Raw genomic sequence first — 138,917 nt, 5'->3', positions numbered from 1 at the left:
CCCTGCACCTCAGGGGTTTTGGCATCCCCTGGGGTGGTGACAATGGCTCGGGGGCTCTTCCCAAAGCCCCTGTGTCCCCTCTGGTGAGTGAGGAGCTGGGATTGTGCCTCAGCATGGGGGCACGGAGAGGTGGAGTGAGAGTGGGTGATGGCTCACAAGCAGCTCCAGCGGTCTGCCCTGCTCCCTTTGGCTACCAGAGCTGTCTCCCAGTCCCAACGGATCCTGTCAAGCTGACACCACACATTTCCCACACACCTGCGCTGACTGGCACAGGTAACACCCCCTTCCTGCCATCCAGGGACAGCAGGGCTCTCCTGGCACTGCTCAGGATGGATGTCAGCCCGACCTTTTCAAAGCCTGCCGTGACACCAGCCTGCTCTGCTCACCTGAAACCTCCCCGCTGCTCATCCCTGGCTTGGCAGCTCCACATCCCACTCTTCCCCACTCCTGCTCCCTGTCCTCACCTATGGCACCTCCACCCACAGAAATCACCTGCTCATCTCCCCCTTGTCCCAGCCAGCCCCTGTGGGAGGACACAGCACGTCCTGAGCTGCCCATCCCTTCCCCCCCGGATGCCGCAGGTGTCCCAAGGCCTCCCATTGTCTCCCTGGCGGTTTTGTCCCTTTGCAAGGTTGGGAATAATTTGCTTCCCGTCCCCATCGCCGCTTCCATTCTCGGCAGCCGCTCTCACTTTTGTCTGACGCAGCCCGCTTTTCTTAACAGGCCCCTGCTCTCCTGATTGAGGGATTGTCTCCTTGGGTGGCTGGGAGAGTATTCTTCACAGCTTGGAATTATGATTCAAATTTCTGCGGTTAAATGTGCTCTTGCAGCTGATTCAGCTGCTGATTGTTCCCCGCGTGGCGGAACCGGCCGGCTCGATGCCGGAGCGTGCTCGGCGTCGGGGGGGCTCGGCTCCAGCCACGCACCTGAGCGGCCGCAGCTTTCCAGCTCCGAGATCAATTCCTCTTTATCTGCCAGGAGCGGGCTGATCTCGGCCTCCCGGTGCTGCCTGGAACTGTTTTTTGCCGAGGGTATTAATCTGGCCCCTTTGGATGGCGGTGAGTGTGAGCTGCTGGCAGGACACGAGATTAGCGGAGCGCTCGCGCTGTGCCTCACCTGCCGGGCAAGGGACATCTCAGGAGTGCTGCTCTGCCTCCCAGCACATCCAGCCCTGTTCCCTGGAGCAGCCTGGCCTGCAGGGACACCTCCCACTGTCCCAGGTGCTCCCAGCCCCAGTGTCCAGCCTGGCCTGGGACACTGCCAGGGATCCAGGGGCAGCCCCAGCTGCTCTGGGCACCCCATGCCAGGGCCTGCCCACCCTCCCAGGGAACAATTCCTAATTCCCAATATCCCATCCAGCCTTGCCATTCCCTGTGTCCTGTCCCTCCATCCCTTGTCCCCAGTCCAGCTCTCCTGCAGCCCCTCAGGCCCTGTCAAGGGCTCTGAGGTCCCTGGGTCCTTGTCTCCTCCAGCTGAACACCTCCAGCTCCCCCAGCCTGGCTCCAGAGCACAGGGGCTCCAGCCCACGGACCATCTCTGTGACCTGCTCTGGACTCACCCAGTTCGTGCTGCAGCTGCTTCTCCTGCTGTTCTGCTGATGCCCAGAGGTCAGCAGGCTGGCAATGGGCACAGGTGTCAACATCCCAATGGATCCTGAGCCCTGCTTCCCCAGCCTTCACTTCTAAGGCTCCCAAAATCACTGATGGCTCATCCACACATCCCTAGGCCTGGGCCAAAGCAGTGTCCAACCTTCCCCAAGGGCTTTGCTGCTCCCTGGGGCTCCCCATCCCAATGGATTTAGATGCCATCAGTCCCCAGGTGACATCTGGATCAGGATCCCCACCTGCTGCTGGCCTGCTTGGGGTCAGAGCCAGCACAGAGCCAAAGAGCTCCCTGGCACTGCCATGGTCCTCCCAGGCCTCCAGCCCCAGGAGCTTCTCATGGCCTGTGATTACTGTTGGATCCTCACTGTGCCCTCTCCAGCTTGGATTTTTTATCTCTTTCCTTCTGTAAATCCATCCCTGTCCTCCCCAGGCTGAAGTGCTCCACACACCAGAGCCATCAGCCCCTGCCTGCCCCAGCTCCTGCTGCCCAGGGCACTGCTGGGACCCGGTCCTGAGGGATTCAGGATCCTGCCCTGTGCCCTGGGCACTGCTGGAACCCTTTCCTGAGGGATTCAGGATCCTGTCAGGAACAGTGGGGCTGTGGGGTGACAGCCCTGGGGTGAGGAGCCAAGGGGGACAGGCTGACAGCAGCATGGGGTGGCCCCACGTGTGCCCGAGTATCCCAGTGCTCCGGGGCTGGCTCAGGAAGTGCTTCCCGAGCCTTTTGTATAGTTTATGAGAGCTCTTCCAGCAGCACGGCCTGAGAGAAGGGTGGGAATGGGATCAGGCATCGGGCTCATCTCGTGTGAACCCCTGGCAGGGCTGTGGGATGAGGATGGGGATGGAATATGGGGCAGGATGTGGACAGGGATGTGATGTAGGACAGGGATGTGGACAGGGATGTGTTGTGGAACAGGGTGCAGCACCCAACTCCTGCGTTCCTTCCCACGGAGCTGGCTGGGGATGGATCCATCCCTCTCCTGGCACCAAAGCTGAGAATTCCAAGCTAAAACCAATTCCATGTACACGGTGAGGGGTGGCTGCATTTTTCATGAGCCAGATGAGCAAACCAAACAAGGCTTTTCCAGGCGGGAAGAGCCGGCCCTGCTGCTCATGGTCACTAAGCAGATGAGCGAGGAGCGGCTCTGACAGCCCATCGTGTTCCTGTCACCCACGAGCCAGATCCGGCCTCGCTTCCCAGCCTCCAGCCAGCTTTTCACACCAGCAGCAGCAGCAGTGGCCACGCCGGGCTCCCTGGAGGGGCTGGGGACAGCGACACCGGCGCTCTGCCCGCACATCCCTGCTCCTGACATTGCCCCCGCCTCGCTCCCCCACAACAGCTCCAGCTCTGTGGGAATCCAGAGCTTCCCTCTGGCTGCCCTGGCAGCTCTGGGACCCTGGCAGGGGTCAGGAACCCCCTGGACAGAGCCCCCAGAGACACTGTCTGTGATCTCTGTCCATGCAAAAGAGTTTTCAATCTTACAGGATGAATTACAAGCTCTGAGTGTTTGATATAAGTAATAATTAAGTGTGGCATGGGTACAAAAGTAAAATTTTAGGATTCTAGATGAGGGGTCCAAAGGGGACAAGATGGAGGAAATTGGGTGTGCCTTGTCCTTTTTCTCCTTCTTCATGCCCTCCATGTTTCACTGTGGTGTTGGCATTTTTCTGTTGGTTCAGGCTGGGGACACACTGTCCAACGTGGGTGACAGATATTGGCACGTTCTTGTAAATCCAGCCCAGGGAGTTTCTGGTATTTAATGTTTGTCACATCCCACTGAGGGCAGAGCCCCACACGCTGCCCTGCAGGACAGAGCTGGGCAGGGCAGCAGAACATGTGAGAGATAAACAGAATAAACAACCTGGAAACCAGCACAGACCAATTATGGCTTCTGCTTTGGCAGCGGGGCTGACAGACAGAGACTTTCTACAATCTGGGAATCATCAATACCTCAGATTCTGACACAGCACAAGCAGCTCCTCCCAGGGGAAGAACTGCAGGACTTGTTGCTGGTTTATTTCCTTTTCTTTTTTCTGATTTTGAGCACAATTAATTAAAACTCAGCGATGGTGTCCCAAAAGACGTTGTGGGAAAGCAGAAAGCCGGGAGCAACCGGGTGTTCAGGCAGCCCAGGGATGCCCGTCTGTGTCCCACCACGCTGGGGAAGAGGGGCTGCAGGGTTTGGCTCCAGGGTGATGGCACCAGCCAAGGCACAGAGGGACCCTGCCATTGTCCCCCCAGCCCTGGGGAAGGATGGAGCCAGGTCCCACAGCTCCCAGGGTCTCCCCAGAGCAGCAGAGCTTTGCTGAAGTCTCCAGCCACAGCATGAAATGTTTTTAATCTGGGTATTAGGAGGAAGTTTTTCCCACAGAGGGTGTTGGGGCACTGAACAGGGAATGGCCGCAGCCTCAAAGCTCCAGGAGCGTTTGGACAACGCTCTCAGGCACAGAGTGGGGTTGCTGGGGTGTCTGTGCAGGACCAGGATCAGGATTGGTGATCTCCATGGGCCCCTTCCAGCTCAGGATATTCTGTGATTCCATAACTGTGATTTGCCAGCCATGTGAGCAGTCAGGACCATCCCTCTGGGGGTGGTGGCAGCTGAGGCACCGCCGGAGCAGTGGCTGAGTAACCACCACGTTCACCAGGCTCAAACCTTTGATTCTGGAGCTGTCTAGACAGGAGGGAGCCCCACCAAAGCCCAGGAGCTGAGGGAGGGCACTTGAGAGGCACCTGGAGCGAGGCTCAGCACAGCCCCTGCTCCCCAGAGCTGCTTCCAATGCCTCTGCTCACTGAACAACTAGCAGCTCTCCAAGGACTGCTGGAATTGCTGCCACACCCCCAGGGGAAGGGCTGGCAGCCTGGGAAGGGGCCTGGCAGGTTATTTTTTCCTGCAGAAAAAGGGGATCTGGACCTGGGTCTCCATGGATGTGCTGGAGATGTTCTCCAGAGTGGATGGTACTGGGGTTTGTGGGGGATGTGTTGTGGGGCTGGTGGGGTTTAATAGGGATGTGGCTGTGGTGTGACTCTGGCACGTGTCCAGAGGGGATGTTGGAGTGTGTGGGGTGACTTCACCCTCCTCACTCCCTCCCTTTATTCAAAGTGAATCCTTATTTTAATGATAAACAGGAACCAAAGCCACAGAGCCACAAGGGATTGGTGGGTCCCCCTCCCTCCTTTCCTGGAGCACCATTGCAGGAGTAGAGCCAGCTCCATAAATCCAGAGAGGCAGGAATCCCTGGGAGCCAGGGCGAGGGATCTGCTCCCAGCCAGATCCAGGGGCACCCCGACCTGTGTGGAGACAGGATAATCCCACTGCAGCTCAGGCCATGCCAGCTCTCCCAGCAGCCCTCGATCCATTTGGAGCACTGGGAGGAGCATGGCAAAGCTGGGATTTGGGGTTCCTGATCTAAAATCCATGCTGGGTGCTCAGGGATGTCCCAGTCCCCAGGACTGGGACACATTCCCAGCCCTGGGTGTGTTCCCAGCTGGCAGCACCTCCAGGGTGCACGTTCCCTGGGCTGTCCCAGCCTCGGGTGCCTTCCCTTCATCCCAGGGGCAGCAGCGAGGTGTGGGTGGGTGGGAAGTGTGTGCCCAAGGAGCCAGCCCTGCCCAAAGGGCTGTGATGTGGCTCCATTTGGAGCTGCTCTGCTGTCCTCATCAGGGGACAATCCCCCTGAGTGGGCGGTCTCCAGTGCAGCAGAGCTTTGCTCCTCATGCTGACAGATTGTCAGGGAACTTTCCTGGGAGATTGGAGCGGTTTTGGGAACCAGCAGCTGTGGGTGAGTCCCATGGGTGGCAGCAGCCGGAGCAGGGAGTGTCATGGGTGCCTCACTATGCCTTGCACCCCTGTGGGCACCCATGGCAGCTGAGGGACATCCTGCGAGCCCCAGGAGCCTGGAGTCTTCTCCTGCCCCTTTTCTGAGGTGCAGAGCAGTGGGGTGCAGTGCTCGGAGCCCTGGGGACCCCGAGGACACCTCCCAGTGCCACCGCAGCAGGTCTGGGGAGGCCCTTAGCAACAAGGAGGTGACTTCGTGCCCATTCGGAGGGAAACGGAGCCGCTGGAGTCAGAGTAAATAATTAAAGCTGGAACTGCGGAGGAGAAAGCCGAGATAACGGAGGCAGCTCAAGCAGAAAAGCAAGGATTCAGGGATTCGCTGCAGTCAGCTCTCCTGGCACAGCCACCCTGGGGGCTGTCCCTGCTGTGTCCCCAGCGTCCCCCCCTCCCCGGCCATGGATTTGCCATCTCCAGCCCCTTTTCACACCCTGGCCGCTGGTTTTCACACGGTGCTGGTGCTGCTGCATCTTGGCCCATCCATCCATAAGCCCCTGGGGACTTTCCAGGGCAGCCAGCACCACCAGCCTTCATCATCATCCTCCTCCTCCTCCTCCTCCTCCTCTCCTGCCCCCATGGTCCAGGGAAGCCCCTTCCCACGTCCGCGCCGACTGATCCGCCTTGTTTTGCTGCTCCCTCCTGCGCTTCATAAATGTCAACTTTTTTCCTCTGACAAAGAAATTTTGTGGTAATGACTCTTTGTGCCACTTCTAAATCCCCAATTACATAAGGAGCAGCAGCACAAAGCCATTCCCTTTGGTGGAAATCTCCGCGTAATCCCTTTTCCAGAGCAGCAGCCCGCCAGTGACACGCTTCTAACTCTTTGTTTGTTCTTTTGGATCAAATCTAACTGATTGCCGTGACTAATTAACTTTCCCTTTCTTCGGGCCTCTGTTGTCTTAATTAATTTCACAAATGCTGCGTTCCCAGCTCCCAGCCAGCTCCCAGGCTCGGTGGTGCAGAGCTCCGGCAGCGCCTCTGGGGCAGGGCTGACCCCACTGCCACTGGGGCTCCCCAGCAGACAGGGCCACCCTGGCATGTCCCCAGTGCCACTGAGCCCCTGCAGGGCTGCAGGGCCCCTGGGCGCCCTGCTGGGACGTGGCAGGGCAGGAGGTGGCTCCTTGGAGGAGTGGATGGACCATCTCCCACTACTCCTTGTTTAATCAGGTCCTCTCTGCTTCCAGCTCCTGCCCGATCCCAATTTTTGCTCAGGGTGCATCCCCCTGCCCTGCAAGAGCCTCCTGAGTCAACAACCAGGCTGGGAGAAATCCAGCCCATAAATCTGAGAATGTTAAGAGCTGGAAAGGACCTTGAAGATCATCTCACCCCAACTTGCCCTGCAATGGGAAGGGACATCTTCCACTAGAGCAAGTTGTTCAAGGTCTTGTCCAACCTGGGCAGGGATGGGGCATCCACAACTTCCCTGGGCATCCTGTGCCAGGGCCTCACAGGGAAGAATTTCTTCCTCTGTAAAGGATTTCTTCCTAAAATAAAGCCTGGTGAAATCCTGCTGCAAAGGGCTGGTTTGGCAGTATCCTGTCCCATTCTCTTCCTGCAGGATCCTGGCACAGTGGTCACCACCACGTCCCCAGCAGCTGCCACTCCAGGAACCTCCAGCATCACTAGGATCTGTATCCCACGTTCTGCAGTGATGGGCACGTGGAGCTCAGGGTCAATTCTGTGCCCTGGGTGTGGAGCTCAGGGTTAGTTTGGTGTCCTGGATGTGGAGTCAGAGCTAGTTCTGAGCCCTGGGTGTGGATCTCTCTGCTGGATGTGGATCTCTCTGCGTTGTTCCCCCAGGCTGAGTTTTTCCCAGACAAGGGCTGAGTTCAGCTCTCAAACCCGAGCTGTTGTCCCGGGCAGCACAATGGAGCTGCATATTCATGAAGGCGCTGCATTACACAGGGATGATGGCAGAATTGAGATCTTATCGCTGCTTGCTGCAGCCCTGGTGGTGGCTCTTATCAGTACTCGAGGTGGCTCTTATCAGCCCTTTCCCATCTGGGGTCTGCCCTGGATGAATAAACATCGCAGCTCTTCCACTCGAGGCTCTTGGGCTGTGCAGGGCAGCCGTGGATGCTCGGTGCAGATAAAGGGCAGCAGCCTGCTGAGATCCCTGCCAGCCCAAAAGGGGCTGGTGGCCCTTCTGCCTCCACGGGGGGAGATCTGCTCCATGGGAAGGTCCCAAGCCTTGGGGAACCTGTGGGGGGAACAGGCTTTGGACATCGTTCCAGCCCTCGATGTGGCAGAGTTGTGTTATAGATTAGATTTATCAGTTGTGTGGCCACTGTGCCCCACATGAGAGGCCATGAGAGTGGCAGGATCCTCTGGCAGGAGAGGAGGGAACGGCCTCAGGCTGTGCTAGGGGAAAATCAGGGTGGGCAGCAGCAGGAATTTCTCCTTGGAAAGGGTGGTCAGACCTTGGAAGGAGCTGCTCAGGGAGGTTTGGAGTGCCCATCCCTGGAGGTGTCCCAGGAAGGGCTGGAGCTGGCACTGAGTGCTCTGGGCTGGGGACAAGGTGGGGATCAGGCACAGCTTGGACTCGATGATCCTGGAGGCCTTTTACAGCCTCTGGGATTCTGGGATTCTCTGTTCTGTTGGAGTTTCCCCTGGCACAGACACGAGTGGCAGAGCTTCAGCACCCTGGAATCACTGGTGCCACCACCCAGAGGAGTGTGAGGGGCCAGGCAGGACACTGTGAGCTCTGGATGGGGGTAGAAGGGGTGACCCGCTTTGCCATCAAGGCCTCTGGTAGGAAATGAAAGAGCTGGAGGGAATCCAGGAGCTCGGAGGAGGTGCTGAGGGAGCCAATCGCCCCTGCAGGTTCTGGGGGCTCGCAGGGACCCGTGCTGTGGGAAGCACGAGGCATTACTGGAAAAGCAGACGCCACCTCCCGAAGGCTGCCAGCAGAAATCAGCCCCTCTGCAATTAACCCATCTGCAATTAAGCCCTGGCAGAGCTGCTGTGCTTCCCCAGGGTCAGGCAGCCTGCAAAAATCCAGGAGCAATCGCTGCCGTTCCCAGCGGATTCACCTGGAGCAGCACCCAGCCCTCAGCTGGGGATCAGACACCGCTGCCAGCTCGGTCCCTGCTCCTAGCTCGGAGCTAAAACTCTTCTGTCACCTCACAGGGGGAGCCGTGGCCTCTGGGGACAGCAGCTCCCAGCCCTGGGCCCGACAAATGGGGGCTGTGGCTTCACAACAAGGGCTGAGGACAAATTTGAAAAGATTTGGTCTCCCTTTGTAGAAACCTTTGATTAAACTCTGGCAGCTGGGGATTGAGCTGGTGCTCATCTCCCTGGCCTCCCACCCCCTCCTAGTTCTTCATCTCCCTCTCTTCTGCCTTTTTGCCTTGCCTCTTTTTCTCCCTTGGCTTTGGAAGGGAGCAGATCAATAAATAAATAAACCCACAGAAATGTTATTTCTGCGGCAAGAAGCGCCTTGAAGTTCATCAGAAATAACAATCCCGACCTGCCGTGCATGCGCAGGGCAGGGAGAAGGGATGTGATTATTCCCTGGGGAAAGAACAGCAGCACAACACGTTGGACCTGTTCCGAGGGCGCCCAGACTGACAATTTACCAGCAGCCTTTGAGCTCTCACTCAGGGCCTCGAAGAGTTTTGACATGAAAGGGCCACCAGTCAAATGAACAGAAGGATCAACTTGCAGGATTAAATGTCCTTGTCACCAACCCATCAAAACACGGCATTATTTTGGAGGGACAGATCATTTGGAGGAGTTCACAGCAGATTAAACCTGATTTTCCAGGGGATTTTTGGCAGGTGAAACGGCCGCAGGTGCTGCAGGAGGAGGCGTGGCTGGTGTCCCCGGGAGGAGAAGGATTCACCTGGCCCTGCAGTGAGCCCCAGCCATGCAAAGGAGCATTTTGACATGCAAAGGAGCATGCAAAACTCTGGGGTCCCTCCCAAATCAGCCCAAAGCTTCCTCCGGAGGATGGGGAACTGGAATTCCAGAGTTTACAGCGAGTGCTGAGATGAGTCAGGATCCAAAGGCTTTCATCTTGGGGCTTCACCGCCCCAGAACGGCCCCAGATGGGGAGAGTTTGCTGCTGCAGACATTCCTGGGAGAGCACCCACCCCGGCAGAGACACGAGGCTGTCTGGTGCATTCCTGAGAGCAGGCACGACTCCCGGGCACAGAGCCGCAGAGCGGAGCTGCAGGATCAGGGCTCAGTGTGGGACACAGCCCCGGCCCCCTCCAGCCCTTCCTCAGGGTCGGGGTGAAGGTGGGCACAACCCTCCGGGCCCTTGTCACGCCCCAGCAGTGCCCGATGAGCTCCGGTGTGTTTGGCAGGGGAGTGGCTGCCAGGACATCCAGCACGTGGCAGTGCCATGAGGACCCAGGGGCAGCAGCTCCTGAGATGAGCTGGAACAAGGGATATTTCACTTCCAAAGGGCTCAGCCAGCTCCTTTCCAGGTGCAGGTGCCAATGGGAGCTCAGCTTGGATAAAAGGGAATGTGGACAGGTGTGGGGAGCTGATCTGGGTCCCTGGCAGGGGCTGGCAGCAGAGGGAACATTACCCAGGCCTTTCCTGCGGGAGATGTCTCAACAGCTCTTGCTGTCAGACAACAAGAACATCCTGGTGTGGAGAGCCCAGCCCATGCCCTGTTCCAGGGAAGGCTGTTGGCAGCAATTCCTGAAGGTTTTCCATGAGCCCAGCACAAGGGAAGGGTCAGAGGGAGCTCTCCTGTTCAGCAGTGAAATGCTGGATGTGTTTGGGTGGACACAGGAGCAGGGTGGGAAAAGGAAGTCAGAAAACTGAAAAATTCAATATATGTGAAAATCACAGTGAAGGGACAGCGGAGGTGGAAGGGGATCAGCCTGGGGAAGGCCAGGTCAAGAAAAGCTGTGGCTTCCCCACCCCTGGAATGTCCCAGGCCAGGCTGGACAGGGCTTGGAGCAGCCTGGGACAGTGGGAGGTGTCCCTGCCATGGCAGGGGTGGAACGAGCTGAGCTTTAAGGTCCTTCCAACACAAACCATTCCATGATTCCATGAGTCTATGACCTGTACATGGTGCTGTTTGAGCCTGTCACGCAGAACCCCCACAACTCCCCCTTCCCCTGGGAGAATCCCTCGCAGGGTTCCTGGAGAGCCCTGCAGGCTGTGCAGAGACAGAGAGGATGTCAGAGGTGACCTTTTCCCTGTGCCATCCCTCTGGGATTTGGGGAGCTGGGGTTTCAATCAGCATCTGCAGGTGTTGTGGTTTTAAATTCTCCTTCCTGCGGAGGAATTCCAGGTGGCCAGGCCAGCCGGATTCCAAAGCACTTCCCCGGGGTGATTTACTGCCAGGAGCACTGCAGAGCCCCTCCGGCTGGGGACCATTTCCTGCATTTCCTGCAGCCTTGCTGGGTTCCACCCGAGCTGCAGGACCCCTGAGCTGTGCTCTGCCCCAAGAACTTGCCTGCCCTGCCTCTGCCTGCACCCTGCAATTCCAGCAGCCAGGAGGGAGCCACGGCACCCCGCAAGGCTCACGTCCACACGGGCAGACGGCAGGGAAAGGGCAGGGAAGGGCTGGGTGAGGAGCAGGAGCCTGGGCAGGGCAGGGAGAGCAGGTCTGACCTGCTCCGGGGCTGTGCCCAGGCCGGCTGCTCCCTGCCTGCTCCGATCACAGCTTCCCAAATCACTCCCGGAGCTGTGCACGCTCCCTCCAGTCCACGGGGACGGGAGCTGAACCCTGCCCGGGTCTGCTTTGAAGGGAGAAGGGCTGCAGAGAGCCACTTAAGGCTGGCGAGTGCTCTGCAGCATCAAAGGGTGGCCTAAGCTCCTCTCTGCTCCCTCTCCATCCTGCCCAGCTGGTTTTGGAGCCTCGGGGATGATCACAGCCCCCTCCTCCACAGCTCCTTTAAAGAGCTTTTGGTCCCTCAGCCCAGGCAGGCTGTGGGAAATGCTGTCTGGTGTTTGCAGCCTCTGTGTCCCCCGAAAGGTGCAGCCCACAGGGATGGGATGATGGGGTCCCTGCCTGAGGAGTGATGCCACCGGAGACACAGCAATTCATCACAGAATCCCAGCCTGGTTTGGGTTGGAAGGAACTTAAATCTCATCTCATTCCACCCCCTGCCATGGCAGGGACACCTTCCACTGTCCCAGGGTGCTCCAGGCCCTGTCCAACCTGTTCTTGGATCCTGGGGCAGCCCCATCTCCTCTGGGCAAACCTCCCACCCCTCCCATCCAAGCCAGGCTTCATCCTATTTCCATGAGTAGAAACGAAACAAAACAAAACCATAAAAAAACCAAAAAACAAAAAGCAGAAAATAGAAGAAAGAAAAAGCAGGCGGTGAAAGATGTTCAGGGTCCACGTAACCAGATTACAAAGCATTCTTCCATTTTTCACATTCCAGCAAGGAGCGGGAAGAGCGGCAGCATTTCCCGCTGACAGGCAGCACCAGCCATGTCACAAACATCTCATCTGCACCTGGAAAATGAGGCTGTGAACCTGAAATGAGGCAACTGCCCATTAGGCTGATGTGACATTAATGCTGCACGTCCTGGAGACTGGAGTGTCCATGGCGAGCCTGAGAGCAGTGAGACAAGAGCAGGGAGTGCCACAGCAGGGTGGGGGCTGCCAGGACACCCCCAGTTGTGCCACCTCGCCCCTCTTCTTAACCTGGCTGCATGCAGGGTGATTCCCAAAGCCACCCCCCAGAGCTCCACTCCTTCACAGCACTGCTGGAGTGGCAGTAAATGAAACGCTATTGCCTGATTACAGTCAGGATATGGCTCTAAATTGACTGGTTTATAGTCGTGGGTAATTTAATTTTTTCCTGCAGTGAATGGGTTGCCATATGCCCACAGCCCTCGCTCGGATCCCGGCACAGCTGCTCCCTGAGCACAGCTCCTGTCCCCATTCCGGGGCTCTGCCCCTGGGGTGCCTTCCTGCAGGGAATCCCTGCCCCAGTGGGCAGAAAAACCACCCAGAGACTCTGCAGGGAGCCCCAGCCCTGTGGGAGGATGGTCCAGCTGTGGCTGCAGGTCTGAGGCTGGAACTGTCCCAGCAAGGATGGATGAAGCTGCTCCAGGATGGGCAATGTGCCCAGGGCTCCTGGAATCCCAGGGAACTGGGACAGAGGCTGCATTTTGGGCTGGACAAGCCTAAAAAAGCCTCTGGCCAGGCACTGATCCAGCTCATCTCCCTGCAGGCATCGCCCCCCTCCCAGGCAGCATCCCCAGGGCTCGTGGGGAGCCAGCCTGGCTCAAAGCTCTGCCGGCAGCAGAGGGTTTTCAGCAGGCTCCAAACCTCTGGAAACTGGGGTGGATGGTGGATGGTGAGGGAAAGCAGCAGAGGGGTGGGAGCCCTGCTCAGCCCTGCTCAGCCTCGCTGCACCACGGGGCTCCCCCTGCCAGTGCTGCCTTGAGAAGGATGCCCTAGGACAGAGCTGGGCAGAGCTAAAGAATAAAGCAGGGATTTATTCAAAGGATCTCCTCAATGGATCCACCCTGGGCAGCACAAGAGCCCAGCCAGGGCTGCACCCAAGGTGAACCAAAATGGTCACAAAATGGATTCAAGGTCTCTCACTTTTATAAGTTCTGCTCCATTGGTACCTTGGAGTTCATTGTCCCATTCCAGCTTCAGCCCAGGCAGTCCCATCCTTGTTTTTCTCTCTCCAGCCCACGGTGTTTGTGCTCCTGGGCTGAGATTTGGATCATTTGTCCTTGGTGCCCAGCTGGAGCAGGAATTGTTTTGTCTCCCTACTCTGTGCAGAGAGCTCAGCATCACCTCATGTGAAGCTCAGACCCACACACTAAAGCAGTACAGAACCTGAAACACAGAAAAGCTCAAACCTGAAGCATCACCTGCAGAGCCTCAGCCCGGGATTCGGGTCATCCTCTCCTCAATGGCCGCGTGTGCTTCTCCTCGTGGATCACATTCCTGCTGCCTCATTGGGATCCTCTCTCCTCCTTGGGATTTTGAGCTCCCCCCCAGTTTGGTTTCATCTGTGAATCTCAGGGGTGTGTTTTTTAGGAGAGCAGTGTCTCACTCCTTCCAGCCAACACCGCTTGGGAATATCACTTTTGTTTCTGCCTTAAAAAAACCCCTCTGCACTTCTGCAAAACTCCTGATTTTTCTCTGATTGTTTTTTCACTCAGTTGGGTGAAAGCATTTTGTGTGACACCAGTTTTGTGTGACTGGGGGTCCCTGGGGACACCCTGCTTCATTCTGGATGCTTTGCCTCAGCACAGGGATGCTTCAAGACCCACCATGGGATACCCCCAAGCCCCAAAACCTGCTGAAAAGATTATAGGAAATCTCATGGAAAAAGGCTTTATTACTCACCCCATGTCCTGTGTGGAGGCAGCCAGGACATGATGGAATCTCTGATATTTTCACACCAGTATCAGGCACAGGTAACTCCACCCTTGGAGCAGCTCTGGGTGTGGTCAGGGAGGACATTCCCACCTCAGTGCCTGTGGAGCACTGGGGTCTCTGAGTTCCCTGCGTCCGTGGCCCCTGGGGCCCTTTGGGGAGCTGTCTGGTGGCGTCTTCTGAGTCAGAGAAGAAAATGTGGAGTAAAATCGTTGTCCTAAAGCTGTGAGACCTTTAGGACTCAAAGATGTTTTTGCAAGTGCCCTGAGAGCTGTGAAAAATTCCAAATATTGCTTTGAAACTGGAAAGTCCCTGCAAGTCCCTCACAGCTGCTGCTTCTGTTTACTCTCTGTGCCAGGATTATTAACGGAGGTGTTGAACAAGCAAAGCCAGCCCTGCTCCCTGGAGCCCTCCTGCCACTGCCTGATCCTTGTGACTGTCCTTTGTCCTCGGCTTCGAGGGCGGGCAGTGCATGGGCAGAGATGTCCATGTGGAGATGGAGGTGTGGACACAGTTCCTGCAGTGCCTGAGGCTTTGCTGGGCAGGGTGACCATCCCTGTGCCAGTGACCATCCCTGGGGCTGTGTCCAGGCAGGATGACCATTCCTCCCCGTGCCAGTGTCTCCATCCCCGTGCCAGTGTTTCCATCCCCGGGGCTATCTGGAGGTGAGCAGTGCCTGGCACTGCTGTTGCCCATGGGGCAGTGTCTATGTGGCCCCTTTCAGGATCTTGGAGCCACCACGTTGCTGTGGGAGTGTGTCCTGTGGGAAGATGAGCTCAGCATCTGCCCTTCCTGCACATGGAATGGTTTGGGGTGCAAGGAACATTAAAGCTCATCCCATCCCACCCCTGCCATGGCGGGGACACCTCCCACTGTCCCAGGCTGCTCCAGCCCCACTGTCCAACCTGGCCTTGGGCACTGCCAGGGATCCAGGGCAGCCACAATTTCTCTGGGAACCACTGCCAGGGCCTGCCCACCCTCCCTGGGAGCAATTCCTTCCCAATATCCCATCCATCCCTGCCCTCAGGTTTCCCCACTGCTGCCCTCCCTTCCAGGGGTGGGCACTGCTGCTCCAGCCCCTCAGGAGTCACCGAGCCTCCGTGGCCTTCCCTAGAGGGGACAAGAGCCCCCAGCCCCTCCCTGCCTCCCGTGTGCCGGGACGGTGCCAGGGCAGTGCCAGGGCAGTGCCGGGAAGCTGCCCGCTCCCCTGGGCTCATTAATGTGGAGCGTGTGCGTGCCCCGCTCCCCGCGCATCGATCTGATAAATGAGGAGCTGCCGATGGTATTTTCTACCCTTTTAAGTGTTAAAATAACATTTTAGTGAAATATGAGCAGGTCAGAGCCGAGCTGCCCCCTTTCATCTCCCAGCACAAAGCAGCTGGATGGGAGGGAGCTGGCACTGGTGAGCACATGTGCTCCCATATCCACAGGGAATACCCCCACATCCACAGGGAATACCCCCACATCCGTGGGGGATGCCCCCACATCCATGGGGGATGGTCCCACATCCACGGGAATGCTCCCACATCCATGGGGGATGTCCCCACATTCACAGGGATGCCTCCACATCCATGGGGATGCCCCCACATCCATGGGGATGGTCCCACATCCACGGGAATGCTCCCACATCCATGGGGGATGTCCCCACATTCACAGGGATGCCTCCACATCCATGGGGATGCCCCCACATCCATGGGGATGGTCCCACATTCACAGGAATGCCTCCACATCCATGGGGGATGCCCCCACATCCATGGGGGATGGTCCCACATTCACAGGAATGCCTCCACATCCATGGGAATGCTCCCATATCCATGGGGGATGTCCCCACATTCACAGGGATGCCTCCACATCCATGGGGATGCCCCCACATCCATGGGGATGGTCCCACATTCACAGGAATGCCTCCACATCCATGGGGGATGCCCCCACATCCATGGGGGATGGTCCCACATCCATGGGAATGCTCCCACATCCATGGGGATGCCCCCACATCCATGGAGGATGCCCCCACATCCACAGGAATGCCCCCACACCCATAGGAATGCTCCCACATCCATGGGGATGCTCCCAGAACCTGGGATAGGTGGGTTGGAGTGGTACAAGCAGTGCTCGGGTTTCTGGGAGAGGACTGGGGTCAGTGTGGGTGTGCAGGGCTGGTGCTGCACCCGTGCCCAGCTTTTGGCATGGAATGAAGAGGAAAACTCATTTCCATCCCCACCACAGTGAAAACTTCCGCATGTCCAAAGCTCTTACAGGTGCAGAGCTTTGTTTGGAAGCTTTAGCAACTCATGGCTTCTCCTTGAGTCTTTCTGGCTCTTCTCTCTGCAATTCCTTTGTGGAAATGTCATGGCTTGGTCTGAGGATTGGGAAAATGAAATGATGTCCTTGAGGTCCCTGTGCAATCCCTGCCTGGCAAGGAGGTGAGGGCTGGATGCAAGGGAAACCAAACCCCGTGTGAAAAATGGGTGATTTCAGCCAGTTAAACTAATCTAGAAAATGGATTGGATGGGGAAAAAAATAGGGAAATGCTCTCTGGACTGTGAAATGATTTGCTGGAAATTGGAGTGTGCCACTGACAGCTGCTCCTGGTGGAGTCATGGGTGTTGGGAAGAGAACTGGAAGCAGCAGCAGCTTTGGCAGGTCCTGGGGATCCTGGGGCACAGGTGGCCTGGCCTCCCTTGCCTGGGGGATCCAGCCCCTTCCAGGCCTGATGGATTTGCAGGATCTGGTAGCTGTAGGGGATGGGAGCCATATTCACCCCCTGGATAGGAGTGGTTCCTTCAATGCCCGGGGTTCCTGTGCATCCCTGGGGCCTGCCTGGAGCTGCCTTGGGCACCCTCCCCCGGCCTATCCCATAAACACTTCCCCTGTGCATCCTTTCTGTGCCCATCCCATCCATCCTTCCCCTGCCCATTTAATGCATCCTTTCCCATACCAGCCACCATTTCCCTGCCCATCCTGTGCCTCCTTCCCCTCCCATCCCAGACATCTTTCCCCTGTCATCCCGGACATCTTTCACCTGCCCATCCCATGCATCCTTCCCTGCTCATCCCATAAAAACTTTCCCTGTGCATCCTTCCCATCCCATCCACCATTTCCCTGCCCCTCCTGTGTCTCCTTCCCCTCCCATCCCAGACATCTTTCCCCTCCCCATCCCATGCATCCTTCCCCTGCTTATCCCATAAAAAATTTTCCTGTGCATCCTTCCCATCCCATCCATCTGTTCCCATGCCCTTCCTGGGCATTCTTCCCATGCCCATCCCATCCACCATTTCCCTGCCCATCCTGTGCCTCCTTCCCCTGCCATCCCAGACATCTTTCCCCTCCCCATCCCATGCATCCTTCCCCTGCTAATCCCATAAAAACTTTCCCTGGACATTCTTCCCATGCCCATCCCATCCATCATTCCCATGCCCTTCCTGGGCACCCTCCCCCTGCCCATCCCATAAACACTTTCCCTGTGCATCCTTTCTGTGCCCATCCCATCCATCCTTCCCCTGCCCATTTAATGCATCCTTTCTCATCCCATCCACCATTTCCCTGCCCATCCTGTGCCTCTTTCCCCTGCCATCCCAGACATCCTTCCCCTGCCCACCCTGTGTCCCTCTCCCTGCTCACCTTCCCCCCAGCCCTTTGCTTCCCTCCTTCCCCTGCTGCCAGGGAAGCAGTTCCCAACGCATCTTCTCATCCCCTCTCTCCACCCAGCCGAGTCCAGCTCCTCCTCAGGCTCCAGCCCCCCTTTCCACCCCGTTGCCCGATGCCTCTTCCCTCTCCACATCCCTGGAGTGTGACTGCTCCGCACCCTGGGTGAGAGCCGGAGAAATATGTGCTGAGATGACATTTGGGTTATGCATGATGCTATTAAAATATGATAAGAACACTATTAACATTAATAATCCTTTTCATTGTATCATTTAGGGAGCAAAACAAGCCATTAAATATTACAGAGTCATTGGGGCTTTGATGGCTTCAGGGAGGGGAACATTTGGCCGGATTTGTCTACACGCACTCTGGAAATGCAACATTATCTCTGGGAAATGGGCTGCTCTGGGCTCGGCATCTCCAGGCAGCTCCATGGATCCAGGCGGGTCTTGGATGTGCCAGGGTGGTGTCTGAGTTTGAGAAGACAGGTGTGTGCTAAGGAGGGCAGGAGCCTCCCCTGAAATGGAAAATGCAAACCCCCTCCCTCTGAGTTGTTGTAATTTTGAAATTAAGGGGCTCTCAGGCAAAGATATGGGAATAGGAATAACAGTTCTGTACTAGGAAAACTAAAATTACAGATGCAATGGCACAAACAAAACCAAACCCCTGGCAGAGTCAGAGCAGCCCTGTCCCCTGTGGGTCAGGGAGGTGGCTCAGCCCCATCCCAGGGGGGCTCAGCCCTCCTGCAGTGCCAGCTGTGCTTCTGCTGGAGCAGGATCCTGGGCAAGGGGGGAGTTTTCCTTGGAGCTCCAGGGCTGGGGGAGATGGGCCTGGGCTCCTCTGGGAATGCAGTGGGGAGAAAGCTGCTCCTCTGGGAATGCAGGGGGAAGGAAGCTGCTCCTCTGGAATGCAGGGGGAAGAAAGCTGCTCCTCTGGGAATGCAGGGGGAAGAAAGCTGCTCCTCTGGGAATGCAGGGGGCAAAGGCTGCTGTGCTGTTCCCAGGTCAGATTGGATCCAGGTAGGAATTCTTGGCTCCTCCCCTGGGCACAGCATCTCCCCATGGATGATGGAATTTTCTCAGCCATGCAGGGACACTCAGTGGCCATGGACAGCAGAGATCTCCTGGAGGGAGGATTGGCTGTGGGAGGGATAAAGAAAAAACTGCCCCATGAGCAGAGGATACCTGCCCCAGCTCTGACAGATGGGGATGGAATTCACACTCCAACCACATCCTGCAGCCTAAGACAGATGGGATGGAGGGTCCCAGGTGCCAGGTGAGGCAGCAGAGTGGGAGGTGACACTCCTGCACCCTTGTTGGAGCACAGGGAACAGGCCAGGATCCTGGAGGGGTGCAGGGGCTGGCTGGGTGTGAGGTGGCTCTGATGGAGATTTCTCGTGGTGCTCAGAGCAGGCAGGAGGAGACTGCCTGGCTGGGAAGGGCTGCTCTGCCCAGCGCAGGGCTGCAGTCAGTTCTGGGTACCCCTCTTCCACTTCAGTCCCCACTGCCCTCCCCCTGCCTCCTCCTCCAGGCTACCTGCAGGTGTTACAGCAGAGGGACCACTTGCGTTTCCCAACATTTCCAGCATGGTCCAGGCTGGAAACTCTCATCTTGGAGTACGCTGCTGTTTGCACACCAAACCTGCTGCCAGCCCTCCCACACCACCTCCAAGCTCACTCTGATTTACCCAAACCTCAGCATAAATCTCCTCTCCCTGCTGCCATGCTCAGCCCTGAAGCTCATCCATGTGGGAGTTCCCTGGACACTGAAGCATTAGCTCTTAAATGTTCATAAAGGCACCTCACTCCCCAGCAGCTCCCTGGAGAGGACAGTTTCTGCATCCCTGATGCTCTGCCTGCCCTGGTCATGTTCAATCCAAGGCCTTGTGTGCTGGTTTTGCTGCTCCACCTCGGCAGCACCATCCCCTTTCTGCTTTCTGCTGGGGAGAGGGCAGCAGGGATCCCCCAGCTGGAAAACGCTGGGTTTGGGACAGCTGCTCAGTTCCCAAACTCCACTGCCTTCCCAGGGCAGGAACCAGCACCTGCTCCTCGCCCAGCCCATTCCTGGGATCCAGCCATGCCAAATCCAGGCTGTGAAGGGGTTTGGGATCAGCACTGCTCCGCTCTGGGAGCTGGGAAATCTTTGGGTACCCACAGGATCCTCGGTGCTGCTGCTGCACGGGGCCAGGCTCAGGACCTGGGCAGGGACCAGGAGCCAAGCCAAGGCACCAGAGCTGCTCAAATGCCACCAGGGCTGTTGTTATCCAGATACTTCTCTGTGGTGACAGCAGCAAATGAGGGAGAGAACAGAAAAATGTGCTGAGGCTTTGACAGGAGTGTCAGAGCCCCGAGTGAGCGCTAACAAGGACGAGTGTGGGCTTTTTAAACAAATCACTGTCATGTTGCAGGCATATCATGGTTTAACACAGCCACCCCGAGTCACCAGGAAAGGTTAAAGCAAGAACGGAAGACTCAGTCCTGGGAAATGTGTCAGAGATGAGCTCTCCTGGGGACTGATCACTTCCTGCAGCCAGCACGGCTTCAGGGCCGGAGCCTGGAATCCTTAGAGCATCCCTGGGACAGAGCTGCATGGTGCTTGGTGTTGGGAAGATTTCCCTATGGATGTGGGCACAGCAGCAGCAGGATCTGCGCTCTCAGGGATGCCCATTCCCTGTGCCCTGCCCTGGGCAGGAGCTGGAGGAGGCACCGACAGCCAAATGTAAGCACAGGACTCCAAACACTGCCCCGGGCTGCTTCAGGGATGCCAGCAGGCAGCTCTGGGGTGGCCACACTGCCCAGCAGCCCCTGAGCCCCAGGCTTTGCCTGAAGAGGCCTCTCTGGCTGGGTTGCTGCTGTCCAGGACCCACAGTCCCAGTTCCCGTGGGATGTGTGACAGCAGGGCCCTGTCCCTGCCACAGCCCTGCCACAGCCCTGCCATCCCTGGGGAAGGGCAGAGGGGCCCGATGGGCAGGTGTTGGAATCTGAGGTATTGATGATTCTGAGATTGTGGAAAGTCTCTGTCTTTCTGCCCCGCTGCCAAAGCAGAAGCCATAATTGGTCTGTGCTGGTTTCCAGGTTGTTTATTCTGTTTATCTCTCACATGTTCTGCTGCCCTGCCCAGCTCTGTCCTGCAGGGCAGCGTGTGGGGCTCTGCCCTCAGTGGGATGTTACAAACATTAAATACCAGAAACTCCCTGGGCTGCATTTACAAGAACGTGCCAATATCTGTCACCTCCGTTGGACAGTGTGTCCCCAGCCTGAACCAACAGAAAAATGCCAACACCACAGTGAGACATGGAGGGCATGAAGAAGGAGAAAAAGGACAAGGCACACCCAATTTCCTCCATCTTGTCCCCTTTGGACCCCTCATCTAGAATCCTAAAATTCTACTTTTGCACCCGTGCCACAATTGATTATTACTGATATCAAACACTCAGAGCTGGTAATTCATCCTGTAAGATTGAAAACTGTTTTGCATGGACAGAGATCACAGCCAGTGTCTCTGGGGGCTCTGTCCAGGGGGGTTCCTGACCCCTGCCAGGGTCCCAGGGCAGCCAGAGGGAAGCCCTGGATTCCCACAGGCAGGGAGTTCCTGCTTCAAGCCCACTCTAAGCCCAAATCCTGCTGCCCGTGCCCATGGCACAGCAGTCACTGGGACATCTGGAGCAGGAATCCCCAGGAGCCCTCTCAGCCACCTCTGCTGGGCTCCGTGTGGAGCACACAGGCTGATCCCAGCTGGAACTCCTCTGGAATCACGAGGAATGGAGCAGAATGGCAGAGGCTGCTCACGGCCACCCAGGGTCACTGCCCGAGTTCACCAGGAGCTGCTCCCGGCTGCTCCCAGCAAAAGCATCAGCCAAGGATCAGCCAAGGTCACAGCAGCACGGCAGCCCCGACCTCAGCACTCCGCTCACGTGCAGCCCATTAGGCAAGGAAATGCAGAACAAACGGCCCCGAAGGTGCCAAACCTGCCCAGCTCCTGCAGGCTCCTCTCTCCATCACGGGGCCTCTCCCAGGGCGCTGCATCAAACTTTAATCTCTCCCTCCTGGTCTCACGAAGGCTGCACAGAGCCCGGCCTCTCATGCTGCACAATCCCCCAACCAGGGCCTCTGCCAGAACAGAGCACCTGAGGAGATGCTCCTCTCTCATCGGGAGATCCTCGTTTTGGGGCTCTGGGTGCCCCTCAGCTCCGAGAGATCCAGCTGAGCAGCCCATTCTCCTGCTGGCTAAAACAATTGGGCACGTTGCTAATTAGCAAATGCCATTAGGCAGGAGGCTGTTGTAGGAGAGGTGAAGGAAAGGCTGATGTGGGAGCAGAGCCCACCGGGCTCCTGCACCACTCCCTCCCTCCTCCATCCTGCCCTACATGAGATGCTGGGGGTACTTTGTGTTTCCAGAGGCACACAGAGCCCATTCCCAGGGGCAGAAAACATCATAGGGAATTCAAGCTGCAAAACAAAAATATAAAATCACAGAAGAATGTGAAGGAAATGCCTCCAAAATGGCTGCAAGTCAGCAATGCTGAGCCTCATTCCTGGCAGGCAGGGATTTCCCAGCTTGGAGAGGGCAGTTTGGGAGAGTGGCACCATCAGGACATTTCCCTACAAGAAGGGGTGGTGTGGAACGTGTGGCTGGGCACTGCTCACCCTTGTGATGGCTCTCTGCCCTCTGATGTTGGGATTTTCCCCTTGCACAATGTGTCCAGAGGGGGAAGACAGGACTCAGACATGCCCTGGGCTATGCAGGCTCTTCCCAGTCTGTTCCCTGCTTTTGTGCTGTCCAGTAATCAGGGCAGCAGCAGGGGAAGGGCTGGAGTGGGTTTAATCTGTTTTTTGGGATCACGGCATCCCACTGCAGGAGCTGGGTGCTGTAGGGTCCAGCTTCCAGCAGCCTGGAGATGCTCCCAGCTCCCTGCCTGTGCCTCTGGAGCCCACGCCTGCATGGCTGGAAGAAGATTCCATGCAGGGAGGGTGTTGCACAGATCCTGGAGGATAAGCCTGGCAGAGCAGAGCATTCCCTACTCTTGTTTTCCATCCCTCAGCTGGGAATTCTCTGGAGCACATGCACAGCCCATGGCCCAGGCCAGCCATCCCAGCTCTGGTCAGGAGGTCCTTTATCCCATCCTGGCTCCCAGAGGGAAGTTTGAACCTGTGCCCTGCCACGGGAACCTGTGGATTTCATGGGATTTAGGCACCTCTCCCTGCTTAGTGCCACGGCTTTGCTTTCCCGGGCTCCCCAGGCGGGGAGCAGCAGGGCTGGGCAGGGCAGGAGAGAAGGGAGGGGTCCCTCAGAGTCCCCAGCTGCATCCATCCCCATCCATCCCCATCTGGGTGCCCGCCCAGCAGCAAAGCATCTGGATCTGTGCAGCTGGCAGAGCAATCCCGTGATCCCAGCGAATCAGAGATTATGGAGGGCGAAAACTCGGGGCTTAAGTGGGATCGGGAGGAGGAGAGGAGGATTTGGAGCTGGTCCGATGGGTTAAGCCACTTGTACCGGCTGGGATTAACAGAGAAGGAGTCTGATTTAGATGGGAAATCTGCTGCATCCCCGCGGAGCCCTGGCCATGCATTCCAGCAGCTCGTGGTGCAGGAATGCGACAGCCGGTCCCGAAGCAGCCCAGCGCAGCGGGCAGGAACTGGAGAGCTCCTCTTCCCTCCCTGGGGCTCCTGTGCATGGCTGGAAGTGCCTGCACCTCCTTCCTCATGGTCAGCATCAGTGTTGATGGCTTCCCGTGGGATCCTGCCCCGCTCCCCTCGGGACAAACCCCTTGCTGGGCCTGCAGATGAGAAGAGATGGAAGGAACTGGCATTTCCTACTTCCCTTTCAAGGGATCTATCTCCACTGCTCCAGCCCTGTCCTGGGGACACCTCTATGCTTCCCAGCCTCTTTTCCTGCTCCAAGGGATGCAATTCCCTAATTGCCTTGAAATTCCACCTGCCAGGAGGGGCAGCTGCATCCAGCTCTGAGTCCCACGGAGATGTTCCGTGTTACAGTGCACTCGGGATATGCTTTCCCCATTTCCAGGGACCCCTGTGACTGGCATCAGACAAGTGTGTCCCCTCCTTCCTGCTCTGATGGGGTTGGCAGAGAGCCAGAAAGCCCTCCCTGTCCAGAGCCTAGATAAGGCCATGTCCCTTCTTGTTGTCTCTCTTTTCACCCCCATCTCATGGAATAAAGAAGCTGGACAATTACATCAGGGATTAGAGCCTCTTTTGTATCTTTACCCATCTCCTGACATGCCTTCCCTCAAGGCTCCATATATCTGGGCTAGCCTGGCAATTTGGGGAGCTGAGAGGGGAGGAGCATCAGTTCCACTGCCCAGCACTGCCATGGTTTCCCAGGATCTCTGCTCTCCTCTCTCCTGGTTGCACAGCCAGCCCCACCATGCTGGTCTTTCCTTTCCTGATGGGATCAGAACGCTGCTCCCCTTGGAATTTGGCAGGCACAGATGGCTCTGGAACATCCTCCATCCCAATGAGAGCAGGACCTGGCAGCTTTTTCAAGGGTGAGGATGAGATGAAAGAAACTGAAACAGAGCCAGGGATGGGAGACAGGGGCTGGGAGCAAAAAGAGCAGTCAGGAAGTCAGGAATGACAACCCCTCCTGGCACTTCCCCTCCTTCCGTGGCACTTCCAGGCCATGTCCCCCTGGGTGCTGTGCAGACACGTCTGGGAGAGGGTCCCAGGAGCTGCCCCTGGGTGCTGGCAGAGGGAAGCAAAAGGGACCTTGAGCAGCTGAGAGAGGAGATGTGAAATTGGTCCCTGAAAGCAGCCCTGGTGTCTGGTGGTGGCCAAAGCGGCGACAAAGCCCTGCCCGTGGCCACCATGGCCAGCCAAGCACAGCCAGGAGCCAGCCCAGAGCCTGGGCTGCCCTTCCACACCACTGGGTCCAACCCAGGACACCCCCGAGTGCCACTGGGGGGGCTCTGGGTGGCAAACCCCAAATGCAGCCCCCGGCCCCGCCGGGTGCTGGGCCCTCGGCCCGGGGTGCTGGCACTGCCCGGCTCCCGTGAGCTTGGGAGGGCTGCAGAGAGCCCTGGGGGTACAGAATGAGGGTTTGGGCTGGAATGAAGCCCAGGAGCTCAGGGGTGAAGTGTCAGCAGCCCTGGAGGTGCTGGTGGATCCCCCACAAAGAATGGGGCAGGGCCTGGAGCCTGCATCCCCCTCCAGGGATGGATTGGCATCCTGCTTGTCCCTCCGGGTGCCCTGGGCATGGAGAGCTGCCCTGAAGGGTCCCAGGGCTGGGGGACACCTGGGCAGGACCCTGCTGGGGGAGAACCACCCAGGCCCCATCACATTCCCAGAGAAATCAGTGCTGTCTCCAGCCTGGGAAAGGAAAAGGGAAAGGGAAAGGAGAAGGAGAAGGAGAAGGAGAAGGAGAAGGAGAAGGAGAAGGAGAAGGAGAAGGAGAAGGAAAAGGAAAAGGAAAAGGAAAAGGAAAAGGAAAAGGAAAAGGAAAAGGAAAAGGAAAAGGAAAAGGAAAAGGAAAAGGAAAAGGAAAAGGAAAAGGAGAAGGAGAAGGAGAAGGAGAAGGAGAAGGAGAAGGAAAAGGAAAAGGAAAAGGAAAAGGAAAAGGAAAAGGAAAAGGAAAAGGAAAAGGAAAAGGAAAAGGAAAAGGAAAAGGAAAAGGACATCAGCATCTCCCGAGAGCAGGGGAGCAGGAGCACCAGAGCCGGCAGCGGGAGCTGCACACTCAGAGAGGAAGGAGACCTAATGAGGTGCTTTATTAATTGCATTGTGAACTTTTCCTTTAATGATTCTCCCTGCAACTCCCTCTAGTTAAAGCTAATGGCCTGTAGCATGTTCAGCAGATGGATTATCCAGAGGTGCCCAGGCAGCTGGGCCCCGCTGCCAAGGGGGTGTGTGGGGGCTGCCAGGCTCAGCTCCCAGGGTCCCACGGCCCCTCAGGGGCTCTGCAGGACCCCGGGGATCAGGGGGGCTGGGACACCCTGTCCCTGCCCCATACTGGTCCCAGTATGTCTCTGGAGGTGTGGAATGAGCAGCAGCCGGAGGGTTCCCGTCTCTGGGGGTCCCACCCTGGGGGTCTGTGGGCTCTGTTGTCCCGTGGCTGGGGGGACACCTGGGTCCCTGCTGCAGGACAGCTCTTCCTGCCCTGCTGCTGCACCAGGCAGCCTGGAGATGGCAGGGAGAGGGGCAGGAGCTGCACCCCAGTGTCGCTGTCGAGGCAGGACAGGAATGAAGAGACTGGCTCAGAAGGCTGCTGAGAGTAAAACTCTGGTTTATTCAAAATACACTGCTCTTTTACACAGAGCTTCGTGAGGATCAACTCCATTGGTGAAAACAACCCACAGCATTGGTGCAGAATGCTTGATGCACAGTAATAGAACTTAACTATAAACAATGTGAACAACAAGAGAGATAAAGAATTATTTACATTCTTCTCCAGCTCTTTCCCAGGCTTCTGCCTGGCTAGAAACTCTCAGTTTCTCTCTTTGACTGAATCTGAGACCCACAGCCCCAGGCAGAGCAGGGTGGCACTTGGTGACGGTGACCAGCCACTCTGCCCAGTGCAGGATGTGCTCCAGGGCTGGCACAGAGCCTGCTTGGCCTCTGCCTCGTTGTTCCTGTTAAATGACAGCAGGTGCTCCCCAAAAGGACCCCGTGGCACCAGGATGGTGCCCAGCCCCTGAGGGCAGCGGGAACCTGTGCTGCCCCATCCTGGGATAACCCTGGCAGAGCAGGGGGGCCTTTCATACCATCCCACGGATCTCACAGAACCTGGCAGGAAAATATCAATTTCCAGCTGCTGCAGAATGTGGGGTCATGGCCACCAGCTGCCCCGAGCCCTGTGAGCTGGCCAAGTGTGCCCAGCCTGCTGGGAGAGCAGGGAGCTGTGACCATAAAACCCCACAGGAATCATGATCCAGGGAAGACTGGGGCCACAGCCGTGCAGCTCAGTGGTGTGGTTCAGCAGGGGGCTGTCCTCCCACAGATCTTCTCCTGATGTTCCCCCACCTCTCAGCCCCTAAATTATCGGGGTAGCCCAGAAATCTGAGACTTTGAGGGGAGGAATATCAGGAGATGGCAAAGATTTCCAAAAGAGGCTCTCACCCCATTGTAGTTGTCCAGCTCTTTTTATTGCATGGTCTGAGGGAAGAGCAGGGGAAAAGAGGGTGAACAGGAAGGGTCAGGGGTTTATCTGGGATCTGGACAGGGGGGGCTTCTCTGGCTCTCCACCAACCCCATCAGGGCAGGAAGGAGGGGTCCAGGTTTATCTGGTCAGAGTCACAGGGGTCCAGGGGAATGGGGGAAAGGCATGCCCGGGGGCAATGTAGAATTCTCCACCTGCTCCATCAGAGCCCCATCAGAGCTGCATCCTGCCCTGCCTCCCTCCCATGCTCTGCCCTCTTCCCTGGCTGCTCCTTTCTCGGGAAGGTGGGCACGGGCAGCTCCGGACTCATCCCACACACCAGGGCCTGTCTGCAGGCTGAGCAGCAGCAGCAAGGGGAATAAATTAGCAGATCCAAGAGGAGCTGGAGGTTTTCCACGTGGGAGTTTGTTTCATTTTTAAAGCTGCTGCTGGTGGGGAAGGCTCGGCGCTGCCGCCCGGCCGCGTCCCGCGGGTGACTAACGGGGCCGTGTTTGTATTTAGTGCTGGCATTAATTGCTGCTGGGAGATGGGTGAGCGTGGGCTGCGCTCTCCCAGTGACTCAGCTGTCCCCTGCTCGGCACCGCAGCCTCCGTGGGGTGGCTCTCGTGTGGCCTCAGCCATCCCCAGCTCGGGGCAGCCCCACGTGCCCAGCGATGCCCTGCGGACCCGGCGGTGCCCGGTGGAAATTCTGGAGCGGGAGGTGAGAGGGTTTTCCCTCTTGGAGCAGCTTTCCCGCAGAGGCAGCAGCCTGTGCTGGGGGCCCTTGTTGGAACTCAAAATGTCTCTCAGACATTTTTGGAGGTTTGAGGCCTTGGTCAGAAGCATTTGAGACCCTGTCAGGCAGCTGGAAACAGCTGTGATTTTGAGTTTGAACCATGGAATGAGTTACCAACTTTGGAGGTAGAACAAGCAGTCACAAAAGGTTAGTATATATAGTTATAGTAAAAGTAGTTACAAAACAGAGGGGAAATTTTTTTAGTATTGTACAGGGGGGTTTTAGCACCTGTACAGGGGGGTCTTTACTTTGTACATGGGGGTCAGAAGTTCTAAGATGGAGGAAAGTGGGATGATCCTGTTCTTCCTCCTTCTTCTTCCTTGCCTCCATGTTCTTGGTGATGTTAGCACTCACAGATTGGTTTAGAGTAGAAAAGCACTTTGTAATATAGGTAGTAGGTATTGGGGGAAAACTATAAACATGTAATACGTAATGTATCATATAAAAGATAGCAGCAGCCCTGGGCGGGGGGAGAGAAGAAGAAGACACAGACAGAGAGGATGTCAGGGTGTGTGTGTGCCTCTGCCCAGGCCGCTGACCAAGCAGCTGCAGCCCGAGAAGAAAATCTTTTAGATAACTCACAATAAACTGCCTTGAGACCGAACAGCAAGAGCCTGCACAGTTTTTCTTTGGAAGCACGGGTTGGAGGAGGAATTTCACCACCACATGGGACCCCAGAGTAAGGTTGGGGTTCTCACAGGCCCTGTGTCCCCTCCCATGGCTGGAGCTCTCCTTTGGCTCTTTCGGGGGGTTTGGAATGTGGAGGTGCCCAAATCTGTCCCCACTCCAAGCCAGAGCCCCCTCAGGTGGGGTTTCCCCCTCGTTGGTACCCCTGGTGTGCCAGGCGGGTTCAGGAATGCTGGGCACTGCCAGGGTCACCTCAGTGCCCTGCAATCACCCATCCCACAGTCCCCATGGAGCAGCCAGGCCGTGGGGATGGGCTGGATGCAGGGAAGGGATGGGGCAGGACCCCCAGCCTGGGGGAACCTGGAGCACAGAGGGGCTGGGGGCTGCGGGGGGCAGGGAGCCAGCAGAGAGCTGAGGAGGGACCACCTTAGAGCAGGGGAAGTGGCATTTTTTGGGACTGAGGTTCAGGATCACACCAGGTGGGCAGGAGGGTGTTCTAAAACAGCATTTCCTCTGCACTGCCTCTCCCTGAGGTCTCCGAGCCCAAAGCCACCCTCAGTTCCATGGAGATGAAGCCTTCATGGATGTTCAGGTGCCTGGGTGGTGGCCAGACCTGCTGCAGGCTGGGAAGGGCTCAGGGGTGGCTGCAGGGCAGGGGACAGCAGGGCTGTGGAGGCAGGTTGGAACCCCAGGGATGAGCTGGGAATGGGATCAAAGCACAGTGTCCTGCGGGGGGGCCATGTGCAGGGCCTTGAGCTGCAGCAGCCACCCAGAGCTGGGGTGTGTGGGGCCCCCTGTGCTCCTCAGGGTTCCTCAGAGACCTCCCAGAAGCCTCCTCAGGCCCCTTTAGCTCCCCACTCCTCCTCAGGAGGGCAGGGATGGGAGGCCCCATCCCTCATGGGGGGCTGTGGGACAACCCAGCAGCCCTGTGCTGAGAAAAGCCCCCTCCCTCTCTGGGATGGACACTCCCCAGAGCAGCTGCATGCCTGAGCCACAATTCCAGAATTCCAGCAGCTCCTCCAAGCCCACGGGACAGACCCTGGCCATGCCCGAGCTCCCAGCCAGCAGCTCTGTGTCCCACCAGGGATGCCACCAACCCAGGTGGGCTGGGCCAGCCAAGCCCCGCTCAGTCCTTGGCAGCAGAGCAGTGAAACCCCCCAAGCCCTCTCCATGGGAAGGCAGAGGGAACGGAGGGGTGGTGGCCACCAGCCCACGGGGCTCTGGATGCGTCTGCATCCCGTGAGATCCCAGTTTCCTGCCTCTGGAACACAAGGCAGCTGTGTTGTCAGGTTTTTTCCTCCTGTAGCTGGAATTTTGCTGAATATTTTGTCCTGGATCAGCTGAAAATAGCTCCAGTCACTGTTAACAATTCATTAGCTCTTTTCTGTCGGGAGCTCTTGTTGCTGCTGCCTCGCTCAGGGGGAAGAGCCCAGCAGAGCCCAGAGCTTCCCCAAGGCTGCTGCTGGCTGGGGAGAGGCCTCCAAAGGCCACTTCCACGGGCTGCACCTGCCTGACCCTGCTCCTGGAATTTAGAACCCGCTGGATTGTGCAAAGCAATCCCAGGGAATTCACAGAATCACAGAATCACCAGGCTGGAAGAGACCTTCAAGATCGAGTCCAACCCAGCCCCAACACCTCAACCAAACCCTGGCACCCAGTGCCACATCCAGGCTTTGTTAAACACACCCAGGGATGGGGACTCCACCACCTCCCCAGGCAGACATTCCAGAACTTTATCACTCTTTTTTTAAAAAGCATTTTCCTGATATCCAACCTGAATTTCCCCTGGTGCAGCTTGAGGCTGAGCTCTCCTGTTTTCCCAGTGCCTGTCCCAGCCCATTCCTGCCTGTGGGAATCCAGGGCTTCCCTCTGGCTGCCCTGGGACCCTGGCAGGGTCAGGAACCCCCTGGACAGAGCCCCCAGAGACACTGGCTGTGATCTCTGTCCATGCAAAAGAGTTTTCAATCTCACAGGATGAATTACAAGCTCTGAGTGTTTGATATCAGTAATAACTAAGTGTGGCGTGGGTGCAAAAGTAAAATTTTAGGATTCTAGATGAGGGGTCCAAAGGGGACAAGATGGAGGAAATTGGGTGTGCCTTGTCCTTTTTCTCCTTCTTCTTCATGCCCTCCATGTTTCACTGTGGTGTTGGCATTTTCTGTTGGTTCAGGCTGGGGACACACTGTCCAACGTAGGTGACAGATATTGGCACGTTCTTGTAAATCCAGCCCAGGGAGTTTCTGGTATTTAATGTTTGTAACATCCCACTGAGGGCAGAGCCCCACACGCTGCCCTGCAGGACAGAGCTGGGCAGGGCAGCAGAACATGTGAGAGATAAACAGAATAAACAACCTGGAAACCAGCACAGACCAATTATGGCTTCTGCTTTGGCAGGGGGCTGACAGAGACTTTCCACAATCTCGGGATCATCAATACCTCAGATTCCGACACCTGCCTCTCCTCAGGGCACTGCTGGAGCTCAGCACATGCTCCGAGGGTTTGTAGCTCTTGGAGCCTCTCAGTGCAACACCATCAATTCAGGGAGGAGAGAGCCCAGCACAGTCCTGGCTGCTGTCCGTCCCTTCCCACTCCCTCTGCCACAGTTGATATTTTCCCCTCTCCAGCTCTGTGTCTTCCCATTTCCCGCATGGGGAGCAGGGGTTTCATTACCAGCAATGTCCTTTCCTGGCTGCCCTCCTATTTATGGCAGTCCTTCTTTTTTATAGCCAATTTTGTAGAGTGCCCAGCAGTTAGCTCAACTGCTTCCTTTCATTTCGGCATTATTGCCAATTTCCTGTTCCACGGGCTAAATTTATCACTTCTTTAATTGTTTGATAACTCCAGGCACCAGCTGAGAGTCGCCCCTGCCCTGTGCCAGCCCCTCCCCAGGGGAAGGCTGCACGCTCCCACCTCCAGCATGTCTTGGTGCAGTCTGTGAGGAAATTCCAGCCTCAGAGCCATTCCCAGCCTCTCCCGGGTGCTTTTGGCCTCCTTTCCCTCAGTTTAATTTGCCCAGCCGTGCCTTGGTCCATTGCCAGCTCATCCTGGGAATCCTTCTGGGGTGTGAGGGGCTGCCCAGAGCTCTTCCTGCAGCACTGTCAGCGCTCCAAGCCGTGGCCTCAGCTCAGACCCAGCCCAGAGAAGATGCCAGGACTTGGGCCAGGTGGGAAGAGCCTCCTCAGGTGGATTTCCATCCATGGCACCCCCTCCCTGCCTGACTTTGGGCTGAGCAGGAGAGCAGAGGATGGATTCTGTGGTGTTAGGACAGCCCAGCCCTTCCTGAAAATCGCTCCAGGCTGTGCTCCAAGTGCCAGGGAATGAGCCCATTTCCCACCTCGGGTGCTTGCTGAGCTCTGCAGTGTCCCTGGGGACTCTCTGGCTACCTGTGCTGGGCTCCAGCAGCATCCTGGCTGCTGCTGCCAGCCCCCAGCCCGGCGGGGAGCGCTGCAGCCCGGCTGTGGAGGCTCCTGCTCCTGCTCCAGCACACATTTCCCTCCCTCCTGGCTGCGGGCTTTGCTGGGAAGCTTCCAGTTTTTCTCCTCGCTTGGGTTGGAGCCGGCCCCGTGCCGCCTGCAGTGCTCGCTCTGGGTTTGTGGTGCTTCTCACCGCCTCTGACCGCTCCTGGATCCCTGTTCCCTGCCCTGCTCCCTCCTGTGCCTGCACGGCTGCCCGGGGCTCCGTGCCATCACCCTGGGTCAGCCTGGCACAGGGGCCCATCCTGCCCCAGACGCTGCAGCCAGCCGGGCTGTGGGACAAGGGTGGATGCCCGGATCCCAACCCCGAGGCTGATCCCAGAGCTTTTCCATTTTTTCCACGTCATCCCACTCCGGGGGCACGGCGTGGAGGTTGTGTCTCAGGAAGAGCAGTGTGAGGACATCAGTGTGCAGAGAGGCTTGGGCTCTGCTGCCCCACAGCCCATCCCGTACTGGGTGACCCTTCCAGGGGCTCCACTCCACCCCATCACAGCTCAGTGACACCGTGCCAAGGCTTTCTGCTAGATAATGCCCAAAATTCCCAACATCCCAAAACATCCAGGGCAGTGATCACAGCCCCGAGGTTGCCAGAGCTCCAGGAACATTTGGGCAATGCCCTCAGGCACAGGGTGGGGTTGTTGGGATTGTCCTGGGCAGCTGCAGGAGCTGGGCTGGGTGATCCCTGTGGGTCCCTTCCACCTGGGGCTATTCCATGATTCATCAGCCGGCTGTGCTGTCACAGAGGGGGTCAGCATCCCAGCTGTGCATCCCAGGAGCTCCACACCTTGTCCTTGTCCCATCCAATCCTCATCCATCCAACTGGGGCTGCTTTGTCGTGCTTGTTGCTCCTTTGATGCATGAATTAACCGGGTCTGGGTGCTGTGCCACATTGACACCTCCCTGTGTGAACCCCCCAGCCCAGGGGGAGCCTCTCCTCATCCAAAATCCCGCCCTAGCCTTTCCTTGTCTCCCAAGGACACCCTGGTCCCGCAGGGCTGGAGGTGACAGGTCCTTCTGAAGGGGAATTTGGAGCCACAGAATTACCAGGGGGCTTCACGCCTTGCATTGTTAGTGCTTGTCAAATATTTATGAAAAAACAATCTGGGGATAATTAATTCAGCAGCAATGGCAAAGCCCTGGCTGAGATTTATTGGATGGATGTGATTGGAGCACGGACAGAGCTCTGCCAAGCCCAGGAAAGCGTATCATCAATAATAGATTTGTCAATGGATGAAAACATCAGCAGATAAACTAGTCTTGAGTGCCACCTGGCCAGCACATCCCCGCAGTCACCCGTGGCCAGCGCCTGGCAAACAGCTCCCGGTGCCACCTTTCCTCCTGGAATCCTGGGCACCGTCTCCGGAGGCACAAGGGACAGACCCGGCCTCGGGGCAGCCTGGCTGTGGAGAGCCCCGGCGCTGGCCGGGTGCCACCGCTCCTCCCTTTGGTGTCACCGCCCGTCCCCAGGGAGCCGCGGCTCTGGATTCACGGCACAAAGGCGACCTTGAGCGCGGCGAGGTCCGCGCCCTTTCCCCGAATAGCTCCGTGCCCGCGGGGTCCCGCTGACCCCAGCCCCGCGGCCGGGGGCTGCGCACACTGAGCCCATTCACGGGGCAGAAAGGGGCCCTTGTTCCCTGCAGACAGAACCGCAGGGCCTCGAGCAGCTGCGGCGACGCGGGGCCACCCGGGCCACGAGCAGCCCCGGGCCATGAGCCGGGCTGGCGGCTGCAGCAGAGCCGCAGCTCCTCACCGAGCCCATCCCCGCTGCTCCGGGGGAAGGGGACGGTCCCCGTGCCAGGGGGACACGGGGCAGCACGGCCAGGAGGCAGCGGGATGCTCCGAGGCAGTGATGGGCGATGCCCAAACCCAGCCCCGCGGCCTCTCCCCGTGCTGAACATCCCCGGTGTCCCTGGGGCAGCTCCATGGGGCAGGACTGCCGGGCCGGGCTGGAGCCGGGGTCTGTGCCCGCCTGGGCAGCGCTGCCCCCTCTCCCCGCGGGCACCGAGGCTCCCCGGCCGGCCGATCGCTGGCTCAGGCTCATCCTCATCCATCTGCTCTCCTGTCACATCCCCGTCTCCCTGATTATTTTAATGAGGATAATGATTCACACCTGGGCAATTCAAACCCGCTAACAATAACAATTTTAATTAGTTTCCACTACAAATCTGAAACGTCGTCATTAACATTTAAAACGCTCGCGATTGGCAGCTCCGTGGAACGCCGGGGCTGGGTGGGAGCTGTGGGAGGGGTGGGCAGAGCTCCAGGGTGCAGGTGGGATGGGGAAACTGCTGACGGGGTCAGGGCCACAGAGCCACACGCTGAGGGTGGCACTGAGCTGGTTCCTGCCAGCCCCCAGCCCACCACGCTGTGGGAGGGAACTGGATCCTCCCCGGCTCTTCAGTGGGCGTGGGCAGGGACCAGCGCCTGGCGCTTGCTGGCACTTTGGTGGCACTTTGGTGGCATCTCGGCTGCTCGCTGGGAGCTGTAGCCTTTGGGGACAGTGCAGGCAGGGGAGGGGACATCCATCACCCAGGCAGGGACAAGTGCCTGCCCCACACCGAGCACACTCCAGGAGCAGGGATGTGTCCCAGCGGTGCAGCCTGCTGCCCCAAGGCTTTCTTGAGCCCCAAAAGGCATTTTCTACCCCCCCCAAAAAGCTTTGCTACAGACTCTCCACAGCAGCCATGAGCACTGGGGTCAGCCTGTCTCAGTCCCACACCCCCTGTGTGCCCCTGGTGCCAGTCCTGCCCTCCCATCCCTCTGCCCCAGATGTGCCTTCCAGCTGTGCCTGAGGAGCCCTGAGGGGTGGGGCCACCCCGAGGGGACCGGGCCGGGGTGCAAACAGGATCCCCTCTCCCGTGAGGTGTGAGACTGAGGGGCAGGAAGCTCTGGAGACAGGGATGGGGAATTCCCGGAGGCAGGGATTGGGAGTTCACAGGGTGTGAGTGCAGCGGGCAGCCCTGGCTGGCACAGTCCGTGTGACATCACCGTGTGGGCACACACTGAGGTCCTGGACCATCCCTTAGCCCAGGGCACCATCCCCGGGGTGCCCAGAGCTGTGTCTGGGGCTGGGGGTGCTGCTGTCACCCGGCACACTGTGGCCCCTGGGATGCCCCTGCCCGCCCTCCCGGCACAGCCTGGCACAAGGCAAGGCAGCTGCTCATTCCCAGTGCCCGGTTTTCCCACCAGAGGCGTCCGTGGCTCCGGGCACGGCTCTGCCCCGGCCCGGCTCGCTCAGGCGTGCGCGGCTGGGGAACTTGCCCCAGGCACGACAGGGAACACGCAAACCACAACAGCCAGGGTGCCGAGCTCCAGCTGCTGCCCGGGGATGTGGGGTGTCCCCGAGGGGCTCTGGATGAGCTGAGCCCTCCCAGCCTTCCCCGCCAGCTCCCAGTGCTGGAGGGAGCTGGGGAGGAGAGAGCTGCACAGTGCCCAGCTCGGGCAGCCTGGCAGAGATCACATCAGTCGTTCAGCCCGGCCCGGCCTCCCGGGACCTGCTCAGACGGGGCTGTGGGATAACCCTGGCCGGGATGTGGGGTGGCACACGTGCATCACCCCAGGAGCCTCTTCCCGAGGCAGCAGCAATGAGCAGCCGAGCTGAAGCTGTGGTTTCAGGGCAGCAGGGACCCAGCAGCCCCCTGAGGATGCCCCAGAGAGGGGGGAGCTGGCACAGCTCCTGCCCACGGCGTGCTGGTTGCCGAGTGCCGTGGGGTGCAGGAGCCTGCTGGTGGCTGCTGGCCGGGGAAGGGTGACCCACAGCCCGGGCAGTGACCCTGGGGGCTGTTTGATGTCCTTGGAGCTCCTTCCTGCACTTTGTCCTGCTCTTTGAATGCAGGTGGAGGGAGCTGCCTGGTTGCTGCCCTGCTGAGAGCTGTCCCCCAGCCTGGCGAGCACCAGGGCTGGAGCTGCTGCCCTCGTGCCTGCCCTCCCGCGTTTTCAGGGACACGAGGCTCTCCCAGAGCCTTGAAGGGCCCTGGGCTGGGGGTTCTGGCTGGGAAGGGGACAGGGGCTGTGGGCAGCAGCCCAAGGCCACCATCAGCCAGGACAGCCCCCGAGCCCTCAGCTCAGCCCCACAGTGCTGGGGAAGGGCAGGTTGTGCTGGCAAACCCCAGTCCTGCCACATCCCAGAGCCAGAGCTGTCCCAGGGCAGGGCTGGGACCCTTCCTGCATCTCGTGCCAACAGAGGCACGGGGCAGTGAGGAACTGCCCGCTGAGTGTGGGCAGTGCCTGGGCAGGGCGGCTCCTGCTGCCCCCCTGCTCCTGCTGCCTTCTCCTCTTTCCCAGCTCCCCCAGACCCCCATGCCCAGGATCAGGTCAGACCAGCCCTCTGGTGGCCTTCAGGCACGGTGGGCAGCTTGGTGCCCCAAAACCCCCGGGCACACTTGAGTGACAGTCAGGGCTTGAGACGGAGTGGTGGCATCTGCTGAGAGCCCCGGACTATCTCTGCAGCCTGAGGGGCAGAAAGGCAGAGTGAAGGTTCCAGCCACCTCCCCTCCTTCCCCCAGCTCCACCGGCTGTTGTCTAAGTGTAAACAAGGTATTTAATATGCACAAGCACTCATTAGCATCTCCTGCTTCCAACGGCACCGGCACCGTGTCTGCAGCTGGACTCGCGGGACGTGTCACAGGAAATCTCTACACGCAACTTTTAATTACAGACAAACGGGTGGGCACGGTGGCACTGCCAGCCCCCGGCGCTCCCCGCCAGCCCTGCCCCGTGCCCCCTCGGGAGCGCCTGGCCAGGATGGGGCTGTTGGGGCTGGGAGGGTCCCAGGGTGGTGGGCACTGAGGGGACACTGCGGGTGGTGGCAGCAGGGACCTCCCAGCAGCAGAGATGCAGTGCCAGCATCACAGGAGCCCCAGCCCTGTTGTGGGGATTTTGGAAGGATCTCAGGGGTGGCTGTGGCCTGTGGCTGCATGGAGCATTTAGGGAAGGCACCTGAAGCAGGAGGCTCCAGAAGAAGGGCAGGGGGCTTCATCCATGTCACCTCATGTGCCACAAGGGTTTGGGTCACCCTGCCAAGACCCCACAGCCGCTCCTGTCCCCCTCTGTGACTCCTCAGGGTCCTGTGGCTCATCATGACAAAGGGACAAGGTAAACCCCAGCCCTTTGCTGGGATCACAGGAAGGATCCAGGACGGACCCTGCTGCTCCCAGTGTGCCAACAGAGAGGCAGCTGGCGGGGCCTGAAGGCCTTGTGCAGGCAGATGGTTACTGCTCATCCATTGATGCCCAAAATCACAGGTGCTGGCCCAAACCAGACCCTCCAGCAGCCTCGTGCTTTTCCAGAGCCCGGAGCTGCCCACCTGTGGTGGGATGGAGCAGCCAGGCCCTGCTGGCTCCCTGCAGGGAGGAGCAGGGGTAGGAGATCCACATCCCTCATTGCGGGGATCAGCCCTGGGCTGATCCAGCCTGACACACAGCTGGGAATTGGGGGCAGGAGTGTCCAAGGAGCAGGGGGATGGTGCCCTGCACATCCAGCTGGAGCCAGCACAGAAACCCCCTGTGAGCCCGTGCCAGGGCAGAGCCTGGCCCAGGGCATGGGCAGAGGTGCCCAGCACTTCCCGTGGCACAGGGAAACCAGCGGGGCTCCAGGCCTGGCTCCTGAGGCTGGGCTGCTGCAGGGAGCTGTCGTTGTTCCCTTCTGAGCCCCAGCAGGCACTGCCTGCTCTGCACAGACACTGCTGGGAGCTGATTTTGGGCAGGTTTTCTTTCAAAAGCAGCTCACTGCCAATGATTTCTCACTTGCTTTCCCTGGGGACCACTCGTGTCCCCACACAAGAGGGGACAGGGAGGGAGGGAGGGTGGGGAGGGCACGCGGGCACCTCACACCGGGCTCAGGATGCCCTGGAGGCTGTGGGGCACAGCAAAGAGCTGGAACTGTGACCACACCTGCCCCAGACTGTGGCTCCCAGGTGGCTGCATTCCTGGGGAGGGCTTCATCCTCCTGGAATGTCCCATCCTGAGAAGTTTTGAGCAAGAGCCATTTGTTGGGGTTCACTTGAGCATGTCCAGAGGGGGCAGCGAGGCTGGAGAGGGGCTGGGAACACAAACCCTGTGAGGAACCCCTGAGGGAGCTGGGGGTGCTCAGCCTGGAGAAAAGGAGACTCAGGGGTGACCTCAGCACTCCCCACAGCTCCTGGAAGGTGGCTGTGCTCAGCTGGGGCTGGGCTCTGTCTCCAGGAACTGACAGAACCAGAGCACACAGCCTCGAGCTGCACCAGGGGAAATTCAGGTTGGAAATTAGGAAAAAGTTTTTACAGAAAGAGTGATAAAGTTCTGGAATGTTCTGCCCGGGGAGGGTGGAGTCCCCATCCCTGGGTGTGTTTAACAAAGCCTGGATGTGGCACTGGGTGCCAGGGTCGGGTGAGGTGTTGGTGCTGGGCTGGACTCGATGATCTTGAAGGTCTCTTCCAACCTAGTCATTGTGAATTCTGTGAATTCTGTGAATTCTCTTAATTCTGTGAATTCTGTGGGTTCTGTGGGTTCTGTGAACCTGCAGCATGGGAATGCCCCTCCTGGGGTGGGCAGCAGGCAGGGAGCAGCAGGGGGATGCTCTGCTCAGCCCAGCACCAGCTCCCCATCCCGGTGCATCCCGGCCAGCTGCTGCAGGCTGGGAGCTGTGTGGGGTTTTGGGCAGAACCAGCTCATTCTCAGGGAGTTTGGGCAGCCCGTTCCTGCACCCTGGAGGAAGAGCTGGCTCGATCACATCTCTGTGGTCTGTGGGGCAGCTGCGGCTTCCCCTGCTCCCTCAGTGGGACCAGAGAGACTAAATTTAGGAAGTTGCATGGGCTGGATTTGCAGGGGTAGCTGTGGCTTCCCCTGTTCCCCTGGGCGGACCAGAGAGACCAAATTCATGGGGCTGGGCTGGATTTTGGGGTCCACACCCCTACGAGAGCACAGAGACCCCCGAGCTGCCAGGCCGGGAGGGAGTCACAGCAACTCCCCCGTGTCACACCCTACAGCCCCACATCACCCCATCAGGTGCCAGCAGGCCAGGTGCCCAGCCCAGCCCTCAGGGGACACTCCCTGCTCCTCCTGCTGCTCCCGATGCCCCTGCTCCTCCTCCCGGGCGGGCTGAGCGCTGCTGGCCCGGCTGTGCCGCATCCTCCCCGGGGAGCAGCGGCCGGGCAGGGCGGCTCTGCAGCCCGGGGTCCCCGGAGGTGACACCGAGGTGACGCGTGGCCATGTGTCCTCCCCTTCCCTGCCGCCCTCCCCCGACCGCCAGGAGAGCTGGGGTGCCCTGCAATCACAGAGATGCCGATGAAGTGATGGAGCGATCCCGCCCATCCTCCTGCTCCTTCCCCGCTCCAGCTGCCGTCCCCCCACCCGGGCTGGCCCCAGACCTCACAAATAACTCTCCAAAAACCGCCAGCCTGGCTTGGCAGGGGCTGGCAGTGAGCAGAAGGAGCAGCCTGGGGTGCCCCGTGCCCTCCCAGAGCGGGGTGCACAGCCTGTGTCACCGGGATTTATGGAAAACCTCGGAATTCTGCCCCACGGCGGGCTGGGAGCTGCCACTGCCTCCCCACCGGGAGCAGTGGGCACAGCTGTCACCCCTCGGCAAGGGGACACGGTCCCCAGCCCGGGAAAAGGCAGAGAGGGGACGCGGGCCGGCCTGGCAGGAGGTGGGGATGGCTTTGGCAGCTTTGGGAGCGGCACAGGCGGGCGTGGGCTGTCCCAGCCGGGAGGAAAGGGAAAGCCAGGCTGGAAAAGCTTCCCCAGAGACGCTGCGCTGGGCAAACCGTCAGGATTTCCAGCTGGAATGGGAAAATTGCGAGAGGGAGGGTGGGAGGAGGGTCTGAGGCAGGGCAGGGGGTGACAAGAAGTGCTCCGTGGCGCTCTCCATGGCAACTGCCGGGCTGGGAGGAGGATTAAGGGACGCGCTTTGCCTGTGCTGATCCTCAGCCACTGCCTGAGGGGCTGCGAGCACCCCGGGTGTCCCTGTGCCTCCCTCCGTGTGCCTCCCACCAGCGGGCTGGGGGGGCACCCAGCTGCTGCCCGGCCAACATCTGCCCTGGCAGCAGAGACAGCTGGGGACAAAACCCCCCTGTGCCTCCCAGAACCCGCCAGCCGAGCATCCCCAACCCCAAACCCGCCAGCTGGGCATCCCTAGCCCCAAACCTGCCAGCTGGGCATCCCCAACCCCAAACCTGCCACCTGGGCATCCCCAACCCCAAACCCGCCAGCCGGGCATCCCCAACCCCAAACCCGCCAGCTGGGCATCCCCAACCCCAAACCTGCCAGCTGGGCATCCCCAACCCCAAACCTGCCACCTGGGCATCCCCAACCCCAAACCTGCCAGCTGGGCATCCCCAACCCCAAACCTGCCAGCCGGGCATCCCCAACCCCAAACCCACCAGCCGGGCATCCCCAACCCCAAACCCGCCAGCTGGGCATCCCCAAACCCAGCCACAGGACATCCCCGTGCCCCCAGGTCAGCCCCTGCCCTGCTGGGGATGAGCGTCCCACTCCCTGGAATCCTTCCTCGGCTTCCTGGCCAGCGCTGGAGTCTCAGTGAGCTCCTCAAGGGGAAATCTCCTCCCTGGGGAGGTGTTTTGGGGTCGCCCTGCTGCTCCCAGCCCCCCCGTGCCCTCGGTCCGTGCCAGGCTCTGTGTGAGCAGCCAGGGATGAGCCCATGAGGTGGAGCCCAGGCAGGAGCAGAGGTGTCTGAGCCGGGCTGGGAGTGCCTCCCTCTCCGCACGTCACCGCCAGGGTGACCTGGATTCCTCCCTGAGGCACGAGCCAGTGACCTCAGCCATAAACAAAGGAGTGGAATCAAACCAGGGCAAGATAGATGCCTGCTTTATAGGCTTTTTAAAAGCTTTTGACTCATTCTGGCAGGCTGGACTAACCTTAAATTGCCGTGTGATGGAACTGGGGGGGAAATCTTCTGGCACCATCGACGCGGCACAGCGATCCATCGAGAGAGGGATAAAAATAAACAGCGTGGCAAGGGCCTGGGGCTGGCAGGAGGAGCTGCACCCCGGAGTTAACCCCTGCACCCCAACACTGCAGCCTGCCTTTGCCTCCTCCACGCAGGAGGGAGCAGCAGGATGGGGCCTGGGGGCTGGCAGCTCTCCCTTACAGGATTTTCCGCTGGGAATATCCTTGGCTAGGATCCCAGTGCTGTGCCTGGGTCTCTGCGTGGCCCCCTGGGCTTAGGAAATGGAGCTGGGGTTAATTCCCGCTCGCAGGAGGGAGGGGGAATGTCCCAAAATGGAGCGGGGATGCCCCAAAGAGGGGCAGGAGCCAGCTGAACACATCCTCTGCCCGTGCCCACCTGGGATCTGGCTGGGGGAGAGGGGCTGGGTGTGGGAAAGGCAGCTGGAACCCCCAGCCCGGCTGTGTGAGAGGGGCTGGCATTTGGGATTTCCCCTCTCTCCCCTCCTCCCTGCCTCAGGAGAAGGGACCTTCTCGCTGCTGCAGCCCCGGGCACAAAGCTGGTGCGATGCTCCCTGCCCTCGCACCCAGGGGTGACACCCGCTCACCCCTGCACCCAGGGAGATGGGCTGGCAGCCGCCAGCAGCCGGGCACTGAGCGGGCACGGCCCTTCCCCGGGGTGTGGCACTCCCTGGGGCACCGGGTGGAGGATGTGGCGGCTTTGGGGCAGGCAGAGCCCTGTGCCAGCTGCCCTGCCTCAGCACGGAGCATCCGTGACATCAGACACTGCGGCTCCCACCGGGGAGGGCTTCCGAGCGGCTCCTAATGCATTTCTAATTCCTGCTCATCGCCAGAGCCTGTCGGAGCTGCTCTCCCGGCCCCGCTGCGGTGCTCTTACAGCAACAGCTCAGCTGCAGCGCTGGGCTTTGCCTGGAAAGCCTTCCCACATCCCCCTGCCCCGCGGAGAGGGCAGCTCCCGCCGCAGCAGCACTCTGCCTGTCCCTCTCCTTCTGCCTGGCTCGCCTGGCGCTGGTTGGGATGAAATTCGGGTCACTGCCAGGCTCTGGTGGCACGGCTGGGCACGTGTCCCTGTGCTCCCTGTCTTCCACAGGCCCAGCAGATGAGGCAGGACCTTGTAGGATGAGCCCTGCAACCCATCCCCAAGGCCAGAGTCCCCGAGAGACCTTTCGGAGGTGACAAAAAGTCCTGGCAGGAGAGGACAAGTGGAGTACCACCTCTGCAGGAGGCTGTGGGCCACGGGGATGGATCCCGGCCCTTTTCCCTCCCGTTCCGGCGGTGGAAGAGCCGTGAAGGAGCATCCCTGGCTTCCCACACCCTCTCTGGGGGGAAATGGCTCCGCACAAAGCGCTCCGAGGCCGCGGATGGGGAGTGCCCCCTGCTCTGTTATTAGCGCTAATGGCTCTTTCGCTGGGGATATTCAAAGAGCCGCAGCTCCATTTCCACGGCCAATCTCCCCCTCCCCTTCCCCGCTGCTCGGGCAGGGACACGAAGGCTCCTCCCTGCCCGGGGACCCTCGGGCTGTGCCAGCCAGGGGCGTTGGCACCGCAGAGGGGCCCAGCAGCTGCTCCAGCAGCTCGGGGCAGCCTAAAGCTCCCCTGTGCAGGAGCAGAGGGGCCCAGGTAGACACGGGGACATGGGCAGGGACAGGACAGAGACAGGACGCAGCCCGACGACACGAGGAGCAGGAGCTGGCATGTGGGGGTGCAGAACGCACCCGACACCCCGAGGGATGGGGTGGTACCCAGCCCACCTGGCACCTGCAGCTCGATTTCAGGGATTCACGGAAAATGAGAGGGAGTTTTTAGATTTTTTTTTTCCCCTTAGTAAGCACGGAGTTTATGGGAGTTGAAAATTGGCTCGATAAATATTTCAGGCGGTGTTTTAACGGCGTGTGCGGGCTTCCAAGGCTCTGAGGGGAGCAGCTTCAGCCAGGCAGGCTCTGAATGGCCCTGGCCGGAGCACAGCACGGCCGAGCTATGACACCGCCCCAGGGGAGCTCTCCCAGCGGGATAAAACCACTTTCCCCGCGAGCTGGGAGGGATGGGAGCTGGGATATGCGCTGGGGAGGATGCTGAGCTGAGAATTTGCAGCGTGGGGCAGTGCACCGGGGGATCTGCGTTCCCTGGGAAGCCTCATGCGGTGAGGTCCCTGCCGGGGGTGTTTGGGAGGATGAGGAGCCCCGGGTGCCGCTCTGGGTGCTGCGGATCCAGGCTCCAGCACTGCCTGGTGCTCCGTGGCGCTGCAGGATGAGCTGGGCAGTGGCAGGGGAGGGTTCAAAACCCCGGGGGAATCCTCCTCCTCCCGGCTGCCGGGGAGAGGGAGGCGATTCCCGCTTGCAGAGCCCTCCCCATCCGCCGGTGCTCCGAAATGGCCCCACGGGCATCGTGCCAGGCAGGGCTGGCTTGGCCGGCTCGGGCTCTGCGGCTCCCGGCAGCGCTGCCATCCCCAGCAGCAGGGATGGGATCCTCCCTGGGCACCACCGTGACCCCCGCGGGTCTCTGTGCCCCTCCCTGCCCGGCTTCCCAGAGCCCAGCAGAGCTGGGAATGCTCGCAGCCAGCCAGACAAGTGGAGAGCACTCCTCTGCGTTTGGAAATTAAACGGGAGCTTTAAATATTGCTGAGGCCGATTGACGGCGCGGGCAGGAGCCCAGCGTGGCCCTTGCCAAGAGCTGCCCGGCACGGAGAGGGCTCAGCCACAGCGTCCCCAGCCCTGCTCCTCCCGTCCGGTGTCCCCCATGTGCTGCTGACCCTCCCTGGTGGCAGCGAGGGTGGCCCTGGTGGCAGCGAGGGTGGCTCTGGTGGCAGCGAGGGTGGAAGTGAGGGTGGCCCTGGTGGCAGCGAGGGTGGCCCTGGTGGCAGCGAGGGTGGAAGTGAGGGTGGCCCTGGTGGCAGTGAGGGTGGCTCTGGTGGCAGTGAGGGTGGCAGCGAGGGTGGCTCTGGTGGCAGTGAGGGTGGCAGCGAGGGTGGCTCTGGTGGCAGTGAGGGTGGCAGCGAAGGTGACCCTGGTGGCCGTGAGGGTGGCCCTGGTGGCAGCGCGGGTGGCTCTGGTGGCAGCGAGGGTGGCTCTGGTGACGGTGAGGGTGGCTCTGGTGGCAGTGACGGTGGCTCTGGTGGCAGCGAGGGTGGCCGTGAGGGTCGCTCTGGTGGCAGCAAGGGTGGCCCTGGTGGCAGCGAGGGTGGCCCCGCCCCACCGGCATCCCCGCCCGGTGCTCTCGCTTGCAGATGCCGGGCGGGCGGGGCAGGGGCCGTGGCCAGGATTAGAGCAGTTTGCTCTGGGATTAGAGCGCTGTTTAGCCGTGGCAGGCGCAGGAACCCCGCTCTGCCTCGCTGAGCTCCCCGGGATTAAGGCTTTGTTTCAAGGGATTAGGGCGATTAGGAGTGGGGGGTGCTGCGGCATGCGGGGCTGCTTCGTGCAGCAAACTGAGCCACAAGTGGGGCTGGGGGGCTTGGGGGGCTCCAGAGATGCCTCGGAATTGTGCTCCCATCTCTGCGGGCTGCTGGTCCCTCGTGGGTCCATGCCCAGGGTGTCAGGGCCACGCACAGAGCTCCAGAAAACAACTTCACCCAATCCCTGGTAGTATCCAGCCCCCTCGGTGGGATCCATCTTCTCTTGGTGGGATCCATCCCCCTTGGAGGCTTCCATCCCCCTTGGAGGGATCCATCCCCCTCAATGGAATCCATCCCCCTCAGAGGGATCCATCCCCCTTGGAGGGATCGGTCCCCCTTGGAGTCTTCCATCCCCCTTGGAGGGATCCAGCCCCCTTGAAGGGATTCAGCCTGGTCAGAGGGATCCATCCCCCTCAGAGTGATCCATTCCCCTCTAAGGGATCCATCTCCCCCAGTGGGATCCATCTCCTCCAGTGGGATCCAGCCCCCTCAGTGGGATCCAGCTCCCCTCGGAGGGATCCATTCCCCCCAGAGGGATCCCGCTCCCTTGATGGGATCCAGGTCCCTCTTCTCCCCCCTCAGACCCAGAGCTGACCCTGCCTGGTGGTGGCATCATGGAATCATGGAATGGTTTGGGCTGGAAGGGAACTTAAAAATCATCCCACCCCTGCCATAGCAGGCACACCTCCCACTGTCCCAGGCTGCTCCAGCCCCAGTGTCCAGCCTGGCCTTGGGCACTGCCAGGGATCCAGGGGCAGCCACAGCTGCTCTGGGCACCTGTGCCAGGCCTGCCCACCCTGCCAGGGAGTAATTTTACCCCAATATCCCATCTAAACCACTCTCTGTCCCTTTGAAGCCATTCCCCTTATCCTGCCAGCCACTCCATGGGTGGACCCGAGGGCAGTGCCCCCCCAGCTCCCCCGTGCCAGCCACAGGCATCTGCACAGGGGGAATTTGCATCCAGGGAAAATTTCTTCACATAGGCAATGTACAAATGCTGCTTTGGGCACGGCCAGAGTCAGACCTTCAGAAAACTGGGACATCAGGTCTTTCCTGGCCATGTGCTGGTGCCTGGCTCCTGCTGAGTGCCACCCCCTGCCCAACCAACTCTTTGGGACAGGCACTGGTGGTTTTGGGGCTGGCCACGCTGCCAGAGAGGGAATTTGCAGGTCTGGGTTGAGCTGGGGATGGCAGCAGAGGGAGGGAGGGCTGGGGGGTTGGATTTTGGGGTGAGCAGGGATGGATCCCATCCTTTCCCCTCCTCCAGCCTGTGAGGAGAGCTGGGTTTGAAATCCTTCTCCCCTGCTCGCTCCCTCTGAGCTGGCGCTGTGCTGGAACGGATTGATGTGGAGGAGAGACAAATGAGTGACTCACACACACTTGGGGAGGATAAAAATACTCGGGCCCCATGAGTCCCACCCGAGTGGGGTGGCTGGGAATGCTGCAGGTGCCATCCCTTCTCCCCAGGCAAGGCAGGACAAACCCTCAGGGGCTCAGTGGGTTCTGCCCGTGCTGCTCCCACCCCAGGCAGCTCCAACCCTGCTGCCCAGGGGTGACAGAGCTCAGGGCCACGTGCCGTGGGGATCAGGTGGCTTCTGTGTCCTTCAGCAGGCAGAGGGTGACACAGCCCTGGCAATAAACCTGCTGCCAGCACCTGGGGACACCGAGCCAGAGGCACCACTCGTGGTGGCAGCGGCAGCGTGGGCACTCGGGCTGTACCCAAGGGGTGCTCACAGGGCAGGGTTTGGTTTCCTGTGGCCTCTGGAGGGGTGGCACAGCCTTTTTGGGCACTGTGCCCAGCTTTCAGTGCCTCTCCTGAGTGTGCCACGTGCAAGGGTCCCACAGAATTCCCCGTGCTTCCCTCACTTCCCTGTTCCTGGGGGGAGGAAGGAGGTTTGAAAGCAGAGACCTGACTTCAGGTCCCTTGCCTCTTGCAGTGCCATTTTTGAAAAGGGGCCATTTTGCAGGATTTCCCCTGTGCTTTGGGTGCTCTCTGACACAAGATGCTCTGTTGGAGAGGGCACACTGTGCCAGGAGCAGCCAGGGATGATCCATGCCCGTCCCTCCTCTCCCAGGGACCATCCCTGCAGGGCTGACGGGTGACAGGCGTCCCACGGCCTCACAGGGCTGGCTGGTGGCGATGCCACAAGGGTGGGAGGGGATGTCACCCAAATGTCCCTGGAGGCTGGCATGGCACTGCCACACACAGAGGGCACGGAGGGATGTGCTTTGTGCAGAACCAGCAATCCCTGGAGGGGCAGTGATCAGTGCTGGGATGTGGGAAAAACACAAGGAATGGTGAGGAAAACGGAAAAAAAAAACTGGAAGAAAAGGCCGTGGGTGAAGGTTTCCAGCACTCAGCCAGAAGGTGGGGTGGGGATTGATCCTCTGCCTCTGCCACGGAGCCAGAGGTGTCCCTCAGGCAGGTGGGCACAGCATCCAGCTCCCGATGGCTTCCGTGGGAACGTGGGGATGGGCTCTGGGTGCACCCAGCCTCAGCACCCACCTCCCTTGGGTTCCTCGGTGATTTCCCACCTCGCTTTGCCCAGGGAAGGAGCAGGAGTCTCTCCTGGTTTGGGTGAGATCTCAGCTCCCTTCAGGCTTTGTAGGGTCCTTCCCACTCCCCCCAGAGCTGCCCTCTGCACCCCTGCCCTGCGGGTGCCCACCCAGGTGTGTTTTGTGAGCTGCTCTGATGCTCGGGGAGGCTCCAGAGGGTTTTGGATCAGGCAGGGGCACAGGGGAGTGCCCAGCACTGGGGTGTCACACCGGGGTGCCCGACGTGAGCATCCCAAAGCGAAGGGGCCCAGCGTGGCCCACCTGAGCCCCCCATGCCAGCGCTGCGGAACGTCTCTCCCGTCACCTGGCAGGCTCCGGAGATCACGTTCCTGGCATTTCGCTGGCAGCTGAGGCGCAGGAGCCGGGCTCTGGCAGGGATCCCAGCACTCTGCGCTTTCCTGGTAGCGGGGAGGGAGCTGCCACGGCTGGGCGGGGGCTGCCTGGGGGGAGGAGGAGGAGGAGGAGGAGGAGGAGGAGGAGGAGGAGGATGCTCCTGCCGGGATGCAGCCCCGGCAGCCGGCTGGCGTGGGAAGGGGTGGGAAGGCAGTGAGGAGGGAAAGCAGGGTGGGAAAGCGAGGCAGAATTCCCGAGGGAGCGAGGCTGAGGTGGGAGCCCCGCTGCAGTCCCACCTCGGGCGTCTCGGCAGATGCAAATCCTGCTCCCTCCGCTTTCCTGCGGGGATCCGCTCCCGAGACGGCGAGGGGAGCTCTGTCACCTCTGCACCCTGGTGAGGGGAGTTCTGTCACCTCTGCACCCTGGCGAGGGGAGCTCTGTCACCCTCTGCACCCATCCCCAGCACAAGGCATTGCCGGGGCACCGAGGGGACCCCACTGCCAGGGGGTTCCTGGCATTTTGTGTCCCCTGTGTTGGGGGGACTCTCCCCACTGCTGCCCTGGTTATACTGGGACAACTGGGCAGTGGTCAGGACAGCGTTGGACTTGAGGAATTTCCTTGTAGAAACGAACCAGTTAAAATATCCAGTAAAAAAGGAGTGTTTCTAGGCAGGATTAATCCCTGGATGGAGATCGGACCCCCTGGCACTCTGGGGGCAGCACTAAGGGGACAGGACACACAGCAGGACACAGGGTCACCCCCAGGAGTTTGCACCCTGCCCAGGGCGGCGGGAGCACCTGGAGGGGCAGAGCCACCCATCCCACCTGCCCGGGCATGGAACCCGGGGTGCTTTGGGGAGGAGCCTTAATGATCATTTCTATCCCAAGGCTGCCCTGGGCAGGTGATCCTGCCATGCTGACTCACGGCAGTGCAGACATGAGTCAGTTGGGAGAAAAAAACAGTCCTTTTCCCTTTTCCTTTTTCCCTTTTCCCTTTTCCCTTTGCAGAATCCCTTCCTCCCTGGATCTCCCCCCGTGGTCTCTGCTCCGCAGCCTCCCCTCGGCCAGGGGATCAGCTCCCAGAGCAGGGATATAGTTGGACTGTTTATTCCTGGGGAAATGGGAATTCCCTGCACATGGGAACATTTATTTTCCCCAGGGCTCTACCAACACCCCCCTCACTGTTCCTGTTCCATGCCGACACATTTATCTGTCTTTCACGGGAATTTCAGCCCACCTTGGGCTTTCTCAGCCCCCAGCAGCAGCTCTCCCCTTCCCTCAGGTTTGCAGGGATGCTAAACCTCACTTCCTACTACTCCTGCATATTTCTTCTCCGAACCCCAGGCTCGGTTTGGCAGGAACAGCCGGCACTGCTTGTTCCCAGCTCGAACTCTCAGCTGGGGGATGGAATAGGGATGCTTGGATCAGCCTGGGCTGAGGGCTGCTGGCTCCTCATCGCTATTTACTGCCCTGCCAGGCTCGTGTGTCAGCTGCGGATATCAGCAGCGAGATTGGGGATTTATTTCCAGCCCACTGATGAAAGGTGGCCCAGCCAGGAGCAGCAGGGCTCCACGCCCACTGGGGAAGTCTCCAGCGGGAGCATCCCGGGTGGATTCAGGAGTGGAGGGGACCTGCCTGAGCTGCCTGGGCACCGTGGGGTGAGCCTGTGGGGCTGGAAATGCCCCCTGGCACTGGAGGAGCCCCGAGGGGTGTTTGTCCTGCCCCAGCAGCGCACAACCAGCCCGGCAGCACCGGAGGGTGGAGCGGGGAGCAGGGACAGGAAAGTGCCCCTGAATGAGCCCATTCGGTGAATCAGAGCCTTTCCTAAGCCCGGCTATTCAAGCCCGGGCTGCTGGAACAAACATGCCAAAGGAACAGCTCAGAACCTGCCGTGTGGCACCCACTGATCGCGGGCACCCTGATCCCGGGAAAGATCCCGGCAGGAAGCATCTCACCTGCTCCCTGCCCGTGGGAAAGCCTGCACACAGCCAGGGGAGACCTTTCCAGCTTGCCAGGGTTGGGCTGTGCCCCTGAAGGAGCCAGGCTGGTCTCCACCGTGCCACACTTCAGGATCGTGGCTGGCGGAAGAAAATATAATCCTGCCTTTTTTTTCCCTCATGTCCATTAAATCCGACATGAGGCAGCAAGAGGAGAGGATGACTCAGTCCTGTGCAATGCAGCTCCTCTGCAGCGGCTTCCTGTGCCCTGAGGATCGCCGCGGGCGCGGGGTCCTACCTGCATTTCTCCTTTCGGATAAATTACTCCTCAGTGGGAAATGCGGGATCCTCCCGGCTGGGATTGCCCTGGGAAGTCCAGCGGGGAGCTCCTGGATTTGGCAAACACGGGATGAGAGCAGGAAAGCCTGAATCCATGGAGGGGAATTCCATGGAATCCATGGAGGAAGGGGAAAGAGGGGTTGCATTTGGGGTGCAGAGCAGCGCAAGCAAACCCATCCTGAGCAAGAGCCTCTGCAGCTTTGGGTGGGCTCTGGGTCATGGAATCAGGGAATGGTTTGGATGGAAAGGACCTTAAATCTCGTCTTCTTCCACCCCTGCCATGGCAGGCACACCTTCCACCATCCCAGGCTGCTCCAAGCCCCATCCAGCCTGGCCTTGGGCACTGCCAGGGATCCAGGGGCAGCAACAGCTGCTCTGGGCACCCTGTGCCAGGGCCTGCCCACCCTGCCAGGGAACAATTCCTAATTCCCAATATCCCATCCATCCCTGCCCTCTGGCTGTGGGAGCCATTCCCTGTGTCCTGTCCCTCCATCCCTTGTCCCCAGTCCCTCTCCAGCTCTCCTGGAGCCCCTTCAGGCCCTGGAAGGGCTCTGAGCTCTCCCTGGAGCTTCTCCTCTCCAGGGGAGCACCCCCAGCTCTCCCAGCCTGGCTCCAGGGCAGAGGGGCTCCAGCCCTGGGAGCAGCTCCGTGGCCTCCTCTGGACTCACCCAGCAGCTCCAGCTCCTTCTGGAGTCCCCAGAGCTGGAGGCAGCCCTGCAGGGGAGTGGGCCCTGCTCACGGGGTGCTGCTGACGGGGGCTGTGGCTGCTCTGGTGCTGACAGGACACACACAGAGCTCGGGGGCTGCTGGCTGTGGGGATGGAGGAGTTTTCTCCCTGGGCACTGGGAGCAGGTTTGCTCCATGCCTCTGGCATGGAGTGCAGCGCCGTTTTCATGCACCGATAATCTGTAAAAACAGGGTGAAAATCTATCCTGCGTTGTTGTCAAGTTTCAAATCTCCGAAGGGTTGGAACAAAGACAAAGCTCTTCTGGCTCCTTTTCCATGGCTCCAGATTCGGCCTGAGTGGGCAGATCTCTGCGGAGCCAGGCAGGCAGGGAGCTGTGAGATGTTTTCTAGTTTCACGCTCTTTACACTGGGATGTGTCCTCCAGGATCTCAGGTTTTCATTCTGGGGATTGAGAGGCATCTTATGGCCACTGCTCCCCATCACATCCTGTCCCCGAGCTCCCAGGGGCTGCCCTGAGCCAGGGGAGTTGGAGGGAGCAGCTTCCCACAGCTCCTGAGGCACTGCCTGCCCAGAGATCAGGGAATTTCAGGATTCACAGAATCACAGAATTCACAATGACCAGGCTGGAAGAGGCCTTCAAGATCATCGAGTCCAGCCCAGCCCCAACACCTCAACCAAACCCTGGCACCCAGTGCCACATCCAGGCTTTGTTAAACACACCTCCCTGGGCAGAACATTCCACAGCTTTATCACTCTTGCCATGAAGAACTTTTTCCTGATATCCAACCTGAATTTCCCCTGGTGCAGCTCGAGGCTGTGTGCTCTGGTTCTGTCAGTTCCTGGAGACAGAGCCCAGCCCCAGCTGAGCACAGGCACCTTCCAGGAGCTGTGGGGAGTGCTGAGGTCACCCCTGAGTCTCCTTTTCTCCAGGCTGAGCACCCCCAGCTCCCTCAGGGGTTCCTCACAGGGTTTGTGTTCCCAGCCCCTCTCCAGCCTCGCTGCCTCCTCTGGATGCACTCGAGCCCCTCAAAGTCCTTCCCAAACGGGGGGCCAAGGCTGGGCACAGCACTCGAGGTGAAGGATCAGCTCCCTGCTCCTGCTGGCCACAGTCCTTTTGGACCATTGTTGGCAGCCCAGGAGCTTCCAAAGGGGGAGCAAACCTTGCTCCTTACGGGCACTTTGCTGAGAGCAGCTCAGGGGAGAGGCTGAGCCTGCAGGACATCTGGGGACAGGGCAGCTGCCTGTGCCCTCCTGCTTGCCCAGGACATTGATGGTCACCCTGGGAGGTGCCAGCAGCACCCAGAACTGGCCATGCCTCGTGCAGGGTGATGGAGACTCAGGAGCACTTCCCCAGCATCCCCATCCCTCTCTTCAGAGCAGGACAGGCTGCTCCCATGTCCCTGTCCCAACCCCACAGCAACCCCTCAGCGCCCCTGTCCCACCAGCAGTGTCCCCTGTCCCCAGCACTGTCCCCCACCCCGCTGTCCTGTGCCAGCAGCTCCGTGGCCTCGCTGGTGCCTCTCTCCTTGTTCTGGCAATTCCACTGGCCCCTGGGGAGGTGGCAGAGAAAGATGTCACCCCCTCCCAGGGTTTTCCTTGCCTGTCTCCCCAGGATCTGTGCCTCCCACCGTGTCTGGAGGCAGCGTGGGGAGCTGCCAGCTGGGCTGAGCTGCCTGGGCACCCATCCCGCTCCGAGGGCCCATTCCAGCAGCACCAGGGCAGGAACTGTTCCCGTTCCCGGGCGTGAGGAGGGTGCCCGCTCTGCTCGGGTGGCTCTGGCTCCCCGCTGGCAGGTGGCCCTGCTGGGCTTTGCTGGCAGCCATCAGGGGAGGGTATTTTTAGCTCTCCCCTCCTCTGGCTGTGGGCGATGTGTGGCATTTATTTGTCGTGGAAGTATTTGGAGTTCGGGTGGCAGGCGGCATGAGCGGAGGCACAGAGCTCACGTGGGCTCAGGGCACCATCCAGACCCCAAAATCCCTGGGTGCTGGGGTGGTCCTGTGGGTTTTCTCTCCTCACGGTGAGCCCAGGGCTCTGCCCAGGTCAGAGGGAAGCTGCATGGCTGAAATACAAGAGACCCAATGAGCTGCTCATAAGCTGTAGGTAAAGCACAGGTGAACTTCCAGGGTCACAAATCATGGAATCAGGAGATGATTTGGGCTGGAAGGGACCTTGAAAACCATCTCATTCCAACACCCTGCCATGGCAGGGATGCCAGCCACTGGCCCAGGTTGCTCAGGGCCTCACCCAGGCTGGCCAGCACAGGTGAACCCATGGAAGCCATGCTTGGGCTCTGTGTGGAAGCATTCCTGTGTCCTGCCCCCAGGAGCTGCCTCCTCCTTCTCCCCTCTCACCCCTGCCCAAACTGGCCCCACTTTTTCTCCTGCCAGTGCCCTGACTCAGCTGTTGGCATTCCCAGCCTGTTCCGCTGCTCCTGCCTGCACACAAATCCCCATGGAGCAAACACCTTGTAGCTGTGAAAGGATGCCCTGCAGGAAAATGCTACCCAACCTGTCAGGTGCCATTCCCAAAGCTCCTCAGGCTGTCAGAGCCTCTCTGGCACACCGAACCCTCCCTGCAAGGATCACGCATTCCCTGGCACGGGCAGAGCCTGCTGGCTGCAGCTCTGGGATGGGCTGGGCTCGAGCAGGAGTGTTGTGCCAGCACTGCGTGGTTATAGTTCTAGTGATGTCAGAGCAACCAGCTTATCTGGACCTTACTATATATATTTTTTTTAAGTGCATTTCAGTCACTTTATTTAGATATTTTAAGCTCTTGCACTAGATTTTATAAGCTGGTGAACACTAGCAAAAGTATTTCTCCCACAGAACCATAACCACACATTCTCAATTCATTATAAATATGTGGCTGAACTAACATTAATACAAATCACCATTTTATCAATTACATAATAAAACAAATTATCAAGTATCCAAATATTAAGTTACACAGCTTGAAAGGCATACAAAACATTACAGAGGTCTGCCGAAGTCGTGGCAGAAACTCAAGGAGGAAAAATGAAAAGAAAATAAAAAGATCACACTTTCAACAAAGCAATAGTTGGTAAACAACTCTCAGTAGATACAGTAAAAAAAACACAGGATTTTTCAGAAATTTTCTGATTAGGATTTTTTAGTTACAATAGCAACACATTTCTATGTTTAAAAAAAAAAAAACATTTCCTAAAGTAAAGGGCATATTCCATACTTGTTGCACAAGACAAAGACAACATTTCACTAGAAATATTGTGGAGTCCCCCCGTGTGGGGACAGGCTGGGGGATGCAGGTGGTGATTCCGCCTGCCCCGTTCCGAGGGTGCCACGCTCGGTCCATCCACGGTTCTTCCCTGCGGGCATTCCAGGGTGTGCCACGGCAGAGCCAGGATCCAGCACTGGCACCAGGCTGGGCAGCGCTGGGGCTGCCGTGGGGAAGCTGGAGCAGAGGCAGGAGCAGCATTCCTGAATATTCCCAGCTGTGGCAACTGCTCGGTGGGGATGGGGTGTGGGGATAAAACAGAGCTGTCAAAATGAACCTTGGTGACTTTTCCCCAGGCTGAGCAGGAGGGATTCCTGCTGGATTGCTGCCCCAGAACCCTCTGTGGCTCATCCCATGATAACATCATGGAATGGTTTGGGTGGGAAGGAATCTTAAAGCCATCCAGATCCACCCATGCCATGGGCAGGGGCACCTCCTCTGTGCCAGGGAGCTGCAGGGCCCATCCCTTGCACGCCTCTGTGTCACTCGTGTGTCTCGCTGTGCCCGTGGGCTCTGCAGGGAATGCCCAGCCATGGAACAGCCCCGTGCAGGCCCTCATGGCAGAGAGCAGCCAGCACGGCTGACTCAGCCCAGACACTGTGGGAGGGCCGGTTTCGGCTCCACCAGGCTCCCAGTATAACCAGTAAAGCTCCCGGCTGGTGCCTCACTGCCAGCTGCAGCAGAGGCTCCACCCAGGAGCCTTCACCCTGCCTGGGAAGAACTGGGGGTTAAAGAAGACCTGAGAGCTTTGGCCCGTGCGTGTCCAAGTGCCATTGCCATGTGGGTGGGGGCTGACACCTGCACGTGGATCCGTGTGTGTCCCCTCAGCATCTCGGCCCCTGCCCCTCCAGTGGCACACAGCAGGGCGGCACAAACTGGGGAATGGCCAGGGCAGGTGCCCGATGTCCCCAGGGCTGCAGTGAGGTGCCAGGAGCAGCCGGGGAATGTCACAGAATCATGGAATCTTGGAGGCTGGAAAAGATATCCAAGATCCTCCACTCCATCCGTTCCCCTGCACTGCCCAGGACACCACTGACCCATGTCCCCAAGTGACACACCTGCATGTTTTTGAACTCTGAAGGAATGGTCGCACTCCAACAGTTCCCTGGGCACCTGTTCCAGTGCCTGACCACTCTTCCAGTGAAGAAATTTTCCATATTATCCACCCTGAGCCTGCCCTGGCCCAGCCTGAGGCCGTTCCCTCTCCTCCTGTCCCTGTTCCCTGGGGCAGAGCCCGACCCCCCGGCTGTCCCCTCCTGTCAGGAGCTGTGCAGAGCCACAAGGTCCCCCTGAGCCTCCTTTGCTCCAGGCTGAGCCCCTTCCCAGCTCCCTCAGCCTCTCCTGGGGCTCCAGCCCCTTCCCAGCTCCCTCAGCCTCTCCTGGGGCTCCAGCCCCTTCCCAGCTCCGTTCCCTGCCCTGGACACACTCCAGCCCCTCCAGGGCTCTCTGGCCATGCGGGGCCAGAACCGGGCACAGCCCTCGAGGTCCCCCAGCACAGGGACAGTCCTGCCCTGCTCCTGCTGTCACACTGCTTTGGATCCAGGCCAGGTGCCCACGGGCTCCTTGGGCACCTCTGGACCCCCAGGCCTTTCCCACGGGACAATTCCCAGCCACTCTGCCCCACCCTGGAGCGTCCATGGGGCTGTTGTGACCCAAGGGCAGGACTGGCACCGGGGCTGCAGCGATGCCCCACAGGTGAGGGACGAGCAGGCAGAGGAACCTCCCCGAGCCGATGCCGTAACCGTGGAGACCAGGAAGGTAATTGGGGAGAGAGGAGCCTCTGCAAAGAGACACCCGCTGCTGCATTCAGCCACCGAGCAGCTCTTTGAGGGAGCTGCCGATTTCCACATCAAAAGAAGAAGCTGAGAAAAGGCAGCCCAAAGGTTGTGGCTGAACTGTGCTCAGGTCCTCGCCCAAGTGGCACCTGGCCTGGGCAGATGGGGTGGGACGAGCTCCTCGCAGCTCAAGCTGCCTCCCCGTGGAGCCTGTGCTCATTCGGCCTTTACAGGCTGGGGGAAGGATGGACACCTCCAGATGACAATTTGTGACATGCTCGGGTAGCTCTGAGATAACACTCCAGAGCTGTGGATGTGTTGGCTTTGTGAAGAAACAGCCAGCAGGATGAAAGCTCTGCTGTGGGAATCCAGGGCTTCCCTCTGGCTGCCCTGGGACCCTGGCAGGGTCAGGAACCCCCTGGACAGAGCCCCCAGAGACACTGGCTGTGATCTCTGTCCATGCAAAAGAGTTTTCAATCTTACAGGATGAATTACCAGCTCTGAGTGTTTGATATGAGTCATAATTAAGTGTGGCATGGGTGCAAAAGTAAAATTTTAGGATTCTAGATGAGGGGTCCAAAGGGGACAAGATGGAGGAAATTGGGTGTGCCTTGTCCCTTTTCTCCTCCTTCATGCCCTCCATGTTTCACTGTGGTGTTGGCATTTTTCTGTTGGTTCAGGCTGGGGACACACTGTCCAACGTAGGTGACAGATATTGGCACGTTCTTGTAAATGCAGCCCAGGGAGTTTCTGGTATTTAATGTTTGTCACATCCCACTGAGGGCAGAGCCCCACACGCTGCCCTGCAGGACAGAGCTGGGCAGGGCAGCAGAACATGTGAGAGATAAACAGAATAAACAACCTGGAAACCAGCACAGACCAATTATGGCTTCTTCTTTGGCAGCGAGGCTGACAGACAGAGACTTTCTACAATCTCAGGATCATCAATACCTCAGATTCCAACAGTCAGCTGGCCAGGGATCCCACCTGTGTCGGGAAGCCAGCACCTCTGAGGCCTCCTCTGCCATTCTGGGGCTATGTTCAGCTTTTTGTTTTGTGCTTTGTACCCCTTGGCCGCAGGGATGGGGAACTCAAAACTCCAGGGTTCCCTCCCACCATCAAACATTTCCATGTGCTCACCCCAAGCAGGATGGAGGGAATTCCTTCTGGGCTAGAAACACAAGAAGCTTTCTGCAGAGCGGGCTGAAACAAATCATAGGTTGCCAGCAGAATTTTGCAGGCTGAAATCTCTTTGACACAGCAGATTTCAGACCACGATCTCCAGTTCCAGTTCCAGCTCCTTCTGCTTGTGGAATTGGGCCTGGGGAGATGAGAATGGGGTGCAGAAGGAGAAAGCAGAGAAGTTGTTCCTCAAGGGATCTCTCCTTGGTCCATCCTCACCCTGTGCATGGCTGAGCTGGGGACATTGGCAGGGGAGCTCAGCTGCAGCCAGCCAGGGTGACAACAGCAATTCACACAAAGTGTCAGAGGGTCAAAGTGGCTCTTGAGGTCCTGATGAAGGGGACAGCCATGTCCTGGTCCCCATCTGCTCTTTGTTCACCCAGCTCTTGCCCTATTTCCCAGTTTGTCCACACACAGCCCTGGGATTTGGATCTGCAGTGCTGCCTTTGCTGGGCTCTCAGGAGCCTGACCTGTCCTTTTCCAAACCCCGCATAGTCCTGAGCTGGAAGTGACCCCAAGATTAATAAAGTCCTGCACAAACCCCCCAGCAATCCCCCCTGTGCATCCCTGGTGTCCAAAGGCTCCTGGAGTTCTGGCAGCCTCTGGGGAGAGAACCTTCTCCCAGAATCCAGCCTGGCCCTGCCCTGGCCCAGCTCTGTGGTGTTCTCACCGGGACAGCTGCTCTGGTGCAAGGGATGGGTGCAGGGTGAAGCCCTGCTGGGATCCTGGAGGTCCCACCACCCCTGGCCATGGCATTTCCCACCAGGAAGTTGTTGGCCAAGTGCAACAGAACCACAGCTGGTTTGCACAGAATCCCAGACTCCCAAAATGGGTTGGGCTGGAAAAAACCTTAAGGATCATCTTAATCCACCCTCTGCCATGGCACGGACACCTCCTGACATTTCTCCTCTCTCTCAGCCCCTAAATGATCAGGCTAGCCCAGAGATCTGAGGCCTTGAGGGGAGGAATATCAGGAGATGGCAAAGATTTCCACAAGAGGCTCTCACCCCGATGTAGTTGTCCAGCTCTTTTTATTGCATGGTCCGAGGGAAGAGCAGGGGAAAAGAGGGTGAACAGGAAGGGTCAGGGGTTTATCTGGGCTCTGGACAGGGGGGGCTTCTCTGGCTCTCCACCAACCCCATCAGGGCAGGAAGGAGGGGTCCAGGTTTATCTGATCAGAGTCACAGGGGTCCTGGGGAATGCAGGAAAATATGGCCTGAGGGCACTGTAACAACCTTCCACTATCCCAGGTTGCTCCAAGCCCTGTCCATCCTGGCCTTGGACACCTGCAGGGATGAAACAGCCACAGCTTCTCTGGGCTACCTTCTCTATGGTGTCCTTTACACCTCCTCCAGGGACCTGGGGGTGAGGAACACATCCCACATCCATACTTCTTCCAGTAAAGAAATTTCCCCAAAATCCACCCTGAGCCTGCCCTGAGGCCGTTCCCTCTCCTCCTGTCCCTGTTCCCTGGGGCAGAGCCCGACCCCCCGGCTGTCCCCTCCTGCCAGGAGCTGTGCAGAGCCACAAGGTCCCTCTGGGGCTGTCCCACGGTGCAGGGAAGGCAGGAACATCCCACATCGCTCCCAGACCGACGCAGCAGCCCCAGGCGGGAGCTGTGCCCAGGGAGCGGGGCCAGGCTGCGATCCCGGCGCTCCCAGGAGCAGGGGCACAAAGCAGGGGCCGGCTGGCCCCGCGGGGCTGCAGCCCACATTAGCAGCCCCCAGACTGTGTATTAGCCGTGAATTAATGTCCTGCAGAGACTGGGAACCGGGATCATGCGGGGATTAAAGAGGCATTACCCCTTTGTTAAAGCTGATGTTTTTGGGATAATCTGGAAGCTTTAGCTAATACATTATTACAGAAACTCCTTCAATCACAGCAGCAGACAGTAAGCAGATTTGGATATTACTGCATAACTGCGCAGGGCTGCTGCTGCTGTTCTTCCCTTCTCCCCTTCCTGGGCAACACCACGGCACAGCCATGCCTGGGAGCTCCCCAGGGACCTGTGCTGGCCTTGTCCTGGAAGAGATCCTGCCTGGAGACACCCAGCTGAAGGGTGGCTGTGTCCTGGCCAAGGTGCTCAGGGCTCCTCTGGGGAAATCAGCAGCTTTGGAGACACTCCAGGGGCTTTGTCCATGGAGGGGAGCACTGGAGCTCCAGCCTGGATAAGTGGATCACCAGGCAAGCAGCGGGAAGCATCCCTGGAGCAGGGGGCAGTTGTTGCTGGGGGCACATTTCTCCCTTGGTGCTGCTGCCTGGAGCCCAAACCTGCTCCCTCCTGGTTGCTCAGGAGCCTCCACGGCTCTGACAGAAGGAATCCTTCCCTCATCCCAAGGGGACAGCAGCCCTGGGATATGGGGTTTGTGGCAGTAGCCATGTGGATGCCACTTGTCCCTGTTCCCAGTGTTCAACACATGAAAGGTTTGATGGGTGGCTTTGGCACCACATTCCCAAGGCTCATTGGGCCTTTGGTGGGGACACATTCCCAATTTTCTGTGTGACCCCATGCAGTCACTGCCAGGGATGGCTCCCTAAATCCATCTGGGAGGGCAGGGGAAGTTCCTGTGTTCCACCCTGCAGGGATTCCTGCCTGCGGGCAGAGCAAACTGCAGCTCAGCACTTCCCATCGCTGCACAAAGGCTGGAGGAAATGGGAAAGGTTCTCATGGAGTCATGGAATCATGGACTGGTTTGGGTTAGAAATTAATTCTCTTCTCATTCCAAGCCTCTGTCACAGGATGCTCCAAGCCCCATCCAACTGCCCTGCAAGCCTGGCAGGAGACAGAGCTGGATTTAATCTCAGTCCCTGCCCCAAGTTTGGCTCTGATCCTGCCTCCCATGGGTGCTGGGACTCCCACAAGGCAATCCCAGAGACACGGAGCCGGGGGTCAGAGCAAGAGCAAATCTCTCTGTGCTGCATTTCCTAGGCCCAGGAGATGGCTCAATCCCAGACCTGTGGGAATGCCAGGGATTGGAATGTGATGGGAGCAGGGCTCAAGCCTGCTTAGCAGAGCTTTGGGAATACTGTGAAGAGAAACGGGGCAGGTTCCTACTGCTCTGATGGCAGATGCATGACAGGGAGCCAAATGCTGTGCAGAAAACAGGGATTAACCCACAGAGGGGGGAGAGAATGCAGGGGTGAAACACGGAATGGAGATCGGGATGCAGAGATGGCTGGGAGCACACGGAGCACACAGGGAGCACAGGAAAAGGGGGAAATGTGGGAATACATGGCCAAACCCTGGGACAACCTCATGCAGGAGCAGAAGCCACGTTCCCAAACCCATCCTCCTCCTCGGGCAGGGAAGCAAAGGCAGAGATGGAGGATTCACAGCCACGAGGCCGGAATGCACCAAAGGCAGCAAATCCCCTGGCCCAGATGACACATCTGGAGCCCTCCAAGAGCCCCCAGCCCGGTGACGGAGCTCTCAGCAATAACACACAAATTCACATCCTCCAACTGTGGCACCGGGGGCAGTAAAGGCTGGGCCTACATTTGAAAGCAGGCCCCGGGGTGTGCTCGGGCTCACAAACCAATAAGCTTTGCTTCAGTGTGAGCAAATGCTTGGAACAATTATGCAGAAGCGTAATTAGAAATCTCGGCGAGCAGGGGCTCCTGCGCTGCCGTATCCAGCACTTCAAACGAGCACAGGAGCTCCTGGTTTCCAGGCTGGGTTATTCCTGGGGCTGCTTCCCCCCACGGACACACGAGCCGTGCCCGTGCATCAGCAGGCACAGTCTGGGGCTGGGATGGAGGGCTTGGCAGCAAGGAGAGCTGTGAGCAGAGCTCAGGGCCAGCAGGACCCAGTTTTAGATGGGTTTAGGCTCTACCGAGCTCCTCAAACCCACCCTGAGAGCTGCAAGTCACTACCAGCAGAGCTCAGAAGGCTCAAGGCCAACAGGACACGGTTTCGAGAGATTTAGGCTCCACCAAGCTGCTGGAACCCACCCTGAGAGCTGCAGATCCCACCCAGCAGAGCTCAGAAGGCTCAAGGCTAGCAGGACACAGTTTTAGATGGGTTTAGATTCTGCCAAGCTCCTCAAACCCACCCTGAGAGATGCAGGTCCTTCACAGCAGAGCTCAAGGAGAGCAGGACCCAGTTTTAGATGGGTTTAGGCTCTGACAAGCTCCTTGAATCCACCCTGGGAGCTTCAGGTCCCTCCTAGCAGAGCTCAGGAAGAGCAGGACCCAGTTTTAGATGGGTTTAGGCTCTACCGAGCTCCTCAAACCCACCCTGAGAGCTGCAGATCCCACCCAGCAGAGCTCAGAAGGCTCAAGGCAAGCAGGACACAGTTTCAGACAGGTTTAGGCTCTGCCAAGCCCCTCAAACCCACCCCAAGAGCTGCAGATCCTTCACAGCAGAGTTCAGGATCCAGTTTTAGATGGGTTTAGATTCTGCCAAGCTCCTCAAACCCACACTGAGAGCTGCAGGTCCTTCACAGCAGATCTCAGGAATAGCAGGACCCTGTTTTTGAGGGGTTTAGGCTCTTCCAAGCTGCTGGAACCCACCCTGAGAGCTTCAGATCCCACCCAGCAGAGCTCAGAAGGCTCAGGGCCAGCAGGACACAGTTTTGGAGGGATTTAGGCTCTGCCAAGCTCCACAAACCCACCCTGAGAGCAGCTGGCCACCAGCTCAGGGGGGCTGCAGTGCCAGGAAGATGCTGCCAGAGGTTGTTGTTTGTTCCTGGTGTGTCTTTTCCTCCTTCAGGGCACCTTTTGCACCTCCCCACATCCAGCCACCAATCTGGGGATGCCTCAAATTGAAATGAGTCCCTGGAAGAGTTCAAAGTCACGCTGGACAGGGCTTGGAGTGACCAAGTCTAGGAGAAGGTGTCTGTCAAGAGGGTTGGAATAAGATGGTGTTAAAGACCCTTTCCAAGCCATGATTCTGTGACTCCATGGTTCCAAAAAATGTGCAGATGTGTCACCTGGGGACACGATTTCATGGTGAAAACAGTGGTGCTGTTGGACTTGATAACCCTGGAGGTTTTTCCAACCTGAACAATTCTCTGTTTCTGGGATCTAAATCCTGCAGAGCTCCCTGACATCGGTGACATCAGCCAGGAGCTAAAATCACCTCATTGCCTCAGAAAACCTGGCTGAAGGAGAAGGAAATGAAACCCAACGCTGCAGTGCCCAGGGGCCTGGCAGTGCCCTGAGGCACCAGGGTGTCCTGCAGGGCTGCGGGTGCTGCCTCCCACTGCTGCTGCTCCGGGGTTTATTTTTGCCCTGCTAACAATAGGATTGCAAACCAAAACTCAATTATGGGATCCTCTGTATCCCTTCCTCCCCTCCCACTTTCCTGAAGAGGTGGAGTGGCACGGAGAGGTCCACAGGGTTTTAAATACCTGACTCAGGCTGGAAAAAAACACCAGAAAAAGAAAAAAAACAACTCAGCTGAGAAAGACTTTTCTGTAATATTTTTGGTGACAAAGCTCCCTGAAAAGCTCCTTTGGGATCATCCTGATGCTCGGGGTGCCCCTCTTTGTGTGCCTTTGGAGCCCCCCGTTGTTTGGAGAGGGGGCTGGGCAGGCAGGGGCACAGGGGAGCGTTTCTGCCCCAGGCTGTTCTCGGCAGAAAGGAGAGCAAGCGCCTCCCTCCAGGGCTTCCTCTGCCTGCCTGGTGCCCCGGGGCGTTCGTGCACCTTCCTCCGGAGCCTGGGCACCGGGCACCTCCGGGACTGCGGGCTGGGAGTCCCCGCTGCAGCTCCCTCAGCTTCAGCCCAGGGGCTGAGGAGGGAAAGCAGCAGGGACCCCCGCCCTGGCTCCTCACTGTTGGAAAGTAGGCCAGGTCTCCCAGGCTCTGCCGTGCTCCTTCCATCAGTGCCAGCATGTCTCCAGCTCACTCCTGCCAAGCCTGCCCTCTCCTGCTCCTCCAATGTGATCCTCAAATCCAAGGGAGTCCCCCATTTCACCAGCCCAGCTTTGAGCTGGGCTTTGGTACCTCCCAGGGCAGCTGTGGGGTCCCACAGAGCCACAGTAGGGCAGGGAGGAAGTTCCCAGCTTGGGGGCTGCCCCTTCACTCACCTGAAAAGCCACTCAGGAGCTTCTGGGTGCTCAGTGAGGCACCCACACCCCCTGGCACCCCCTGGCACCCCCAGGAGGGACCCGGAGGTGATGGACACCCCGAGCATCACCATGGATGGGGAGCTGGTGTCCCTGCAGGGCTGACAGGGGTGGTGGCACAGCAGTGGCGGTGGCACGGCAGCAGTGGGGGCACAATTGCTGTGTCATTCCCATTGCTCCTTGGCTTTCTGCAGCTGCCCCATCCCGCATCTCTGCGAGGTGACACCGTGGGGCAAGACCTGCCACCCGGAGCAGCCCAGCGTGGGCTGTGGGGCAGCCCCTGCACGGGGCAGGGCAGCAGGAGGGGGGGCCCAGATCTCCTTCTGCCCTGGATTTCTGCAGTCTGGTGCTGGCTGTGCCCCCACCTCCTGTCACCAGGACCCTGGTGACACCAGCGCTGCCCCTTCACCTTCCTCACACTCCAGAGGGGCTGAGCAGCTCCCTGCCCACTCCACAGTGCCCTTGGATGTGCTCTCAGCCCTCTCCAGGGCCGAGTGCTGCTGCTGCAATCAGGCCAAGAGCTTTCATTTTGCGAGCAAAATTGTGACCAGATTCACTCCAAATGTCTTGCTGTGAGCCAGGCCAGCACTCTCCAGTGATTTTCCTTCCTCCGCTCCTCTGCCCCTCCACTGGTGTGCCTGGCACAGCCCTCCCTAACCCTGGTGGCACTTCCCTCCTTGGCTCCACGTTGGGATGGGGACACCATGGGTTCACTTTCCTGCAGCTCCCTGTGGCTCCCCTGTGCCATCTCCACGCTCAGTTTTGATTTCTTGAAGGCTTTTGGGCCAGCTCATGGTGGTTTTGCCAGGAAGCTCAAGCTGAGGTGGCTCAGGGATCTCGTTATCCCGTGACAATTGGATCTCATCACCCAAATCTCCCCTCCAAATTGTTTCATTCATTTTACTCCTTGCTGTGGAGAAGACCCAGACGCCAAAAGGGCTTCTGCTTCTTGACCTCCACATCCTGCAGCTCAAAGTCTCTTTTGTGGTTGAAGCCTTGGTGGCTCTGAGCCAGAATGAGGTTGAAGGGTCAGGGCCAGGCTCTGGGGTGACAGGAAGAACATCCCCCCTATGGTGAAACAGTCCCCATCATTCCCAGACTGTCCCAAGAGCCTGCTCCATGCCCTCTGCAGCCCCTGCATGGCTCTTAGACCCAAAATTCCCTGCCCCCAGTCCATTCTTCCGGTGCTTCCTCATTTCACTGCTCCCACATCCAGACACATTCCACCTGCCAAGCCCGGAGCTGGGAGCAGCATCCAGGCCACCAGCCCATGGTCCCTGTGAGAGGCCGTGCCAGCAATGCTGGAAGGAGGCACCTCCCTGTCCCGAGTGCCCGGAGGTGCCCAGCCCATTCCCCAGGTGTCAGACAGCCTCTCTCCAGGTCACCCCAGCACATCCCTGGCCCTGGCAGCGGGCAGGGCCCAGTCCCGTGGCAGCAGGGCCGGCTCCTGTCCCGTGGCAGGCCAGCGGTGATGCTGCTGGTGGCCATGGACTCGTTTGCCTGCTCAGCTCTCTCAGCCCGTGGCTGCCAGGCTCCCAGGCATGTGGGCTGAGGTCCCTCCTGGGGGCCCTTGCACCGTGCCAAGGGAGCTTTTCTTATCTTCACAGGAATGAAAACCTTTCCGAAATCAAAGTGCTTGGGTGGCTTTGAAGAGTTTCCTCTGGAGATGAAACACGGCTGCTTGCGAGCGCCAGCAGTCGCTGCTGATCAGCTCCTGGGGACACCGGGTTGCTGGGGAGCGTGGGGCAGCGGCCTGGGGCTGCCCTGGCCCGGCCACTTTGGCCACAGGAGCTGCCCCCAGGCTGGGAGCTGCCCCTCGTGCCGAGCCCACAGCAGCGAGCTGTCCTGGCTCATTGCCACCCGGCTCCACGCTGGGAACTGTGTGCTCTGAAAGGCAACCAACAAAGGATGGGAGAGAGGATTATGTGGAGATGCTCAAAGCACACCCTGCACTGCGAGGGGCTGCTCAAATTCTCCAGGACCCACAGGGCCTCTTTGCAAGGGAAAAAGGAATCCAAGGGCCAGTGCAGCAAACGAGCCTGGAGAAAAACTGCCCCTCTGGAGGAACCCACCCAGGCCAGCCCGATCTGAGGCGCTGGATAAGTGGATGTGGAGGGAACAACCTTGCAGTGGCCTGGGGACGGGCAGATGTGGGCATGTGATGTGGCACTCAGCAGCACAGGCTGTAGCTGCCAGCCTGCCCTGGGGAGCAGAGAACGTCTGGCAGGCCGGTGTGCATGGAGATTATTTGTTGTTTGATATTTTCCCTTCAATGCTTTTGTCCTAAAATAAATACACAAAAGTTCAGGGCCCTGAAGGTTGTGTCTGTTAGGGATGGTGGAATCGGGGATTGCTTTGGAGTGATCCATGCTATTTGTTTACCAGGATGGGTAAAGTCTGCTCTCCCCATTTGCTCCCAGTTCCTCAGGATCCTTCCCCAAAGCTGCCTCACCCCCTCTCTGCTCAGCCCTGCCACCCTTCCCTACTTCCACGGCTCTGGGCAGGGCACGCTGGCCTGTGTGGCACCCAGCAACGCTGCTGGGGCCAGGTGGACTTCGTCCCTCTCAGGAGGGAAGGTCCACACTGGGTGCCTGTCGGAACTCAAAATGTCCCTCAGACATTTTTGGAGGTTCCAGGCCCAGGTCAGAAGCGTTTGAGACCCTGGCAGGCAGCTGGAAACAGCTGTGATTTTGGGTTTGAGCCATGGAATGATTTCCCAGCCTTGCAGGAAGAACAAGAAGTCACAAAAGTTTAGATATTAGAGTAGAAGTAGTTACAAAGTAGAGGGAAGAATTTTTGAGTGCTGTACAGGTTTTGGTTTTGTACATGGGGGTCAGAGGGTTTAAGATGGATTTGGGATTTGGGCCTGTCCTGTCCTCCCTCTTTGTCCTTCCTCACCTCCATGTTCTTGGTGATGTTGGCACTCACAGATTGGTTTAGAGTAGAAAAACACCATTTAGTATAGGTAATAGGCATTGGGGAAAACTGTAACCATGTAACATGTAATGTACCATATAAAAGATAGAAAAACACCATTTAATATAGGTAATAGGCATTGGGGAAAACTATAAACATGTAATATGTAATGTACCATATAAAAGACAGCAGCAGCCCTGGCAGGGAGAGAAGAAGCAGTCGGGGTCAGAGAGGATGTCAGGGTGTGTGTGTGCCTCTGCCTGAGCTCTGAGCAAACCACAGCAGCCTGAGAAGAAAATCTTTTAGATAACTTGCAATAAACTGCCTTGAGACCAACAACAGAGACTGCTGAGCCTTTCTTGGGAAGCACGGGTTGGAGGAGAGACTTTTCCAGCACACGGAACCACCCCTGACCTAGGGTGGGCTCCGGCAGGCGCCAGCCTGGGGTGGTGATGCTCAGGCACAGGGGAAGCAGAACATGCTGTGAGCTCTGTGCCATCACCCTGGCACCCGGGCACAGCTGGGATGATGTCCCATCCCGAGTATTCCAGCACTGCATCCCAGGGTCAGCACTGCCACAGTGCCCCAACCCCAAGAGAAAAGATCCCCAGCAGGATCCCCGCTGCAGCCATCCCTCTGAGGCTCCTTCTCTCCCTCGGGATGGGCTGTAGTTGATCTTGACTGGCCTTGCCTGCAGATCCCAGCTTGTCTGCCACTTGTTTAGCCCTGCACTCCCCTTCCATCCTCACCCAGGGCCTCTGGATTTTGCCCTGTAAAGTGTTGGTTCCAGGATACTGCAGAGCAAACACGGAGTGGAGATAAAAGGGCAGCATCACTCCCTGGAGCAAACACAACCCCAGCCCTGCAGAGGTCACTCAGGCCCATGGCTGCTGCCACCCTTCCCACTCCAGCCCCTGCTGGCCCCGTGCTCCTGCCACATGCCAGCTCCAAGGGACAGTGACCTCCCCCCTCCCCGAGCCTGCCCCAGTGCATTCCCATCCCGGCCCGTGCTGCTCTGTCCTCCCCCATGCCAGTGCCAGGGCTGCCTGTTCCTGCCCTCCATGCCCACAGGGATCTGTTCCTGCCCTGCTGGTGCTCGTGGCACCTTGGCTCCCTGTCCCCTTTGTCCCCTCTGCAGTCCCCATGCCCTAACCCTGCCCTCAGTCTGTTCCTGCCAAATCCACGCTCACCCTGAGCTCTCCCTGCTGTGACCACAGTCCCCAACCTGCTGTTGTCACCCAGGACCCTCCCATGGTCCCCATCTGTCCCTCAACCCTCCAGAGCTCTGCTGGCTGTGTGTCCCTCCTCGCCAGGGATGGGGGATGAGCCTCTCCCTTTCTCCATGCCCAGAGCTGCTCCTCTCTCCTCTCCTGCCCAGCCCAGGCTCCACGGGCAAGTCCCAGCCTGAGCAGAGGTTTCCGTGTGTCCCATCCCTGTGCCAGTCATGGGCAGGGCAGGGCAGGGCAGCTCTGCTCTGCTCTCCCCGAGTCTCCTCCTGCTCCCCTGGGATCCTGTGGAGGGAGGTCAGGGCTCCCTGACATGACAGCTCCTGTGGGAGGATGTGGAAGCCTCCCTTCCGCGGTGCCTGCTCGCTTGTCTCCAGGGCTGGACCATCTCCCAGCGGCAGCTGGAGGTGGGATTCCAGGCAGGAGACCGTTGGACCCTAACAAAAGCAGGAAATGGGTGTAATTCTCCTTCGGAGGAGGAATGAATAGCAGATCCCCGGAGGAGGCGAGGCCAGCTCAGCGAGCGGCAGGGCAGGACGTGAGAAACTCGCCTCATTCCTCACAGGGCTGCACTTCCTGAGAGCTTCCCCCTTCCTGCTGCTCTCCAGCCTCCCCCCAGCTCTGCCGGACCCTCAGCAGCTCCAGCAGCGGGACAGGAACCACCAGGGTCCCGGCCAGGGTGCCTGTTCCCAAACCTGCTCCTGCCAGGTCATGGGGAGCCTGGCATGGGGACAGCTGAGGAGGCCAGGGGACATGAATGATGTGATTTAGTGGGTGACATCCCCATTTTGGATTTAGATGGCTTTGAAGGCCACTTCCAACCCAAACCATGCTCTGATTCCACGACTCTGTGATCCCACACCTCGTGTACAGCCCCACTCACTCCTTCCTTATACCCAGGAGCAGGAATTTGAGTGTTTTGGGAGTAAAGAGAGTGCCAGAGGCAGGGGATGGGAGGAGGGCCACCACAGCCCAGAGCACTGGCATGGGCACGGTGCTGGGAACAGCAGGAGCTGCCCCTTGGGGGTGGCTCCCAACCTGGGGAAGCTGTTGGAGCATCCCAGGGGTTTCCAGCAGCCTGGGGGTGCCAGGGAAGCTCCTCTCCAGTCTGAATCCCAGGATCAGCTCAGGCACTGAGCACCAAAGCTCCATCGGCCCCCGGGGTTTCATTTTGGGGCTCTGCTGCTTCTTCTTGAGGAGATCTCCGGTGCTGCAGAGGATGGGTGGGGACAGGAGAGATCTTCCTGAACCCTGGAGCAGGGGATTGATTAATCAGTGCTTGAATAATTGCAGGGCACTGCAGACATTCTGTTCCCTGTGGAGGGAAGGGATGAGGTGGAGGATCGGGCCAGGGAGGTCACTCACCCCAGCCCATCCTCGCCTGGGCCTCAGAGCTGCTCCCAGGATTAAATGGCTTCTTTTTAAAAGTGAGATCTAATCTGGTGACAAAAGCTGCAGCAGTGCTGTGAGCCATCATCTCCCCCAGAAAAGCTCCTCCAGCCTTCAAATGCTCTCACCCTTAGATGCTGGATTTCAATCCAAGGCTGAATCTGCCTCTCTTCAGCTCCAGCCCTGCTCTTGTTGCTCCTTGCTGTGGGATTTAAGGGTTCCCTGCTCTGTTTTCCCTGTGGGAGGACACAGGCCAGGTGCTCAGATCACCTGATAACAGAGCTTTAGCAGCATCACAGCCCTAGGCCTGGCTTTTCCAGCCTGTGGTGGGGTCTGTGGTGCTCCTTCCAGCTCTCTGGTGTTCCCCTGACATCCCCAGTGTGGGTGCCAGACAAAGAGCTCCAGCAGGGCGCTATTCATTGATTTGCAGCCCCCACACACCAGTACACAATGGTCCCTAATTACTCTTTCACAGACAAGTCTGCATTGCTGGACGAGGCAGATATTCCTGGGAGGGCTTAAATTTAAAGCTGGCTTGGTTGCTGGTTAAAAGCCAGAATTCCTCTCCCCAGCTTGCATGGGCATGTCCAGAGTCACTGCTTTCCAAGATCCAGCCTGAGGGCTTCAAATCTCAACTTCAGTCCCAGATATATTCCGGATATCTGCAGTCAAACACCCCCTGACCATTTAACCAGCTGAAAACATCCTCTTCCCTTTCTGTCTCATCACTCTGGGTGTCATTTTCCAGCTTTTCCAGCAAAGATTTCATCTCTTCATCTCCATCATTGATAAAAATGTTTCATAGCAGCGGACGAAGCGCGGGGCCCCGGGGGGGAAGGTGGGAATAATGCTCCTTTCTGCTCTCTCCCCATTAGCAGCCCCCTCGGAGATCTGCCAGGGAAGCAGTTTGAATCCATCTCATCTGTGCCCTGTTAATTCCTTCTAATGCAAGTTTTAATCAAAATGTCAGGTGGAAGGAAGTCAAATGCCTCGGAGAGCTCCGAGTGCGCTCTATCAACACAAGTGCCTCTCTGCCCCAGCCCGGTGATCCTGTCACACGCAGACAGGGCTCTGGGTGACAGCCCTGCTGGCCCTGCCACCAACGCTGGCTGCAGCTCCCGAGCCTGCGGATATCACATCACCAGGTGGGTCTTGTCCCAGGGATCCACGTGTGGCTGGAAACCCATGGGACGCCAACACCCCCCCTGAGCGATGCCCTCACTAGCTTCTCCAAGCCTACACCCGCCTTTCCTCCTCATTATCCAGGGAATGCCGCTCCCTGAGGAAGGGGAGGAGCTTTCTGTAATGCTCGGCCCCAGCGTCCATCCCTGGAGGAGCTTCCAGTGTGGCAGTGGTGGAGCTCATGTGGCCCTGAGGGACAGGGGACAGTGATCCCTGAGGAAAGGTCCCTGAGGATGGGGAAGAGTTTTCAGGGCTGGATGAGGAGACTGGAGATGCTCAGCCCCGAGGAGATGCTCAGTCCATCCCAGGAGGAGCTTCCAGCATGACAATGGTGGAGACTATGTGGAACTGAGGGACAGGGGACAGCGATCCCTGAGGAAAGGCCCCTGAGGAAGGGGATGAGCTTTTAAGTCTGGATGAGGAGACTGGAGATGCTCAGCCCACAGTGTCCATCCCAGGGGGACCTTCCAGTGTGGCGATGGTGGAGCTCACGTGGCCTTGAGGGACAAGGGACAGTGGTCCTGAGGATGGGGAAGAGCTTTCAGGGCTGGATGAGGAGATTGGAGATGCTCAGCCCCAATGTCCATCCAGGAGGAGCTCCCAGCCCTGTGCCCTGGGATGTGGGGTGGGCCGAGCGCTGTGGGAGGACCAGGGCTCAGGGGCTTCCCCAGCTTGCAGGATCTTTCATCCTCCGTCACCATAAAGCCAGGCCAGATCTGCATTTGCAGCAGCCCACAGAAGCTGCCTCTGTTGTCTTATTTTTGTTATTTTTGAGAGGATATTTTAGCGCTGAGCACATTCCCTCCTGTTGCCATGGCAGCCGTGACAGGGGTTATATACCGTGAGAAAAATACCAAAATTAATGAGTGAGTGAAAGAGCAGCCAAGAGAAAAACAAGGTTAAAAAAAGAGTTAAAACAGTAATAAAAACAATCTCCCAATAATTTGGCAGCGAGCATCCCACAGGCAAGGCGGGCGGCGAACACGGGAGCCCTGCGGCTCCTCGGTGGAGCCCAGCTGGGGCTGCTGCCCGCGGCCCGTGGCCGGAGCATCGCGGCGCTCCGAGGGCTGCGCTGCTCCCACCTCATCCCACCGCCGCTCCGGATGGGGCTGCGCCCACCCCGCTCCTTCCCCCGCAAACCTGCAGCCCTCGGTGACGCAGGAGGCGAGCGGAGGAGAAGTTCTTTAATGTGCTCATTTCCTCGCTTTTGGGTTTTGAGGATCTTTTTGTTTTTAATTGTAGAAACAAGCGGATTGTCAGAACATCTGTGTTATTAGCATTTGCTGCCCAAATCCGAGCTGCTGCTTCTCCCGCGGAGCCCAGAGCTGATGAGAGAGAGAACAGAGGAGCCTTTGAACTCCTTGCAGCAGACGGCAGCCAGGTTGCTGCGTGTGTGTGTTGGGGGGGGGTATTTATTCTCTTGTAAGGTTCATTTGCTCTCCGTGTTTCCCTTTCTTCTCGCTTTCCCAGAGATTTAGCTGGATGCTCTTCCCTCGCAGGCTTTGTTCTTCTGACAAGGCCCCACTGGCACCTCGAAGCTGCTGCCTCTGTGTGATGCCAGGGCAGCCCAGCACGGATACCTGGAGCAGCCCAGCACGGGGACCCGGAGCTCGGGGCAAGCCGGAGCCTCCAGCAGCAGCCCCGGGGGCGGTGGCACTGCCAGCCCTGGAGGGGCTCAGGGAAAAACTCTGCAGACAGAGCTGCAGCCTGAGGGCTTCTTGTTGCTCAGACTGGCTCAGCTTTCTGGGAATGGTGAAGACAAGGTGAGGATGGGTGACTCATCTGGAGCTGGTACATGTACAGGATGGATTCTTCCCTGTTAGGGGGGTGAGACACAGGTTGCCCAGAGGAGCTGTGGATGCGCCATCCCTGGAAGTGTTTAGGGCAAGACTGGAGGGGGCTTGGAGCACCATGGGACGGTGCAAGGTGTCCCTGCCAGACAAGGGTGGAATGAGATGTTCTTTGAGCTCTTTTCCAACCCACACCATTCTGGGATTCTACAATAATGCCCAGTAGAAGGAAGTACAGGGAATAGTGAGCTTCCTGTTTGTCAGAGGGCAAGGAGCACTGTGGGAGAGGCTTTCAAAGGCAGTGGGGTGGAGGAGGAAGGCAGAGATGGATGAGGCAGCCCTGGGATGCCAGATCAGCAGGGGCCTGGGCATGGTGTCCCCCCAGCTCCCTAGGCCACAAGTGCTGCTGGCACTGCTCTGCCAGGCTGCTCCCCTGGGCTGCACAGAGGTGGTTTCTGATGCCAGGACACTTTCCCCCTGCATTCCTAGAGCCTGGACCTGTCCCTCACAAACATGTCTGAGCACAGACCGAGGTGACAGTCACGGGTGTCCCAGAAATCAGCTGCATCCAGTGATCCAGGTACGTGCCCAGCTCCCCGGCACTCCCTGTGCTGCTGCCCATCGACTCCTTGGCTGCCCCGTGACTCTTGTGAAATGCAAACCTTTGGTCCCCAGCAATCTCTAAAGTTTGCTGTCCCTGCTCCACGGGCAGCCTTGGATCCACAGGGTCACTCTCGGTTTCTCCTTTTGCTCCAGCTCTCCGTCCCTCCAAGGAGGGCTGCCAGTTACTGATCCATCAAATCTCCCCCTGTCTCTGCAGAATTTCACTCCCTCTCCCTGCCCAGCTCACGCTGGATCAGCAAGGCACAGCCTGACAAACCCCACAGCTCCTCTCCCTGCCCCAAAGGTGGGCTGTGACCTTCCCTGGCTTCTCAATTCACATCTTCTGCTAAATTGGCTTCATGTGAATTGACACTCGGAAAAAAAAGCCCTGCACACAGACGCGGAGGAGCCGACATCTCTGGAGGAGCAGAAAGTCTGGGAGGAGAGCTGGGCTTTCCATCCTGAGGGATGACTCGCCGGCCCCCTTTTCCTGCCTGGCGGGACGCAGCCCTGCCACAGCCTGAACCCGCTTGTTGCCGGGGAAATGCGGGGAGATCTGAGAGAAAAGCCCGGCAATTTTGGGGGGAAAACGGGGTGATTTAGGGGGTGAGATCGAGCCGGGCTGCTCCGAGCGGGCAGGCGCAGCCTCTAGATGGTGCAGTCATGCAGCCGAGCTGAGCATGTGTGCAGCGAAGGGCGCTGCGCAACAGGTTGGCGTAGCTCAGCGGGGAGACGCGCTCCCATCCTCGCTGCGGCGGAGCGGGAAGGACTTTCCAGCATCCTGGCGAGAAATCCGCGCCGCAGCCGGCCCGGAAGGCGGGTGAGGGGCAGCGCCAGGGGCTGCGCGACCCTCGGAGGGGGCTGAGGGTTCCGGCGGGGCCGGGCTGCAGCTCCAGCCGCTGGCAGGGAGCGCGGCCGCTCCTTGCAGGAGCGCGGAGGCGGCGGAGGCAGCAAGGGAAGGAAGGGGCAGCCCTGAACACGCTGTCCCCAGGCCCCCGGCGACTTCGCTTGGCCAGCCGAGGTGGCGGGGTGAGGAGCCAGCTGAGGGAGAACAGCTCGTGAAAGCATCGCAAGGGCGCTGCGAGCTCGCGGCTGCTTTTGGGAGTCCAGGCGCTCCGTGGCCGCTGCGCCCCGACACCCCGCGCTGAATAAAGCCGTGATTCACCGAGCTGGGACGGCAGGGCACAGCGGCCACTCCGGCCCCGCCACCGCAGCCGGCAGGGCAGCTCTGCGGGCTCGCAGCCCTGCCGGCCGGGGTCGGGGAGGGGTGGGCACAGCGCCCGCGGAGCTCGGTCCCACGGAGGGACCCTCCCGGCTGCGCGGCCCGGGCCTGGCCCTGCGCAGCGCGGTTGTGGGGCTGTGAAGCGCCGGCTGGAAGAATAAATGAGCGAGTTAATGATTAAGAGTACCGAGAGGGGAGTGAGATGGGAGACCCGAGCCGCACGTGTGCGGGCGCGGAGCGGAGGGGTCCCCGGGGTGAGGGGGCCCGGGGGGGCGCGGGGACCCCCGCTTTCCACGGGCACGGCGCTGGGCGCGGTGCCGGCAGCCCGGAGCCGGCGGCTCTGCCCGGCAGCCGCTGCCCGCTCGTCCCGGCAGCCCGGCCGGGCTCGGGATCTGATAAGGAGCCGGAGCTCCACCTCCCCGTGGTGGTGGCGGCGAGAGGCGGAGGCAGCGGCGGGCGGGGGGGGGAAGGGGCCGTGCCTGCGCTGCGCTTCCCCTGCACATCCTCACACACACCGAGGGACGGAGGCGGGCACGGACCGAGCTGCCCACCGGGGCTGCCTCCAGCCTGAGCCGCCGCTCCGCCGGAGGAGCCGCAGCCCCGGCCCGGGGAGGGGGGCGGTTCCCGCGGGACATTTATATTTTTTTGCCCCCCCTCCCCCTTTTTTTTCCCTATTTTTTCTTTTTTTTTTTTTAATTATTTTGTCTTTTTTTTTTTTTTTTTTTTTTCCCCAGTATTTTTTTCCATTTGTTTTTCATCCGTGGATAACGCTCGAGAGGAGCCGGGGGGGTGGGGGGAGCGCGGTCCCGCCGGGAAGGAGGCGATGGAGACGCCGCGGGACCAGCGCGCAGGGGCTCGGCGCGGAGCGCAGCGCCGGCACCATCCAAGTAAGAGCTGCGGCGGGGCCGGGACCCCTTCCCGCAGCCAGACGGAGCCGCGGGGGGGGTGCGGGATGCCCCGCGCCGGAGCTCGGCGCCGTGCGGGAGCGCGGGGCCGAGCGGCGGCGGGAGCGGCGCTGGCGAGCATCCCGCTCCCGAGCATCCCGCATCCCTCCGCTCCGCTCCGCGCCGGGCTGTGCGGGGCTCCGCGGCCAGCGGGGCGGCTCCCGCTCGTCCCCGGTCCCGCCCGGCGCTGCCACTTGTTGTGCGGCGCGGCGCGGAGCGCGGCCAGCCCCGCACGGCGCGGCGCAGGGCGGGCGGTGGTTGCGGGAGGGCGGCTGTGGCGGGGGCTGCGCGCGTGTTTCGGGGTGTTTATTTTTCCGCCTGGGGGTGGGTGGCCCTGGGTGTGATTCCCTCGTCCAGCCCTGGGTGTGTGCGCCCGCGGTGTGCGCGGCTGCGTGGAAGCCGCAGAAGTTGCGGGTGAGCCGGGAGCCGGCTGGGAGCGGGGCTGTGCGTGAGCCGGAGCGGCGGGGCGCACGCCGGGGGCCGTGGCGGGGTGCCCGCGTGGGGTGCGTGTGACACCGGGGTGCGGGGACGCGAGTGGGGTGCGCGTGTCTGTGTGCGGAGCTGTGTGTGTGACGGGGTGTGCGTGCGAGCTCCGAGTGTGTCAGCGGGTTCTGAGTGTGTCCGTGGGCTCCGAGTGTGTCAGCCGGCTCCGAGTGTGTCAGCCGGCCCCGAGTGTTCCGCGGGCTCCGAGTGTGTCAGCGGGTTCTGAGTGTGTCAGCCGGCCCCGAGTGTGTCAGCCGGCTCCGAGTGTGTCAGCCGGCCCCGAGTGTGTCAGCCTGCCCCGAGTGTGTCAGCCGGCTCCGAGTGTGTCCGCGGGCTGTGCGTGCCTCGCCGCGGACGATCCCTGTTTCCCGGTACGCGAGGCTGAGCGCGAAGCCGGTGCCGGCAGAGCGGCTCCCGTGGTTTTGTCACGGGTGTCTGCGTGCGTGTATCCGTGTGTGTGTGCGTGTGTCTGTGCGTGTGCGTGGGGCTGGCGGAGCCGCCTGTGGGAGCGGGGGCTCCGCTCCGCTCCGCGCCCGCAGCGGAGCCGGCGGCAGCCGGAGCCTCAGCCCGGGCAGCGCCGCGGGGACCGGGGAGCCTCGGCCGCGGCGGAGCCCGGCCTCCATCCTCCCTCCCAGCCGCCGCAGCCGGCAGCAGCCGCTCCCGCGGCGCCCTGCGAGGCCGGGGGGACCCTGTCCCCCTTCCCCAAGGTCCCCCCAACCCTCCCGGCTGCATCCCCGGGGCAGAGCCGCTCCCGCTGTGCCCGGCTCCCAGCGGCCCTGCCGGGGGGTCTCAAGCCCGCGACATTTATGTCTTCCCCCAGGGCCCCTCTCCAGCCGGGAGGGAGGGAACAGGAGCCCGGAGTGGCTAAGGGGGACCCACGGCTGGGAGGATGGGGGTACCACTCCAGGGAGGCTCTGACAGGTCTCTGCCTCGCAGCCTGCCAGACTTGGAAGGGATGTGGAGAAGGCAGCGAGAGAAGGGAGGGCCCTCGGCTTTGCCGGCTTGTCATCACTGCTGAGCTCCTCAGGGATGATTTAGGGGTGACGCTGTTGCCAGGCCAGTGGGGTTCCTCCTCCCGGGGTGCTCTGGCTCCCGGCGCTCGGGCCCAGCCTGCAGAAACGCCGAGCAGCCGCAGTGGCAGCCGGAGCTGGAGCAAACCCTGGGACGTGCTATGGAATACCCAGGATTCAGCCCATGCGTGCCTTGGGCGCAGGACTGACCATCAGCGGCTGTTTTCTCGGCTAACACGACCCCTGATCTCCGCGTGGAGCTGGGATGAGCTGTTTGCTGCTTGCTGGGATGTCGCTCCAGCTCCGGGTGTCGGAGCAGGGCTGGGGGGGAGCATGCAGGGGGGATTAGCACTTGTGTGCTCAGTGCAGGCTTTGGAGAGACTTGTAAGCCGTGGCTCCGAGCCACGCAATCAGCCGCTGGGAGCGAGGAGAGGCTGGACTTTGGTGCCCATTCCCGAAGCGGTGCTGCCTCCCGTGGAACGGGGCCAGCAGGCTGTGGGAATCACAGGGAGCACAGGCTTGTTCAAGCAGTTGCTTAAATTCGCGGCGCTTTATAACCTCTCTCTCATTAAGGCTTGTTTTTTTTTTTTTGGTGGGGATGGCTGAATTCTGTCGGATTTTGCATGCCACTGTCCTCCGAGAGCTTCCCAGTCATGCATTAAGCAGCGTGACTAACGCCTCTCTCATGTGGTTCAGTCTCTCTCACACACTCCCCGTAGGGAGAATTGTGTGTGCGGAGGAATAGTTGTTTTGGGAGGGGCTTTTATTTTTAAGTGCTCTGTGCTTTGCCAGCAGGTTGGAAAAAGGTGCCTGGCACCAGAGAAGAAAGTGTGGGATAGTCCTTAGATCCCATGGGAAAATAGCCTGGTGCCTTGGACTGGCCCCTGGGAAGCCTGTGTCTCCTGCACAGACGTGCTTGTGGAGGCTTCCCCCTACTCCTCCTACTCCTCCTCCTCACGCCCAGCTCTGGGCTCTCACGTCTGTGCCGTGTCATTCGCACCCCTGGGTGCTGAGCAGGATTCATGACCCTGCTGATTCCTTATCCCGCCGAGCCCAGGGCTCCTCAAGCCTTCCAGCAGTGCCCCTCAGGCTCTCGTCCCTCTCCTCCTCTCACCTCCCTGCTCTGCAGGGTGCCTTCCTTCGCCTGCAGGAATGGGGCTTGGGCTCAGATTCCAGCCCTGGTTTTGAAGCAGAAATCCTGGGCACCTTTGGGTGACACCCTTCCTCCTCCAGGCTGGCACAGGGCTCCTGGCATTTCCAGCTGCTGGGCCCCACCTCCCAGCTCCCTCAGCCATGTGAGACATCAGCACTGCCTTGAGACTTTTCCCTTTCCCGGTGATCTTTCACCTCGAACCAGGGCTTAGTCAGGACGTGGCTACGTCACCAGCAGCCGGGCCCAGCCCAGTGCAAACAGCCCAGCCGTGGGCACGGTGCCTCTCCCAGCCCGGGCATCCTCCAGGAGCCCTTTCCCAACAGCTGGAGCTGCCCATCTTCCCTGCCCTCACTCAGGGCCATCCCCAATGCCAGCGCAGGCCTCGGGGCAGGTTCACCCCATGGAGGCAGCTGGGTGAGGGGGGTCTGGTGTGAGCGCACCCGTGGGGTGGCAGACACGAGCGTGACCCAGGTGCCAGTGCCCCCGCACGGGTGACATCACACACATCACGGGTGGCAGCACCAGGGCATGCGCACACGCGGGCACACGCGTTGTGTGGGGCGCACACACGTGCAGGAGTGTGAGCTCACACCTGGGGCACGGCTTGGAACGGGCAGGGATGTGCTCCTTGCCCCGTGTGACACAGCTGCACACCCTGCTAGGGCACAGGTGTGAGGTGTGTGCCTTTCCCTACGGACACACGGCCCTGCTCCGGGCAGGTGCACACCTCTGGAACGCTCACAGTGCACGCCCAGCACAGACACACACACATGTGTGTGCACACATTGCTGATGCAGAAATCTGTTCTGTTTCTGCTTGGCTCCTGACCTCCTCCATCCTCAGCCCGGTCCAGGGATGGAAGATGTCCTGCTCTCTCCTCATCCCTTCCTCCTGGAGTCACACATCCCAGAGCTGCTGGTATGGGCAGCTCTGCATGGCCTCAGCCAGCTGGGGATGGCTCTGCTCTGCACAAAGCAAGTGGCAGGACAAGGCAGCAGAGGCAAGCTTGGCTTCAGGGCCAGGCATGGAGATGTATTTTCACTGCAGAGGCAGAACTCATTCCATCCGTGTCTCCATGTCCATGGGGAAGCAGAGGGCAGAGGGACCGGGAGCTGTTGGCTTGTGGGACGTACCAAGGAGGACAGTGCAGGGTGTTCCGCTCGCTGATGATCCATACCATGCCAGGCTAAGCAGGAACTGGGCACTTGCAGTGTGGCAATTGCCTCCATTCCACGGAGAGGGATGGCGATTGGGCACTTGCCCATGGAGCGTTTGCTTGTCCTTGGGCACAGAGTATGGAGAGAGGGAGTGATGGGAACGGCGAAAGCAGGGTGATGCTGTGGGGCCTTGGCAGAGGTTTGTGGCTGTTAATTTTAGGGCACCCAATCCCTGTTTTTTTTGGGTGCCAGTGAGCTGCGTTGAACCCCTTTATGCTCATGGCTCAGCAGAAGCCCTTGGATCCTGGAGGAGGAAAATATGTTCCCAGAATGGAATCCAGGGAATGGGAAAGCTGGTGGCCAAGCACCGCACCAGTCAGGGGCTTGGTGGCAGAGCATGTGGCTTGCAGAGGAAGGGTCAGTCTGTGGGGCTGGTGGTGTTCCTGGCACGGCCTGGGCACTGTGTGGGCACAGGGAAGAGGTGCCAATGGCAGGGGCAGCAGTGCAGGGGTGCAGCAGTTCAGGGGGGCAGCAGTGCAGGGGTGCAGCAGTGCAGGGGTGTCTCTGCAATGCAGGGGGGCAGCGCTCCCGGCACCACCGCTGCAGCAGCAGGATGGGCACTGGCAGGGGTGGGCACCCAGTGCGTGCCATGTCCCAGACTGGAGTGGGAGGGAACGGGAAGGAACAGTGTGTCTGCAGTGAGGAAGGGAACAGGAGCTGCTGGCGCAGGGTGTGGGGTTGCCTAGTGACTGTGCAGTGAGGGGGATGCTGTGCTGCCGTTGCAGTGCGCCGGGGCTGGGCACTGCCGGGGGCTGCCCGGGGGCTCCTGCACTGCAGCACAGCTTGGGCAGGGACCCGGTGTCCCTCTGGCTGCCGGGCCAGCGGGGCTGGCAGTGCTCCACAGGCAGTGCAGGAGGGATGATGCTCAGGGCCCTGCATCCCTGCAGTGCCGGGTGGGTGGTGCCTCTGTACCTGGCAGTGCGAGGCTGGCAGTGCCACTGCGCTGGCAGTGCAGCAAGGGCAGCGCTGCTCTGCTCCTGCCACAGCGGTGCCCCTACGGCCCTGCAGTGCTGGAGGGGTGGCAGCCCTGCATCTCTGCAGCACCCCATGGGCCTGCAGTGCCCTGCAGCCCTGCAGTGCTGGATGGGCGGCAGTCCTGCATTCCTGCAGTGTCCTGTGTCCCCGAAGCGGTGGCTGCTGCTGTTCCTGCAGTGCAGGCAGTGACGGATGGGAGAGAGCTGTATGCTGGCAGTGCCCCGTGTCCCTGCAGTGCTGGGTGCATGGCAGCCCTGCATCCCTGCAGCCATCCATGGCCTTCCATCCCTGCGTGGGTGGCAGCCCTGCATCCCTGCAGTGCCCTGTGTCCCTGGTGGGTGTCAGTTCTGTATCCTTTCAATGTCCCATGTCTCTGCAGTGCGGATGGGTGTCAGCCCCACATCCCTCAGTGCTGGATGGGTGTCAGCCCCACATCCCTCAGTGCTGGATGGGTGTCAGCCCCACTTCCCACAGAGCAGAACTCTCCATTTGGTGCTCCTGTTTCTGCAGTGCTGGCAGCTGTGTGCAGTGCCCGTGTGTCCTGCTGTGCGTGGCAGGCTGTGCCCCTACACTGGTGGCACACAATGCTTCTGTGTTTGGGTGGTGAGAAGCTGTCTCAGACTCTGGCCGACTCCCATCGGGTTGCTGGCAGCAGGCTGCCTGCAGTCCACCCTGTTAGTGTGCCTCGTTGGGTCTAATTACAGTTGGTGTGGTGACGAAGAGGGTGGACAGTGGCAGGAGTGGCTTCCTGCAAGTGGCAGGGCTGAGGTTTCAATGACAGGGTTACTCACTCCAGCAGGGCGTTGCAGGAACTGTGCAAGCTGGGACGGGTCCTTCAGGGCACTGGAGGCTGCCAGGAGCCCCAGCAGCCCCTTCCTTCGGGAGCCGTGCCAGGACCATGTGCGGGCCCACATGGCGCAGTGGGGTGAGCCAGGGAAGGGGGCTGGTCGCTAACCTCCGGTGTCTGTGTCTCCTCCAGCTCCCCTGCAGCGCAGGATGAACCCGCTGGCGTCCTGCCTGGGCCTCTGGCTCCTCTGCCAGCTCCCTGCCCTGGCCTCGGGGACACGTGCGGTCTACAAAGTGCAGGAGGAGCAACCCCCCAACAGCCTCATAGGGAGCCTGGCCTCTGACTATGGCTTACCGGACATGGGGCACCTCTACAAGCTGGAAGTGGGGGCCCCGTACCTCCGTGTGGATGGCAAGACTGGGGACATCTACACCACAGAGACCTCCATCGACCGGGAGAGCCTGCGGGAATGCCAGCACCTCCTGCCCGGAGAGCCCTGCTTCCTGGAGTTTGAGGTGTCCATCACTAACCTGAACGCCAACAGCAGCCCACGCCTGCTCGAGGGGCAGATCGAGGTGCTCGACATCAATGACAACACCCCCAACTTCGCCTCGCCCGTCCTCACCCTCTCCATCCCTGAAAACACCAACGTTGGGACGCTCTTCCCCATCCCCCTGGCCATGGACCGGGACTCGGGCCCCAACGGCGTTGCCTCCTACGAGCTGATGGCTGGTCCGGAGGCGCAGGAGCTCTTTGGGCTGCAGGTGGCCGAGGACCAGGATGAGAAGCAGCCTCAGCTGATCGTCATGGGGAACCTGGACCGGGAGCAATGGGACTCCTACGATCTGACCATCAAGGTGCAGGATGGGGGGAACCCCCCTCGGGCGAGCAGTGCCCTGCTCCGCATCACCATCCTGGACATGAACGACAACGCGCCCAAGTTCGAAAAGGCCCTGTACGAGGCAGAGCTCTCTGAAAACAGCCCTGTGGGGCACTCTGTCCTCCAGGTGAGTGTGGGGGTTGCTTCTCCTCACTGTTTCCCCTCCTTCCTGGCTGCAGGGACAACCCAGGAGCATTGACATGGCTGTGGTTCCTCCGGGGAGGAGGGAGGGCTTGATGAAAGAGCCCACAGTGTCGCCCAGGGCCAGCGGCCAGGCAGGTCCCTGGGATATCACATCTGCCCAAGCGAGGTTGGAGAAGATGCGCAGGAAGGCACAGCTGGAGTGGGGCCGCAGGACACAGCTGAGGGGCAGCAGCAGAGCTGCAGGGAGCAGGGTTCTGGGTTCCTGGGAGGGCTGGGACCTGAGGGCCACCGGGAGCCTGGCTTGGGGCCAGCGCGGTCTCAGTGCTGCCTGCAGACAAGACATAGACCCTTTCATGAGTTGCATTCCCTTGGCTGCTCCATGGAAACTCGGGAGGTGGGGACAAGGAGCATCCCTGCTGCCCGTGCGCGGGGCTGGCCATGGCTCCGGAGGTGCCCTGCTGTCTGCAGGGAGCCGGGGCTCTGCCTGTCTCGGGCAGCGCTGCAAACTGGCCTGGGGAGCCCAGGGGGCTGGATCTTGGTGGATTTGGCTTGGAGGGGGCATTGAGATGATAGTAGTCGACATCTGTTTATCTGCAGCTGCCATCTTAATAAGCGGAGCGCGGCCAGCTCTCATCTGCCTGCTAATTCTGATGTGAATTTTTTAAGAATTCATTTTTCACTGTTAAGAGAATGGGAGTTGGAAGAAGATAAGGGAGCTGCATGGCCGGGAGGAGAATGGGCTGAGATGCCGCTGCTGCCATTGCTCAGCTTTTATCTTTCAGGGGGAAAATGACTTCCGCCTGTTTTGTGAGTGGAGGTAAAAGGTGGAATTTACATTTAACAACTTTCGTTCTCCATCCAAATCTGCTGAGCAAGATAACGGTGGAGCAGCAAATGGTGCAGAGAAGAGGTTGCTCAGAGAGCCGATTAGGGAGGCAAATGTTAGACAAACCTCATCTTCTTTAGAGAGCAAATAGTAGGCGTAGAGGCAGGTTTATGGGGATGCAGGGCTCCTGGAGGGTGGGCAGGGATGGACGGTGATGTGCAGGGCTCAGACAGCCCCAATCCCGGCGTGGCTGCATCCCTGGATGCCACGATGGAGCTGCTGCAGCTCTGCACATCGTTGCCTCCCTCCTCACCCTACCTGAGCCAGGCAGCTGCTCCAGCCCCTCCTCGGGGGCACAGCTGGAGCTGTCCCTCCCTGCTGCTGGCTGGATCTCAGTGGCACAGTTCCATGGTTCTGGAGGATTCCCTGCGTGCCGGAGCTGGCTGGGAGGGAGCACAGCCAACCAGCCCAGCCGGTTTCTCCGGAAGATCGAGGCAGAGCCTCCGTGCCCGAGGGCGGCTCCCAGCTGCTCTGCCGGTCCCAGGCTCTTTGCCCCACAGTCCTTGGCCCCAGAAGAGGAAATCCTGGTTTTTCCCTCAGCTGTCCTCAGAGAAGGCCGTGGCGGTTTGCGGAGGGGCTCACCCCGCCGTGCCCCTGTCCTGCTCACCGATTGTCCCTCTGTCCCCCAGGTGAAAGCCAACGATTCGGACCAGGGCGCCAACGCCGAGATCGACTACTCCTTCCACCAGGCCTCGGACATGGTGCGGCGGCTGCTGCGCCTGGACCGCGCCACGGGGCTCATCACCGTGCAGGGCCCCATCGACCGCGAGGACATCGGCACCCTCAAGTTCTCCGTCATGGCCAAGGACAAGGGCGCCAACCCCAAGAGCGCCCGCGCGCAGGTGGTGGTCACCATCAAGGACATGAACGATAACGCGCCCTCCATAGAGATCCGGGGCATAGGGTTGGTCACCCACCAGGATGGCATGGCCAACATCTCGGAGGACGTGCCAGTAGAGACAGCAGTGGCTCTGGTGCAGGTGTCCGACCGAGATGAGGGTGAAAATGCTGTGGTGACCTGCGTGGTGGCTGGTGACGTCCCATTCCAGCTGCGCCAGGCCAGTGAGACAGGGAGTGACAGCAAGAAGAAGTACTTCCTGCAGACCACCACGCCGCTGGACTACGAGTCAGTGAAGGAGTACACGATTGAGATTGTGGCCGTGGACTCGGGGAACCCGCCCCTCTCCAGCACCAACTCCTTGAAGGTGCAGGTGATGGATGTCAATGACAACGCCCCTGTCTTCAGCCAGAGCTTCACTGAGGTGGCTTTCCCCGAGAACAACGAGCCTGACGAGCTGGTCATGGAGGTGAGTGCCACTGACGCTGACAGCGGCTCCAACGCCAAGCTGGTTTATTCCCTGGTGACAGACCCCTCCTCCAAGGGCTCCTTCACCATTGACCCTGACTCCGGGGAAATCCGGGTGAAGGCGGTGCTGGACCGAGAGCAACGGGAACGCTATGAATTCTTGGTGGTGGCGGAAGATAAGGGCAGCCCCAGCAAGCAGGGCACAGCGTCTGTGGCCATCAACGTCATGGACAGGAATGACAACGACCCCAAGTTCATGCTGAGCGGCTACAACTTCTCAGTGATGGAGAACATGCCGCCCCTCAGCCCTGTGGGCATGGTGACAGTCATCGATGCTGACAAAGGAGAGAATGCCCGGATCCAGCTGTCAGTGGAGCAAGACAACGGGGATTTTGTCATCCAAAATGGCACTGGCACCATTCTCTCCAGCATCTCTTTCGACCGGGAGCAGCAGAGCACCTACACCTTCCGACTCAAGGCGGTGGACGGTGGGGATCCCCCCAGGTCTGCCTATGTGGGGGTGACCATCAACGTCTTGGATGAGAACGACAATGCCCCCTTCATCACTTCCCCTTCCAACGCCACCTACAAGCACATCCTGCCCCACACCAGCCCCGGCCAGCAGGTGAGCAAGGTCAAGGCGGAGGACATCGACTCGGGCATCAACGCCGAGCTGATCTACAGCATCACAGGAGGAAACCCCTTCGAGCTCTTCCAGATCTCCCCGCAGAGCGGAGATATCACTCTGGAGAAGGAGATCCTGCGCAAGCACCACGGCCTGCACCGCCTGGTCGTGCGCGTCAATGACAAGGGCAAGCCCTCGCGGCACGGCACGGCTCTGGTGCACTTCTACGTCAATGAGACGCTGGCCAACCGCACGCTGCTGGACACGCTGGTGGGGCACAGCCTGGACACCCCGCTGGACATCGACATCGCCGGTGACCCCGAGTACGAGCGCAGCAAGCAGCGGAGCAACATCCTCTTCGGAGTCATCGCCGGCATTGTGGCTGTCACCCTGGTCATCGTGCTGGTGGTCCTGGTGCGCTACTGCCGGCAGCGCGAGGCCAAGAGCGGCTACCAGGCGGGCAAGAAGGAGACCAAGGACCTGTATGCACCCAAGCAGGCCAGCAAGAGTGGGAAGAGTAAAAACAAGGTGAAGAAGAGCAAGTCTCCCAAGCCACCCAAGCCCACAGAGGATGAGGAGGAGACGGGGCTGCAGAAATCGCTCAAGTTCAACCTCATGAACGACTCGGTCAGCGACAGCCCCCGGATCCACCTGCCCCTGAACTACCCTCCTGGCAGCCCGGACCTGGGCCGCCACTACCGCTCCAACTCGCCGCTGCCCTCCATCCAGCTGCAGCCTCAGTCACCCTCTGCCTCCAAGAAGCACCAAGTGGTGCAGGACCTGCCGGCCACCAACACCTTTGTTGGCACCGGGGACAACAACTCGACGGGCTCCGAGCAGTACTCGGACTACAGCTACCGCACCAACCCCCAGAAATACACCAACAAGCAGGTAGGAGAGCTCATCCTGAGGCCGGCAGCGGCGCCCCCGCTGCACCGGGGAGCCATCTGGACAGAGGTGTGGGAGTGAGCGTGGACTGGCCCCCAGCCCTGCATGCGTGGCCCAGGGGGCTGGTGTTGGACTACCCTGGAGCCGAGCCACAGAGCCTGGGCGTGGTGCAGGGAGGGGATGGGGACGGTGTGAGGGAGGCCAAAAACTGTCTGAGCCCTTGTCAGAGCGCCCGGGGCTGGGTCCTGGCGGCGCTGCCCGGGTGACGGTGATGCAAAGGGCGCTGCATGTGTGTGGCTCTGCATGTGGGGCTCCGGGCAGGGAATGCCACCCGCCTGCGTCCGCTTTGGGGACCACTCTAAGAGCACCAAGGAGGGCGATGCCCACCCTCCCATCCCTCCCTCCGCTTGGGCTGGCTCATGGGGAGGAGGGACTGGTCCTGCTCCTGCCACAGCCGGGTTCCAGCCCTGCCCTGCTCCAGGGAGCAGTTGGGAAGGCTCTGGCCTCACTGTTGCCAGCCCGGCTCTGCTGGTGCGGCTGAGCCTGCCACCATCCCTGCACAGGGCGCCTCAAAGGGAGCTCTGCGCCCGCTGTGGCTGCCCGGGCAGGTGGGGCTGGGTGGAGGAGCAAAGCTCTGCCTTTTTCCCAGGCTCAGGCTCCGGCTTCCCCCAGGCTCGGGCCCTCTGCCACAGCCGGCACGGTGAATTCCGGGCTTAGCACGAGCACTGGGCCTGGAGCTGTGGCTCTGCGGGAGAGGATCTGCAGATCCTGGTGGCACGGGAATGGCCCGTCCGTGTGGCAGGGCTGGGGCTGTGCTGGGGGCCAGGGGAGAGGGGCACGGAGGTCTCTGCTGCGGTCGGGTCACTGCTCTGGGTGTTGCCGGGGGGTTCTCTGCGTGCGGGGCAGGGCGGAGGCAGGTCTTGGCTGCTCGCTGGTGTGCACTGGAGCTTGGAGCTGAGCCACAAGGTCGTGGGCTGAGTGTGGAGCTTGCAGGACCTTCTTTCTCAGGCTGTCTGGCCACTTAGGAGCTTGCACCATGTTTCTGCTTTGGCACTTCTGTCCTTAACCAGTCAGGGAGGGAGAGGGGGAGCGAGTGCCTGTGGCTTTGTCTTCTTCCTGGGGCCCCATGGGTGAGGACCACCCACTCTCCCCCGTGCTGTACCCCCTGTGCCCCATGACACCCCTGCCCTCTTCTTTGTACCCCCATGAGCGGCAGGCTGGGCTCCTGCCGTGGGGCTGAGCTCAGCTGCCCTGTTGGATTTGACTTCAATAAAGTTTTCTATTTTTGACCGATTGTGCCTTATTTTCCCTGCTGCCCCTGAAAAGGCTCTCCCAGCAATTTCCCAGGCATATTTTCCATGTCCTTGGCCACTGGAGCACTCAGGCCCTGTGGAGGCCAGAAGTGATGCTCACATGGGCCGGCCATCTCCACAAACCCTCCACCACAGCCAGCGTGGTCAGTCCAAAGGCTCCATGGTGCTGACCCTTCATCCCCAGGTTGACATGTCCCATGTCCAGTCACGCCCTGGCCCTCTGCAGATGTCCCTCCAGGACAGGGTTCCCAACACTTGCACACACACACACACATGCACACACGCACACACGTGTGTGTGTGTGTGGATGCAGTCTGAGCCACAGCCCAGCCCACCCAGCTTTCATTTCATTTCATTTCACACCAACATCCTCCCTCAAAGCTTCTCCTGGTTGATCTCCACATCCTCCTGAGCCACACCCACGTCCCGCAGCCAGAGCGTGGTGGAGCAGATCCCTGTGCCTGGCTAGCCTGACCCAAATCCCGCCGGCGCGGGCTGGCAGCCGCCGGCTCCCACCCGCCGCAGTGCTGCAACGAGGGCGCACGCGGTTGCAGATGGAGCCTTGGCATGTCAGCAGCGCCCAGATCCCGGTGCTCCCCCACCCTGGCAGGGGATGGGAAGGAGAGATCCTCTCAGGAAGGCTTGCTGGAGCCGGGTGGTCTTGCTTCCCATGCAGATGGCTCTACCCTCTATGGGATTTCCTGGTGGGTTGGATGGGGGTGATGCCAATGCCATGGAGCTTGCCTGGGGTCGTATCTCCAGCTGTTTGGAGAAAAGATGGACCCTGGTAGGCAGGAACAGTCCAACTCCCCTCTCCCACCATCCCACTGTCCCATCTCATGGACCCCCCTCCCTCGCCACCCATTCCTGTTTCTCCTGGTTTTTCTTCCAGACTGGGGCACCATCCCTGCTCCATCACACCAGTTCACCTCTTCCCCAGGGCCTCCAGAGGCCTCACCGGGCTGCTGGGGCTGAGGAGCTCCGGTGCTGGGAGAGATTAGATCAGCTGGGGAAACCAGTGGTTCTGGCTGCGGTGGTTTGAGCCCTGTGCCAGCCTTGGCTCTCACAGCCTCCTCGTTTGTTTTGCTAACAGCATAAGGTTTTATCTTGAACCATCCAGGAAGTGTCTGGGCCTCCTGGGCAGGCAGGGCTGGGACCCGCAGGGAGAAGCGATGGCTGCAGAGGAGGAAAGGAGACACCAGCAACCACCTCAGTAACTGCTCCCCGCAGGGCTGGGCCGGGCAGTCTGGGGGCTTGGCTCAGCCCTGCTATCTGCTTCCCTTTGGGAACCTTCTGAGAGAAGTTTCCCTTCCTTCCTCGTCCTCGGCAGCTCTTTGATGAACGTGGGGTTAGAACTCCAGGCGCTGGCGTGGGGAGCGGCTCTTTCTTCTGCCTGGCTCCCAGGCCCCATCCTTTTTTACCAGGAGGAGATATGCTACATCTTTTCCCAAGAGCTGCCCTGGGTCTTTACGGCCCCCCACCACCCGGGAAGGCAGCTGGAGTGGTGTGAACTTGAGTGAGCTCAGCAGAGGTTCCTGCACCTGCCCGCGGGCTCGGAGCGCGGTGCAGCATTAATTACTCTCTGCGGGAGGGGAGGAGAGGAATATTGTAGCTGTAATGGACAGAAATGAAATCGTCTTGTTTGAGAATTTAGCTCAGAGTCTCCATAAATTGCAGGTTTAGGTGCTGGCAGATGTCTGGGAAAGTCTCCCACTGTCCTGGATCAGTGGGTTTTCTCAAGGTCATTCACGTGGAATGAGCTGATAAATGGATCCAGCAAGGAGCTGCAGATGGAGCTGAGGGTTCATGGGGGACCTGCCCTGCTTTCCCCCGTTTCAGAGAGACGCTGTGCTGGGAGCAGTTCCTCCACACTATGAATCAGCTCCTCCTGCTGGGATCGACGGGGCTTGGGTCAGATTTGGCTCTGCCGGGCTGAGACCGAATGAGGGAAGTGTCTTTGAGGGGCTGCAGATCCCTGGATCTGCTGGGAAGAGTGGCTGTGTCAAAGCACAGCAGCTTGTGAGCATCACTGGGGTGCCTGGCGGAGCTGGGGGAGCACAGGCCGGGGTGGGGAGTGGGCAGTGCCCCGTGCTGGAGCATTGGTGAGGATGCTGAGGGCACCACGGGCAAGGCAGGAAGGTGAGGTGGCTCTTGGCGTGTCTGTGCTGGGGACTTGGGCTGATGGCAGGGAGCGAGAGCACCCTGGGCCATTTGGGAGCTCAGAATGTGGAGCTCCAGCTACGGGAGAAGAGCAGCCCCTGGTACAGGCTGGATGTGCAGCCAGACCCAGCGTGGGTGTGTGCAGGCTGTGCTGGGGGGGAGGTGACAGCAGGATGGTCACTGCCAGCGCCCTGTGCAGGTGGCACGGTCTCGGTGACAAGGAGGGGCAGGGACACAGCACGGGCTGTGTGTCAGGGGTAGGGGATGCAGGGGGTGCAGCTGGAGTTTCCCCAGGGGGAAGGTGGCACAGGGCAGGGTACAGCTCCTGTGCCAAGGAGGTGGCAGTGGGGACTGTGCAGCCTGGGCTGTAGGAGGTGGCACAGGGGGTGCACAGCCCCAGGGAGAGGGGCACAGGGCTGTGCACAGGCTGCGCTGGGTGGAGGGCGGCAGTGGGGTGGACACAGTGACAGAGGGTGGGAAGCCTTGGCCAGGTGACAGCTCTGTAGGCAGTGTCTGCAAGGAGACAGTGGCACTTACCGTCACTGACGCACCAGGGAGGTCATTGGCTCTCTCCTGCCTGGCAGTGCCTGACCCCACCAGTGCTGGGGACCTTGTCCTTTCTCCCTTGAAGGCTCCCTCAACCTGTGCTCCTTGCCTGGGGCTCCCACGTGGGGCTGGGTGACAGCACTGCCCAGTTCCCCTCCCTTCTTCTCATTCCTCCCTCCCCTCCTCTTCCTCTCCCTCCTCACAGCCTCAGCCTCTCTCCTGCCTGATGCCCTTGGAGCCAGCGTTGGCCTTTCCTAGCTTGGATCTGGGGACCTCCTCCTTTCCTCCCTCAAATCTTCCTGCTTCTTTCACAACCGGGTCTGCTCCTCTCCACCCTCTCTCCTGATCTCTCCCTTCGCCCTGGCTGTCCCCAGTCTCTCCTGACCATGCTGGCCCCGGTTCAGAGGGATGCTGAGCCCTCCCAGCGCAGGGCTGAGCCCCTGGCTGGCTCTGCTGGCCGAGCTGTGGCTCCTGGGGGATGAAAGCCCTGGCTGTGTGTGCAGCCGCCCGCTCCAAGCCTCCCTGATTGATATTCCCAGCACTGCTCTGCCCGCTCGGCCGGGCTCTCAGCTGCAGTGCTGTTCCCTGGAGCGGGGCCCAGCCCTGCAGGCTGCTTCCCCCGGCACCCAAATCCCGGGGCAGAACCCGCCTGGGACAGGGTGTGTCCCTGTGGTTCCTGCGTGTCCCCATGGTTCCTGAGTGTCCCCATGGTTCCTGCGTGTCCCCATGGTCCCTGAGTGTCCCTGTGGTCCCTGCGTGTCCCCGTGGTTGGTTCCTGCATGTCCCCGTGGTCCCTGAGTGTCCCTGTGGTCCCTGAGTGTCCCTGTGGTCCCTGTGTGTCCCTGTGGTCACTGCGTGTCCCCATGGTTCTGCATGTCCCCATGGTTCCTGAGTGTCCCCATGGTCCCTGCGTGTCCCCGTGGTCCCTGCGTGTCCCCGTGGTTGGTTCCTGCATGTCCCCGTGGTCCCTGAGTGTCCCTGTGGTCCCTGAGTGTCCCTGTGGTCCCTGTGTGTCCCTGTGGTCACTGTGTGTCCCCATGGTTCTGCATGTCCCCATGGTTCCTGAGTGTCCCCATGGTCCCTGAGTGTCCCTGTGGTCCCTGTGTGTCCCCGTGGTTGGTTCCTGCATGTCCCCATGGTCCCTGCGTGTCCCTGTGGTCCCTGCGTGTCCCTGCGTGTCCCCAGGCACTCAGTGGCCCCTCAGCCCACAGAGCACCCAGAGGTGTGGATGGGGTGAAGCAGAGAGGGTGGGATGTGGCTGGAGGGGGTGGAGGGTGGGGTTTTCCCGGGTGAGGACAGAGCTGGGATGGGATGGAAGGAGGTTGGAGTAATGAGAGGGTGCAGGATGTAGGACAGGGTGTTGTGAAGGAACAAGGGCTAAGGAATGCCTGAAGCAAAGGGCACAGAGTGGCTGGAATTGTGTCAGAGCTGGGGAGGGCAGCCCTGGGAGCTGTGGGACAGCAGCAAAGGGGTGGCTGCTGTGCTCTGGTGGCCAGCTGGGACCCCCAGAGTGAATCCCCCCTTGTGGGGCTGTGCCAGGGCAGGTTCCAAAGAGCCCCTTTGTGGTTTGTGGTGTGTTGGACACTCAGCCCCTGTGGTGCCCTGGCAAATGTCCCACTGGTTGGCACATCCTTTGGAATGTGTGCCAGGCCCAAATCACCTTCCTGCCCCTCCACCCTCATCCCCACACAGCCCTGTCCTGTGAGAGCACCTGCCAGGAGCCCTGGGCACGGCCCATCCCCAGGGCACGCTGTACTGCCATTGCACAACCCAGCTCTGCTTCTGGCAGAAACCAAGATGGTCAGTGGAGATTATTCCCAAAGAGGCTCTTCCTGCAGTGCCCTGAACCTTCAGCACCCCAGAAACCACAGGCAGCTCAGCTGAGGCACAGGAGGGTGGAACAGGAGTGAGGAGGTCACCCCTGGCATCTTAGTGCTCCCTTTCTTGTCACCTCTGACTGTGGCTGCAGCATCCCCCAGTCCAGCCTGGGAGAAGCTCAGCCTTGGCTTTGCCTCTGGAGTCAGACCTGGCACTCAGCCTCACTCAGCTTCCCCCCAACAGGTCCTTCACTGACCTTGTCTTTTGTCCTGACCCTTTCTGTTCTTCAAGGACAGCTACAAAAAAGGTGGAGAGAATTACATAGGCAGAGAGCGATAGGACAAGGAGAACTCTTTTAAACTAAAAAGAGGAGAGGTTTAGATGGGATATTGGGAAATAATTGTTGCCTGTGAGGGTGGGCAGGCCCTGGCACAGGGTGCCCAGAGCAGCTGTGACTGCCCCTGGATCCCTGGCAGTGCCCAAGGCCAGGCTGGACAGGGCTTGGAGCAGTCTGGGATGGTGGAAGGTGTCCCTGCCATGGCAGGGGGTGGGATGATATGGGCTTTAATGTTCCTTGCAACTCAAACTATTCCATGATTTTATTCTCTGATTTTCCGAACTGTTCTGGAGGTCTCTGCACCCTTGAGGACCTGGTTTCCATATCCTAACTATAGTAAAGGCTTCTTTTCCGAGTGTGGTTCCCAACCCAACCCACTCGAAAGGAAGAGGAGGTCAGGCAGAGGACCAGAAAGAAAACAACTCCCCCAGATCCCTTAAAAAACACCCCTGGTTGTTTTGCATCAATGCCTTGTGTGGTGGAAGCTGTTTACTGCCTCAGCCCTTCAGCTGCTTGCAGGGAAGCGTGGGTGGGTTTGTGGTGGCAGCGTGGGTTGCGACCTGCCAGGAGAGCAGGAGAAAGCTCTACCACCTCATTATTTCCATCCTTCTGGCACTCACAGCCAGGCCTTGTGGGTCCTGCCCAGAGATCCCTGAAGATGCCCCTTCCCCGGGATGTAAACATCCTTCTGAATTCCTCCTGGCTTGCAAAACACCCGCTCTGATCTCCTATCTGCCCATGGCACAGGGATCCTGGCACGCTCCATCCGAGCTGGAGCTGTCCTTTGGGGAGGGCAGCGAATCCCCACCTCTGTCCCTGGGAGCCGATCTCGCTCCGGAGCTGTCGGAGCAGCGTGCCCTGATCCAGCTCCTCGGAGACATCTTCAGAGGTCTGAGCAGCCTGGAAGCCTGCAGCTATTTTGCTCCCCCATGGCCTGGTTTTCACATCCTCCCAGCTCCCGGTGCTCAGGAACAGCTGCTGGCCCTGCTGGGGGGACCTGGTGGCTGAGATCCTGCTGGAAGTGTCCTGCTGGAGCGGTGTGTGATGTTCCTCTCACACTCGTCCATTCATCTTCCTGCTTGTTCATCAAAAGCACTTGAGCCCCATGCAAAGCAAAACCCGTGTTTCAGATGTCTGAAGAGCCCTTCATTCTCATTCAGGCTGGGCAAGACCTTCTGAGGTGTTATGATTCCAGGCTCTGAAAGTGCCTGGAGGAGCTTGGGTGGGTTTTTTCCCAAGGATTTCAAGTGGATCACAGTTCATTAGGGACTATCAGGGCGTCTCTTGCCCAGAGAGCTCAGAAACCTTTGCTAATGTGCTGGAAATTTTGTCTGGAGACAGCATATGGTTTGGCCAATGATGTCACAGCAATCCTGGGATTTGAGGAGCTCATCCATCCCAGGGGTCCTGTGCCAGTGGGAATGGGAATTGGAGCAGTGCAGGCGAGATAAGTGGCCCTAAGAAGCCTTCCTATGACTTGTCCTACCTGTTCGATGTCTCCAAAGGAAAGTTTGTCTCAGCTGGTATCTCCACTCATCGGGAGGTGCAGACCACTAAAGTGAGGGCTCTGCCCATCTCTGCAGCGTGTGGGTGCCCAGACCTCTGGAACAGGCACAATTCCTTGGGCAAACAGGAAAAGCTGCTGCCCTTTGCCTGTGGAAATAGAGCTGGCTGCAAAACAGGTTTGCCCTCAGAGGAAAATTTTCAATTTGAAAGCAAATCAGGAAGAACTGACAATTTTCCCCCCTATTTCCCAGGTCAATCAGAATATATATTATATATAAATATTTTCTTTTCTAGTAATGTCTAAAATGTCGTCTGACCTTTTTGAGTTGAGCTCCATAATTAATACTTGGCTGGAGTCCTGAAGTGAAAGGTACCTTTGCAAGAGCATCATTTTTTCATTTTCACGTGTCAGCAAAGATCTCCCCCCACACCCCAACCCTGAAACAGGGAGCTCACTTGAAAAATGATCTGATTTCGGCAAATTGACAGGTTTTCTGTGGAAAGGCTTCCATGGAAGCATTCCTGGTTACCTCAGTTTTTTTTTTATAGAGTCCTAAGTGTACAGCTTTGGACCCCCTGCTCTCCCCAGAGCCTTCAGCACTCCCTGTCAGCTCCACTGGGTTCAACTGGGAGCCAGATTAGCTCATTATTCTCCCAGCATCATTTTCCCACTCTGCAGCTGTTGGATTCCTTGAGGGTTTTATTCAAGTGTTGCTCCCAGTCCTGGAAGCCTTTCCTCCCTGGGATTTTGAGATAGTTTTAATGTGATTATGAGGCCTCATGCTGCGTCCAGGGCAATTTCCACTCTACACCAACCTCTCCAGAATAGCTCCATTATCAGCTGGATGGTGACAGACATCCCAGGGCAGCACGGCCAGGCCAATTTAGACATCATTCCATAAAGATTATGACCCCTTTCCATTTTACCGTTCGCCCTTCCGATGATTTATTTCTATCTTTTCCTTGCCCATCTTAATTTCACCCAAAGAAAAGCCAAATGGCACCTCCTGGATGGGCTCAGAGCTGGGATAGGCTGAGGGTTAGGCAAGCTCTGTCCCCAGGCTGCCTAAATGGGTTTCTAATTGCGTTAGATCTTGCTCTGAGTTGGATAAATTCGATCTGACCAGGCAGGTTGGCACCGGGCTTTGGCGGCTTCTTTGAGCATCATGCAAATTTCAGGAGGCTTCAGGGCACCTATGTGGAGTCAGCCCGCATTTTCCCTGGATTTATTCATTAAATAGTGCCTCGGGAGCTGATGTCCATTTGAGGCTGGCTGCTCTGCTATCATTATTTCGGCAGGACTTGGAGACTGCCTCTGCTGACTGCAAGGTCAGCACTCGCTAATTGTCAGCTGAGCAGCCACTCAGGAGGGGAGCAGGTGCTTTTTGGGACAATACCTGGGGTTGGGAGGTGGGATTCCATGGATTCCTGCATGTTTTTCCTCTGGTTGTGGATTCCTTCTCTGGTTTGTCACCAGTGAAAGAGCTGAAGGGAGCTGGGGATGGACACAGGGATTTGTGGGCAGGCACAGCCACCACACGAGACCCTGTGAGCACCATGGACTGGAGCTGTCACCCCACGGCTGATGTGCCTTGTGGGACCCCAGTGGCTGTGGTGGAGGTGACCCCAGTAAAGTCAGGCTGGTAGATCACAGATTTGGGACTCTTAACTGTGCTCCAGAACTGTCAGGGCTCTTTGGGAGACACCATCTTCAGGGACAAAATCTTGGGAGGGCCTGAAGGAGTGTTGTGAATCAAAGGATGGGTCTCACAGGTGTGCGCAGAGATGGGTCCATCCATGTCTCCCCCTTGTCCAAAGCAGCCCCTGGCACCTGATCCCATGGTCAGCACCAGCCCTTCCCTCAGTTCCTCCGTGTTGTGCAAACAGGGAGCAATCCTGGGAATGCAGCTGGGTCTGCTCAACCGACTGAACGCCTGGAGATGCTGTGGCAGGGCAGGGAGGGGCCCCCAGGCCACCAAGGGCAGGCGCAGAGGGGAGCTGTAGATGCTGGGAGGTGACACCAAGCCAGGGGAATGCTTGTCTTGTCCGTTGTCCCTGTCCCTCAGGGTGCTGCTGTGCCAGGAGCGCCCTGAGCTCTTCCCATCACCTGCAGGGTGAGTGCAGAACAAGCAGGGAGGGCTCTTGGAGGGCTTCTCCTCCAAACATCAATGCAGTGGCTGCACAAGGTGCTGCTGGAGGGTCATGGAACAGGATGGGAAGAGCTGCCCCAGCTCCGTGCTCACCCCAGCACGGCAGCAGGAGCTCTCGTGGCTCAGATGAGCTGTAAAATGGTCGGCTCAGGGACGAGCTGAGCCTGTGTCCTGTTTCCTGGAGCTTAAGCGTTGCCCTGGGTGGTTTTGGCAATTCAGCTCCAGCTTTCCTCGAGGCCTGCCCTGGTTTCCATGGACATAATATTCCCCTCAGCCTCCTGCTCCCAGGGCTGTGCTGCACTGCACTGGAGCCCCGCTCCTCGCCAGGCAAAGCAAACCATTCCCAAGCCTCCGCCCATGGAAAGCTGGCCCTGGGTCACTCAAAGCACGGTCCCTGGCCTTATCTTTCTCTCTTCCTCTCCATATCCAGGGATGTTGCGTGGCTCCAGGTTGGTTTGTAAAGGAGAGGGGTTGATGAATCCATGTGAAGTTGAGTAACTCCCGCGCCACAATGGCTCCCTTGTCACTTATTTTGATATTCCGGGCGCTGGCTCTGACATTGCCTTTCACTCCCGGCCCTGTGAGTTGCTGCATTGTGGCGGCTGTTGGGGAAGCAGCTCCCTTGGCAGCTGCCTGAAAGGAGGCTTCTGGTGGTGGGGAGGCACGGGAGGCCGGGGAGCCGCGGATCCCGCTTTGGGATCAGCAGCGAGCCAGTTAACAAGGGCTGGATTTTCCCCAGTGCGCTCGGGGAGGGGGAGCAGGGAGCAGGGTGGCTCCCCTCCACCCCTGCCAGCAGGAAAAGGGTGCCCGGGGCGGATTTTGTGGTTTCCTTTGTGAACAATGGAATTTCTCCTGCTGCTGGGTCCCTGCCCTCTGCACAGGCGGTGATGCCGTGGGTTTGTGGGGACATGGTGATATCCCAAATTCCTGCTGTCACTTGGGCTGAATTTGTTTTCCTTGGGTTCAGCATGGAGAATCAGCCTGGTGCAGGTTGTGCTGGGAGCTGGAGATGTTTGAATGAGGGAAGGAAGCGGCAGGAGGGAGCAGAGGGGCTGAGGACTGGGGGGTCCCCCTAGCCCCATCCAGCATCCATGAGAGGGAATCCTCATGGAATCATTAAGGTTGGAAAAGACCTCCAAGATCATCAAGATTTGATGTCACCCAGCCTAGGCAACTGAGTGCCACCTCTGGTTGTTCGTTGAACACCTCCAGGGATGGTGATTCCACACCCTCCTTCCAATGTCTGACCACCCTTTCCATGAAGAAATGTCTCCCAATATAATTTTTCCTAATGTGCCCTCGTGGCAGAAGGAATCAGCACAGCCAGGGATTGGTGTTGGGGAGTTTGGGATGTGCAGCCAGGACCAGGCAGGTCGGGGACAGCCCACAAAAATTCCTCACCAAAACAAGCTCCTGCTACTGCCAGATGAGCCCCAGAACTAGAGCCGTGGGTTTGGGCCTGGCTTCCCTGTGCTGGAAAACTGGGGAAGAGCTGGAAGGGGCACAAGGAAGGGCAGCAGGTCTGGAAGGGGCACAGGGAAGGTTTTCAGGGCTGGAAGGGGCACAGGGAAGGGCAGCAGGGCTGGCCAGACCTGCCTGGTGTCTGCAGCAGGACCTGGCAGAGGCGGATGCAGACTGGATTTGTGGAACTGGAAGGGGGCAGAGAGAGGAGTAATTACTGCCGTTCCTCACAACCCTGCAGGTAGGAGAAGTTCAAGGCAAAATGAGCAGGCAGCAGAGGCAGGAGCAAAGGGAAGAGCTTTTCCAGCGAGCACATGGGCCGGGAGTTCATTGCTGCTGGAATCTGCAGAGGCCGGAGCAGGCACGGACTCAAAAAGGCAGGAGAGCACTTCACAGAGGATGGGGGTCATCAGAGGGAGAGCTGCCAACAATTCCTCCTCGGGAAAAATCCCTGAGCTGCAGCAGCATGGAACCTGTAGGATTTTCCCGGGGATGAACATCCCCATCAGAGCATCCCTGTGGGAAGAGGGAACAGGGGCTCTGTTTGTCCCTCAGATGTGGTGCTGGCACAGGTGTCCACACCAGGAATATCACAGTCAGCACTAGGGAGCCCTGAAAATGCATTTTTTTATCCAAAGCCACAATTTCTCAGCTGAGAAAATAGACAGCTCTTCCCCAAATCCCATTCCAGCGCAGTGGCAGCAGTTGGAAATAGGAAACCAATAAATACTGGGGGTAAAAGGAGGGAGTTACAGCAATTAGGAGAAATGAGTTGTTCTGGAGTGCAGAAAATTAACAAGCAAAGCCAAAGACATTGGGGGAGAATCAATTATTACAAAGTCAACACAATAAGTACTTTAAAAAATGCGACGGGAAGAGGTGGAGTTCAGGAACTGTCAATTCCAAGTGGAGATTGCAAAATTGTTAATTATGGAGAAAAATGCAAAAGTATTGACTAAGTAGTTGGAGTAATTTGGGCTGAGACATAACAACGTAGGATGTGGGACCTGCCCATGTGTTGGGAACCAGCAAAGGCATTCAAAATAGAGATATTTCACATAATTGAATGGAGTAATTTGTAGCAGAGAGTGGGATCTCTCTGCTCCGGAGGTGTCCATGGAGCTGGGGAGCCTGGGATGGGCAGGACTGGTGGGGCAGCGATGCCACAGCAGCTGGAAGAGCTGGCTGGGGCTGTGCAGTGCTCCCTGCCCTCGGCAGCCCCAGGGAACAACTGGATTAATGGCTAAAGCAGGGAATGGCTGATGGAAATAGCACTGACGTCAGTCACTGTGGCTGATGGCAGGGGACACTGGGCACTGGCATTACGTGACAGGCCTGGCTTTTAAACCTTTCCTTAGGCATGGTCCTGGCCTCCGTGAGGAACAAGGGCTGCTGCCGGCATTCCTGCGGGGCTGGAGAGGCAGAGCTGGTTTGTGTTAGGTACAGAGCAGCTGGAGACTGATGGATGCTCCCAACTGATAATGGGGATTTTATCATTATCATTATCATTATTTTTTTTTGTTTGTTTTGCATGAACACTGTTCTGAGGCTGGACATCAGCAGGAATTTCTCCCTGGAAAGGGTGGAAAGGCATTGGGAGGAGCTGCCCAGGGAGGTTTGGAGTGCCCATCCCTGGAGGTGTCCAAGGAGCACCTGGATGTGGCACTGAGTGCTCTGGGCTGGGGATCAGGCACAGCTTGGACTCAAGGACCTTGGAGGGCTTTTCCAGCCTGGGATTCTGGGATTCCCAGCACGGCATTGTGAGGCAGATCCGGTTTATCCAGAGCTTAGGGAAGGGAAGCTTGGCTGGGATTCCTCGTGGAGCGAGGTTCTCCTGGAGCTGCTCCTCGGCTGCCATTCACCGCTGTAATCAATGGTCTGGAAGGAAATCTGAAATCACTGCTGATGAACCCGCGGCTGCCACGGAGATTGGTGGAGTGGGAGGTGGTGCTGAGCACGGGGCAGTCATGCAGAGCAATCCACATCGCTTGGTAAACTGGGCCTGTTTAAACAAAGCGCGTTTTTACGCGGCCCGGCGCGAAGCCGCGCGCGGAGAAACGGAACGCTGGCTGATATCCTGGGAAGCACTGACTTAAAATGGATCCAAGGGTCACGCTGCATGAGCACTCAGGATTAACAGCCTGGCACAGACCTCAGGTGGAAAAACCTGCGAGGTTGGAAGGGCAGGAACGCATTGGAGGAAGCCCTAGTGAGATGGTGCCTACAAAGGTCATCTTTGACAAGGAACGGGGAGAAACTGGGGCAAGCAAAGATGAGGGCCCCAAAGCAGATTTGCTGTTTGCAGGTTGTGACTTGGACCTGCTGTGTTTGACTCCTCAAACAGAAGGCTCCGGCGTGCCTCGGCTGCACTGCACAAGCAGCTCCTGTGCAGAGGCCGCTGCCTGCTCCAAGGCTCTTAAACCTCCCCCAGAAAGGTCACACAAACCCAATTTCTGTGAGTCAAGGCCAGGAAAATCGATTCCGTGCCTTTCCGCGATTCCAGAGCCGGGTGTGCGAGCTTCCCAGGGCACCCTCCGGTGGGGCTGGGCACAGAGGGAGGGGGCACTCCCCGTGCCAGGGCCACGCTGCCCTGTGGGGCTGCAGGGGACAGGGCTTGGGAGCCCTGCAGTGAGAGGAGCCCTTTCGAGGGCTGCCTGGCAGGAGGTGACATTTAAAGGAGGTGTTTTTCAGGTAAAAGCGCTGCTGTTGGGATGGAGACCCCGGGGCCTGGGGGGACGGTGGCTGTCACAGGCTGGCATTGGGAGGGTGTTTATTTGGTTATCTCGAGGAGCCCCGCTCGTCTGGTGGGGCTGGCACGGAGGGAAAGCAGGAGCCCCGAGCTCGGGATGGGCCAGGCAAGGCAGGAAATCGGCTTCAGCTGGGTGGGCAGGGGCCAGGGGATGTCAGTGCCAGGCTTTACACAGTCCCTGTGGGCTGGGAGGGGACTCCAGAGGGTCATCGGCACCTGGGCAGCGCTGCCTTGTCCTCAGCTCCTCCAGAGCCCTCCTGGAGGGGCTCGCCCGTGCCAAAGGACAGGGCTTGCACCCTCTGCTCTGGCAGCCCCCTGGCACAGGGTGCTGTGCCCCATCCTGGAAGTGTCCCAGGCCAGGCTGGATGGGGCTTGGAGCCACCTGGGCTAGGGGAAGGTGTCTGCCCATGGCAGGGGTGGGATGGGATGAACTCTAAGGCCCTTCCAACTCAAACCCTGCCATGATTCTGTGATTGCACTTGGCCAAAGGTAGCACTGTGGGATTTTTGCCATGGTAATTAACCCGGGCTTCCCTGCTGCAGGTAGAGGTCACTCCTTCTCATCTGCCAGTGCTCACAAGCAGAGGCTTTTCCTTTCCAGCGTTTGCCACCCTTAATTTCTCTTCCCTGAACCAATTTCTCTCTTCTTTTTTAAAATATTTTGTCATGGTTTCTAGCGACTGCTTGTCTGTTCTTCTCTGAAGTGGGGCACTCTCCTCAAAACCAGTGCTCAGCTCAGCCTCCTGGCACCCAGCAGAGCTGGCACACCCCAGCCCCTTCACACATCCCAGTACTGATGCGTTTTTGGGTGGGAGGCTGGCACTGTTGTGGATGCCCAGCCCATAATGTGCCATGATCCTCAGCCAGCTGTGATGGCTCCTCACGAGGGTGCAGATGTGACAGATCCATCCCACATCTGTCGTGCCAGCAGCTATTGAAAACACAGCCCAGCAACGGATTCGGGACATAACCCGGAGCTTTAATTTGATCCATGATCCCAGCTGAAAAGGCTGTCTGCAGTAATTCCTTAGGGAATAACACTTTCCAAATGATTTGCACCCACATTACCCAGGTAGGGATGTACTGTGCTGCACCTCTGCTGTTTGCTTGCATTACTTATGAGAAAATCAGCTGAAACAGTGTCAAAAAAAAAAACTTCCTCAAGTCAAGCTAGAACATTTACTGCTCCTCCTCCCTCCACGAGGCATGCTGTCTTTTCAAAGGAAGGAGTTCAATGGCTTGACATGTTTGTTTGTGACAAACCTACAGTGGCTGTTACTCATTTCCTTGTTATCTTGTAGGTACTTACAAAGAGTTCTTTTATCTGCTTCAGTATTTTTCCAGGAACTGAAATTAAGCTAACTGTTTTATAATTCTCCAGCTCTTCTTTTTTCTCATCATTAAAGACAGGTGCTATTTTAGCTCACTTCCAGTCTTCTGGAAGCTCCCTGATTCTCTACAAATTCTTCAGGAAAAAAAAAATGTCTTGGGAAAAAAAAAAAAAAGCAGCCCTAACAGCTCTGAAGTTACTTAAATCAGGTCTCTAAGCATCTGTGGTGAATTTAATCAGGTCCAACCAACCTTAAAGCAGCTCATCTAAATGCTCCCTCTGTGTTCCTTCCCTCTGTTCATCTCAATTCCTTCCCCTTTCTGGCCAGTGTTCGCTGTGTGTGGGACGCCTGGTTGCCACTGATTTGTAGGAAAGACACCAGCACAAAAAACAGTATTCAGCCTAAACGATGTGTTGGCTCCTCTCTCGCCTCATCACCTTCAGATCCCCATCAAATAATTCCTGTCTTGGGCTTCTTGCTGCGTTTCTGGTGGAGAAACATTGTGGTGGCTTTTTCTTGCTCTCGGTGGTTGTGTTTCATTCCCTGCGTTTGCCCCTTGAACTCTCCACTCCACTCCTCGGTAATCACACCAAAGAAGGATTTGGTGGAAGGATTTGGAGTGGGATAATGATGTGGCTTAATGGCTGCTGGCAGGGAGCTGCTTCTGAGCGTGAGGCAGAGCTGGGGAGGGAAAGTGTGAAGTGGGGTCTTGGAAACGCTTCAAGCACACAGAAGTGGTGCTGGTGGTGACCCTGGGAGGAGAATCCTGAGGATGGGAGCTGGGGTCAGGCCAGGGGAGGGAGGAGGTTGCCGTGGCTCTGTGCTGGGCAGTGATGCCATCAGAGAGGCTTTGGGATGGCCTTGGCCATGCGGGGCTCTGGGGTTGCTTGAGGAACCCCCAGCCAAGGGTGGGGACAGAGATTCAGGAGTCTGTGCTGATGGGGGGACCTTTCCAGAGTCATCCTGCCATGGGAGGGGACATCTGGGTGACAGAAGGGGCTGGGACAGAGCCGTGGAGGGAGTGGTGGGTTGGGGGAGCACAGGGACCATGCAAAGTGTGCTCCCTACATGCGATGGGAGCTCTTGGCTGGGATGGAGCCTGGTGCTGAGTCTGCCAGAATGGCTCTGGGGGCTGAGGATGGGGTCAGGTTGGATGACCCCACCCTGTGCCTTCACCTGCGGGGTGGGTGATGCAACATCTTCTCTCTTGTCTGCAGTTACCTCATCGCCGAGTGACGTTCTCTGCAGCCAGCCAGGCTCAGGACCTGCAGGACCCCTCCCAGCACAGCTACTACGACAGCGGGCTGGAGGAATCCGAGACCCCCAGCAGCAAATCTTCGTCGGGGCCCCGCATCGGGCCCCTGGCCCTGCCCGAGGACCACTATGAGCGCACCACGCCCGATGGCAGCATCGGGGAGATGGAGCACCCTGAGAACGGTACGTGCCCGCCCCTCGCGCCTGTCCCCTCCCCTGGCACCTGCCCCGAGGCTTCTGCTCCTCCATGATCCATGTCCCCAGTGTGGGTGACGTGGAGCTCGGCTGGGACACGCTCGGCTTGGCGGGGATGGGAGGGTGGAGGTGAGACTCAGAGCAAGAGAGCAGCAAGGAGTGGTGGGGAGGGGTCAGGCGGGTGAGGGAGGGGAGGTGTGGGCGAGCTGTGGGATGGGAAGAGTCGAGGAGATGGGTGGGTGGGGCAGGAGATGGGTGTGGCAGGAAGCAGGTGGGTGTGGCGTGGACAGGTGGGTGTGGCGTGGACAGGTGGATTTGGCCCAACACGGAGGTCTGAGGTGGCAGCACAGGGGCGAGCAGAGGGGCTGTATCCCAGCCCATAGGGAGCTCATGTGCCCCACTCAGGGGTCCCATGGTTGCCCACCCCCACCTCAGGGGGATTGGGGTGTGCTGGAGCTCCCCATGCATGTTTGGAGTGAGCTATGGGAGGTTCCAGGGGCAGAGGGCAAAGCAGGTTTAGTGGCACAGGTGGGGCTAAGTTGATCCACGGAGCGGAGGCTCATCGAGTGTGGTGGTGGTGGTGGCAAACCCCAGAGCGACGTGTCCCTTCACCTTGCCCCTCAGGTCACCTCGCAGTGGGGTCCAGCTTTCCCTGAGAACCCCTGGAGGTGTCTGTGGTGTCACCACCAGAGAGCTGCTTCCCCCTGCCCCGACGCAGCTTCACCCGCGGTCGTGCTGCTCGTGCTGCCTCTGTGCTGCCCCCCTGGCTGCAGCCCACCCCCCCACTGTCTTCTCTGGCCAGCTCCTGTTGCTTCCTTGGATTTGGCTCTGGCTGTGCACATAACATCTTCTCTCCTGTACCTGCTGCCTTCTGTGCTCGTGTGCCCGGGGGAGGTGGCTGTGGAGGTGGCAGGGTCAAAGAAACTTCTGGGAGGGAAGAGGATGAGGTGGCAGAGGGTTCTCCTGAAGTCTCCTCCCGTTCCTGGGAGCATCCTTGACTTCGGGACAGGTGTGTGCATGGTGGGAAGATGGTTGAGTGTGTGTTCAGATGGTTTTTAGGGAGCTTCAAACCTGCTGGGTCCCTCTGTTGTGGAAATGGACTGGTCCAGTGGAACATCTCTTCCCAATGCCATTGGAGCGAGGCGTGGTGGGGTTCCCAAATCCATCTATTGCACCCTCCTGTCCACGAGTGTTGTGCAGATGACTTTCTCCCCAAAAGTGCCAGTCAGTCACCTGGGAAGAGCTGTTTGGAGCAGTTCCTGGAGCCCTGGCACTTGGAAACAGTATTGGGCTTCTCTGGGTACTTGGAAGAGAGGCTGGAAGGGTAGTGAGCAAGGAGATGCCCCACGGATGAGCTGATGGACGTGGAGAAGTAGTGGGGGTGATGGACCTGGAAGAGGAAAGGTTGATGCCTGGAATGTGACAGGAAACTCAGAGATCATGAGGGAAGAGCAGGGCTAAAAGTAGAAAGAGGGGAGAGGGAAGAGCACCTGGAAGGTGGAGCGCAGAGAGGTTGTCTTGGGATGTTCCTTGGAATGTTCACTGTATGCCCGGCTGGATGGGCAGAGCTGGGGAATGCCAAGGGACTCTGCCTGGAGGCTCCAGGAATGGCTCCCCGCCCACAGCATCACCAACCTGCCCTACAAACCAGCTCCTGCCTTGGCACAAGGGGCCCTGTGTGTGTTCACCTCCCACGAGAGCAGGAATCACCCCATGCCCGTCCACCACCAGATCCCTGGGTGGTACCGACCCTGCGGAGGCTCCCAGGGAAAAACCACAGCCCTGCTCCGCTCTCCATGCCCTGGACGTCCTGCCTTGGCTCCCTGCCCTTGGCAGTGGTTGGGAATCAGGCTCCAGTGGCTCCAGCATCTGTCCTGACCTGTGCTGGGTGCAGAGGCCGTGGCCGGTCAAGGCTCTCGGGAACCCACCAGCATTATCCCGAGCCGGTCCTGGCGCTCTGCAGATAATCTGGCACGGCGGTTCAGGGGGGACCTGAGGAGCTGGGGTCAGGGTCGTGATCCTCTAAGCAGACTGTGAGGGGACCCTGGCACTGGGACAGGCGATTTGGGGTGTTAGAGCAGCTCACCAGAGATGTGTTTGCTCCGTGTCCTGCCCGAGGTGTGGCACATCCACATCTGTGCTTCCAACCAGACCTTGTTAATCTTGAGAAGGATCGTGACTTGTTTCCTGCAAAGGCTCTCCAGTGATGTGGGACCATCGTGACCTTTTGGGGACCGTCCCACCATGTCCTTGCCTTGGCTGCAGCAGCAGCACCAGCCCCTCAGAGAGGTCAGGGGTTGGGGTTTTGGGAAGCTGGGCAGACCGAGCTGTTCCTGACCTCCTGTTAAACCGCGGAGCCGTGCTGGATCCCGCGCCCCCATCCCGCGGCACGAGCGCCAGCCTGACACGACTGTGCATTTTCTCAGCTTTCATCTGGTTATAAATATCCAACATAACAGGGCTTCCATTGCTTTCTCCAGGAGATTATCCCTGCAGCCGAACCAATCTGATAAGCAAGTATGCAAGGCTATTTATAGCGTTTCAACTGGAAGACAGATCCATGCCTTTTCTTTGTAGATGGTTCTTCACTTGATTAACACACATCTCAGTGTCCTCCTTTTTTGGACCCTTTCTGCTGTGCAGACTGCAGTAAAATGCTGTATTGCAGGGGCTGAGCCAGGCCTTTTGCAGGAGGAATTACGCTGGTTCTGGTGAAGACTTCTCCAGGAGCTTGGCACTGATGTGGCAGCTCCTCAGTCATCCCAGGCGTTTGTCATCCCTGCTATTTTCCCTCCCTACCCACTGTTTTTCCTCCCCAACATTTCCCTGCGCTGTTCCCCACCTTGGTGGGGCATGCTGAGCTGGGAATGAAGCTCAGTCTCCCACTTGGCCACCCGGTGCTTTTCCCAAAGACATCTGTTCCCCCCGGATCCCAGATTTGCTTTGGTTGGAAGGAGCCTGGGAATGCTGGTGCTCCATGGAGGCTCTGCCCTGCCGTAATGCACGGAGGGCTTGGATGGGGACAGTGCCAGTCACTCTCCACTGAGGGAATTTAACAGGATTTCAGGACCAAATATGAGCAATTTAGGAATTGTAACATGAAGCCTGTTTTCTCTCTGTCCCTGCGTAGTGCAAATATATCCGAGATTGTGATTTATTGGATGAGGCATTTCTGATTCATATTATTCCACCCCCAAAATCTATTTTATGGCTGTTATTTAAAGTGGGGACCCCATGCCATTTTTAATGCATGCAGTTACAACCGTGCTCCGAGTTTGGAATTATCAACCAAAGTGAGCTTTCCCAACACTCTCTGTGCCGTAGGATCTGCACTTCCCAGATGTTCATGAGTTTATCCTCACAGTTCAAGGAAAGAAACTCCGCCATAGGTGGGGAATGAAACAGAAAATTGCAATTTGCATTTTTCGGAGGTGGCTGCTCGCTTTGGCAGCTCCTCCCTTTGCCATGTCAGGATCCTCGTGTTCCAGAGGCACGAGGCAGGAATCCGGCTGCTCCCAATGCCAGAGCCCAGCCTGCTGCTGATGTCTGAGGCAGGAGCAGAACGTGGCTTTGGGGCTTTGTGGCAGAGCTGGTTTCAAGCCCTCCTGCCTGGTTCAGGCTTTGCCAAGCCCAGACTTTTCTCGGTGCTGTCCGAGCCTCTCCCAGCACCTCAGCACAGCTGGAGTGGATGGATGGAGATTCCACTTCCCAGGTTTGGCTGCAGGGCTCAATAAACCCCCACCCCCCCCCAGTCCAGTTTTTCCTTTGTTTCAGGGAAGATTTAGAGGGATGCATTGCAAAGGAAGAAGGAGCAGCTCGTCTTACCTGTGTGTGGCATGGTCGTGAAGTCCCAGCCTGTGATTCTGCTGGGAGCATCCCTTTAGGAATGCACTTTGTTAGCACAGTGTGTGAGACCCCAGGTGAGCCCTCCCATAGGATTGGAAGGTCCTCTCTGTCCCCAGTGTCCCCAGTTTACGCTTAAACTCTGCCTTGCTCCTCCCAGTTCTTCCCACTGAGTCCCACAGCACCAGAATTCCCTCTCCTAGTGCGTACTCGGAGATCCCATTCAGGCAACTCCACATTTAAAGATCTCTTTGAAAGAAAACTTGAGTCAAGTCCCTCCCTGTGAGCAGAGCCAAGGCAAGAGATTTTGGCAGCTGGGTGTCTCTTCCTCTCCTCCCACCCTTCCTCGCGCTCCTCCCAGCCATTGCCATCTGCTCCTGCCACCACCACAGACCTGCAGCCTCATTCCTGGGCAGCAGCAACATCTGGCACATCTTGGATGTGTGTGGTGCTTTTTGGCAACCCTTGCAGAGGCAGCCTGGGGAGAACTTTCCCTCCTCCTCCTTGCTAATTTCTGATTATAGTTCAAGCCTTCCGTTCCTTCGGCTCATTTTCCTCTCTGCATGGTCGCCAATTTGCCCACAAGCTTTTGGTGGGCTGGATGTGTCCAGGTGATGTCCCACAGCCCCCCAGCAGCACTTGGTGACATCCACAGCAGCTCCAGGTGCAGGGATGATGTGTCTGGGAGTGTTTGTGTTCGCAGTGTCACCATGGCATGGAAACACGGCTGCACCTGGCTGTGTGTGCACCCTGCAGTGCCAGGGATCGTGGAATGGTTTGGCTTGGAAAGGACCTTAAAGGACTCTCCAGTCCCACTCCCTGCCATGGACAAGGACACCTTTCCCTATCCCAGCCCCCTCCAGCCTGGCCTGGGACACTGCCAGGGATCCAGAGGCAGCCACAGCTGCTCTGGGCACCCTGTGCCAGGGCCTGCCCACCCTCCCAGGGAACAATTCCCAATTCCCAATATCCCATCCTTCCCTGCCCTCTGGCACTGGGAGCTGTTCCCTGTGTCCTGTCCCTCCATCCCTTGTCCCAGGTTCCTCTCCAGCTCTCCTGGAAGGCCCTGGCAGGGCTCTGAGCTCTCCCTGGAGTTTTCTCAATGCTGAGCACCCCCAGCTCTGAGCTCCTTGAGAAGGTGGATGGCTCGGAGTATTCCCGAGCCAACCATCCGCTTTTCCTGCTCACCACAAGGATGGATTTGCAGCCCTGGGCAGTCACTGCCTCCTGCCTCTGCTTTAGTGCCAGTCATGAGCTGCTTTTTAAGGTTCTCACTGTGATTGTTGTTCAATTCCTCGCAGCCAACAGATGGGACAAAAAAATTACATTCTGTCTCCTTCCCTGGCACAGAGACTCCTCTAGATCTTAAAATCTATTCTCTTTTTCCTACATTATCTCTAAATGTCCCTTTCGTCTTGCAGAAAGAGTTCCAGGCACATTTGCAGTCTGTGGAGTTGGGTTTTTTTTCAAATGCACCATGCAGCACTTCTGTTTTGGTGCAGAGGATGAGGAATCCTTTGGAGTGGGCTTTGTTGGGATGTGGGGTTCCAGCTGGATCCGTGCCATTCCCGATCTTTGCTGACTGGGACCCAGCAGGTCACACCTCTGCCCAGCTGAGCTCGGGTCTGGCTGCTGCTTGGAGTCGTCTCTAGCTGAGACATTGTGGGTTTGGGGTTTTTGTAACTGATCTTCAGCCCTTTTTAACACTTCAGGGCTGGAATTCCTTTTGTCCTGACCAGCAGCTCCCACCTGCCCGGCTTTAGGGTGTCCACATTCTTAGTGAATGTTCTGCTCATCATCTGCCTCTGGAAATTCTTTCTGGGTCCCTCAGTGATCCTCTTCTTCTGCAGAACAAATTGGGTGTTTCCTTTCCACACTTAATGTTGGTTCATCCCCAAAACCGGCTCCTGGTTTGCTTAACCACTGCTGGGAAAAGATTTTTATCTGGACAGACAACATCCAGCAGATTACAAATGGCCCTGGATTACCCCATCCTGGTTTCAACATTTCTGCCTGAGCTGGAACTCCAGCCCTATTTCCTTATTTTCCATGTTTTCCAGCCATGTCTGGGCAAACTCTGACGCCAGAGCTGCTCGGGACAGGGCAGGGCAGGGCAGGGCAGCTGTCCTGCCACGGCAGCCAGGTGACCTTCCTTAATTGTCCCCAGGAGCCGGGCTAAACAGGGGACGGCTGCTCCCCTGCCCCAGGAACAAACACATTGCTCCCAGCTCCAGAGAGTGCCTTTAATCCTCTCAAGACCTTCTAAGAAGGCTGCTCCTCGCTTCCGATGTTGTCCAAAATAGCTGCAATAATTTATCTGCCTCTCTTGCCTCACAGGATTATGTGGTAGCACACACATAAGGCTGTCCTCGAGTTCTCCAAAGATCCTTGGCGGATCCTGGACATCTTTAGAGGAGTTATTTGTAGAACCCAAATTTCCCTGTTGGATTCTGGCTGCTCTTCCCCCCCCCCTCCCCTTTCTGTCCCTGAGCCCACGCGGTGTGATTGTGAAAGGTCCAGGCAGTGCAGTCACTCAGAGTCAACGCCCAAGAGACAAAATCTCCATATTCCAGCGGGAAAGTGCCTTCTCTTCTCTCATGTCTAGGTCCCCATGGCTCTGTGTGTGCCTGCTGCGTTCAGGATTGGACTTTGGGAGTTTTCTGCTGGTCCTTGAGACCCTGGGCTGGGCTGGGATCTCTTCCATTCCCTCTTGCTGTCTGTGGCAAGCGGGTGGAACTCCGCAAATGCCCTCCTGCTTGTGATACGTCCATCACACTCCTCCTGCTCTGAATTTACTGAGTGGAGAAAATTCTATCATTTCTCCTAATCTTTATTCCTCTTTCCCTCTGGAAGCCCAGCCCAGGATGCTCTGTCCCTGTGCATGGTGAGTGCACAGCTCGGGGAGGTGACCCTGCCCTCACTGTGTGGATTTTCTGGGCAATCCTGCAGAGACCCCAGGCCTGGGGAGCAGCTGGGAGCTGCTGACCCCAAGCTCACCCCACTCCTTGGAACCACTCTTGGGCTTGGTCAGCTCCATGGCAAACTTTGAGACTTTCCTTAAGGGAATCAGCTACAAACAGATGGGAATAAGGAAGATTTTAGCTAAGAATTATAAATGAGCTCGTTGGGGGAAGGCGCCTTCTGCTGCCCCAGGGAAGGGAGGATTTCCCATCTTCCCAACAAGGGAGGCCAAACTGTGTCATGGAACTCCTCCAGTCCAAGGCAGGAACGTTTTCCATCACATTCCACCTCAGCAGGCCTGGGAAAAGGTTTTCACCTGGCAGAACATGACCCCAGTGACATTAAAACAGGAACCCAACCCACACAGGACTCGGCATTTTCCTTTTCCCTGGCAATGGTTGCAAATTCCGATGCAAATGCCCATGCAAATGGTCATGCACAGCTATTCTTATCTCTGGGCCAAATCTTAACATCCCTTCTTTGGTAGAAAGTAGATTTTCCAAAAATAGTTTACGTCAGCCTCCAACTATTCATGGCTTCAGCTTGAGTTCCTTAAACCCGGTTCCAGGAAGAGTTTTCCGAATTAGATCTGCAATGGGAATGGGAGGGTGGGACCCTTTCTTTGCTTGTCCCACGTTCTTCTTCAGGGAGGACATTTCTTTGGAGTGAGGGGTTGGGTGAAGCTGCTTCAGGCTCTTCTTTTGTGTTTCCCAGCCCATTTTAAAATGCACGTTTGAACTTGGGACTTGCTGGTTTCTTTGGACAGGTGGGGAACAGCCAGGAATCTGAACGATGATTTCTGCTGAGCCACAACACTCTGTGTGTCTGGGAGCAGAATAAGCAGGTCCCTCCTGTCCCTCTTGGTTGGCTCACCCCTGTCCCTGTGCTGTCCTGCTGTCCCAGCACAGCTCCAGGGAGCTGGACAGGGGAGTGACCAGGCTGAGGTTTTGCTGGGTCACATTGTTTTGGCCATTTTTGCTCTCCAGACAGAGCAGTTTTCCCACCCTGCCTGCTCTGTGGCTCCACAAAGAGCTGAACTTGCAGGAAGCCAGGATTCTGCAGGAGGCAGGGATTCTGAGCTTGGCATTCAGCTTTAGAACACGTCTAAACCAGAAAGAGCCACCGAGTGTAAAAGCAACAGACAGGCAGGATCCCTCAGCAGCCCCAGACTATTTGTTGTTTTCAAAGACCTGCTTCCTTAGAAAGCTCCTTTTGAAGTAATTTGACGTGCCATTTCCAGCGCCTGTGTGATCTACCGCAGTTATTCCCCCTTTATCTGCCTCCCAATGCTCCGGAATGTCTCCATAAACCTGCCTGGCAGTGCCTCTGCCCGTGCAAGGGACCTGCATTAGTGTGGGATTTAAACTTAATGCCAGAGGAGCTTACAAACTCTCCCATTTGAGCCTCCCGTGGACTCCACACTGCAGTTTCTTTCTCATAAAAATAGCAGGTGGCTGAGTTTGAAGGATCGGTCAGGTGTGGATCCCTCACATGGAAAATCCCTCTCACCAGCAGGAGATAGAGGATAAGGATTCATCCCTGTCCCCGGTGAAATCAATGGGAGCTTTGCTGTTGAGACAGGTCAGGTGTCAGTCTCAGTTGCTGGCTCTTCCCCGGGATTTGATCCTTTGTGCTGTCACCATTAAAGAATCTCCCTTCCTGTCTCCTTCCCACGGGCTCTCATCCATCCTGATTTGAAGTCCCCTCCGTTAAGTGGCTGGAACGCCGGCGCTCCGCTTCCCCGGCGGAGAGGACACTCCATAAATCTCCCATTAGTCATGGACATGGCGAGCCATCCCAGGGCCGGGCTGCTGTGCCTCAGAGGTTATCAAACCGTGGCAGCCCTGCCTTTGCCTCTCCTTCCCGAGAGCTCAGTTCCCTGCCAGCATCCAGGGCTCATTTCCTGGGAGCTGAGGCGGCCACGCTTTGCTCGGGGACACAACAGCGGCCACGTGGTGCTCAGTCCTTGTTCCCTGGCCCGTGTGGCTGGAGCTGGGCTCCCTTTCCAGCACCTCTGAGCAGGGCAAGAAGTTTCCAGTGGGGAAGTTTATGTGTTGGTGGCCAGAAGGCTCCGTTTTCCCAGGAGAGACACGCAGGGACATTGTTTGTGTGTGTTGTCCCCAGAGGGTGTTGTGCCTCTGAACGGGGTACAAGGCTCCCAGATGATCCCTGTGAGGTATTTCAGCCTCAATCCTTGTAGAAAAGGCAGGCTGAACCTCACTGGTGGGAGCGTGGGACCTCCCAGGGTGTCATGGACGCTGTATCCCTAAAAGCAAACATCCAGACCTCATTCCTGGGCTTGGGGGACAAGAATAGGGAAGGATCCCTCCAAAGTGCTCTGTTCCAGGGCTCTTGTCTGCAGGGAGCTCACGTCAGAATGAGCTGGATGATGAGGACTCTGCTTGTGGTAGCTCTTGGACGTCTTTGGATTTACACTTGGCATCTTTACTCCAGCATGAGACTGGTGTTGGGCTAAAATAACATCATTTTTCCGATAATTTGGGATAGATTGGCAGGGATGCTGTGAATCAGGAATAAATCAGCTCAGCTGGCCCATGGCTGAAACCTGTGACTCTCCTGTAAGTCTGTGTCCTATATTACTCAGGTATAAAATGTTCTTCCAGGGATGAACCCTCCGGACAAGGAGCATGGGAGAGGCTGAGGAAGGGATCCAGCAGGGAAGAGCAGGGTGCTGGGATGCACAGGTTCCTGGGAACAGCAGTTCTCCATCAGCTGTGTGTGCCTGGGTTAGCACAACCTGCCTGGACGTGAGGAAACAAGGAGGCAGCAGGAAAAGGAGGAGGGGGTCAGGATGTGATCCCTGCTCAGGGATGTCGGAATGGCTGTCGTGTTGTTTTATCGCTGCCGAGGAAAGAGAAAATGGAGCAGGGAATGCAAAATGACAGAGAGTGAGGAGATGTGATATTTGCCTGATGTATTTTGCTGGTAATTAGTGTAATGCCAATTAGACAGAAGTAATCTTTTTTTTTTTTTTTCCCTTCTTCAGCTGTATAAATTATTGCTGGAATATATGCCAGCTCAAACTGAGATATTAAACTCGGAGTGATGTGGAAATCTCTGCTCCTTAAGGATCTCTAGATGAAATTACCCAGACAACAGGGATCTTGACAAAAGTAAGGCTGACTCTATCCAGAAAGAAAACGAATCAAAGCCAAAGGAATTTTTGTATTCCACGTCTGGCGTCTTGCTGCTTATTAGCCACACAGGAAGGGGCCCCCACAGAGATGCAGCAACATCAGTGAGAAAAGGCAAATATCTCGCCTTTCCTGCAAACAATGCCACTTGCAGGCTATTGTTCCCCTATCAGCTTCCCTGAGGAGCAGATCCCGAGCCTTTCCCGTGCTGGGGCTGCAGGTAAACCCTGCCGCCCACGTGCATGCCATTTGTCATTCCCTGAGCCCTGTTTTCTCCCGCACCGGGACAGCAGCGCCGGGGTTGTTTCGCCTCCGGGTCCCTCGGGACGTGGAGCTCTTTAATGATGATGTACGGCTTCCTTCAAAGGGTCAATTGCTGGCCTGGACCTCTCCAATTCCGGATCCCTCGGAGCTCTCTACCTGGGCACAGACGCTGCTTTGCTCCGTGCTGCACACGGATTTTCCTTCGCATGAGGAGCAGACCTGCTCTTGCCGTCTCATCCCTTCGGAAAAATAACTGCAAAAAATTATGCCCGTGGACCAATTCTGTAAATTTTCATCCATCTCTGTTGGATTGCGAAATCCAAATCTTGTCTGCTCATCCTGCTGCTCCCTGGTGCTGTGGTCTGAGCACATCCTCTTTGCCAACCTGCCTCTGACGCGGGGGGGATGATGTATCCCGCTTGTCCCGCCTGGGTTTTAAGATTTTGTAATCCTCGCTGGCTCTTTAAAGCATGTTTTATTCATGGCATCCTTTAGGACTGCCTCTGGCAGGCCTCCCTCGAGTGGTGCAAACTTTATTGCATTTCTCCTCCAGCAGCCTGTAAACTGCAGCACCCAGGGGTAGCTGGAGGTTGATATTCCCCATCGGAAGCGATTTTCTGTCTTTTCCTCGCTTTCCCACAAGGGCTTCTTGCTGCCATCCTAAAAACAAACACAGGGCACGGCAAAATTCATCAGGATTGGGTTTTTTTCCCAAATGAGCCATCACCAGGCCGCCCTGTTCCTAAACTTCCCCATAGCCCGTGTTTGCTCCTTCAGCCGGATGCTTCGGTGCTGACCCCTCCTGCTTTTCCAGGAGAAGGGGATTTCTCCCCAGCCCTGGCCATTAGGGTGGCGGATCCTTTCAGTGCTTGGTGGGGAATCACAGCAAGAGGGCAAATGCTCTAATTCAAGGACCAGGGTTGATTTCTTGGGGTGAATTTTGCCTGCACCACAGGAGGATGTGACCGGTGCTGCTCCTGCCACGTGCCAGCCGCAAAACCTCTCCCCGTGGTGCTCCCACTGCAGATTTTCAGCCTCGCAGTCTGTGGGCGTTGGAGGCGTCAATAAGGAGCGTTTTCAGATGCTTTGTGGCACGGCTGCACTGCAGAGAAAGGGGCTGGGCAGTCCAGGGCTTGGGGCTCTGGATCTCAGAGCAACCAGCAGAGAAGCGGCCCCATTTGATGTGGGATCATTCCTGCAAAGTTCCCTGGCTATGTCCCTGCTCTAACGCTCCTGGGACTGCTGTGTGGTGGATTTCTGGTGGGTTTGGTTCCCTAGGGCTGGGTTTGGGATCCAGGGCTGTGTGTGCCTCCAGCAGGGACAGACATTTCCCCCTCAGCACAGCCCAAGAGCCTCACCCTGCATTTAGTGCCTGTCCCCTGAGCCTTCTCAGAGCCACCAACAATTCCGGCAGGGATCTGCCTCTTGCCCGTTGATGTCTGCAGGACAGGAGCAGGACAGATTGTAAAAGAGCTGGAATGATGTGAGGGTGCTCCTTTTCCTCATAAGTAGCCCAGGAAAGATCTGTGGCAAGGAAACAAAGCGTCCACATGCAAATCCATACTGTCATTTCCTCTCCGGTTTCCTTGGGGTTTGGCTTGACTCTCTTCCAAGGGCTCTTCCTTCTTCCTGCTCTGCTTCTCTCCAAGTGGTCTCAGTTCCCTTTGTTTGCAGATCCCCTCCTTGAGAGGAGCTTTTTCCATAAACTTGTGTTTTCTTTCTCACTTAAACACCTCCCTGACTTCAAAGGCCGGGAACAGCACTTGGCTCCGTGGCTCCCGCCCCCCTGCACCCACGATTTCCCCCATCCATTGTCCTGCCAGGGGAGGATTATTAAATTGTTGATGGAGCTGAACAATGGTTTTGTTCAAAGGCAGACATGCGAACGCCACTTCTTTTCTCCTTGACACAAGAGCTTTAATACCCGGGAACAATGAGAGGCAGCCACCAAGGAGCAAACACTGGAGAGGACTCACAAAGCCAGGCTGGTATTCCCAAATCCCTGTGCACATGAACTGGCGCTCCTTGGAGTGCTCCCCGTGGCTGTAGCTGAGGTGAGAGGACTGGCCATGCTGAAAATTAATTAGAAATAATCCAATTATTGCCTGTTAATACTGGCTTGTGTGATTAGGACATGAGCAAGGGGCAGGAGAGGACCACCCTTTACACAGAATCATGGAACTAAGGTTGGAAAAACCTCTGAGACCATCAAGTCCAGCCATTCCAACACTGTCAAGGCCACCAGTAACCCCTATCCGCAAGTGGACAGGGGATCTCCCAGGGGCTTTGAAATCCCTCCAGGGTGACTCCACCACTGCCCTGGACAGCTCTGCCAGGGCTTGGCCATCCTTCTGGGAAGAAACTTTCCCTGATGTCCATCTTGAACCTCTTCTGGTGCAACCTGAGGCCGCTAATCCCAGGGAGCAGCTCCTGATTTTCCCTGTTTGCTCTCTCCTGTCGGGGAGTCGTGCAGAGCCACAGAGTGTGCCCTGAACCCCTTTTCCGCAGCGGAGCCCCTTCCCAGCCCCTCCCCGGGCGGGTGTTCCCGTTCCCAGCTCCGTGCCAGCCCCGGAGCAGCTCCGGGAGCCTGCAGTGAGGATCCTTCCCCGCCCTGCGCAGCCTCAGGCTCTGACATTTTGTGCTGCACGGCTCCTTCGCGATCGCTTATCGCCTCAGCTGCTTGCCAGCACCACAGCTGCAATTTTCCATGCTGGGTTCCCCTCAGGTTGATTTCTTTCTCTGTTTTTCGTAAGTTTTAGCGGAGCTGTTCCAGCTGGTTTTGGAGAACAAGCCGTGCCGCCTCAGCCCTGCTAACGAAGTGATTATGAAAATTTCCTTTCAAGATCCATTAGCTTAACCACACTTTGGGAGGGAGGTGTGGGATTTGGCATGGGGGCTGCTTGTCCCAAAATGTGCACTGAATGTACCTCAGAAGACATCCCTGGGGAGCTGCGCCCACACTGTCCTGTGTGGCCTTCAGACAACAGCATTCCCAGGGTTTATCCATCAGGGGAATGGATTCCAACTGACAGAGGGCATTTAGACTGGATATTAGGGAAAAAATCCCTGTGAAGGTGGTGAGGCCTTGAGGTTGCCCAGAGCAGCTGTGGCTGCTCCTGAATCCCTGGAAGTGTCCAAGGCCAGGTTGGACAGGGCTTGGAGCAACCTGGGATAGTGGAAGGTCTCCCTGCCCATGGCAGGGAACAAGATAAGCCAAACTATTCTGTGATTCCATGACCCTGTGATCCATGTTCTCTTTGGGAGACCAGCAAGGGTTTGCTGCCATTGCTTTGTGGACATCGATCCTGTTCTGTGATTTACGTCCATCAGTTTCTCCGTGGCCTCCCTCCTGGACATTTCCCAGTGCTCTGTGGCCCCCAGTTTTCTTTGGGAAGCTGGGTTCAGCGTGGCAGGGATTGTCCTTTTCCTCTGGGAGGGTTGAGCATGGCTGGTTCTGCTCTGGGACTCTGAGGTCAGGGTGCACCTGAGGGTGCCTTGCTGGGAGCCCAGGGGTGCCCAGGTGGGCAAGGATCCCGTGGGCACCTGGCCTGGATCCAAAGCAGTGTGACAGCAGGAGCAGGGCAGGACTGTCCCTGTGCTGGGGGACCTCGAGGGCTGTGCCTGGTTCTGGCCCCGCATGGCCAGAGAGCCCTGGAGGGGCTGGAGCGTGTCCAGGGCAGGGAACGGAGCTGGGAAGGGGCTGGAGGCCCAGGAGAGGCTGAGGGAGCTGGGAAGGGGCTGGAGCCCCAGGAGAGGCTGAGGGAGCTGGGAAGGGGCTGGAGCCCCAGGAGAGGCTGAGGGAGCTGGGAAGGGGCTCAGCCTGGAGCAAAGGAGGCTCAGGGGGACCTTGTGGCTCTGCACAGCTCCTGACAGGAGGGGACAGCCGGGGGGTCGGGCTCTGCCCCAGGGAACAGGGACAGGAGGAGAGGGAACGGCCTCAGGCTGGGCCAGGGCAGGCTCAGGGTGGGCAGCAGCAGGAATTTCCCCATGGAAAGGGGGCTCAGGGATTGGGAGGAGCTGCTCAGGGAGGTTTGGAGTGCCCATCCCTGGAGGTGTCCAGGGAAAGGCTGGAGGTGGCACTGTGTGCTCTGGGCTGGGGACAAGGCGGGGATCAGGCAGAGCTTGGACTCGATGGTCTGGGAGAGCTTTTCCAACCCCAGTGATCCTGGGATTCCATGGGAAAGCTGCTCTGGGGGTTCTGGGAGACAGAGCCATTATGAAGTGCCTCCCACCAAGGCATTTCCTTGTCTCATTCCCAGGCTGTGACTCTGCCCTGGTCCCCCTGGAGCAGAGCTGTCCCCACGTCCCCCCACGCAGGGCACAGGGGTGGCACACTGGGGTCCCTCGCTGCCTTCCCAGTGCCCAGCCAGCACAGAGGGAGTCTTCCTTTATCTTCTTCTCCCTTTGATTGTCCTTCCTGGGGCCCGCTTCTCCCTTCTCCTGCTCCTCCTGGCGAGCTGGCAGAGGCTGCCTCAAGCTCCAGTGCCCTCCGTGATGAGCTGCTGCCAGCCAGGGCAGCAGGCTGCAGCTTTAATTAAATGATAAGGGCAGAGCCCCGGAAGTGGGGAGATAAGTGCAGCCCTGTCTGCCACCACACTTGCCCAAGCTCTTTCTAATTAGCTTTGAGAAGCTCTGGAGAGGCAGATTAACCCTTGCAGGTGCTGGGTGAGCGCTGGGATGCAGCAGGAGGAGGGTGCCCAGGCCAGCCCCTGGTGTGATGCCATGGGTTGGGTGGTTTGGGCTGGAGGGGACCCTCTGTGCTCCCCCCAGCCCGGGGCAGAGGGGACAGGCCAGGGAGGATCAGACATGGGCTTTCACAGGCTCAGGCACTTTCAAATCTCAAGGATTATGTGCTGGAAGAAGCATTTGCTGCTGTGACATCCCCCTGCTGGGTGGGGGGACTGTCCCCAGCCCCACCGGGCACATTCCTGCCATGGCCCAGGTCTCCAGCCCCTCTGGAACCAGCGATTGTCTGAGAGCTGGGGATGTGGGGACACGGGGTAAGAGGACCACTGCGTGTCACCAACCTGTGATTACAGGACTGACCTGCTGCCACCAGGGCCACCAGCTGAGAGTGAAGCACACCAGAGGGCTGGCAAGGGCACCTGGGCTGTGGGCAGTGTGTCACCAGGTCAGTGGGTGCTCAGAGTGGCACTGTGACACTGCTCCTCGTGGCCTGGCCCCTTGTGCTCACACTGGCTGGCAGCACAGGGTACCCAGAATGTGCCAGGGAGCTCTGGGGTGCCATTCCCGTGTCCCCAGGGAGCTCTGGGGTGCCATTCCCATGTATCCAAGGAGCTCTGGGGTGCCATTCCCATGTCCCCAAGGAGCTCTGGGGTGCCATTCCCGTGTCCCCAGGGAGCTCTGGGGTGCCATTCCTATGTCCCCAAGGAATTCTGGGGTGCCATTCCCATTTCCCCGGGGAGCTCTGGGATGCCATTCCCGTGTCCCCAGGGAGCTCTGGGATGCCATTCCCGTGTCCCCAGGGAGCTCTGGGGTGCCATTCCCGTGTCCCCAAGGAGCTCTGGGGTGCCATTCCCGTGTCCCCAAGGAGCTCTGGGATGCCATTCCCGTGTATCCAAGGAATTCTGGGGTGCCATTCCCGTGTCCCCAGGGAGCTCTGGGGCGCCATTCCCGTGTCCCCAAGGAGCTCTGGGGTGCCATTCCATGTCCCCAAGGAGCTCTGGGGTGCCATTCCCGTGTCCCCAGGGAGCCCCTGCCTGCAGGGTGGGACAGGCCATCCCCACAGCCCCCCACTGCAGGAATCTCGAGCATCCATCAGCAGAGCCAGGTGGGAATGCAGGCAGGAGCAATCGAGGAGGAATTTGGGCAGCAGGAATGCGCATCCAAGGCATGCATGAGCTGGCAGCCCCCGGGGCTGGCAGGTGCTGCTGCTGCTCCCATGGGATTTACATAACCATCATTAGCCCTGTGCTCCCACCTGTCCCAGCTCCTGGGGCAGGGAGGGCAGGAGGGCAGCTCCACTTCCCTAATTCCATGTTTTCAGGACCTTTGTGCGCCCCTAAAGGAACCTCAGGTGTTGTTGCTCTCCTGGATGCTGCAGGAGCCGATGCTGGAAGAGGGTTTGGTTATCCCATGGATTGGTTTGGACTCCCCAACCTTTCTGGTGGATATTTGTGGAATGCCTCTGTGGGACAGCCAGAGGATAATGTTGGGATATTAATGGATCCAGGATTTCACTCTGGACCTGCACTGGGTTGTTTTATGCAATGTGAGTGAGGGGATTGCCCAGCAATGCTCATTCTGTGCCTTTGCTGTGAGTTTTAGCTGCAGGGACTCAATTTTTCATAGAGGGCACGTGCCAGGTACCAAATATTTTGAGAAGTGCCAGTGAAATGTGCCCAGATATCTTATTTATGGAAGGAGGAGAGAAAAATTCTGGTTTTTCTCATTAGGAGAGCAACACCCCCATCCTCCAGCCCCTTTTTAGAGGAGGAGTTTTCTGTGATCTCTTGACCCTTTCCTTGCACCTTCCCTGGTTTCTGCAGCCTCTGGGGCAGAGTCTCACTGGCAGATCAGCTTCTTCCCTGTTAAACCTCCCAGGTGGTTCTGTCCTCTCCCTGCAAGCCACAAAGGGACCCCAGGGGAAATATTTCCCACCAGAGTGTGACTCTGCTCTGCATCATGAAGCACTTGCAGGAGGAGAATTAAGGCTGCCTGGACAATCCTGATTTTGGCATTTCCTAACCTTTGAACCCTGTAATCCTATTTAGGTGTTTCTTAACATAATTATTCAGCAGTTTGATGTAGTAATTTTGGTTTTTATAGTCCAGTGAAGGTTGAAGTCCCTGTGTGGCAGGGTAGGAGATCATGGGGGTGGCACCACGACCACAGAATCTGTTATATGGGGGTTGAATTTGTTTTGCTGGGTGTCACAGGGAAGCCGTGGGGCAATGGGGATTTTGGGAGCCCTCAGTGTGTTGCTGAGCCCTGCAGGGACACGCTCAGTGTCCAGGAACATCCATCTGGGTGCTCTGCCTGCCGTTGCTGTGGTGATGTGGCCGCTGTGACTGCAGCAGGGAGGTGGCTCCTCCAGCTCTGGCACACGTGGGAAAACACATCCCCTGGGAGCAGGGAAAAGGGAAAACATCCCCCGGGAGAGGGGAAAAGGGAAAACACATCCCCTGGGAGCAGGGAGAAGGGAAAACACATCCCCTGGGAGTGGGGAAAAGTGAAAACATCCCCCGGGAGAGGGGAAAAAGGAAAACACATCCCCTGGGAGCAGGGAAAAGGGAAAACACATCCCCTGGGAGTGAGGAAAAGGGAAAACACATCCCTTGGGAATGGGGAAAAGGGAAAACACATCCCTTGGGAATGGGGAAAAGGGAAAACACATCCCCTGGGAGTGAGGAAAAGGGAAAACATCCCCTGGGAGTGGGGAAAAGGGAAAACACATCCCCTGGGAGTGGGGAAAAGGGAAAACACATCCCCTGGGAGTGGGGAAAAGGAAAACAAATCCCCTGGGAGCAGGGAAAAAGAAGATCAGATCCCCTGGGAGTGGGGAAAAGGGAAAACACATCCCCTGAGAGTGGAGAAAAGGGAAAACATCCCCTGGGAGCAGGGAAAAGGGAAACACATCCCCTGGGAGTGGAGAAAAGGGAAAATATCCCCTGGGAGCAGGGAAAAGGGAAACACATCCCCTGGGAGTGGAGAAAAGGGAAAACATCCCCTGGGAGCTGGGAAAAGGAGAACACATCCCCTGGGAGCGGGGAAAGCTCCCCAGCCCAGCTGTGCTGGCCATGCTGAGCCTGGTGCGTTGATCTGTCCCCATCCCTCCCTGGCTGGGGCTGGGGTCCCTCGGCAGGGGCTGGGAACGTTTGGAGCTCTGGAGCGCTGGGATACCCCGCAGGGGCTGGGGGCTGATCCGCGAGTGCAGCGGGGGCTGGCAGCCCGTTCCCTTCAGGGCGAGCTGTGTGTGCTCAGCGCAGGGACAGAGCCAGCGGGGCTGGAGGGGCCGGGGGATGCTGGAGTTGGAGTGTTCCATCTCCGGAGCCCCGGAGGAGCCCGTCTGTGCGCTGGCCCAGCCCGGCAGCTCCGGGGATGTAGGGCAGAGCGGGTGCTGCTCCCTCTTGCCCCGGGAGCCGCAGCCACCACGTCGGTGGGCAGTGCCGGGTCGGGCTCCGCTAGCGGGAGCCATCTGGAGCGAGGGTGGGAAGTTTGGGAAGCCATCTGGCTGGGTGTTGTAGTGCGAGGATTGGTCCCGCGCCGTCTGGCTGGGTGTTGCAGCGCTCCCGCAAGCCCGCACGGGAGGGGTGCGGGAGCTGCGGCTGCCCGGGGCTGCGGGGAGCTCTGCAGGGACACTGCTGAGCTCTGGGCTTGGCCATATGGGCCAGGAATGGGTGAGGAGATGTGGGAGGGATCCTGCATCCAAAGGGTGTCCTGGGGGATCATCCAGGCGGGGATTGTCCCGCTCTGCTCTGGGCTGGAGTGGTCTCACCTTGAGTTCTGAGACAGTTTCGGGTGCCACAGCATCAGCGAGCCAGAGCTGCTCCAGGGTGTCCAGAGGAGGGGCCGGGGCTGGGGAAGGCTCTGCAGCCCCACCCGGGCAGGGCTGAGGGCACCGGGCTGGTTCAGCTGCAGCAGAGGAGCCGAGGGCAGAGCTCAGGGAAGGAGGGAACGGCTGCAGGGGGAGCTTTGGGATGGACACCAGGGAAAGGCTCTTCCCCCAGAGGTGCTGGCACTGCCCAGGCTCCCCAGGGAATGGGCACGGCCCGAGGCTGCCAGAGCTCCAGGAGCCTTTGGGCACAGGGATGCACAGGGGGATTGCTGGGGGGTCTGGGCAGGGCCAGGGACTGGACTGGATGATCCTGGTGGGTCCCTTCAGCTCAAGATATTCCATGACTCCTTGCTGGGATAATGCCCTGGCTGTGCCCCCCTTATTTGGGTACCGTGAAGGGGGACTTTGTCTCTGGCCTTGAGAAGGAGATCCTGGCTCCAGAGGCACCTGCAGCACAGCTCCCCTCACCCAACAGCCCTGGCAAGGGGAAAACGTGTTGGGAATGAGGCACGGAGCTCCTGTTCCCTGCAGGAAGCTCCTGCTGGGCTGGGCTGGGCTGGGCTGGGCTGGGCTGGGCTGAGATGGGATGGGATGGGATGGGATGGGCTGGGCTGGGCTGGGCTGGGCTGGGCTGGGCTGGGCTGGGCTGGGCTGGAATGGGATGGGATAGGATAGGATGGATAGGATAGGATAGGATAGGATAGGATAGCAATGGGGCTAGCCAGTGTAAGAACATGGGATGTTGGGCTGCACAATCCCAGCTGTTCCTAAGGGTGTCTGAGGAGGGAGGGGAGCAGCAGCACTGGTGCCTGGAGGAAGCAGCTCCGCAGGGAAGTGGTATCTGGAGGGAGCAGCGCTGTAAAACATGGAACCTGGGGGAGATGGCTCCATGCAGCAGCGCTGCCTGCAGGGAAGGCAGCAGCGGGGGGAGGCAGCACCTGGAGGCAGCAGCAGCACAGAACGTGGCACCTGCAGGACGTGGCACCCTGGGGGAGCCGTACCTGAGGCAGCAGTGCCGTGGGGGATGGCACTTCCCGGGAATGGCACTGTGGGGAATGGCACCTGGAGGGAGCAGCGCTGTGGGAGAGCTGTGCCTTCGGGAGTGCGCCGTGGGGGACACACCTGGGGGGACACACCTGGGGGGACACACCTGGGGGGACACAGCTGTGGGAGTGGCGCTGCGGGAGAGTGGCGCCCGTGGAGAACACTGGCACGGCAGGATGGGGCCTGGCAGCAGCTCTGCCATGGGCAGCAGGGAGCAGGATTCCTGGGAATGGTTCCTGGAGGAGCCATGGTGCAGGAGAGCAGCACCAGGAATGGTGAAATAGGGAATGGTGCTGACTGCCAGGAGCTGTGGGGCGGGAAGGGGGTCCTTGTTGCACAGGGAGGGGGGACAGTGCTGCTGGGAGCTGATGTCATGGGGGGCCACCACTGTCAGGGACATCCCAGAGGGGTCTGCAGAGCCCTGAGGAGAGGAGGCTTTTCCAGCATGGAAAGCTGCCTCTCCTGGGAGCACTGCCCCTTTCCCTGGCTCAGGACAGACCTTTGGGACCCCTGGCACCCCGGGGTGCAGCGTGGGCCCTGCTCTGTCCCTCTGTCCCCAGGGCCAGCACAGGTCAGGCCTTTGGGGCTCTGCTTTTGGGGCAGCTGGCTGGAATGAGTTCTCCCCAGGGAGGGAAAAAGGCTCTTTCTGATCCCAGCTTAGGGAAAGCATCTGGTTTTCCTCCCAGCTGCTCTCCCCACACTCCCCTTCCCAATTTCCCCACGCCACGGAGCCTCTCCAGTCCCTCCTGGCATGCTGTGCTTCCCTCCTCCCCTTTCCTGGGCTTCTCTGCATCCTCTGCCATGCTCTGCTCTGTCACAGCCCCACTGCCTCCCCTCCCAGAGCTGCTCCAGCACTTCCCCTCCCTTCCAAGACTTCTCCTGTGCTGCATCATCCATCCCTGCTCTCCCTGCACTGACGCAAGTGGAAGACACAGGAGGACCAAACCAGGCTGGGGATAAAAACCAGGCTGGCATAAAAAACGTGCTCAGGGCTGGCTCTCAGCCTCTGCCTGGAGCTCCCAGGCTTGCAGAGGGCCAGGCAACCTCTGCCCGTCTCCTGCAGGAGATGGAAGTGCTGCTGGCTGAGGCTGCTGCTTTTCTCTTGTTCCCAGAGTGCCCCAGAGCTTTGCTGGAATCCCCCAGTGAGGTTTTGGAGCCCTGTGACGGGATGAGCTCCTGCCCTGGGTGGGGAGTGAGGGAGACAGGAATAATTAGCAGCAGCGCCAATTTGTGCCTCTTCCCAAAAAGCCAGCCTGGCATCTCTGAGGGTGTCCTGGTGGAAAACCCAACCATGCCCCCCAAGAAACCAGAGGGATCCGACTTTTCCTGCCCTGGGTTCATCCCTAAGGAGGAGAGTGCCCCGAGGCAGCTGACAAGGGGATGCCAAAAAGAGGCAAAGCTGCAGGAAGCAGGGAGCCAGGAGGATGGGAGGGTTGTGAATGCCCAAGCAACCACTTCCCTGCCTGGGAAGCACAGTCTGGTGGCCTGGAATAACCAGGATGGGCCAAAGCTCAGGAAAACAGAGCAGCTGCACAAAGCTTTACTTTGTGTGCCCAGGACACCCTGATACGAGAGAGGGCGTGGCCGTGCTCTTCATCCCTGGGGATGTTGTCACATTCTCAGAGGCACAAAAGTGTATTTTGGGTGGAGGAGGACAATCCCGAGTACCCTTTGTGCACCCCGAGGTGTGAGCCTGCCTCCTCACCACACCACAAAACTGGGGAAAGTCTGCGGGCAAAATTCCCACTAAGGAGGGATTTGTCTTTGTCTGGTGCCACATCGGAGTCCCTGAGCCACCAGCATGTGCTGGGAATTAGGCCATGAAGTCGTGTTTTCCCTCAGTCCCAGCTATTCAGGAATTCCACCCTGCCCCGTTCCGGGCTCATGGCACAGGATCCGCTCCTCAGCAGCTCCGCGAGTGAGGGGACAACGCTGGAAAAGGCTTCAGTGCCAGGAGCAGACAATGGGTAGAGCAGAATAAAAGATCCTGAACACAGCGTTCCTGCTTGATCCTGCCATTCCCAAGCTGCTGCTGGCACGAGGAAATCTCCGTAGCTTTGTTCCCTGCAGAGGTGGATTTTATTGCAGTCCTGCCAGTCCCCTCTGCGGGCTCGGCAAAGCTCCTTCTGCCCCAGGAAGAGGGGATGGCTCCCGTCCACTCCCCTGGGAGCACAGAGCACCAGGGCCTTCCTGCAAGGGGAAAGGATGTCCAGGAGGAAAGTTGATGAGGAAAGGATGGCGATAATTCCTCATGGACACAAGGGAAAGACCACAGAACACAGTGCCCAAGCCATTGCGTGGCCGCTGGAGCATCCTGTGCTCTTGAGAGGAAAACCTGGTGGATCCTCTTGGATTCAGATTCCATTCTCTGCTTCTGCTTGCCCAGAGTAGGGATGAAATGGAGCCGTTGTGCCAGTGGTTTTGTGTCTCACGTGGGAGAGAGAATGGAGGCGATTCCCCGGGAAATGGGGAGCCCCAGGGACACCCCGGCCAAGCTGCGCTCTCGTGCTGCCCGTGCCACCGCCGTGTCCCCTGGGCTGCTTTTGTGCTGCTGCTTTCTGTCCCCGCAGTGTGAGCATGGCTGTCCCCCGCACCGCGAGCAGGGCGGAGCATCCTGCTGGGATGAATCCCAGTGTGGATCCGTGTGTGTCCATGTGTGTGCGTGTCTGTGTGTGTATCCGTGTGTGTGTATTCTGTGTGTATCTGTGTGTGTGTCCATGTGTGTATCCGTGTGTGTATATTCTGTGTGTATCCATGTGTGTTTATCCCTGTGTGTGTATCCAGGTATGTATCCATGTGTGTAGCCATGTGTGTGTATCCCTGATTGTGTATCCGTGTATGTGTATCCATGTCTGTATCCATATGTGTGTATCCCTGTGTGTGTATCCAGGTATGTATCCATGTGTGTGTATCCCTGATTGTGTATCCGTGTGTGTGTATCCATGTCTGTATCCGTATGTGTGTATCCATGTGTATCTGTGTATGTTGTCCATGTGTATATATCTGTGTGTGTCCCTTTGTGTGTATCTCTGTGTGTTTATCCGTGTGTGGATCCATGTGTGTGTACCCCTGTTTGTATCCATGTGTGTATCCCTGCATGTATCCATGTGTGTATCCATGTGTGTGTCCATGTGTGTGCATCCCTGTGTGTGTATCCATGTGTGTGTATCCCTGCATGTATCCATGTGTGTATCCCTGTGTGTATCCATGTATGTGTCCATGTGTGTATCCATGTGTGTGTCCCTGTGTATATCCATATGTGTATCCATGTATGTATCCATGTGTGTATCCATGTGTGTGCAACCCTGTGTGTATTCATGTGTGTGTATCCATGTGTGTATCCATGTGTGTGTATCCATGTGTGTGTCCATGTGTGTGTATCCCTGTGTGTATCCATATCTGTATCTGTGTATGTGTCTATGTGTGTGTCCATGTGTGTATCCCTGTGTATATCCATGTGTGTATTCATGTGTGTGTCCGTGTGTGTGTATCCATGTCTGTATCCGTGTGTGTATCCATGTGTGTGTATCCCTGTGTGTATCCATGTCTATATCCATGCATGTGTCCATGTATGTATCCCTGTGTGTCCCTGTGTGTATCCCTGTGTGTATCCATGTGTGGATCCATGTGTGTGTATCCCTGTGTGTATCCATGTCTATATCCATGCATGTGTCCATGTCTGTATCCGTGTGTGTCCATGTGTGTACCCTGTGTGTATCCGTGTGTGTGTCCATGTCTGTATCCGTGTGTGTGTCCATGTGTGTATCCCTGTGTGTATTCGTGTGTGTGTCCATGTGTGTACCCTGTGTGTATCCATGTGTGTGTCCATGTCTGTATCCGTGTGTGTGTCCATGTGTGTATCCGTTTGTATCCCTGTGTATATCCCTGTGTGTATCCCTGTGTGTACCCTGTGTGTATCCATGTGTGTGTATCCGTGTGTATGTCCATGTGTGTATCCCTGTGTGTACCCTGTGTGTATCCGTGTGTGTGTCCATGTCTGTATCTGTGTGTGTATCCATGTGTGTATCCATGTGTGTATCCCTGTGTGTACCCTGTGTGTATCCGTGTGTGTGTCCATGTCTGTATCCATGTGTGTATCCGTGTGTGTGTCCATGTCTGTATCCGTGTGTGTATCCATGTGTGTGTCCATGTCTGTATCCGTGTGTGTATCCACGTGTGTGTGTCCGTGTGTGTATCCGTGTGTGTATCCCTGTGTGTACCCTGTGCACAGCCCCAGCCGCTCTGCGTGCCCGGGTTTCTGGTCTCCACCCCGGTGGGCTCCAGCAGCCCGCTGTGGGTGCCGCCAGGGCCGGTGGGCTCCAGGGAGGATGAGGATGCAGCCGGAGCCAGGAGCGAGGCAGGAGCCGTGGTGGCCGCGCGGCCTCCAGGCGGCCGGAGCAGGGCCGGGAGAGGCCAGGAGGCAGCGGGGAGAGGGCTCGGGGTGGCCGAGGTGACGGGGTGTGGAGGCCGGGGCTGTGCACTGATGTGACGCTGTCGTCCTTTTTCTGCCCCTCATCAGAGTCCCCTGAGCGGAGCAGGCTGTGAAGGGGGGCTGCCATCAGGTATGTCCGTGTGGCTCCCGCCAGGATATCCCAGCTGCCAGGGGAGCCCCCGTGGGTGCCAGGGATGGAAGATGGGCACAGGCCCCAGGGGGAAAACCGGGATGCCTCAGCCCCCCGCCGAGGCTTTGGGGAGCGTCACTGGGGGCTGGTTTAGGGCAAGACGTGCTCACACAGTTGTTGGCTGCTGACTTCACCCTTCATCCATGCCGGTGTCACGCATTCCCAGCATTGTCTGCAGCCTTCTCCTGCGTCCTGTGTGTGAAAGCTGTGCCAGGGTGACTCGGGTGTGTGGCAGTCCCAAACTGGTGGCAGGAGGGAGTATTGGCCAGGGCATAAACCCCACCATGGTGAACTAGTTTGCTTCCTCCCAGAGCTCAGGACGTGCCTGAGGGTCCACCCTGCCTTTGGGATGAGGCAATTGTGTGGACCATGTGTGTCCCACGGGAAGGGGGTGCCCCACAGGTCCCCAGAGCTCCTTAGCATCTCCCTCCATCACCCTGTCAGTGGAGAGAACTCTGTGGTGATGGGGACATGGAGAAGATTTTTGGGAACCACTGGGACATCCGAAAGTCCAAGCAGCCTCAAGGTCGTGAGCAGCCCCTGGTTCCACCCCAGCATCAGCACCAGGCTGGATCTGCTTGTGGCAGCAGGCAGTGATGTGTCCCGGGACACTCTGGGCTGTGCCGAATTGGGGCAGAAATCAGGGACTGGCTTGCGACTGGGGTGGCTCTGGGAGGGACACTCAGCTCTGCATGGAAGTGCCAAATTTCAGCCCCAGAAGCCTCATGACAGGAGCTGCCTGTGCCAAGGACACCTGGACAAGGCTCAGGGACACCGGGGGCAGGGGGTGGCTGGTGTGTGAGGACACCAGTACGTGAATTGGTCTAACTGGTGCTGTGCCAGGAGCAGGGAGCTGTGGTGCCCTGGGGTGCTGGGCTCCCTCGGGGGCAGGGGTTTGGTGCACAGGGCACCCCTGGCATCTCCACAGGGCACCCCACGGCATCTCCAGCCTTTCTCAGGGTGGGCATGGCTCTCAGTGTGCTTGGAGATTTCAAGCTCCACATGAGACCAGGACTTCTGGCTGGGCTTGTGGCTCCTGCTGAGGGTGCCAGGGGAGGCTAGAATGTGGTCTGGAATGCCCAGTGGGAGCAGGGCAGGGATGCCCAAGGATGCTGCCCAGGACACATGGCTGTGCCTCGGGGCTGAATCCAGGGCAGTTCTGTCTCTGCACAGTGATGCCATCGGTGGTGCCCAATGGGAATTTCTGGAGCTTAGCAGGTTCCAGGTTGTGCCTAAACTTCTGGGATCAAGCCTGGTGTGGCAGCGTGTGTCCTGCTGTGCAAATCCAAGCTGTGGAGTCTCTCTGTGCAATTCTCGTCTCCAGAGGGGCTCAAGGAGCTCTGCCCTGTGCTCTGCCTCCTGTTTCTCTGTGGCTTTGGGTCTCCCTCCCTGCTCTGCTTTGCTCACATTTTTTTGTCCATGGGTCTGGCTCCTGGGATGTCTATGTGTCCACCTCTTGGGGTGTCTGTGGGTCCAGCTCCTGGGGTGTCTGTGAGTCTGGCTGTCCCTCCCAGTGTGGATAGGATGGGGATGTCCAGTCCCTGCTCCTCATTCCTGCATCCCGCGGCAGGGTTCCTAAGGCACGGTACCTGAGGCAGGATTCCTGAGCCAGGGTTCCTGAAGCGGGATTCCCGAGCCAGGGTACTCAAGGCAGGGTTCCTGAGCCGGGGTTCCCAAGGTGGGGTACCCAAGGTGAGGTTCCTGAGGCAGGGCACCCGAGGCAGGATTCCTGAGGTGGGATTCCCGAGCTGGGCGTTGCCAGGGCAGGGTTCCCAAGGCAGGGTACCCGAGGCAAGGTTCCGGAGCTGCGGTTCCCAAAGCAAGGTTCCTGAGGCTGTGTTCCCAAAGCAGGGTTCCCGAGGCTGGGTTCCCGAGCCGGGGTTTTGGGGGGTAACACCGCTGTCCCTTGTTCCCCGCAGATCTCCGGCCTCTGCCTGATGTAGCCATGACTGGGACCTGCACCCGGGAGTGCACAGAGTTCGGCCACTCCGACACCTGCTGGATGCCTGGCCAGTCCTCCCCCAGCCGCAGGCCCAAGAACGCCCTCAAACTCTCCACTTTTGTGCCTTACCAAGACAGAGGGAGTCAAGAGCAAGTCGGGAACGGCAGCCCCAGACTGTCGGAAGAGCGCAGCACCAAAATGGCCAACCTCCGCCTGCTCCCCACGTACAGTGCCTTCTCCAATAGTAGCCATGAGCCCTGCAAGGACTCTCCCATGGAGGAAATTCCTCTCACCCAGACCTCGGACTTCCAGCCAGCCACCACCCCCTCGGCCCAGACCACCAAGAGGGAGATCTACCTGTGAGGCTGGGCGTGAGGGGCAGGGAGCAGAGGCCAGAGGAACATTTTCCACTTCGATGCTTTATGGCTCCGGCAGCTTCTCCAGGCAGGGGGCTCTGCGGGGAGCAGGGCAGGGCGAGGCAGGGATGAGAGGAGCGCCTTTTTAACCCCATGTTGCCCGGGGCTGGGGGTGGGTGGGGAGGGTGAAAAGCATCCCAACCCCGATTGCCGAGCATCCCGAACTGCTGCCGGGGAGGGCTGGGCAGGCTCCTGGTGCGGAGTGCACGGAGAAGGGAGAGAAGGGCTTACGTACCAAAGGTCCACGCAGAGCTGGTGGAGTTCCTGGGGCATAGGACGAGGAGTGTCCCCGAGCATGGGGAGCCAGCTGCCTGTCTCTTTGCTGTAGACTCCTGTAAATACGAATCTTATAGGAATGACATTCAAGTCCTGCCTGATCGCAACTTTTTATTGTCCTTGAAAAAAAAAAAAAAAAAAAAAAAAGACGTTTAAAGAGAAAACAAAACAAAACAAAAAACGCAGAGAAAAAAAAAAAAGAGGAAAAACAAAAAAAAAAGAGGAAAAAAAAAACCCACAGGGAGCAAGTTCCAGCTTTGAATGGTTTCCTGCGTGGAAGAGCCCCTGGGAGCGCAGCGTCCAGCCCGCACTCGTGTTCTATATTGTAAATAGAGATGTGATCAGTCCCTGAAACAGCAGCTGGGGAGCTGGAGGAGAGGGGCAGCATCCTGGCTGGACTGTAGGGACTTTGCTGTTTTCCAGCCTGGATCTCTTTCTGAACGTTGTCACTGTGCCCACAAGCTGCAGGGTCCCTAGGGACTGCCCGGTGCCATAGGTGGGGGCTGCTTTGGGGGTGGGGGGGTCCCGGTGGTGGCCCTGCGCCTGGCGGGTGGAGCGGGGTGGGGAAGCCCCCAGTCAAGGGACCGGCTGGGTCCGGGGAGGGGATGTCCCCAGGAAGGGACCGGCTGGGTCCGGAGAAGCCCTCAGTCCGCCTCTGCTGGCAGGGAGGTCGCCAGCGGCTCTGGCTCTCAGCCCATCGCCTCGGGCCTCCTCCGGGGCAGGGGATGCCCACGAGGCCAGGCTGTGCCGTGCCCTCGACCTCCGTCCCATCCGCCTGTAAAGCCACCATTGCCTTTGTGAGGAGGAGCTTTGTCTCAGGGTCACACCGGGGGCCGCCGAGCCCCTGCCCGCTGGACTCCGCTGCCCTTAGGCCCCAGGGCCACTCTCACGGGGTCCAGCTTTCTCTTCCATTGTCAAAGGTCCACCGGTCTCCCCGGCAGGTCCCTGCTGCCCCGGCGTCCTCAGCTCCCGTGCAGGGTCCCCGCCCGGGGCGGGGGAGAGGAGCCCCTGCCCCTCACAGGGCTCCCCGGAGGGGGACCCGGCTCTGTCGCTGCTCCCTGGGCGCAGTCCTGGAATTTGGGGTGCGCCCCTGGCCGGAGGGCTCCGGGCGACTCGCGCCTCATTCCTGGGGAGCCCTTCCCCGTCCTTGCCCGCGGGCCACCCTTGTGCTTCCCGTCCCCAGCCCCGGCACCCTCGGCAGGACGGGTCCGTGCCCGCGGGGCTGGCGCGGGGCTCTGCCGGCTCCGGGGGCACAGGGACCCCGCAGGGCCCTGCCATAGCTGTAGTGCCTGTCGGGACCCCCTGCCCAGCCCGTCCCCCAGCACCCCGCTCTGAGCAGCTCCTCTCCCCTGGCGGGGCGGTGGCACACGCAGCCACCTCCTGCGCGGCTCCCCGAGGGGACACGGTGCCAGCCGAGGGGACACGGTGCCAGCCGAGCCCGGGGGACAAAGGCAGGGCGGCGGAGGGTGCCTGCTCGCACCGCTGCCCCGCGTCCCTCGCGTCCCTCGCTCCCCAGCCCTGCCTTCCCCGGGTGGCACCGCTGCCACCGCGCATCGCCCGCGGCCCCGGCGGTGCCAGCCGGAGGAGGCAGGACCCTCCTCCCGCTGCCGGCTGTCCCTGGAGCGGGCGGGATGCTCCCGGTGCAGGTGCAGCCCCCGCCCGGCCGGGATTCCTGCTCTGCCCTGCGGGGCCGCGTTCCCCCGGTCCGGCTGCCGGAGCAGGTGCCGCTCCTGACCTTGTTTTTATTGTAGCTCTGTAGTTTCAGGGCCAAACTGGGCAGAATGTGCAATTTGGCCGCGCTGGCCACGATCTTTGACTCCACTGCCAACTCGGCTGCTCACGCCTCCCCTGGGCCCAGGCAGTGGCAGTGTCCAGTGCCCCTCTCGGGGACCCCCGGAGAGCCACATCCGAGGGGGGCTTGTCCAAGACCACCTCATCCCGGTGGGGGGGGCTCCCTGCCTTGTGCTGGGGTCTCCAGAGGGATCCCGAGGCTGGAATTCCTGTGGCTGGAATTGCTGTGCTGTCCCTGGAGCACTGGCGAGGTCCTCAGTGCGAGAACGGTGCAGAGGGAGGGGGAGTGCAGGGGGTCCCCGCGGGATGGGGCTGAGGATGGGTTTGGGGGTGGCTGAGTCCTGCAGGGGTGCACAGAGGGCTGGGGGGGGTTTGAAGGGGAGCACGGTGGGGCCAGGGTTGGGTGTCTGGGGGTGCAGAGGGGTTGGGGGTCTCGGGGCACGGGGTGGGTGTGTGGGGAAGGCCAGAGGGGGGCAATGGGAGCGGTGCCTCAGTGGGGTGCCAGGGGTGCAGGGGGATGGGTCCCTGGGGCAGAGAGGGTGCCGGACATCAGTCCTGGGAGAGGGGTTTGAGGGGATTTGTCCCGGGGGGAAGCTGCCAGTGTGGCTGGGGATCAGTCCGGGGGGAGGGCGAGGAAGAGGTGCTGTGGGAAGAAGCTCATTTGCACAATTATAAGCCAGAAGGATAAAGCCTCTGTGCGCGTGGGGGGAGGACAGCTCCCCACGGGCCCCAGTCCAGACAAGCACAGGGAGGAGGAGGTTCACTGTATCTCACTGCACTAGGACAAGCCAGGGGGAAAACCAAAGGTGGGAGCCAGGGAGCAGGCGGGCTGCGTGGGAAGGATCTAAGCGACCCCTTTGTAGCTCTTCAGTGTTGGTTCTATTTATACGAGATTTCATTTCCTTGCTTGTGATGCCTTGTTTTTTGTACAGTTTTATGTACATGCAGGTGTAGCTTTTCTAAAGGAGAAATCCTATGGCAGAGTAAAGTCCCCCCACTATTTTTCAGATGGTGCCCTATGTCTAAGGCGACGCCTCTTGCTAAGGTTGTACTGCTCAATGTGTGATGCATTTCCCTGTGCGGGGAAGCCTTTGGGCCTTGGGCTTGGTTTTCCCCGGGCGCTGTGAGCACAATTGATTCCCTTGTAACTCTTTCTGTTCGGAGCCGTGAGCATGACACCGTCGTGATGCCCCTTTCTGTTCTCCCCTGTTCCGTTCGTTTGCTGAGCTGTCAAGATGACCAACTCCATTGTAATTAGCCCTTCCTAAAGCTTTACAATAAAAGTGTGAAAACCCGGCTGCTTCTGGGCCTGGCTGCTCCTTCCCACGCGTCCCCCTGAGCATCCTCAGGGGAAGAAAGAGCTGGGAAGGCTTGGGGGTCCACCTGCCTCCCTGCCCTGCTCTTGGCTCCCTGTTTGCCAGCTCGAGGATGTTCCTGCACCAGGACAAGGAGGATAAGCCCCCAAAGCACTTTCCCACAGACCAGACTCCTGCAAGGCCAGGTTGGACGGGGTTTGCATCATCCTGCTCCAGTGGAAGGTGTCCCATGGCAGGGGGCTGGAGCTGGAGGAGCTTTCAGACCCTTTCCAACCCAAGCCATTCCATGATTCTGTGATTGATTCTATGATCGAAACCCAAATATTTCAATGAAAAAACACCTCCAGCCCCAAGGTTGCCTGCACCTGCCACCAGCCAAGGTGGGAATCAGAGAAAGTGCCATCAAAGCTCTCCAGACCCCTTCCCATCTCCACCACCTCTCCTTGGAGACTTGCTCTGTTTCCCACCATTTCACCAGCTCCTTTCCCAGGCACAGCTGGGGGTTTTGTGTATCTCAGACCCTTTGGAAACATCTGGGCCACTCCAAACCAGGGCACATTTGTGGCTCTTCCCACCCCAGCTGCAGGGAGCTCCTCCAGCCGTGCCTGTGGGGTTTCCCTGCCTGCCTTTGCACAGGATCCCAATGATCCCGGGAGGTTTCCTGGCTCGGGGTAGGGTTGTTCCTCTCTCGGGTGGGTTCCATACAGGTGTGGCACATCTGGGCTGTGCTGGGCTCACACACGGCCTTGCACCTCTCCCTGCTCAGCTCTGGGCTCGCTGTGTTTGGACCACCAGGCAAAGGCTCCTTCCCAGCTTGGAAGACTCCAGGAAGGAGGAGTTCCCACGTGAAGATGAAGCTTGGCCTCCCCTCCCCTCTGCAGAGACTCCTTTTGAGCCATGCCATGCCCAGGGCTCTGCAGGGCGGTGAGGGGGGATCTGATACCCCCATTCCTGCGGGGCTGCCCCTCGTGGTGAGGCCAGGGGGGCTCCCAGCTGCCCCTCGGGGCAGGCCCAGGCCAGCTGGGAGCAGGGATGTGTCCCCAGGGATCCCGGGCAGTCCTGTGCCCTTTGCTGCCATCCCAAGGAAAGAAGATCCGGCTGCTGAGGGTGATTCCAGGCTGGCACAGCTGGCACAGAGGGCAGAGCTGCCTGCAGGACAGGTGACCAAAGGGTGTTTTCCTAAGCAGAGACAGTCCCAGGCCCTCCCTGTCCGTCCTGAACGTTCCATGCCCTGCAGTTGCTCCTCACACTCCCTCCTCCTCAGCCATCCCAGGATATCCAGACCCCTCCCTGAGGCCATCTGTGCCTGCTTTCCCTCTCTGCTGGCCCTTTCCCACCCACTCCCTGCCCTCCTCCTTCCCTCCTTGCCTCTCCTCCCCGTTCCTGTGCTCTCCCCTCACCCCACATCGGCACACGAAGCCTTCCACTCCTCCGGCACAGCCCTGAGCTCGCATCCAGCCGGGCTGGAACCCTCTGGTTTCCATGGCAGCACACATCAATTACCGGCTGGGAAGGGGCCTGCGGATGCTGCGGATGCTGCAGCTGCCCAGCATGGCCGGGGGCTGGGGCACAGGGATGCCAGCAGCACCCTGAGCGGGGTGGGAGCAGGAATGGGCACAGGGATCCCAGCAGCAGCCTCAGGATGGATTTGGTGCCCATGGAACCCTGCAGGGAGATGGGAACAGGAATGGGCACAGGGATCCCAGCAGCAGCACCCTGAGGATGAATTTGGTGCCCACAGAGCCCTGCAAGGAGATGGGAGCAGGAATGGGCACAGGGATCCCAGCAGCACCCTCAGGATGGATTTGGTGCCCATGGAGCCCTGCAGGGGTGGGAACAGGAATCTTCCACCCCAGGATCGTCCCACCTGCCTGGGCTCCGTGGATGGGCTGATGGGGCCTTGGTGTCTTGCTCAGCCTGTGGGATCCATTCCTGGCTGGGGGTGCAGGAGATGGGAGCTCCCGGCCGTCCCTGAGGGGTGAGGGGTGGCTGCTGGGGACAGCGTGGGACAGGGCTGGGCTGGGCTGGTGCCAAATCTCTGTTGTGACCTGGCTTTTCCAGGTACATCTGGTTTAATTGGGTCCTGGCTTACAGCGGGAGCTGGGAGCGTGCCAGGCCAGGGACATCCATTTGGATGGGAAATTGAATTCCTGTGCCTCCCGAGGGCCTGACCCGGCAGCCCCAGCTGTCCAGCTGCCTGCACAGACCTGGCAGGGTCATTTCCAGGGCTTGCATGGTAATGGGGATGAGGTTTGGGATCCCTTGCTGGCTCCAGCAGTGCAGGGGCACCATTTCCTCCTGAGCGTTTTCCCAGCAGGACTTTGCTCAGCCCTGAGCACTGGGAGGTTGAAAGCTGGATTTTCAGTAGCCATGGGATCACAGAAGCACAGAAGGGTTTGGGTTGGAAGGGACCTTGGAGATCACCCAGTGCCAGCCTGCCATGGCAGGAACACCTCCCACTGTCCCAGGCTGCTCCAGCCCCAGTGTCCAACCTGGCCTTGGGCACTGCCAGGGATCCAGGGGCAGCCACAGCTGCTCTGGGAAGCTTCAGGGCCTCACCCCCATCCCATCTGTGCTTCCCCAAGTTCTGGTTCCCAGAGCAGTGGGCATTTCTGGTAGCTGGAAACAGGGAGCCAGGTGGGAACCTCAGAGCAGCCTGATCTCCTCACTGCATCCTTGAAGAATTTGAAAGCTGCTGAGATGGCTCCTGGGCCAAGCAGCTCCGGAGTGAGCCAGCAGAGCCCTGCCCAGAGCCGGCTGAGCAGTGAGGGCCCAGCAGGGTGGATTTTTCCTCGGATGAGCAATGGGACAGCTCTTTCTGCTGTGATGATGGCCACAAATCCCTCCTGGCATGGCAGCAGGGCTGTGGATCACCGCTGAGCCAGCATAGTGCTCAGGGTAGGGGTTCCAAAAGAACAGAAGAGCTGACACAACTTTTTTTTTTTTTTTGTAATCGCGAAATGTGTTTTATTCCACGATTCCCCCAGGCGGCTGTGAAACCTCCAGAGCAGGACCATGGAGAGGGCGGGAGGGGCTGAAGCGGGGCTGGAGCAGGACCGGGGAGCGGGGCTGGAACAGGACCGGGGAGCGGGGCTGGAGCAGGACCGGGGAGCGGGGCTGGAACAGGACCGGGGAGCGGGGCTGGAGCAGGACCGGGGAGCGGGGCTGGAGCAGAGCCGGGGAACGGGGCTGGAGCAGAGCCGGGGAGCGGGGCTGGAGCAGAGCCGGGGAGCGGGGCTGGAGCAGGACCAGGGAACGGGGCTGGAGCAGGACCGGGGAGCGGGGCTGGAGCAGGACCGGGGAGCGGGGCTGGAGGGGACCGGGGAGCGGGGCTGGAGCAGGACCGGGGAGCGGGGCTGGAGCGGAGCCGGGGAACGGGGCTGGAGCAGAGCCGGGGAATGGGGCTGGAGCAGGACCGGGGAGCGGGGCTGGAGCAGAGCCGGGGAGCGGGGCTGGAGCAGGACCGGGGAGCGGGGCTGGAGCAGGACCGGGGAGCGGGGCTGGAGCAGGACCGGGGAGCGGGGCTGGAGCAGAGCCGGGGAGCGGGGCTGGAGCAGGACCGGGGAGCGGGGCTGGAGCAGGACCGGGGAGCGGGGCTGGAACAGGACCGGGGAGCACAGCCCCGGCCCGCACAGCCCTGCCCGGCACTCGCTAACGGGATCAGCGAGAGACGAGCCCGCGGCGGCCCCGGAGCCCGGCCCTGCATATGTTGCGGTGGCCTCCGGGGGAGATGGGATATTGTGCTCCAGGAGAAGCCCCTGTAATCGCCCGCAGGATGATTGGGATTTGCAGCGGCTCAGAGGAGGCAGGGGGGCCCAGCCCCAGGCACTTTGCTCGGTGTCTCTGCTTGTCTGGCACTCTGATGAAGGGGATTAGGAGATTTAGAGCCAGCCCAGCCCCCTCCCTGGGGGGCTCTGGAGCTGGAGCCCCAGCAGAACGCTCGGCTCGTTTATTCCCACTGCAGATCGATGGGGACAAGGCTGGGGGGCTGCTGCCAGCAGCTGGTCACGGGCAGGGGCTCTGCTCTCTGCCAGCACGGGGCTGTCCTCCTGCAACACAGGGAGAGGCTCCAGGGCCAGCTGATCATCCCCACACACACTGCTGTCCCTGTCCCCTCATCCCCAGAGCTCCCACCCCACCCTGTCCCCATCCCTCATCCCATTCCTGAGCTCCCACCCCACACTGTCCCTGTCCCCTCATCCCCAGAGCTCCCACTGTGTTCTTCTCCCCATCTCTCATCCCCAGAGCTCCCACCCCACCCTGTCCCCATCCCTCACCCCATTCCAGAGCTCCCACCCCACACTGTCCCCATCCCTCACCCCCAGAACTCTCCCCCCATGCCTCATCCCCATCCTCCATTCCAGAGCTTCCACCCCACACTGTCCCCATCTTCTCACCCCCAGAGCTTCCACCCCACACTGTCCCCATCCCACATCCCCAGAGCTCTCACCCCACCCTGTCCCCATCCCTGCCCTGCTCCCAGCCCCTCCCAGTGCCAGGACCCCCTTTATCCCAGTCTGAGCGCCCAGGCTGGCCTGGCACCATGATTTAATCCCACAGGGAGGCCCAGCCGCCTGGCCCGGGCTCTCCTGCCCATCCACCCGGGCTGAGCCCGGCCCAGAGCACGGTCCAGGCGCTCCTGGAGCGGGCGGGGCTCAGGGACTTAGTGCAGCAGCCCTAATGGGATTAGCGGGAATGGAGCCACGCTCTGCTCCAAGGAGAGGGAGCTGTGCCTGCCCCCTCCCCGGCTCCCTCCCCGCTGTCCATCAGCCCGGCAGGTGCCAATCACTTCCCAGCACCCACATTCCCGGGGAAAGGCAGCTTTGGGAAACTCGGAATTACCTCCCTGAGCCCATCTCGCCACTCTGGTCTCATATGGACACAGCTGAGGCCAACTCACACTCCTAAAATAGCCCCAAATTGCAAGGTTTGACTCCAGAGAAAGAAGATTATTTCCCAAAACCTTTAAAAAGGAGGTTTTAAAAGAGGTTGGACATCAGCCCCAGCTCGGTTCCCTCTTTGCAGCAGCCTTGTCACAGCTCCAGCACTGCAGGGACAGAGCCGTGAGGCTCATTTGCCTTTCTGGGTAGCACAGGAAGGGTCCCACAGGAAAACCATCAGGCCCAGTGATTAATTAGTGCTGTAATAACATCAAGGGGTCCCCCATAACCCACTGTGGTGTTATCCTGCAGGCACAGGGCAGAGGTTTCTGTTCCTCTGGCACTGCCACACCTGGGATATTGGGAATTAGGAATTGTTCCCTGTGAGGGTGGGCAGGCCCTGGCACAGGTGCCCAGAGCAGCTGTGGCTGCCCCTGGATCCCTGGCAGTGCCCAAGGCCAGGCTGGACACTGGGGCTGGAGCAGCCTGGGACAGTGGGAGGTGTCTCTGCTGTGGCAGGGGGTAGAACAAACTGATTTTTAAGGTTGCTTCCAAACCATTTCATTTTCTATGATCCTATGGAATGAGGCAGAACTTTGGAGGTCCCAGGACTTTGTGTGGCCTTTGGGAAACACCTCTGGAATCAAGTGGCTTGAAGCATTCCTCAGTTTCCCTGCACGGATCTGATCTGGAGGAGCCATCAGTGAAGGCTGCTCTGCCCACTCACGACTTGTGTCCTGCGTGGTGACACCACATTCCAGTGGTGCCTCCTTCACCCAGGAAAACTCCAACAAAAACCAGCCACAAATCCAGGAAAAGCCCCAAAACTCAGTTCTTTCTACCCAAACACAGCAGAGGGTTGCCAAAGGAGGATGACCATCCTCAGGGAATGGACAGCAGAGGTGCCTTGGCCTGGCCCTCTGCTGAGCACCCACCCTGAGGGTGCATCCTGGCTGGCCAGGCACAGGGAACAGGAGGCCTTCAAGGAAAGCCTGGAAGGAAGCAGAGGGCTCTGTGCCAGAGGAACTCGGCTGTAGCAGCCAGGACAGCAGGGATGGATCTGCAAAGTGCTGGGAAGGGCTGGTGTGCAGGGCAGGGATGTGGGGAAGCACTGAGAAAGTGTCAGGCGGGATGGAGCCTCTTGTCCTCCTTTTCCCTGCCCTAAATCCCTCCCCGTGCTCTCCATCCCATCCCAGTCACTGCTCTGCTCCTGCTTCTCCCAGACTGTGGCAGGCCCAAGTGCTCCATCCACATGCAGACCCCAGCTTGCCCAGCTCCCTGAGAGCAGATCCATGACTCCCTCGGGTGTGGGTCCTGCAGGATTTCTACCAGCAGGAATTTATACCAAGGCACGGCATTCCTTTCCCGGGAAAAGCTCTGCACATCCCTGCCCTTTCCCAGCTTGCTGGAAAGGATGGCACCATTCCCAGGGCCTCTCTGGCTGCCAGGGGAGCTCTGCCATGGCACAGCTCCCTGTGCGGACCAGCTCATCCCAAATGTGGTGGCATCCTCTGCACCCCAAAATTCCGTGCTTGGGGTGAAGCGGGTGGGGAAGGACAGACAATATCCAAGGAGGAGAGGCTGAGGAGGAGCTGTTTTCCCCGGCCTCCCCGTAGCTTGAAAGCTGCTGAATTATGCTCATGACTCAAATGTGCAGGAGATGAAGAGATGATCAGATCCCACTCGCTGTTCCAGGGCTCCGCCTCCGGCCGATGGATGCTGGAATCTGCTCTGGCACAGCCCCAGCCAGGGCTGAGAGCAGCAGGAGGCAACGCTGGGACCTCCACAGGCCCTCAGACAGCATTGGGATGCAGTGGGATCCCAAATGTGGGGGAAAATCAGCCCCACATGAACCTTCAGGGTGCTCGTTTTCCCCTACCAGGCAAAAGTGAGCTCCTTGAGATCCTCACCCTGCCTGGGAAATAGCAGGAAGCTCCAAATCCCACAGTTCTAGCGTGAGAACTGCGTGAGATGTCACCTCCAGCTTTCGCCCTCCTGGCTGTCATCCCTTGTGTTTGTCCTCCCATCCTCTTCCCACCCCGTCCCCTCCCCTCCTTAGGACCCCCAGAGCCTGTCCGGTCCCTAGAGAGCTCCTGGGTGTCCCAGCGGCGTGTCCCCAGCCCGGGTGACCTGGAATTGTCACCAGCCAGAGCCTGGCCAGCCTGAGCTCTGTCCCTCATGCCTGTCCTTTGGCACCAGACCCATCTCAGCCATGCCAGCGCCCCGAGCCCACGGCAGTGACACAGAGCTCCCAGGGCAGTGACACAGAGCTCCCAGGGCAGTGACACTGAGCTCCCACAGCAGTGACACAGAGCTCCCAGGGCAGTGACACAGAGCTCCCAGGGCAGTGACACTGCGCTCCATCCCACCCTGCCCTGCCCGCCCCGGGCACTCTCCGGGAGCTGTCCAGGGCAGTGCTCAGCACTGGCAGGTTTGGGACGCAGCAGGGACAATGTTCCAGTCTGGGATGCAGCAGGGACAATGTTCCAGTTCTCCTCTTGTGTGACCTCGCAGGAGCCAGCAGCGGGCAGGGGCTGGGGCTGTCACCCGGCCCCTCTGGGGACAGCAGGGACAGCTCGGGGGGCTGGCACGGGCACAGCTCGGCCCTGGGCACGGGAGCTCGGAGCACGGGCTGGGAAGGAGGGAAGCACAGGGAATGCTGTGGAGCAGGGGAGCAGCGAGGGATTGTCCACAGACCCTCAGCATCCCGGGCTGGAGCGGGAAGGGAAGGGAAGGGAAGGGAAGGGAAGGGAAGGGAAGGGAAGGGAAGGGAAGGGAAGGGAAGGGAAGGGAAGGGAAGGGAAGGGAAGGGAAGGGAAGGGAAGGGAAGGGAAGGGAAGGGAAGGGAAGGGAAGGGAAGGGAAGGGAAGGGAAGGGAAGGGAAGGGAAGGGAAGGGAAGGGAAGGGAAGGGAAGGGAAGGGAAGGGAAGGGAAGGGAAGGGAAGGGAAGGGAAGGGAAGGGAAGGGAAGGGAAGGGAAGGGAAGGGAAGGGAAGGGAAGGGAAGGGAAGGGAAGGGAAGGGAAGGGAAGGGAAGGGAAGGGAAGGGAAGGGAAGGGAAGGGAAGGGAAGGGAAGGGCTCTGTGGGGTCCTGCAGGCTGGGCTGGCCAGCTGGGTGTGCCACTAACCCTACAGGACACACCTGGTGAGGGCAAACCTCCCTCAGCACCTCACCCTCCCCCTGGGCTGGGGGTGCCCCCAGCAGCCTGGGGACAGTGACAAGTGGTGGGACAATGCCACCCGGGTTTGCATACCCCACACACCCCCATCCTCCTCCCCAGGAGCACCAACATGGCTGTGAGTGCGAGGCTGAGCTACCAGAGCTGCTCTGTGCAGGATCAGATATCCGGGGGGGGCACAGAGCATGTCCCCTGTGTGTGCCCTGGGCAGGGGTGGGTGTCACACACACACACACACACACACACACACACACACACACACACAGCATGTCCCCTGTGTGTGCCCTGGGCAGGGGTGGGTGTCACACCCAGCCTGGGCCCTCCCCCGCTCGGCCCGAGGCGGCTGTGGGCGCTGTGCAGGGCCAGGGGCCGTTATTATTCTTTATTAGTTTTCCTGTCCATCTGACATATTCTTTATCACTCTGTCTCAGTCTTTCACTCATCCTCCTGCTCTCCCTCAATCAT

General features: G+C 58.8%; 1 protein-coding gene across 6 annotated transcripts; it reads left to right on the top strand.

The window, feature by feature from the left end:
• Positions 1-71,589: 71,589 nt before the first annotated feature.
• Positions 71,590-130,375, top strand: PCDH1 (protocadherin 1). 6 transcript variants are annotated; one of them, XM_031506050.3, is made up of 7 exons: positions 71,601-71,728; positions 72,865-73,017; positions 78,892-79,706; positions 81,239-83,431; positions 100,016-100,235; positions 124,552-124,594; positions 126,574-130,375. In XM_031506050.3, the coding sequence occupies exons 2-6, from the start codon at positions 72,954-72,956 to the stop codon at positions 124,575-124,577; spliced, it is 3,318 nt and encodes a 1,105-aa protein (XP_031361910.1). In that variant the 5' UTR covers positions 71,601-71,728; positions 72,865-72,953; the 3' UTR covers positions 124,578-124,594; positions 126,574-130,375. The 6 variants fall into 6 exon arrangements, with proteins under 6 accessions (XP_031361908.1, XP_085447226.1, XP_085447225.1 ...); XM_085591100.1 differs by lacking the exon at positions 72,865-73,017 and having other exon boundaries at positions 71,593-71,728; XM_085591099.1 differs by lacking the exon at positions 124,552-124,594 and having other exon boundaries at positions 71,600-71,728.
• Positions 130,376-138,917: the final 8,542 nt, after the last annotated feature.

Source organism: Lonchura striata, chromosome 13, assembly GCF_050655825.1.
Source record: "Lonchura striata isolate lonStrDom1 chromosome 13, ASM5065582v1, whole genome shotgun sequence".
Taxonomy (NCBI): Eukaryota; Metazoa; Chordata; class Aves; order Passeriformes; family Estrildidae; genus Lonchura; species Lonchura striata.
Note: the sequence above shows the minus strand (reverse complement) of the source record. Positions and strands in the feature narration are given on the sequence as shown.

Excerpts from the sequence above, each read along its gene's own strand:
- PCDH1 (XM_085591099.1), top strand. The coding sequence starts at position 72,954 with ATGGAGACGCCGCGGGACCAGCGCGCAGGGGCTCGGCGCGGAGCGCAG. Across the intron at positions 79,707-81,238 it reads TGGGGCACTCTGTCCTCCAG|GTGAAAGCCAACGATTCGGA; the intron begins GTGAGTGTGGGG and ends TCTGTCCCCCAG. Across the intron at positions 83,432-100,015 it reads AGAAATACACCAACAAGCAG|TTACCTCATCGCCGAGTGAC; the intron begins GTAGGAGAGCTC and ends TCTTGTCTGCAG.